The sequence below is a fragment of the Orussus abietinus genome, unplaced genomic scaffold, assembly GCF_000612105.2.
Source record: "Orussus abietinus isolate OABI.00-Male unplaced genomic scaffold, Oabi_2.0 scaffold205, whole genome shotgun sequence".
In the NCBI taxonomy this organism is placed as follows: Eukaryota; Metazoa; Arthropoda; class Insecta; order Hymenoptera; family Orussidae; genus Orussus; species Orussus abietinus.
The window spans coordinates 46,441-171,394 of NW_019394368.1; the positions used below are offsets into that span (position 1 = coordinate 46,441).

The following is a 124,954-nucleotide window of genomic DNA, read 5'->3' on the forward strand; positions in this document are numbered from 1 at the left end:
TGGAGTCGAATGATCACCGCGACGCGGACACTCGACTCGATTTATTAACTTTAATCGTCCATTTTTTCTTCTCTCCTCGACATACCACGTTTCGAATCTTCCTATTAACTCTACCCATTTCTAGTACCATTTTCCCATATCCACTGATGAACAAGAAATTCATTTAACCGAAGAAATATTTTGTTAATTCAAGGGATCGACTCGGATAAATTCGAAACCACCGAGGGATCGAGTGATTTGAATGAACTAATTAAAATCATCTAATTAGCTGATTCCTTTTTTAAAGCACTCTTTAAATTGGTTTAAATGGGTTATCCTCCTTCATAGCCGATATTTTCTATCGGTTGCATTTTTCCAGTGTTAATCGCAGGGGAGGAAAAATTAACATCGCTTCTGCGGAAGACTAAGTATCTTCATGCAAGTCAGCACGTGGAGGTGCGACGTGCACGTCCCACCTGTTGCGTTTGTCGCCGCGTCGATGCGACCTTGCCTTCCCCGATACTCAAATAATTCGACCTAGGCACTTCCCCTTATCAGACCCTTCTTCCAGGGCTTATCAAATGTCCTCGAATTTTTCCAACCGTAGGAAAACGTCGGGATAAAAAAATTCACTCATTTCCCACGAAAAATGGCGTTCTCGTGTAAAGCTGTTCAAGGATTTGGAAAGCACTCGCAAGGATTACAGGAATTCATCGCTCGCGTGAGGAAAATTCCCCCGGCCGTGATTGGATCATTTAGCGACATCCTGTCGTGTGGTAGACGTCTCTCGAGGTGGTATTTCGTTTTTCATTAATTTACTTATCTATTTATTCCTTATCGGTGCCGACTAGACTGGGAAACGCGCGCGGCGACGCGAGGTGCGCACGCGTGACGCAACGCATCAGCTGTTCGGTGCCGAGTGCAATCGCTGCAATCGAGCTATTAACGGAATCCGTTAATTCCGATGATTAGGGGGGCTACCATATTTATCCGGGAATAATTAGCAATTAACGCCGGAGCCGAGGCAACGAGTCTATCGGGGTGTCAGGTGCGCGCGGCTGCAGCGAATGCAGCGATCATCGAGATGCACTTTTGACCCGCCTCTCGGTAATCTGTAATTGTCAATCGGCTCTACTTTCCGCATTTCCTCGGAATCCAGTTATCCATGCTTGGGGAATTGAAACGTCACATACAACTCTGAAAAAATTGATATCGAGACCGGTGCACTTATGGTCCACTTTCGTGTAAATCGAATGTGCGCGAGTTGGGACTTTCTCAATTAAGTGCACTTTGTGCATTTAGGGAGTGATGGTCGCCGCTCGGTAATCTGTAATTGTCAATCGGCTCTACTTTCCGCATTTCCTCGGAATCCAGTTATCCATGCTTGGGGAATCGAAACGTCACATACAACTCTGAAAAAATTGATATCGAGACCGGTGTACTTATGGTCCACTTTCGTGTAAATCGAATGCGCGCGAGTTGGGAATTTCTCAATTATGTGCACTTTGTGCATTTAGGGAGTGACGGTCGCACATTGGGAGCGGGGGTCACTGTTTTCCTTCGTTCCCTCTCTCTCCCTCTTTCTTCGGGGATCAGGTGCTCGACGTAGGACGCCGTGGATGCAGCTTGGTGAACCGAGTGCACCGGTTGCAGTGGGCCGAAGGCGAGTCGGTGCACTCGCGCGAGTGCACGTGAATGAGGCCTGCTCGGGCGCGCACGATCGGCCGAACGTCGATCGGGTATCACACGGCATGCAAGGAGGCGGGCCAAGATTTATCTAGCAAATAACCTCTCCTGTTGCTCGCGTGTACCATGCGTGGCAAAAGTTCCGAGTCGGGTAACGGGTTTCCGCGGTGCAGGAGAATAGGTGTTAAGATTTCGCCCCTTATCAGCCCGGCGAGAACGGGACCGTCCTCGCGCCTGAGCCTTGGGGCCGACTTCGAAGACCCCTCCACTCGGAATTCCTTCCCAAAGAAATTCCTATATTTTGGACGAATCGCCGGCTTCTCCGTCCCCCGGTGGAGGGTGAGGTCGAGCGGTGGATGATAAGCTGAAATTAAAATGAAAATGAAAAAAAAATGAAAGGAATAAAATATGAGTAAAATTTAATAGAGTGGGATGTCCAGATTGGGAGTCCGATCAACACTTGGTTTAGTGTTACCGACGACTGAATTCGTCATATTGTCGGTAACGAGCGAATTTAAGCACGAATCGACCTTTCGTAAACGCCTGAGAAGTTTAACCCGCAATCGAATGAAACTCTCCAGGTGATTGCAGGTCGAGAGGAGGCTTGTTCTCAGGCGGGAATGCATTGCTCTAATAAGAGGCTGCAACTTAGACATTGATCTCCATCGGGATCAGCCAAACTGCTATCAACAGAAAAGAGACCTAATCTGGGCGTAAACTTCAAAATTCGCGGTTTCATGGCTGCTCCGAATTTGTCCAGGAATATATTCTGGACCATGATGTCACGCAATTTTTAACTGGCCGAACCGCAATGACAGTCGAATCATGATTTCACTTGGAAAAAAAATTGAAAACTAGATCCGACCTCCTAACCTACAAACTTCACAGTTTTATAGCTACTCGGAATGTGTCGATGAGAAAATTCTGGGGCGCACTTTAAGCCGCCTTAAAAATGTATACGAAACTTGCTGACAACGTCGTCAATGGGAGCATCTCTCCCAGGAATCACGTTACAAGGAATGATGCACTGGATGCACTTCTCACGGTGCATTGAGTCGAGCTAATTGGAATTGCGCGTTCGCGGTGATACGCCGGCTAATAGAGCGCACCTCGAGTAAGTGCGTAATGGTGCGTACAGGGTGTGACCGAAAAAGGAGGGGAAGGAGTAATAAGTGAAACGTCGAAGGCACATCTTTCTCATTTTAAAATACACAACACGAGGACATATAATGACATTTCAGCGCATAATTTCAATGTGAAAATTTTGAGAAAAATTTCATATCGGAGGGAATAATCTTCTAGATCGGATCGATTTTGGAGATAACTCCGAGTCGTTTCTCGGCTACTCGAATAAAGCGCCGTATTTCCTCGGCCTTGCTCTTCGCGGTTTACATCCGCAGCGGGCCATTTTCTGCACCGATTTTAACGAGGTGCCGGTGGACGCGGTTTAGCACTTGGCACGCACCATTGCACCATGGAGCCGCCTAACTACTACGCGGCTTGTTTAACAATCATTATTTGCGAGCCGAAGGTATCCGGAGATCTCCGATCAGATGAGATCGGATCTCCATGGCGGAGGCTGCGAGCCGGCCGCCTCGCATTGTCTTCCGGACGAAGCTAACTCCTCTCTTTCCAGATCGGTCTCTGCATAAACCACTTGGTAAACGCCCGACTTAAGTGACCGGGTCCTGGAGGACCCGGGGCCCTTTGAGTCCCGCGACTTTGTCACCTGCAAGGAATCCGACAGAGGTGGGTGCGTGGACCCGTTCCCAACACGTGGGAGGGTATCTGATCGCAACCGTAAGAAAGTAAATCGCGAATTGCGCGGCTAGGAGGGCGATTAAACGGAGCTTAGCGGAGGGAGAGATACGACATGGAGCTGGCTTCTACGCACTTTCGATGGAAGGCACTCGATTTTGGACATTGCCTTCTCCTCGACGATCGATCTTCGATGAGTCATTACTCCACCGCTTAACCAAGTTGGATTTAAGTGCTCGGCCCGGAGATTTAAGAGAGCCGTAAAGTACTCGGGTTATGTCCAGGGTGGGACGGTGTAAGTGCACTCATTTGTGCGGCCTCCGCAGTGGGGGGTATCCGATTACGACTGCTTCATTTAAAGTGACTCGCGAAATGAATCATTATGTAAGCGGTTAACTGCGTCGGATTTATGTACGCGAGTTAGAGCCTTAACCGGCCTTTAGAGTGTATCTCTCGGTGATAACCGCAGGAATCCGAAAGACCGCGATTTCGCGGTCGGTCACTCGATCCTCAGGTTGCCTAGATAAATCACCGGATGGTCGATTCATCATTTTCGATTTGCATAAAAGATCGTCGGATGGTCGATTCATATTCTTAGACTTGCCTAAAAAAATGATAGAATGGTCGATTTATGATCTTCGAATTGTTTAAAAAATCATCGGATGGTCGATTCATGATTTTCGACTTGTGTAGAAAAATTGTCGGGTGGTTGATTCATGATTTTCGACTTGTCTAAAAAATCAGCGGATGGTTGATTCATGATCTTAAACTTGCTTAAAAAATCAGCGGATGGTGGATTCATGATCTTAAACTTGCTTAAAAAATCAGTGGATGGTTGATTCATGATTTTCGACTTGTCTAGAAAAATTGTCGGATGGTTGATTCATGATTTTCGACTTGTCTAAAAAATCAGCAGGTGGTCGATTCATGATCTTAAACTTGCTTAAAAAATCATCGGATGGTCGATTCATGATTTTCGACTTGTCTAGAAAAATTGTCGGATGGTTGATTCATGATTTTCGACTTGTCTAAAAAATCAGCGGATGATCGATTCATGATTTTTGACTTGCGTAAAATATCAGCGGATGGTAGATTCATGATTTTCAACTTGTCCAAAAAATCATCGGATGGTTGATTCATGATTTTCGACTTGTCTAAAAAATCAGCAGGTGGTCGATTCATGATCTTAAACTTGCTTAAAAAATCAACGGATGGTCGATTCATAATCTTCGACTTGCCTAAAAACATCGGATGGTCGATTCCTGATCTTCGACTAGCCTAGATAAATCATCGGATGGCCGATTGATAAACAGGCCTCGATTTTACTCGAGGTCTAGATGTAAATCAAGTCCGCTTAATTGGACTAATTCGAGGTGCCCGGCCCAGAGATTTAAGGGGCTCTTAAACGCTGTTCACCTGTGCCGGCTCACCTGTGTGGGTGCACTCGTTTGCCCGGCCACCCCTGTAGGCCATCTGATTTCCAATTTGTACATTGGCTAGCGACGGTTAATTAGCCGCTCTGAGTCAGCCATTCTGCCGAGAGATCGATCGGCTCGCGATTGCGGGAATGCAAGGCCGGACCTGGGCCTCATCTACGAAGGGCCCCGATTGCGAGGCTCGATTCGCGGGCCTTTCCGAGGGAGAATGCTGCTGTCGAAGAAATCAATCGAGAACGCCATCGGTACAAATGCGATTTTTCAAGCCGACTAAACGAGCACTTGCGAGAAACGAGAGCCACATAGCCATCTGTTGGCGGGGAACTGCGATTTGAAAATTGGGACCGATTGCTTTCAAATTCGATTTACCGGTCCACTTCCTTTTTCTCTTCCAGACGCGTTTACCCGAGCCTTGATATCAACGCGGTTATCATAAATAATAATTATCCTGGATTTCAATGATTCCGACATTGTCATCCGACGGAGGGGCCGCAAGGTGTGACCAGAAAAATTGAACCGATCGCTTTCAAATCCGAATTACTGGTTTCAGTTCTTTCCTCCTCCTAATGCGCTTATCAGAGTCCTGAGATCAGCGAGCTTATCATGTAATTAATAATTTCTTTTTTTTGTCGATGTCAACTATCGAGCTCGCACGTTAGTCGTCTCCTCGGCGTAGCGGTTTTCCGAGTCTGGGGCAAAAACGGGACCGTCCGTTCTCCGATTTCCTTTTTTCGGCCTTATTTGTCAACTAATAGATGGAAAGCGTCTGGCGCGCGACAGCCGGAAGCGGTCGGCAAGAGGACGACGGCGCAGTCGCGCGCGGAGGATCGATTCGCGGCTTTTTTCCCGGCGAGCGCGCGTTCGTCACCGATTCCGATTCCAGGCGACGATATTACGCCTAATGACAGCCGAGAAGAAACTTTTACGACGCTCCCGAGGACACCGGGACTGACGCCGCTTCCGTCTTCCTCCTCGAGGTAGACGTCGAATGCCACTGAAAGAGGCTGAAGAGAATCTCTCTCAGCCTCGCCGAATTCGACTCATATCTCCGAGCGAAATTGTCTCAGGAAATTTTCTCGAGATGTACAATTTTTCTTTTTTTTTCCCCCATTAAATCGCGATTTCTCATGCGGTATGGAAAGCCATTCTCGGCCTCGGGGTGATTTTTTTCTCCACCGGAGTAATGTCAGGTTCTCCATATCAGAGGGCTGGGTCCAGGTCGAGAAGACCTCGGAATTGATGGGACATTTTATGCAACGAGTGACGTAAGAAGGACGTCGTAACGAGGCTCGGATGATGAGTACTCCGATGGTGAAATTAGTCGTTTTCGATTAGCTCTTAGGTGTAGATTTTTGATTGTCAATTTATTCCAATTGATTCCCAGACACTCGGTGGATTTTTCGTTTTAATTTTCGCTTCTCAGCTGGTCTTTTTATTATTTCCCGCCTCTCGAATCATTTCTCCGCACTTTCGGCGTTACGGAGGAACGGGCAAATGTCAAAATGGCGAATTCACCTTCTACAGGGCGAGGAAAGTTAGACAAGGCTCGGCACTACGTGCGCGGAGTCAACCTAATTTTCTTTCAATTACCGAGCGCCGCCGCGGCGGAAGCGTCGGGATGGGGGGAGGAGAAAAAAGAAGAGGAATTCGACGTCCGCCGGTCGCATCCGGTGTCGGAACACCGCACAAGAGAGAGAGAGGGAAGGAGAAAGAGAACGATGGGACGAGTCAAACCGCGGAGGTGTGGAACCGAGAAAGAGGAACGGAGAAGCGATGGCGAGAAAAAGAGAGGAGACAGAAAATGAGGCGAACCGAAGGAAAAGGGAAAAACAGGGAAGGGAGGAGGAGAGGGCAGAGAGACATTATCGCGACGGCGTAATGGCGCTTATCCGCCATTTGGGTAATCACATCCACCTACGGAAAAATCGGAATTGCGCTGGGTTTTTTTTTATTCGCTGTTTGCCGGCTATCCTTGCGGCATGAAAGGGAAAGAAAACGGCCGCTGCGGGGAAATTCGCCAGTTTTTATTTCCCTTTTTCTATTTTTATTTTCTATTTTTTCTTTTTTTTTTTCTTAAACCCACAGCAAGCGCGCTCGAAGGCGCGCTCACGTCGGACGGCCGCCATGTTGGAGAACCTTGTCGACTTCCGGCGGCACCCGCCTTCGCCCAAGGTCGCTTCATTACGCGCCGACTCGGCCGCGCGGAATATCGCTCAACGTTTTATCGGCTTGCCAAGGCTATCGTGGATTATTCGGCGTCCAAGGCTGAGGACCGGAAGTGACTCTTCACCTCCCTTATGGCTCTTTAGAGAGACCTAATATTTTTCCCACCAATTCCGCTCGACATCTATATATTGATATACCATTTATCCCCATTCCTGATAATATGAAAAAATGATTTTTCTTCCGACTCCATAATCTCCGTTTCCCGAAAATTGAGGTAAATTCACGAGGCTTCGTTCCTGAGACCTCACGTTTTTCCACGTCGATTTTGCCTGACATTAATATTACATTAATTCCCCTTTATCTCCTCCTTATTTGATATTTCCACCAGTGACCTCGTCCTCTATTTTCCAGGAGTGGTTTAAAAAAATGAGTAAATTCATGCAATCGGCGGTACCAAGGCCGCCGAAAAGATTCGGCGTTTCCGACCTCGAAGAGGCGTGTCCACGTGGCGACCGGAAGTCGTATCCTTCGGCCTTTATCGGGCCATTGTTCCTCCTCGTTTTACCGGCTCTTTTCTCTCGTTTTTTTTCCCCTCATCTTTCTCCGCGTCGTGGAAGATCGTTAAGACCGAAGGAAAAAATTCTTCCCGATTAATTCAACGGTTGATACGATACATGGTTCACGGTTGGCCGGATATGACGAGTTCGACTCGTCCTTCCGTCGAGCCGTTATTCCAAAGAGGGCGTTAAACGCCGAATTTCCGTTTCAGCGGAGAAAACGTCCCGTTGAGCCTCCGGATGCGAGAATCCTGGAAGCTGATCTCTCTTTCTCTCTTTCGCGACAGAAGACTCGCTCGCGATTCCGCGCACACTTTCCACCGCGATTGAATTGGTAATTCGCGGGCGAATCGCGTGCGTCCACTTTCCTCGGTGATCGATCGTCTATTCACCGAAGAGAGATTCCGACTTCGGGGAATCCCTTTTTATCGACCCTTTTCTGCCTCCTGGAAGGAGCAGGGCCACCGGAATGGACATTAAACATTAAATAAATTCTGATTACCGAATATCAACCTGAGATAATAAAATTTCCCCGATAATCTACCTAATTTTCTGAAAAATAAGAATTCCCAAAGACCCAAAGAAATGTGCATTGTTACAAGATCCTGCGATGAAGTACCTCTGCAGAAATGTGACTAAGAGTAAAGAGAATTGGTTCAACGAGATAATTGGTCCTTGCAATTATATATGATTCAGGCAAAAATGTATATTTGTTTCAGTGAAATAATCTTCTTTCTCAGGGTGATTGACAAGTATTTTCGGATGAGCGTGGAAATTGAGAGGATTTGTATTTTAATTAAATCGGGCTTGGGTGCTCTCTTGAGGTGGGGCATCTTTGCCGCGGGGGATTTTATAAGGGCAAGGTGAAAATTTACATTTTTTTACATCTTTCGAGGGAGAGCCTTTTGAAGTTAATCGATGGTTACACGAGTCGGTTATCTTTTCCGAGGCGACATTTCCGCAGGGAATCCGGCGGTTTCACTCTCGACACGCGGGTTCAACGTGTCGTGTCTATCGCGCCGGGGATAATGACGCATAATTTATGCGATATTACGCGTAATGTAGGTACTAGCTCATTGCACACGGACGCATTTAAGGAGAGCATAGACCACGTAATAATACGCCTGTTCGATAATAAACACTTTTGTCCAACGACGTTTCCCTAGTCCGTGATAGGAGCACATGTGCTCGCGCCTGCGAACACGCCGGTCGATATCTGGATCGCGGGATCGATACTCGCCGATCGCGATCGGGGCGCGGCATTTGCCGGGAATCGGAGGAAATTAATTAATCCTGTTCAACTAATTCATTACATTTTACGCCGACTATGCGGTCACGATACACAGAGCCCTCGTGGATTTTTTATTCCTCACTATTTGTCGAGATAAGGCAAAAAGATAAGAACCAATTGCGAGGAGTCATCGGATTCTCAAAACGAGACCAGCTGGTTTCCTGAATTTCATTTTAACCGTCTGGCCTCTGTCGGGATTTCTCGATTTGACTTATGCAACGAAAAAAAGTGTCATTTAATCAATTCAAGGATTAATAATTATTTGACAGGAATAAATTCGATGCAACGATTCTTCGGAATAGCGACTACTTCTTTGAGTGTACTCGAGTCAAATGATTATTCTTTAATTTAGCCGAATATTTTTCTGGTACTGATAAAGAATATAAGTCTGGTATTGTTTAATAAGATTTATTTATCAGGCTAGCGGAGCCCTTCGTCAGGTTTTCGAAACGGGATCGACCGGTCGATTTTCCCAGTGGAGCACCTTGGGTCCGGCACGCACACGTGTACCCCGACCTAGCCCAACCCGTCCACCCACCCACCCACCGCGGACTCGCGATTTATGTCCGAGTGGCTCGTATGTAGAGCGGAATCGCCGGGCCGCCCGCGCAAAGGATGGAGCCACTTATTTTACTAACGGTCAGACACTATCAGGCGGTATCTAGTATCCAGGATATCGCCTGATAGCGCCTGACCGAGCCTGAGCGTCTCGGACGCAGGAAAACAGAGAAGCAAGCCAGCCCGGAGAGTTAGTGCTGTATCTAATCGTTTAAAAAAAAGTGGCGGTATTATTTATCGAATCGTTGCAAAATTAGCTCGTGATATGACTAATGTAACATTAACCCTTTTAGTGCCAACCGAAATCATTGGCGCCTGTCGCAAGACGATACACACCTTTTTTACGCCGTAAATTGTAACACAATTTACGGGACTTTGAAAGATCACTTTTTTTTTCTTCTTAACCTACGTGTGATAAATATGCACTTCTAAAACTTAAATGCATTAGCTTTTGTTTCGAATGTTTTTTTCTTTTGTATGGACAGACTTAATGAGATGCGATTTTCATTCGCGTAAAACGAATCCACGTGGATATATCCGTCCCATGGAACGGGTATATCGTTGTTCGGCTCTGAAAGGGTTAAATAGGAATGGTTCTCTTGGGGACTTTTGGGCGACTCTTCAGGGTCAGGGCGCACTTCGCGTGGGAGAGGTTACCGTCTATCGGAAAGCGAACGGAAAGAGAGAAGAGAGTCGGTTGTTTCTTGCGTCGAGATTCTCAACGCCGAAGAACTTCTTGTCGAGCAGCCCCTCCCGAGGTTCGCTTCTCGCGGACGATCCGTCGACACCCCGGGCGCAGGAAACGCTTAATAACGAGCCGAGTAAATCACCTCCGATCTCCCGGTGAACCTTCTCTCTTGGAGGTTGCCCTTCTCTCGAGTTCCTCGAACCGCGTTTTGGCCCCTCACTGGAACCGCGACTCCATGGCGGGAATTTTTGAAACCCTAAATATTAATTTCACGGAATGTCGAGATGGTTGAGAATAAAATTCAGATTTTTTTTTATCTGGACTTTTAGTCTGAGGGCAGGATTTTTATAAAATCGCCCCTGAAGAGGCCCTCAAAGGAACCGCGACTCTATGGTAGGAATTTTTGAAACCCTAAATATTAATTTCACGGAATGTCGAAATGGTTGAGAAAAAAATTCAGATTTTTTTTTATCTGGAATTTTAGTTTGAGGGCAGGATTTTTATAAAATCGCCCCTGAAGAGGTCCTCGAAGAACGACTTTCCGCGCAACCGAAACCGATCTCGCGATCTCGTGACTGCGTCGATCGGCCCTGGAAACGCGACGATCGTGATTCGGCCTTATTTCGTCGGAGTGCTCGGACCCTGAAGAGGAGATCGGTACTCGTCCGAGCCGGGCGGGGCAAAAACCGAGATCACGGAGAGCCGCGAACGACTTTCCCATGGACCGAAGGATCGACTAGGACGTTCCAGGACCAATCAATTGAGCACGCCGGTCTCTTCTCTCCCCGAGGCTTCCTTTCTCATCTTTCCGACTCCTCTCCTCGAAAATGCCTCCCCCTCTTCAGGGACCTCTTCGGGGCTCTCTCCAGCGACCGGCTTTTTCCCCCCACGGCCGGAAAAACTGGGACCGTCGATTGAGCCATGCGACTACGGAACCGGCGATCAAGAAGGATGACTGAAAGTCAAGCGATTTTGAAAATCGATCCGACTTTTAGATCCTCCGAGAAGTCGAGATCGGTCTCGGCTAATTTTCGGAGGGATCGGCAGGTTGATTTCGGATTGCCAGGGCTCCCGAAATTCTCAGCCGATTTCTCGTTCCCGCCAATTAAGAGGCGAGCAGTCCCGACCGGAAGTCCACCTCCGTTCTTCGCCGGTTTCTCACATTATTCGTCCGCCGATTACGTGCCGGTTAAGTCCGGCCATTACTCCTCCAGACGAGCTATTAAACGCCGCCTTAAACGGCCGATCCGCCGAGCGAAAGTACGAAATCCAGTCCTCGAATTCGAGGGCCCGATTTTTCCTCGTCCTCTGAATAAAGGACATCGTCCTCCTCGTGGAGGAGGGGGAGGAAAATTCTCACGCGAGTGTCGCGCGGTCGAATCGATTCTTCGTATGCTCGGCAGGACTCGATCGCGAGAAAGCACCTCTCGATTTATCGGTATCGATGAAAATGCAAGGTGGCACACGACTTGCTGGTTCGTGGACTCCTTGAATAGTCTGAAAGGCGAGATGACCGTTTAGACGTAAGGCCCAGCATCCGGGACCGATGAGGAAGTCGATGAGAAAAGATGGAATTAAGGGGGGAAATTTAAGGTGACGGGGTGAGGATGAGATTAATGGAGAAAATTTTTAGCGATTGACCGTCGGGCCCAAAAACTGGCCCATGGTGGCGATATTGAGCAGTCAGGCCCTATCGACTATCAACCGATCGAGTTGAGAAACTGGCAAATATTGATATCATCGATTATTGGGCCCAAAACAGACCCAATTTGGTACCATTGACCATCGGGCCCAAAAATTGGACCACGATGGAGCTATCCATCGATCGGGCGCAAGAATTGACCCGTGGTGGCGACATCGAGCGGTCGGACCCAAGAACTGACCCATGGTCGTAGTCGGGCCCAAACCGGCAAATATTGGTATCATCAATCGTTGGGCCCAAAACCGGCCCAATTTGGTAGCATCGACCTTCGGGCCCAAAAATTGGACCACGATGGAGCTATCCATCGATCGGGCGCAAGAATTGACCCGTGGTGGCGACATCGAGCAGTCGGACCCAAGAACTGACCCATGGTAGTGGTCGAGCCCAAACTGACAAATATTGGTATCATCAATCGTTGGGCCCAAAACAGACCCAATTTGGTACCATTGACCATCGGGCCCAAAAATTGGACCACGATGGAGCTATCCATCGATCGGGCGCAAGAATTGACCCGTGGTGGCGACATCGAGCGGTCGGACCCAAGAACTGACCCATGGTGGTGGTCGGGCCCAAACGGCGCTGGTTGGCTGGGTCCCGTTACTTTATACCGAGGCAGAAAAAGCTTTGGGTAATACGCGCGGTCGACACCCGGCGAGCCGTTCGAGCACGCCTCGTAGGCCATAAAGATCTTGCTGGTCTATTTGCGGAGGGTTACAAAGTCGCTCCGCAATTCCAGGCCGGGACGTGGGGGATATCGGGCCCTCCTCTGGGCCCCGGAAAAATGGGCACGCGAAGAATTCCCTTGGTAGCTAACGACCTCCCAACGACTCACGTGCCGGTTAACGCGTTCCGCTCCTCACTCGGGCCAGCATCGAGGAGACATCGGAGGGTGGAAGGGCCCTAATGATACCACCTCGACCTGCTCATCTCCCGCGCCGATTTGGGCCCGATCGACGCCGATCGATTCCTGGCACGTGCATACGAGTGCACACCTATAGGGTGTACGTGCACGCTAATCCAAGTGTCGTTTGCACGTGCTGCGAGAGGGGCCCGTTCCTCGCCCTGGTGTCAACGCGTCGATGAGAATTTATTTGAGAGGCGAATGAGATTTAGAATTTTATAATAAATGTACACTAATTCGCTATTAAGACATTAGACTTATATTTTTACCGCAACCTTATCTACTAAAAGTGTATGAATCTTTTTAACGGTGTACAAAACGTGAATAAGAAATTGCAAGATGTCCAATGAAAAGTGCAAAATGTGCAAAACGATGCAAGAAATTTTGTAACACCGCGTTGATTAAGACCTTGGCCTTGCATATTCTCGTCATAAAATTCCTGGAAAACGGCTTGGATCTCTTTGTATCCGTTTCAACGTCGCTTGAATTTCTCTGCACTTTTACACGTTTCTTCTTCTTTTTTTTTTTTTCTTTATCAGGCATTTTGTAACACCGCGTTGATTAGGATCTTGGCCTTGCATATCCTCGTCGGAAAATTCCTGGAAAACGGCTTGGATTTCTTTGCATCCGTTTCAACGTCACGCATGTGCGTGGTCAACGGACGTTAAGAAACCGGGACCGTATCTCGCGATGATCGTCCAATGATCGAGGACGTGTCTTGTAGAGAGAAGATGTCGGCAAACTGGACCGGAGGAGGAGGTCGGACGTGACAGTTAGGCGCGTGCATAATCCATCGGCGATTATCCACCTGATCGGGAACGAGCGGCCATTGTTGCGGGTTCTCGAAACCCGATGAATTCATAAACGATCGCCGCCGGTCGACCGATCCCGTTAATACCCGCGGACCGTGTACACGTCCAGAGGAATCGCACTGGTACGTGCATGGCATTACTTTGTGCGGCCTGGTCATGTAACGCGGATCAATGGGCACGGAGGAACCGCCGCGGATCTACCTCTCGATGGACGTGACGTTTACATCGGGGCCTAATAGGGCAAATCGAGGCTCGTTACCCGGCCGTTATCAACGTCATTTACGCCGGAAATAAATGGCCTCACTACTTTTCATCGCAATATTGATATTACATTTTCATAGCAACATTGTGATTACATCCTGCTAGAATTCCCTTTGCAACTTAATAATCTCTATCTGGCGGTCTTTTGGTATTCCGTGATTCAGAAAAGTTAGGTTCAACGTGTACTGAGTGAGAAATGATTAGTCGAGGGATATAAATAAATAAATATATATATTGCTACCCGAGTCATGTACAATTGCAGGGACGATTATCTTGTTGACAAGGAGAATGATATAGGTAATTTAAACGAATTTTGCTTCCCGACGTTTCTTTGGACGCGTTTCAATTTTATTGCGGCAATGCGTATTTGAGTCAACTAACTTTTGTTCTCAGGGTGAAAATGGAGGTTAATTTTAACGTGGTTATCAATACTGTTGGAGTTTTTTTATTCGCCGAATTGGGTAGTTGGTTGTAGGGACGAGAGGAGCAACAGGTGTACCTCGCACCTGAGACCGGTGCATTATTTACAGAGCCTGTTTTTCGCCTCCTTTTTCTTTCTTTTCCTGATCTCCGGGAGTTAGTTCCGTACCGCGGCCAATTAACGGGGATAAAAGTCCGTGGGCTCTCCATCTTGCGACAATTCGGGCCGGATCAATCGCGCCGCCCTGGGAGAAAAACGTCGAGCCTCCGAAATCGGGCCCCGAATCGGCGGATTGACGACGGGCCCGTTGAACGGCGTTCCGGGTAACGGGAGTGGAGATGGGGCAAAAATGGTCCATTGACTAGAGCCTCCCAGCGAGTGGCACAGTCCAATAATGACCCGGCTTTCTCACCTTCACGGCGGCGTCGGTTTTCTCGGTCCCACGGGGCCCAAATGCCCCCAATTCCCCTAAAAATCCAGAAAACTCCAAAAAATTGGTTTGCGGTGGCCCAAACCGGTCTTTTCGAACGAATATCGATCTCCTAAGGTCGGACGACCCAACATCGAAAACTGCACTTGGCGCGAAACTCAGGCCGCTGGAGTTCCTTTACTCGCGGGAGGCCGTCCGGGTTTTGTAATTTTTTTCCCGGGAAACCGCTGGTCGGATCGCCGTGGGATTTTCTTTCCTCTCGAAGAGCAGGCTTTCGGCGGTATTCTGGAATTTTCTAAAGTAAAGTAATAAATCGGTATGGAATCTGGTATTTTTATATTTTTATTCGGTAGAGACCTTCGTCGCGGTCCGACCGGTCCCCGTATTCGCGGGGATCGATTTGCTCCCGATTATCCCCGGAGGTCGCTGATTCGATCCTCGAACTCGGCTTTGTAATTATCGAAACGAGCCTCGATTAAACGCACTTACCAATTGATTACCACCGAAGCGCGTACCTACCTTCCACCGTTGAACGGACATTTCCTGGCCGGGTATTAACGCCCCTAATGGAGTGGAATTACGCGGATCGACGATGTCGATAATCGACTGCACTTTGTTTGTATTATCGGCCTGAACGGACGGCTCTGCACGAAATGAAAAATCCGAAAAATCTGTCAAATGCACAAAGTATTCCGCCTTTTGAAAAAAAGCCACTTTTGGAGAATAGAAAAAAAAATCCTATGGAAGAGTGCCGACACGTTCATTTTCATGTTGACTCCTTTTTTTTTAAAGAGTGGAAAAAAAGAGCGGTGGCAATTCGGGAGCAAATGTCGCAGTTAAACGGCGCCCCTGGAAGGTCCCGAAGGAATCGAGGGTCGAGGGGAACACCATACCGTTTTTTCCTTTTCTGATCACTGAGGCGATATCCCTCTTCGGGAACCTGTTGCCCGACACTCGTTACATCTGCCCGCTCTTCTGGGTTTGAAAAGGACTCCGGGTCGGAAGTGGCATCCCACGGGAATAACGATCCCCGGCACGCGCCGGGCCTCCTGGCCCTCAGGACTCTTTCTTCACCCTTTCGACATTATCCCTTGGTAACCTCTCGGAACCTCCCTCCATTCCCCATAAAAAATAAGAAGAATCAAATAATAAAGATGTAAGAATTTCGTAAAATTCCTCCGGAGATTTAATACACATATTTTATCAATTTCTTGAAAATGTCCGATGAAATCAGCACAATATGTCTGAGTATAAACTTCGAGAGGTCGGGAAAATGTAAGAAATAGTTAATAATAAATATGAATGAGTATAAAAAGAAAGAGCGGTGGGAAAGGCGAAGGATCTCGGAATTCCAGCGGCTCGATGGGGGTAAAATTAATAAACATGCCGGCCAGTAACGGAAAGTGCGAGTGCTCCCAGGGGGTGGTTCCCGAAGGCGCGTAATCGGTCGGGACTCCTGCAGGGATGCCTCCACCGGATTCCTGGCGCGAGTGTTCGTTTATGGACCGCGAAGTTGCATAATGTATCGCGGTTCGGCGTGGGACCGCCCCAGGTCGGCGCATCAGCGATCTGGGATTTCCCTTGTTCGCCGGGGCCTTGTTCTCCCGAGGGATCGGGTGTAAAACCGGGATGTAAACCGGGAATCGGCGATTCCGGCACATGCATATTGTCACGCGTTGTTAAGCTCGGACTGCCGCCATTACGGGGGTCAGTCGGGCCCTGTGAGCCCCGTGGGGCCTTACGGAGCCTTACGGGGCCTTACGGCCCCTGCGCTGCGTTTTAGAGCCCCATAGACGCGATCCGCTCCGGACTTGCCGACTAAACTGGCCCCGAGTATCGGCGGCCTCTCGCTATTTACGTAAGGGCCCTGCGTCGGGCCCCACGGGCCCCTGCGATTACCTTTGTTCCCAGCTGGGGCCTTAAGGTGAAGTGAAACACTTTTTTTTAAGAGTATTAGACCAAACTGTCCGAAACTTTGACACATCACTCCTGATCATCTAAGAATTGTCCTGACACATTGAAAGTTTGGATTTTTAAAAAAAATTTTTTAACAGCCCAGACCAGAACCAAAATGGCGTCGAGCTCCCATATTTCGATCAATGTACAATTATCGAAGGCTCTGATATGAGAATCGAAAGGGTCGGGACAATTTTACGACAATTTAGAACACTCTGGTAATCGATAAACTCGCGTTTGAATGGGATAAAGGCAAAAAAAGTGTTGTATGCGCTGCTATGCTAAAACGATGGGAATACGAGGTCTCGGAGTGAAAATTTAATTGACCTGGAAATCACAGATGGCGCAGGGGGTCTCTCTGCAGTCAATTAGGGCCCCAGAAAGCACGAATCCAGGATTTCTGGAGTTTTACTTCGATTTCTTGATATTTATTATACGAAAACGACAGGTGGAGTATGCCATTTGGTACAATACCCAATATAATTCGACACAGCTGTCGATATAAAAACGAACGTCGTCAACGTAGGCATTTAGAAAAATCTTCTTTATCGACGTCGATCAAGTTCCTCGACGTGTTTCACTTCACCTTAAGAACAGTTCAGGATTTCCGAGGCGCCCTCCCTCTTGGACCCTGACTCGATTAAATTAGGAATTTTCGAAAATCGCGAAAAAGTGGGCCCGATCTACGGACGGCGTATAGGGCCCAATCGTCTTCCGGGCGTCCATTACCGTTATCGCTCCAATGGCGCACGTGCAGTCGACGCGATGCCGTCTATTAGTGTCAGACCGGGAGCACTTTCCCCGCTTGGGCCTTATCGCCGGGCCCCGGGGCCCGATAACGTTACCGAGCACTTGGCGGCCTCCCGTGAGAGGGGCGACTTCTACGAGTATTTCTTTTCACCGCAAAGGAATATCGCGAGCGAATTTCAGATCTAGACCTTGGTGCGCACCTCGGAGAATACTCTGAAGAGTACCTGAAGAGTACCCTGAAGAGTCAGATTTTTCCTAGTTAGACAAAAGCCCCCTCGATTTCTCTAAACCAGCGACTCCCCCGAGGGTGAGGCTCGGTCGTTCCCCTTGATGTGGAAGCCGAAGAGGCGCGAGCCCTTTCATCTTGGCCAGTCCACGTGGATGCGCGGAGCGGTTACCGGCGCTCGTTGCGCCGTGGTTCCGAGTGATTCCGAGTGGTCCCGGAATGGTTCCCGAGTGGTTCCCGAGTGGTTCTCCACCGGTCCCGCCAGGGGCGTGGGGGTAGTTAGTAAAGTACGCAGCGTTCAGGGCCCATAAACAATGGTTTAGCGGCGCGCACTGTGCCACCCGGCTGTGCTCGAGCTTACTCCCACGGTGGGACTTTCGAGGAGCTCGAGTCAGTTCCCGACCTCCTCGGGCCCATTCGCGGGCCCATGCGTGGCTCTCTCTTCCACCCGTGACAGGACCTCGCAGTCCCGAGAGAGCTTGCGGCGCTCGCGCCTAGCGTCGTCTCTCTCGCACTCGCGCGCCGTCCTATAGGTCGGTCTTCCTCGCACTCGTAGGGAGGGCCTAGAGCGCGCTCCGGAACCTCTGGCGCTCGCGCCTAGCGCCGTCTCTCTTGCACTCGCGCGCCGCCCTATAGGTCTGCCTCTCTCGCACTCATGGGCAGCTCCTGGAACGCTCTTCGCGGGCGTTTTACGCTGTGTACTCGCGGTGCATTCTCGCTTCCATTAGCGTCCCTGTACATACTCCCTAATCGGCGACCCACTCGGGGCCTCTGCAGCCAGGAACGATCCCTAAGGACCCCTGGTCGTCCCGGCTCGCCCTTATTTCCGCTCTAAACCCGCTTCCTTTCCTTGGAGAGGACTCTTTAGGAGATATTCCGTCTTCCCGGGGTGCTTTTCCCTTTTTGCCCCCTTCACTACTGACGGAAATTGGCCCTCGTTCCGCACATTCCTTATGGCTCTTCGGGGTACGTGGCTTCTTGAGCAAACGTGTGTTTTAGCCTGGAGTTGTTAGAATATTATATACGAGTATGCACAGATATATTTGTACTACTCAACCCTCCTATCACCCGTCGCTCTGAAAATAAAACGAAAAATATTGCCTTGAATGGAATTCTCCGGAATCGCAAGACTTCCCGATTTTCCAATATTTCAATTTGCAAATCGCCAGTTAGGCTCGATGAGACGATTGTTCGGCAGTTTGCGGGAGATCCGCGGGGTATAAATTTAAGCGGCGCAATTTCCTCTTGAGCTCTCCTCCGCGCTTGTAAACTCGGGCGAGCCTCTTAGGCTTATTTCCGCCGAGCCGGCTTTCTTAACTCCGCGAGACTCCTTGTTAGTAGAGCGAACGAGAACTGCCGGACGGGAAACGGGGCCCTTTAGCAAATTCCACTTTCCCAGGGTGCCCCGAGACTTTTTCTCCCCTCCCCGAGGAAGGGAGATCTCCCGGAGAAAATCGAGAAAATGAGAACGTGCTGCCTTTCCATCGCTACGAAATTTTTCTCTCCGTAGCAATTTTTAGATTCCTTCATTTTTTCACGTTACGTTATAGGTTGATATCCTGCAGGACGAGATCTTCAAAGTGACGTCTCGTCCCGTCTGAGGAAAATTTTGGCAAGGGTGCGAATTTGAATAGGAAACTTTTTTCTTACAAATCAGTGCACTGAGAAATAAATATCATTGAACCAAATACTCGGACAAATGGGATGCAATTTTTGATCGAAATGATGACAATTTATTTCAGTTTAATTGGGTGAAATAATTCTATGAAGTAAGAAAGTATTTCTTCGGTTCATTGATTTCTTTTTCTCAGGGTATGTTTTATACGTGGGTGGATGCGAGGTCCTAAAGGGCGAGGTTTCCGGCGTCCTCCTAGCTCGCTTGACTACGAAAATGACGCTTCATTCATCGTTTCATTCATCTCGAGCCATCCGAGCCGAGGGTCCACCGTCGGAGTAATAAGCAAAAAAGATCCACCGGTCTCTCCGACCCATTACGTAGAAAGGGACGAAGAAACGATTCCTCTTCGGGCCGTAAAAAGCGTGGCGAAGGCAATTGCACCGTGGACCACGGGGCCGCGGTTTTATTTTTCCCTAGGAACACGCCCCGGCATAGTTATCCATCGGCCATCGGGCAGTCTCCGCCGTCTGAGCCATCTAGCCGGCCCAGTGTCACTGACCGTCACCATGACGAATGACGGTGGGTAACGGCCCCGAAAACCCGGATCGAACCGATGGGAACCTGAAGAGGGCCCCGTGGAACCGAAGGAACCGGACTTCGCTAGGACGGAACTGGACTCGAAACTTTTTTGCGGAAGCAAACTCGTCCAGGGAGAATTTTTTGCTGGGGGGTCGTATTTATGTTTGGAGAACATGGTTGCACATTCGAAGGGTATCCAGGACCCTGAAGACGCGGGACGAGGCCGAGCTCGCCGAGGCGCATAACGAGTGCGGCGATTTCGATTAATCTCGAAAGTCGTGTGGTAGCCGTTACAGTGACAGATGACATAATTGGTCCAGAGGTTGTGGTCGGCGTTTTCCCTCGTCCCTTTATCCGGGATCTTCCCTGGGTCTGGAGATCCCGGTCCAGAATCGATCTCCGATCCATCTCCGCGGTCGATCTGGTCTTCCCTGCGTACTGTTAGCGGTAACGCCGCTACACGATGGATTAAGACGTTCCCATGGACAACGGATGTACCTTCGCCGGGAACAATCAGCCGTTCACCCGGGTCGAATAGCCTCGTGTTCCTGCCGAGCATCTCGGCCGATCTCCACGTCGCGTTCTCGCGTGCTCCGAAATGGCCGAGGCCTTCCTACGAGCCGATTCGTATCGATCGACAGTTTCTCAAGTGAAACTCCCCCGACGGTACGGTACTTTCGGTCGGTCTCGTCGAGGCCGGTTGTCACAGAAATTCGTTATGAAAAAAAAAAAAGAAAAAGAAAGAAATATAACCGATCTTTAGGAGTATCATTCAACCGGCGCCGCTTACCCGATAATAAATCAGACTCAAAAATTAATAACCCCATCGACTGCAAAACAGCACTTTATTCTTTATCCGAGCAATGATAAAAATTGAATTGCAGTCTTTTTTAGACTATACCTGCATTTAATCTCCTTTTGATTTTCTTTTTAATTTTTTTTTTACTGTGTTGTTTATGGAGATTCTCATTTTAGGAGGCTCGACCCGCCGCCTCGTCCACCAGGAGTACCTCGACGAGCTACCTACCCCGAAGAGGCCCAACGCGCGGCGGAGGGGTGCTATGATCAGCATGGAGCTTCCTGGTCACGGGACGCAGCACGGGGCCCTCCACCTGGGCGTCGGCGTGAACCCGGGAGACGGGGGCAGCGCCCTCGCCGGGATCCATCCGCACCCCCAGGACTCGCTTCTGCATCACCACAATTCTGGAGCCACGACACCCGGAGGTATGCACGAGGACTCCAAGAAAAAACGTACGTTTCTTCTTACGAATCCAGGTTGCTTTACGTACTCCCTAGATATTAAGACAGTCCCTTATCTCGCGATTATCTGAGAAAGACTTAAGGTGGTACGAAAGGGTAACTCTATACACATCAAAACGTAATAATATTTATGAAACATATTTTCAAACTGGGTGCACCGGATAATTTGAAACCTTACCACGGAATTGTGGACGTCCTAACGAAAGTCTCGAAACTCACGAGATATCCATTTTCTAAGTAAAACATTATTTTCGACCTTGTCCGTCATAAATGCGGAATTTTTTCATTTGTAACACGAAATTACGCAGATATAAAGTCCTTTGATAGGAGCCCCTTAATTCCGAGCGGAAGGAAGGTTTATGAATATCTTGAGTTTTTGAGATGTATATATGACACTTTCGTAACACCTTAAGGCGACGTGAAAGTGGCATTCGGCAACATGTTACGTTTTCTCTGAACTGGGTGTGCGGAATCGTGTGAAATCTTACCACGTGGATTTGGAGACTCCGAGGAAGGTCCGCGTGCATGGGAATCTTCAATTTTCAACGTTCAAAATTTGTATGTGGACACATTTTCATTTTTCTTGTATTTTTTTTTTTTCATCGAAAAACCTGGAAATCGTAAATCTTATCGCGACTCTCCCCACTGAGTGTCTCAGTTTCTTCGCGATCGACGCCGCCCTCGCTCGTGGACGTCGACGTGGTCCCCTTCGCCGACGTCGACGTCGGCGTCGCGGGGAGGCTCTAATTAAATGCCGGGCCCGGAGAAGGAGCGGCTCGGGATGTTTCGCGGCCGATTATCGGGTATCTCACGACAAAGGCCGTCGGTGGCAACCGCGGCCGGTACAAAAGGTGAAAGACAGCTTTGTTCCGGGCGAACAATCGAGTTAGCAAAGCGAGGAGGAGGACACAGCCGGCAGCGAAAGGGGAAGGAAGAGGCCCGCGAAGTCAACGCTCGGCCGGACGACGAGCCCGGAGAAACGGCGGGGATAAAAAGGCGAAAAAGGCGAAAAAGGGGAAAAACGGGCCGGGGGGCAGAGAGGAAGAGAGACGTCCGGATCGGAGAGATCGGCCCGACGCGATCGGTGCACTCCACCTCGCGGTTAGGGGTACATACCGGCCCGATGTACACGGACGTACACCCGGTCGCTTCATACAGCTACAAACGATCCGTACCGGCGCTCGTCGGCCTGGTTAAGGGAGATGAAAGACGCCGCCGTGGCGGGAGCCAGTGACACGGCACGAGCGCCCGCCCCGGGTCGTTAAATCTAATGATATCAGAGATTTGACAAAGCGGCCCCGAAAGACCTGCCTCGTTGTCCCCGACAAGGTGCACTTGTCTCGGTTGCCTTGGTCTTATTAATTTTTTTCTCTTTTTTTTTACGCCTTTTTAACGAGAAAACTCAACGGTATATACCCCCTGGAAAGTGATGCAGGTGTATTAACATTCGAGATTTCCCGCAAAGAAGGCTAATTTTTAATATCTATATAACATACAGGCGTTCCTCGATTTACGCGAATGAAAATCCCGTCAATATTGCTTGGTCGAGTTTTTCTTCATATATGTATATTTATTCTTCACCTCAAACTCGTGGTTGTGCTTCCAGTTTGCAATGGTACAATTAAAAGGAATTGCCCCCTTCGGGAAAGTTTATTTAGAGGCGATAATCCCGGTTTTCGGACGCGAAACTCGACCACGTCCTTCTGGTATTACGCACTCCGTCGACCTGAGACGCCCACTCTAAATTCCTCGGATTTAACTATTGAAGATATGGGGAGGGGGAAATAAAAATGTGCAAAAATACCCCGTAATGCCGCTTAACGCGATTCGATCTTCGTTAAGGCCGAGAGGGCGCGCAATCAATTGCGGCCGCAGAGACGGATTAAATTCCGCGATTTTTCCGCGGGCCCGCGAGAACGAACGACAGCCCCGGCGTTGCACTGTCAGTGGGCAATAATTAATTCTCACCGCGATAAATATTGTCCCGGAGAGAGAGGGGCAGAGGGAGGAGGGGGCAGAAGTCGCCGTCTTCGTCCCTCGGACTCGAGGCTGGCCGATACACTCTCGATAGTTGTCCCGATATAAGTTATGTGTCTATGCCGTGTGCGAGATGGGAAAAAGTGGGAACTGGAAATATTAGCATATGACGATTGCCGATCGATCGGTCGCGGTTTACGTTCACCCGGCTCGGGCGTTGCAGTTTACTCGCCGGCGAATTTTCGAGTTTACTCAGAATCGAAGGACTTAAGGCGACGCGGAAGTCCCGCTTGAACCGATTATAAATTCGTACCTAATTGTTTCAAACATTACAATGTGAATACGGAGACTATAAGGAAGATCCTGACAGGCATGAAATATCAATTTTTAAAAAATTCTTTTATAGGCATTTCAGTATTTCTTTTTTTTTAAATAGCGCAATTTCATGGGTGGCGGGACCTTCTTTATGGCCCCCATATTTACGTGATAAAGTTTGGAACGATTCGGTGCATCCAGCTCGGAGAAATGTTTCATAAACTGTCGAGCCCACGGAAGTGACTTTCATATCGCCTTAAGACCGGTTGAAATTTTCCACCTCATGCGAACGGGAGTCAATGTCATAATTCGAAGGCGAGATAAAATTGGCGTGCCGACTAACGTCACGATTGACTCGCGTCACGCCGATTTCCCTCATCGACCCGGTTTTCTCTCTCCCCTGGAAATATCGGGTTTTTGCACTCGGCGACAATTATCGCGGCCGTTTCCGCCTCCCGCAAGGATATTCAAATTCGCTTCCGCGGAATCGGCCGATCGGTCGATCAGCTGATCGCGCCCGGCCCCGGGGAGCGCTCGCGCGCTCCGGCGTATTAATCTCGGATATTAATCTGGCCGATTATCGAAACTGTCCGCCCCGGTGGGAAGATGCATTAGAAAGCTATAGCTATCCCGCGGTGGTTGCCATAACTCGCCGTCGTTGCGGATTAACGAGTCAATTTTGAGCCCCGAGCCGGCGAAAGCGAGCGCGCCTCTTGATGCGGCGAAAAGAGGGGAATTCAGTTCCTCTGCTTTCTTTTTCTTTTTTTTTTTTAATTAACTCGGAAATTGACCCAACGTCATTATATTGTAAACGTTACTCTTCGAGAGATGGCTGGAATTTTAATTTCCGGGGTTTAAACATATATCATATACGTCAATTTTCGAGAATTAAATTCATATATATTTTTTTTCACTTATAAGAATGGCCGAATTTTCAGTTGGAGGGTTAATCAGGGTGGATATTATCGATATGTGGAGGGGATATCAATTTTTCGGTCTCGAGACGGTGTTTGGGATTTTTCGAGAATCGACGAGAAGACGCGCGACCGCTCAAGGGCCGATTTCTCGGGGAACGAAAGCCGGCAAAGAATGGCGGAAAGAAAGGCGTCTCCGCCGAGGTGGGAAGAAGAACCCCGAGGAATGCTGAGGTCTCATTCTGGGAAGCTGGAAATCGCGGGGGAAGATCGCCGGGGAGATATGCGGCGTTAAATCGCGAGCCCGGAGGGGGCTTTTAATTACCCCCGGAAAAATCGGGATGGCGAACCCTCCCCCTCGTTCCGAGGAATCGATCGACCCCCTATTTTTGCAAATCGAATCGCCTCCCACGGCGTACCTCGACGAGCCACTCCACAGTTACTAATAATCATCTCCCGGATTTTTAATAAATTATTTAACGTGCCTAGACTTACCTTTCGTGTAAAATATTTATATATAGTATATATACAAAATGTCAAGTATTTATGTATAATATGTATTGGAGCGATTTCCATTATCGAGATAATTGACATCGACACGTGGAGGAAGGTCGACGCCGGTGCAACGTTGCACTCTCGCTGCATCGGGCCCATTCCCGCTTCCGCAGTGATCTTTTCCGAAGGGTAATACGATAATTGGATGACGACGGTGGTCCCTCGGAGTTTCTCTGTCACTGACTGACGAAACAGTTTGCTCGTTCTAATATCCCGCAATTTCTCGGCAATAAACCGTTTATGTGCTCACCCGGGATTAAAGGCCTGCGGTAATTGGTCTCGCCGGTTAGGGACTTCTTGCGCCGAGTAGGAAGGAACTCTTTGCGTTCCTCGACATCTATCGGGCCCATTTTTGCCCCGTGGAACGCCCTGTGGTCTCACCGACAAAGCGTTCCCTTCGACGACGTCCCCGACCCGTCTTAACACTCGCCGACGTCCCTTCGTTCCTCGACCGACGTCGGACCGTGAGATCGACGTCGGCCGACTATCCTGATAAAAGAAGTGAAATACCTAGGGGCATAAAAAATTGATAAAATAAAATTTCGGATGTCGAGACCGACATCGCTCAACATCCTAAATAATAAAATTGCAACATTCAGCGACGCAAGAAATGAATGTAATAAAATATGTTGAACGCCTCTTCGACTTTCTTAATCCAACAATTGGCATGTCCAGCGACACCAAAAAAAAAGGAAAATAATGAAATAAAATATGTCGAGCTTCTCTCCCCTCCTCGATAGACGTCGGAAAGTGAGAATAATTTCCGTAGAGAAATGGATTTGAATATCCAGCGACACGTTAAAAAATTAATAAAGTATGTGAAGCGGTGAGATAAAAGTATCGGAAAATCTGTAATTCGGCTGTTCGAGCTCGGCGCGTCTCTGCGTTCCCGGGTAGTTATACGCGTGCACGTATATATCCATCGGGCGAGATAGCCAGTTTATTTATGGGGTTAAATAAAGGAACACACCGCGATGCCACGATAGGAGGCCCCGTACAAATAGGTTCGCCGTGCGAGGTTGCATCGGCCGGGCGCGGTCCGCGAGTCCCATAAACGTAACACGGCGAGGCTTTGCCGACCAACAATGCTAAACTCGAGACTAGCCGTTAATCCATGTTCTCTCGTTTTCTTTGCCACAGATGACGGAGCCCACGGGATGAATCAAGATGGTAAGTCCTCTTTCCGCTCTGAGATGCGCCAGGGATCCGGTGATGGGTCACTTCTCTTCCTCGATTAGCGCTTTCCGCATGCTGTTAGTAAGTAAACGACCTTCCGTGATTACCAGATGAAGCATCGAATGCAGTTTTGAGCTGCCGAGAACATGACATATTAATTCATTATATAAGTAATTATTACGGATCGTGAATAATCATGAAAATGCATGATTTCCATGATAACCAGATGATGCATCCAATGCAGTTTCGAGCTGCCGAGAACATGACATATTTATTCATTTTGCGCAGGAATCGTCTTAAAAGAAAAAAAATAATAGGGGAGCGTATAAATATATTTGTGAATATTTTGATTTATTTATTGAAAAGAAGTCAGGAGGGAGCGCGAGGGCCCACAGAGCTCCGCGTCCCACGACCTCCCAGAAGAATCCTTGGATTAGTTTTATTAGTAACTATGGATCGTGAATTATTATGAAAATAGTACGATCTCGAACACTGCGGGAATCGTTTAAAAAATAGGGGAGCGCAGATATATATTTCTGTAGATTTTTTATCTATTTATCGGGAAGAGGTCGCGAAAGAGCGCGAGGGCAGACAGGATTCCGCGTCCCACGGCCGCAAGGCGGCCTCCCAGGAGGATCCTTGGATGCGTCCGGGAAGGACGAAGGGATCCCCAGGGATAGGCAGGGGTTCCACGATGCCGGGCCCATGGACACGTAATTTACGGCGAGGGTGCGAGGCTCGGGTCTAAAGGGTGACCCTCGCTCGCGAGGTGTGAGCCTAGTGTGGAGGCCCCGGGGCCCCCTCGCTCAATATTCAACAGGTATTTACATTCGCAAATTGTTTACGTCGGCCCACGGTGAAATCTGTCAGGATTTCGCGGCATCCTCGGCTAACAGACTTCGTGACGAGCGCCCTGAGCGAGCGCCGACCGGGATCGCACCAACCCGAGTCAGGAGTGAATTTTTATTCGTAAATAGGAGGCCCTCCCAAGGTCGGCCCCCGTGCCCCACCCTCTCCGACCCCTCAAGGAACTCCGTGAATTTTTGTACCCCCCTGTTGCGAAAACCAAGGGAAATAATCATTTTTTATTCTTCCAATACTCTTTACACCCGAGCTAACCACGTGGTTCGCGAGCGGAGACCATTTACGGCGAGTTCCACGCCGGATCGTCGAACCTGCCCTCCTACACGAATTAAGGTGGCATGCAAGTCGCATCCGAGGGGTCAACTGATTAAGGTGAAGTGAAACACGTCGAGGAACTTGATCGACGTCGATAAGAAAGATTTTTCTAAATGCATATGTTGCCGACGTTCGTTTTTATATCGACAGCTGTGTCGAATTATATTGGGTATTGTACCAAATGGCATACTCCACCTGTCGTTTTCGTACAATAAATATCAAGAAATCGAAGTAAAACTCCAGAAATCCTCTGGATTCGTGTTTTCTGGGGCCCTAATTAACTGCAGAGGGACCCCCTGCGCCATCTGTGATTTCCAGGTCAATTCAATTTTCACTCCGAGACCTCGTATTCCCATCGCTTTAGCATAGCAGCGCATACAACACTTTTTTTGCCTTTATCCCATTCAAACGCGAGTTTATCGATTACCAGAGTAAAAATTGTCCTGACCCCTTCGTTTCTTATATCAGAGCCTTCGATAATTAATTTCGAATAAATTCGAAAAATAAATATATTGATCGAAATATGAGAGCTCGACGCCATTTTGGGTCTGGTCTGGGCTGAGTTATAAAATTTTTTAAAAAAATTCAAATTTTCAATGTGTCGGGACAATTCTTAGACGATCAAGAGTGATGTGTCAAAGTTTCGGACAGTTTAGTCTAATACCCTTAAAAAAAATGTACTCGAATCGAATGATTTGAAGGGGGTTTCATCTTAAGATACTTTTATACTCTTTTCATTTAATTCTGCACATAAATGTAGAAGAAATGCCACTTTCGTCCAGCCTTAAAACCTGGCGATTCTCCGTCTCTCTACTCTACCTTCGCGATAATTAGCGTAACGGCGGGCGGTGAGATGGAATTAATAAATCGGCCCCGTAAAAAGGCCCGGGAACAGGTTTGGCGCTTCCCGCGGAATCCGCGCTGCCCCGGCCGGGGGCAACGGCGGCCATATTTGTTAATGCCCTGTCAGGATCATTGATAAAGGCTCGGATAAAGGCGCGATTATGCCACCGCGCTCGCGGTCACGGAGCCCCCGTGTACGTGCACGCCAACCCGCCGAGTTGGGCCTAATTATGGCGCAACACAGGCGCATTGCGCTTACGTAACTCCGCGATAATGCGGCGCTGCACATGCAGCTGGGGTCCTGCATACCTGGCCCTGCCTGCCTGCCGTTGCACCGGAGCTGCAACGCCCGGCGACGCCCGCTGCAGGGCTTAGCGCCGCCACCTCGAAGACGCGCTCAAAATTACCATTTTCCAACCCCGATTTAACTAATTTCAGATTATCCATTAGAAATTGCCCGCTTTTTATTATGCCTCCTTTTTAGTGCCAACCGAAATCGTAAGACGTATCATCGTTCGCCACTAAAGAGGTTAAGGAGCGTCCCAAATGTTTTTTTTCTTTTCTACGAAACGGATGCACCAAATCGCTTCAAATTTCACCTCTAGAACGTGGAGGCACTAAGGAAGGTACCGACGCTCGTGAAATTTCATTTTTGTCTTAAATTACAAAATTGTTTATAAACATAACACTAGTTTCATGACGGTCGGCACCTTTCTTGGGCTCTTTATTTTCACGTGCTGAAGTCTCGAATGATTTAAGGTGATATGAAAGTGTCATATGTGTATATATATACCAAAACGTCAAAATGTTTATAACATTTTTCTCCAAACAGGGCGCACCGAATAATTTGAAATTTCAGCGCGTGATTATGAAGGCTCTGAGGCAGAACAAAATTTTCTATGTAGCCCATACCAGAACCAAGGAAACATATTTTGGGTTGAAAAATGAAATTTCATTGGCATCGCGTTCTTCCTTAGGGCCTCCGTAATCACGTGTTAAAGCTTTCAACGATTCGGTGCACCCAGTTTGGCGAAAAGGTTTATAAATAGTTTGACGCTTTATATATATAAAATGACCCTTCGATTGATATATAGAAATATATATATGTAGAATGACCCTTTCATATCAACTTAATGTATCCAGGTTGGAGATTCGTAAATAATTACGATAAATTTCGGGGGGGCTGAGGTGAGGAGATTGTTTTTCAATTCCCTTGGAGCCGCTCCAAGGGAATGATTTTTCCCGGCTACTGGTCGGCGATGGCAACTTTTATGGCTTGTAAATTAAGCCGGAGCGATCGCTAACGAGCAGTGGGAAACTCGGGACGATTTGTCTTCCCTAGGCGGAGAGCTTCGGAGGGCCGCGTAACTATCGCTCGGTCCCGCTCGCTCGGGCCGGTGGAAACGTATAGAAAGGCGTAAATATGCACCGGGGAGCGCGCTCGCGCGAGTGCGTGCGAACTAGTGAGCGCGCTCGCCGCGGGAGCGGGCGCGTACCTACGTACCACGCCCGCGCACGCGAGAGAACTCGCCCGGCGGATACTCGCGGCCCGAATGATTTGTATTGCTAAATAATCAGCGCCGGTTGTCCGGGATACTGGTTTTAATGACAACCGGGGAGAGTTATAATCCGTTTTAAGCAGTGCCGTTGCCCGGTTACGGGCTCGAGATATATCGAATATTCGCGGTATATCCGCGAGCCTGCGAGCCTCGCCTCATCCTTACACTGTGACGAAAAGAAAAAACGTACCATAATTTTATTAACACTTTTCTTGGAAGTTTTATCCAGGCGCGGTATACTAATTTTATAACATATTTTCAAAGAAAATGTGTAACATGTATTATTAATTTAGTACGTCTGTGTAATTAATTCATAATATGTGGTATAAATTTGTGATGATCCGTACTTGATTTTAAACGGTTATTTCTGTAGACAAAGAAATTTCGATAATTTCGACATTTCCCGCGGTATCGAGTTTCATAGTTTTCACCGGCGCGATGGAATTTATGCATATTTGCCGGTCATTAATGCACATTTTTACGTTTTTACTTCTCATATCGATGATTCCCATTTATTATTAATCAAAGTACCGATGGAACATTCTGTCCTTTGCTTAATGTGCGAATGTCTTTTTCGCAAAAAATTGAAAAATTCATGGCGGATTCCATGGAGCGATTTAGGGACTTCGATATCGAGTTTCATAGTTTTCACCGGCGCGATGATTCCATGCATATTTGCCTGTCATTATTGCACATTTTTACGCTTTAACTTTTCATATCGATGATTCCCATTTATTATTAATCAAAGTACCGAAGGAACATTCTGTCCTTTGCTTAATGTGCGAATGTCTTTTTCGCAAAAAATTGAAATTTCATGGCGGATTCCATGGAGCGATTTAGGGACTTCGATATCGAGTTTCATAGTTTTCAGCAGCCCGATGATTCCATGCATATTTGCCAGTCATTAATGCACATTCTTACGTTTTAACTTTTCATATCGATGATTCCATTTATTATTAATCAAATTACCGATGGAACATTCAGTCCTTTGCTTAATGTGCGAATGTCTTTTTCGGTAAAAATCGGAATTCTATGGAGAGATTTAGGGACGTCGGGCCCTCGATAGCGGGTCGCATAGTTTTCACTGGCGCGATGGAATTTATGCGTACTCGCGTGCCTTTAATGCACGCGAGTAGATCGCGCCGCGCTGGCTATATATCCGCGGCATCGAACATGGCCGCGAGTTATACAACCCGTGCCCCCCGTGCACCTCTACAATGCACGGGGATTTCCTCCAGTTGGGGCACGCGTGTATGCGTGCTCTAACGCGGCGTGGCTAAGGTGCCGATTTTCGCTCGCATGATCTGTCGATCGCTTCTCCGCAGCTCGGGGCGATATGGCGCGGTATCGCGTGCGCGCCTGCGCACCTCGGCCCTTTATTTAGGCGCTTTTCCGCATCCCGTGAAAAACCGAGATATTTATCAATTCCTATACCCGCCTTCGGGAGAGTACTTGCGCGTGGAACATATATATTTTCCGGTGCCAGGAGAAATTCCGGAGTGGATATTTAATAACCAAATGAGTGCATTTTCATTTATTTTCCCAATAACACCTTTTCAAGAGATCTATACTTTCCCTTTTTTTTTTCAACCTTTGAATTTCCAAATTCTTTTTGCAAACGAAACTTGTGTATTTTCGTTGTGCGGCTCAGATTTTTTATATTGTCCAGAACATGATTCACACTGATAATAAGAAATCCTACCCGCTTCGACTAATGAACACTTGCAAATGGGAGGAAACACTTTGATTATATTGGCAATTGCCATTTCTTTCTCAAGAAACCTCTCCTACGATTACATTTACCCTCGACGCGATTGCAAACATTTTAGCTCTCGGTGGAATTATTTTCCCTCGGAATTACAATTCATTTAAGTTCATTCGGGTGGAATAATTAATTACTCCTCGAATTAACGAAATATTTCTTTGGGTCGATGAACTTTTTTGCCCAGGGTGGAGAGGGTTAATGTTACAGATGCCTTTATTTTTTTTCGACGCGATTGCAAACATTTTACCTCTCGGTGGAATTATTTTCCCTCGGAATTACAATTCATTTAAGTTCATTCGGGTGGAATAATTAATTACTCCTCGGATTAACGAAATATTTCTTTGGGTCGATGAACTTTTTTGCCCAGGGTGGAGAGGGTTAATGCTACAGATGCCTTTATTTTTTTTTTTTTACATATAGCGGAAATAATTTCGAAAAGCTCAGCCTAGGTGGAAGACGAGCGCGAGTCGCCCGAAGCGAGATGAAACCAGAACCGATTGCGAAACGGGGGCAAAACGGTCCAGGACGATTTCACCTCGACTCCTGCGTCCTTCCTTCTTCCTCGTTCTCGCCTCGCACGTACAAGAACGATAGAATCGATAGTGGCGGGGAATATATAGGCACGTATTTGCCGAGCTGCTCTCCACACGTGCAAGTCCAGGGTGTGGCCACGCTCCGGTGCAACGGGATCATCGGCAATGCGTTCGATATCGAACGAAATCGAAATATCGAACAGAGGTCGATAGTCGATACGATCGGACTGCGCTTGGACCGCGGCGGAAAAATCGCTGCCCCGACCCCGGATGATGGATGCCGCAGGATATATACAGGGTGCTCCAACAACATTTCCTCAATCCCCAACGGGACGTCCATTTCCCTCTTCTTCTTCTTCAATTAATATAAAATAACTCTGGATTAAGAATCTGAAAAATCCCTGAATTATCATTAATGACCATAGGAACGTGCCTTGAAATTGTGTAAAACCGTCGACAGCGATCGCATAAAGTGCGTTGCAAAAAGACGCGTTTTACCCGTTCCAATGTCCGCCCTATCCACAACAAATTCGACATAACATTTATTCTACGTCTGTTAAACTATTGCTTTAGTCTAGCAACGCGAGCGTCGTTTAAACGTAGTATATACGTAAAATAATCGTTCATAATCCTTTACTATACGTTCGGATAACGTTCAAGAGTTTACGTCAAAGTGCGCGTTTCTTCTTGACTAGGGATAAACGCATCGGAAAACGTGCAGGTAAAATCAACGATTAGATTAATTGCAAAATGTGAATTTCATTAATCTGTGTTTATTGGGCGTGAATATGGTATCAGTATTAACATGAATTCCTCGGTTGAAGATAATAAGTAACCCGCGAGTTCTCGGCTTTAAGGATCGCAGGATTTGCAGTCGCCTCGACACGCGACGCGGGAAATCGGTCGCCAAAGGGCGACAATCCGTTTCGTTCCCAAAGGCGGTGCCGCGTTTTGCATCTCCCGCCGCGGAAAGTGGCCGCTACCGGGCAGAGAACGTTTTTCCCATTTTCGCCGGATTCCGCAAGACTGCAGGGCTCAATTCGACGCTCCGGTGGGGTCTGCGATTTCCTTTCCGCATCACGCACTAGGAGACGCCCTAGTCGCGTGGATTACCTCCTCTGAAGCGACCTTTATCAGCGTCGATTCCTCGCGGGCGATTATCCGCGAGTACAGTCATTGCCTTGGAATTAGCCTTTGGCCCGATGCGCCGATCCGGCGCGGATCCACCGCGCCCATTAACCCGGGTGCACCCGGGAATCGTATATCCCAGTGATCGAGTTACCGCCGATTAGCGCTCGTTCACCCGTACATATATTTAACCATTAACAAGCCGTCAATCACTCCCACGCGAGGCCAGCCAAGTAAATACGCGAAACTCGAGCTCTCGACTCGCCCGAAGGGTCACGTCAGCCCGCGAGTGACTTTACATCGAGTGCCATTAGGATATCGATCCCGCGGGCCGATTAGCGATAATGGCTGGGTCTCGATTGAAAATTACTAGAAAATCGACGCGGGGGCTAATTAACATCCGCGACGACACGCATCTTCACGCCGAGTTAACGATCGCGTAGGAACAACCGGTTCGATGAGGATACCGAACCGCGGATTTGACGGCGATAATATCGGTCTCTGGGTCTGTTATCTCTAACGAAAATGAACCCATTAAATTAGCGGTAGAATCTCCATGCCTAACAATTCTGCTTTCCTCAAGCGCAAGAGTCTTGAGTAACGAGACGGACCCAGGGTAGCTAGGTCCATAAGAACTAACACGTTTGTTTCCGTCGGAAGTGACCTGGTCTGGTGCGATCGGCTCTAGTCACAACTTTGGATCTATATTTTTACGAAATGAGAAACGGAAAATCCACCGTTAATGCCGCTAATGCCTTCAAAAGCGTTGTATTTATTATGTAAGAAAGGAAAATTTGTCTGAGGATTGTTTCCGAGTGGGAGTCAATTTATTTCACGCGTCTGGGAACACTGGCCGTGGTGGTGGACACCAAGCGTGAGGTAGGTCACGGATGAGGGCGCCAAGAGTGAGATAGGTCGCGGTAGCGGGTGACGCTCACAAGGTAGGTCGGGGATACCGGCGCCAGGCGTGAGGTAGGTCATGGATGCGGGACCCAGGCGCGAGGCGGGTCGAGGCGCGTCCTCCGAAACGAGGTCCTGTTACGTGCGCGCGCATCAGGCTCGGCCAGAGGCGCGCGCATCAGGCACGGCCAGCGGCGCGCGCATCAGGCTCAGCCAGCGGCGCGCGCAGCTCTGGACCGCGCGCAACCTGTATCTCATTCTTGGCGCGCATCTCGAGCGGGGCACATCGGCGCGGTCCGGATGTTCATAATATGATAAATTCGCAGCAAATCGATGACACGCGGCTCCGGCGTCGTCCGCTCGGATGTCGGCCATCTCGAGGCGGTGCCACGTCGTAATTAGCCGCTCCTCCGCGTTACCGGTAATTACGGACGGCTACACGCATACGCGGCCCGGCCCCGCGCGGACAGGCGCCGCTCGCGTTATTATTGATATTAATAATGCAAAAGCCGGCCGGTCGCGACCGGGTGCCGAGGAGGGACAGATCGCAGCCGATAGGAGTCAATTAGAGCTAACGGCCGGGTCGACGGACGCATGCCGATCTCCTCGAGCTCCATCTCGAGGATCTCCGCTCTCCGGACCGGTCCGCGTTTCCCCGAGGAGGGGGAACCGGACGAGGGGAGAGTTTAACGGGTAGCGGCGTTTTCGACCAGAAGTCAACTTCGATGATTACCCTAGTTGATATGCGCGGAACTCGGTACGCGAATTTCATTATGCGTGCACTTGGCGCGAACCTCGATACGCGTGCTAATCTCGGTACCTGTGCGCTTGGCGCGAACCTCGGTATCTCCGCGGGTTGCGAGATAATGTTTCTCGGCATTTTTCCCGCTTCGCCCACGACTGACAATGATAGTTGCGGAAAATAAACCACGTCAAGCAATAAGGTCTTGGGGATGGTCAAGGTGCGCGTCCCCTTCTCCTTCGTTCAAGTAACGAGACTCGATATCCGATCGGCGTTTTTTGCAGCGCCACCGGCGTGGCTTATAAAAAGAGATCCGCGCCCGATCCGACGCCAGATGAAACGATAAATGAAACCATCGCACGCCCACGAGATCGGCGCGATTCCCGCGGCGACGATCACCTGTTCCCCGGCCTTGGGCGAGAGATAGAGACACCGCTATCGGCCACTCCCGGGGTAGACGAAGAGGGCCGACGAAGCGACCGAGTCTCTTTACGCGGTTTGCATGCCGCTCGTTTTAATGGATTCCCTCGATCCCGATCCCAGGCCCCTCTCTTTTCTCCAGTCACCCGGTATGTCGGCCGATCGCCTTACTTACCATAGTTAATGCTATGCGCGCGCATATATCGGCCCCCGTAAAAACGCCCGAAAGACTGATAGTAGATCGCGGATAGATAATGATGCAGACCCCTCAGCTACCTCCGGAGAAAGCAGATATGTACTTGGCGCGCTGCTCGCCGGTCATGGCTGCCACCGTAGGTCGACCTGGTACTAGAATCGCGCACCTGAATACTTTATCTCCAATCTTATCTACCGAATGGCGTCACAAATTCCCCATTTTCTTTCCTTATTCTTTTCTTCTCAATTTCCCGCGCTTTCAATTCTTCCACGTTACGTCGATCCCCGGAAAGTCCCACGGGATTATCGACGAATTTAGTGACTCAGTGATGTACTCGTATCTTAATTGAGACGAACCATTTTCTCATTATCGTGGTTCTCTTGTCATTATCGTATCCGCTCTCTCGTCGGCGTTCCTTCTTCTCTCTCGTCATCGTATACACCGCGGCGTGTTAAGCTCGCGGGTTAGGACTGACGTTTCGAACGAAAATGAGTTACGGCCGCGATTATATTCTATTATAGATACCCCGAGCCATTACCGGCGTTGTAAAAGTACCTGGGTATGAGTACCTTTTTTGCGCGCGTGCACTTTACTCGGTAACTGTACCCCGCGACTAAGTGTAGGTCGTATAAAACACCTCTACTATGGGCCTCGGTGTGCATTCGATTCCCTTTTCCTTCTTTTTTCTTCATTTTTTTTCTTTTTTTTTTTCTTTCCATTTTGCCTTTCGGATTACTTTATTCAGAGAGACATTTCCCCTGTTACGTCGCTTAGAGACACGAGGCGATGTGGTTATTCATTTTTATATTTATATTTCGGGGTGTCGAGGCAATCAGTCCCTCGCGGTTTATGGAGGTCGTTAAGGAGTGACGGAGACGTCACGGCGACGGATGCTTTACGTCAGAAGGACACGCATAAAGCTTTTTCTTGACAACGGCGGCTCCCGGCCCTCTAACTAAGTCTTTCGAGCCGATCTCAAGGAATTGCCTTTTCTCCTCTCGAAGCGACTCCTTGTCGCATTTTCCGACCATTAAGGTGATATGAAAGGGTCGTTCTATATATATATAACGATTAAATATTTATAACAATTTTTCTCCAAACTGGGTGCACCGAATCATTCACGTGATTATAGAGGCTCTAAGTAAAAATGTGATGCTGCAGAGATTTAATTTTTCAAAACAACAAATTCTTAACTTATCCCAGACTAGAAACAAGAACGTATATTGTTTTGGAGAAATGATAATTTCATGGGAACCGCGTTCTTTCTTAGGGCCTCCATAATCACGTACTGAACTTTCAAATGATTCGGTGCACCCAGTTTGGAGAAATGTGATATAAATATTTTCACGTTTCGATGTGTATACTGAACAACGCTTTCATATCACCTTAAGGCCACATAAAAGCGGTCGCTTATGCAACTTTTTTTCAAATTAATTACAATCGCCTGAAATCTTACCACATGAATGTGGATGCCCTTTGGAAGTTCGTGAGACTGATGAAATTAAATATTCTAATGTATTTTATATGAACACTTTTTTATTTTGCGTAACAAATTTTATTTTACGGGTGTCAGGACCTTCCCTATAACGAAAATGAGTCGGCGAAGGATTTGTGAATTATGCATCTTGACGGGGAATTTTGTATTAAATATCAAGCTTTTAAGGTCCTTCGTTCACTTAAACGCGAGCGTGCAATAATGGAATTAAGGGTGTCAGGACCTCCCTTATAACGAAAATGAGTTGGCGAAGGATTTGTGAATTATGCATCTTGACGGGGAATTTTGTATTAAATATCAAGCTTTTAAGGTCCTTCGTCCGCATAAACGCGAGCGTGCAATCATCGAATTAAGGAACTTTACACACGCGGCCGTTTGCCGAGTGGCTCCAGGCCGTTAACGCTCGGTTTTAAGGCCACTAAGACGTAATTCATATCCCCATACTTGCCGCATATAATGCGCTTAAGCTCTCTGCCCGCCTCGGAATCCTCGATATTAACAGGGTGGCCACTTGTCCTGAATTACGCGCGCGCATATTTATTATTTACCCCGGGAATCAATATTTTTCCAGGCGGAATTAATTCATAATGATTACCGAGCCGCTTTGATCGCGTGCCCATTACCTTTTTTGATAATGAGAACAAGAAGCCCTTAACGTTCCTCGCAGGCCCCGAGACGACGTTAATCGGCGACATTGGCGAGGCTGTACCCCCGGATAAATGATTAACAATTAGTAATTAATTTGAATTCGGTTATTTGAGGTACTCGCGGAGTGGAGTCTGTAAAGTTGTTTTTCTGGGGGTTGATGGAGGGGGTTGATTTAAAATGGGAGGAGAGGGTCTTCAGGGTCCCCTTCAAGATCCTCTTCGGGGACTTCTTCAAGGTCCTCCTGGTACCGGATAACTGGCTCCGTGGGGGTGCCAGGAAGGCGAGGAGTAAGCTATTTCCCGAGGATGCCATTAATATACCGTAATACTCGGGGGATTAATATCGCCGATCCAGGAGTCTACACGGAAGGTCGCCATTGCGAAAAAGGACGATCCTCTTCAGGATCCTCGCCGAGGCTGGGATCGGCACTCGGGCCCATTCAGGAAGCGATCTCGATCTCGCCGCGGTATAATAGAGACATCGTTTCATGGCCAATTCGTTTAAATCGCACCCGTCGATCCGGGACGTCCGTCGCCGATCGGCGGCGTCCTTTTAATTGGATCCGAGATCTTCTAGCAATACTGACTATCTATACCCATAAATCGCTGTCAAAAATCCATCAAAGCTCTGCCGGAAGCCTCTTTCGATACCGCGGATCTCGAGGAGCGCGCCTGAGTCTCGCGCCAAGTGCATCTCGCCGCGCGACCGAGTCTCTATGTGTGAATGACGGAAAAAAAATGTCTTCTTCCTTGAACTCGGCCTGGAATCGATAGTACTCTGTCGATCGGAAGGAAGAAAAGAGGTTAGGATCTAAAGAGTAGAGGACACATAAAGTGCACCAGTCCAGAAGTCCCCTTCGAGTCGCCCGATTCGCTCTGCACCCAAGTTGACCCCCCGCAGGGATTTAAACGCCCGGGCAATGTGCATGCTCCGATTGAATATAAATCTCTGACAGAATGTGTGCGATTAGGCACGCCGCGGTCCGACTGGAAAGTTGAACTCGGTCTAATTTTGATCCGATGTAATCATTCGCTCGGGAATATCGTGAATTACTGCCGGCAGCCCGGTCGGGGCCACCTATCGAACTGTGCGCAAACGAGCGGCAGGTCTAATCGCACTCATTCTGCTTGAAATTTATGCCCGAGAGGTTATGTCGAAAATTCTTGCCAGCCGGTCGCGGCGAGGAAACGTAGAGACATTTATCCCGCGACTCGATGGGGCGGAAATAGGCCAAGAATTAAATTTTCACGGCTGCGAGACAAATACCAATTCTTCATCAATTTCACCCCTTTACTTGATTATCCATTCGGTATCTGCGAATGTCCACCTGAACCGTTTTAGACCATTAAGCACCTCTTGGCCCTCCAGCGTTCCGGAGAAAGTCAAGGAAGAGGACGCCGGAAGGCTTTCGGGAAAAAATGGCCGCCTTCTCGCACTTTCTCGGGAGAAAGAAGCCCAGGAAAGGGAGGCGCTTCTTCCGACTCGTGATTCGAGAAATGGCTGCCGATCACTCGCCCCTGGTAAAAAAATCGCACCTGCATTCTCCTTCAACCGCGTCGACTTTTCTACCAGGATCTAAATCGTACAGAAAAAGAGACGCCATGAAAATTCCAGCGTTTCCCTATTTTTAGGGGAATTTTCCCAGAAATTTATAGAAAGTAAATTTCACGAGTAAGAGTACGAGATTTTATTGATAATCGCTGTGGATATTGATTATTTTATATAATATGTATTTAATTAATTTTTTTCTCGCCTACTTTTCTGCCAGGATCTAAATCGAAAACAAAAAGAGATCCCATGAAAATTCCAGCGTTTCCCTATTTTTAGGGGAGTTTGTCCCGGAAATTCATAGAAAGTAAATTTCACGTTCAAGAATACGAGATTTTATTGGTAATCGTTGTGGATATTAATTATTTTACATAATATGTATTTTATTAATTTTTTTCATGCCTACTTTTGAAGCAGGATCTAAATCGAAAACAAAGAGAGACCGCATGAAAATTCCAGCGTTTCCCTATTTTTAGGGGAGTTTGTCCCGGAAATTCATAGAAAGTAAATTTCACGTTCAAGAATACGAGATTTTATTGGTAATCGTTGTGGATATTAATTATTTTACATAATATGCGTTTTATTAATTTTTTTCATGCCTACTTTTGAAGCAGGATCTAAATCGAAAACAAAAAGAGATCCCATGAAAATTCCAGCGTTTCCCTATTTTTAGGGGAGTTTATCCCGAAAATTCATAGAAAGTAAATGTCACGTTCAAGAATACCAGATTTTATTGGTAATCGCTGTGGATATTAATTATTTTCATGTAATATGTATTATATTAATTTTTTTTTGTTTACCTGGAGAGGGTTAAGTTAGGATTGTATTAGATGAAGGCTTAGGGTGGCACGAGGGTTAGGACCCGTCGTGGCCGGGATGGTCGAAGATGGTCGACCTAGACCCGTAACACTTTCCTAGGTCCGATCGGCCTCGGTCGGCCATTGTCGAATTGCGATTACGTGCCACCGCCGCGACCATTGCTGTGAGATCCCACACAGGTCTGCTCCAGTTTTCCGCTTGAACTGATTGCGAACTGGTTCTTGACCATCCAAGCGTTCGATTAATGGGCACGAGGTGGCTGGTGCGTCTATTGACCGGCATTTGGTCGCCACTTGGGTTATCACTTTCCATCGGTGTCCACTTTGACGCCCCTGGATGCTAACGCCTGCTCCGGTGCTCCAAATCGAGACCTCTTAAGAGAGGATCTCTCGCCAAGAGCGGTTGATAACAACCCTGATAACCAGGAACATCTTGGAAGTATCAGGCGATTCTAGAAATGCTACCACTTCCTGGACATTTCCACCTACGCCAATAGATTTCATCGAACCGAAGGAATGTTTCGATTCGACCAGTAATTATATCACTCAAACTGGAATTTATTGGATGCAACGTCTCTCTGCAATTATGACAATTTCCGTATACTCGAGTTAAATAATTATTCCTTGAATTAACGAAATATTTAAATAGTGCAGTAGTATCACTAGGTCGGGTCGAGGTTCTCCGGGGAAGCGACCGTCACCCGGTCGGCAAGACTGCAATCAGGAGGGCTCGGCGATTCGCCCGGCCTTATTAAATTCTCGATTTCTCCGGATATCCTGCGGAGCCTCGAGGAGCAGCTTCAACTTCAGCCTCGTTTCGCTGGAGGCGATTAGCCGCGAATCCTCGTCGAAGCCAGACTCGGTCGTGCCGGAAGATGCGGCGCATGTACGGAGAACATGCGCGGCACATACCTTGGGCAGGAGTACACGCGATGCACGTTACGTGGGCGGTAAGCAGGGAATTAGAGATCTGGCTCGCGAGTCGGTGGCAAAGAGGAGCTGACTCGCCGGTCATTGGCCATGGAGCGCCCAGGGAGAACATCTTAATCCGCTCCCGGAGAGAAAGCTCTCTTCGGGAACACGCTCGAGAATTTTACCGAAGGGTAATTGCGCGTACCGAGAGTCTGCCGCCGATTAAACTCCGTAACGGCCCCGCGAAGACATGCCCTCGTCGCGTAAAGAGACCGCCTGCGTCTCGCGCCAAGTGCGAGGGGCGACGCGTCGAGATAATCTTGAAATCCCGGGGTAGAATCGATGAAAGGGTTTCCTCAGGGTTTATCATCCCATTTTGGACGATATTCCTGCAATCTATCGTCGCTCCCGAGTAAAGAGATCGCCTGCGTCTCGCGCCAAGTACGACTGGCGACGCGTCGGAAAAATCTCGAAATCGCGGGGTGGAATTGACGAACGCACTTTTTTAGGGTTTATCATTATACATTTGACGTTTTTTCTGCGTAAGATGTACTGTCGTCTCCGAGTAAAGAGACCGCCTGCGTCTCGCGCCAAGTACGACTGGCGACGTGTCGAAAAAATCCCGATGCAGGATTTTTAATCATGCCTCCTCGGTACATATCACAGTACATCGAACAACATTTCCCGTTACCGCGGTCGAGGCTTATCGGCGCGTGTGGGTTAAGGAAATCATCGTCGGCGAGTGCACTGGAAGACGATGACCTCGGCACGTGGCGACCACACGAAGGAGTCACTATCCGGAACTAGTTGGTGATTTCCGGCGGGTGGTTGTGCCGTGCAAGAGCATGAAACTCCTCGGTGTGTACATGGGCGAACATCGGTGCCGTACGTACATCAACGATAAGTCCCTCCCTGTACCTTATCAATTCCTCATATACAATCGAATCTATTCTACCCTCTCGATTCCTGACATAACATGAATATATGACATGAACACATACACAAACATGGTACAAGAGCTAGGTTGCACTTTCCCTCCCTTTTTTCCCTAGGCCCATTCCCTGCACATCTAGCGCCTTCTGGGGGGTCTAACTCGACCCAATTTTTCCGGAAAATGAGAAGCTACTTGTTTTCAATTTTTCTCTCTTTCTCTCTTCATGGTAGAGAATCGCGAAGCGAGACGAGTCCGCTAGCGTGTCGGAAGCCGATGAACCCGGCACGTGGCGTCCACGCGAAGGAGTCGCGATCCGGAACTAGTTGGCCGTTTCCTGGGCTGCACCGATGCACCGATGCACCGTGCAGGAGCGCGATAGGTGCATCGAGGCCTCGGAGATTCGTCGGCGGGGGTCGAATAATGGGCCCGATAAGGTCGGGCGGGGTCGGAGATACGGCCGGGTCGGGCCCTAACTTTGTCGGGCCCCGCGCTCGAATTACGACGAATTAACGGGAGTAAAGAGACCCGGGTACCTACATCGAAGCGCAGTTGGACGGACGTACGAACGGACGGACGGGCAGGGGCAAACATAAATTAAGATGGGCGACTGATTATGAGCCGAGGGCAGCCTATCATTACCCGAGCCATCGTGACCGGCCGACCCTGCACCCTCCGCTGCAACCGGCTGCTGCACTCACCGCGATGCACCGCGATACTGCGCGATGCACGACAAGACCGAGCGATCCGCCCGCCTCGTGCCCCGATAATGCCGGGGTGGGAAACTGGAAATTATTAATCTCCCCCCCTCCACCTATCGGGCCCCGTTGCATAGTTCACCGGATGGCGGACGAGCATTGTCGCTGACCCTGGAAACATGCTCCGGATGCTCGATCTTGCTCGACACCTCTCAATAAGGCGTGTATCGGGCCCAAAATAAAAGAAATATTAAAATGTCAGGAGACGAAGTGGGCCCGAAAATAATTTTATATATGGATACCGGGATCCTAATCTACGAGAATAAAACCTCGGGAGTAGGAAGAATTTTTCCCTGGATTTGGATGAGTCGGAACGGTGGTTTGCATTTCTTTTTGAGGGTGGACGGGGTTTTGGGCCCGATGTTGAGTCGGGGCCTTATGGTCGCGAGAACGGTTGGTGCTCGATTCCTGGCAAGGAGCGGACACTCGGAAACGTTTGTACGTATGTATAATAACCGGCCGTGCATCTAGACCGGCCTGGGCCCGGCGATCGGCTCTCGGGCCCAGAACGGCCGGTTGCGAAACGCGCGGCCTCCGTCCGCGTTTTCCGCCTCGCGGTAGCCAGGCTCTGACCTTTTGGCTCGAGCGCGCAATCCGACGCAGAAACGAAGCCGGGTACGCAAGCCGGGCCCCGTACAATGGGCCCGAGCCGTTTAATCCCCGATTTTTCCGGCCGGCCGCGAACAATTAGAGATCGTATCGCGCCCGGGAGAGTAATGTCGGCCTCTTAACGGCCGCGGCCTGGTTGGGCCCGGTTGGGCCCCACCGGGCCCGACTGGGCCCAGCCGTGACGCCACGTGCGCCGGTGCTCCTTTTCCCTTTTCCCTTTTCCTTCCCATTCGCGAACCCAACTTTCCCCTTCCGCGGTTTTCCCCAAGGATGCAAACGCGAACTCCCTATCTTTGGGCCCTACGCTATTTGGGCCTCACTTAATATCTCGAAGTATCCATTTCTTCGGGACTCCTTTTTCGTGATTTCACCTCCAGCTTCGAGTCGATCGTTATTAACGAACGGCGGGTTTTCATTAGTTTCGTTTCACCGATCCGTCTCGGTCCCCTGGGCCCGTTTCGGTCTCGTTGTCGGGCCCCATACCGAGCTCTCCTTTTTCGATCCGCCGCTTCTTGGGAAATGTCTATATTATCGCGCGATATTCGGACTCGTTAACATCCTGGGAGTCGACTGACAGGGAATTCGCCGATTGGGCCTCACTCTCGGCCGGGGCCCGCCGATCGGCGAGATTTATGGGGGGCCTTTTTTGCCGTTTCCCGCCGTAAGTACCAATGCCCGATCCCGCGTTTACACGCACGTTACATCCTCAATTATGGTTATTAGAGCGCCGTTAATGGGCCTATAAAAATTTTATGCTCACCGCGCCGCCGCTCGCGGGGCCTTACCGCGCCGACTGGCGTTTACATTCGCCAATTAATCGGGAAACGCGGGAAATTGGAGCCGCCCACTTTCTGCAGCGCGGAAAAATTCCCGCCTTAACGTCGGATCCGGTTGGGCTCGTTCCGGATCCGCGCGACTTATCCGCGCGGATTTCTCGAGCGGGCCCAATCCGCGCGTAACGCGATTACGCGTGTCGCGCGCGCACCCTATCGCCGGGGTTACTTTCGACGGGCAATTAATAATTTCATCTGCGGAGGAGACTGCCCGTTTTCTCGGTCTCTTAAAAACGTACACGTGTAGATGTGTCGGCGTACATAAACCGGCATTTGCATAACTCAGCGTGTCGTTTCCTCGCGACAGCCGATCCCGATAAAGGCGGCCGCTAATCCGCGCGGATGCAACCGCGGCTGCAGCTGCGGCCGAGCCTGCGCGGGGATGCCGGCGCATTCTCGGACGGATTTCTTCACCGAAGGCTCCGTCGCTGCACGCGTTATCCGTCTTTCGCAAGGCAATCGCACGCGCATTGTAATTACGTTTTTCACCACTTGTCGAGGTGGCGCACCGATCGTGCCGCGAGAAAGGCGATCGACAAGTCGACCGATCGAGTCGAGTCTACTGAGAAAAGAAAGGCCGGATTTTGTCATCCGCGCCAGGATTTTCCAGGATTTTCCAATATTTTTCGCTATCTTTATCCCACAGAATTTGCGATACATTTTACCCCTTTGAGAACGGGACCCGTTTGACATATGGGCGAAATTCACTAACACGTGCAGGCGACATTGGACCAAACGTCGGACGCCTTCAGTAGCCAATATAGTGTAAATAAAGTTTCGTTTATGAAACTTATCTCCGAATTTGAAAATATTCACAATGTGAATGCAAAAGGTACAAGGAAGGTCCTAACGCCCATGAAATATAAATTTTTTAAAAAATTGTTTATAGATATTTTAAACAATTTTTCATGAAATATGAAACTTCATGGGTGTCGGGACCTTCTTTACAGTCTGCGTGTTCACGTTGTAGAGTTTGACAGGATTCTGTATGTCCAGTTAGGTGAAAAGTGTCATGAGCGATTGAACTGTCAGATGCCACTTTCGCATCCCCTTAATAGGGCCCTTTTTATTATGGGCCTTAACGGGTAGAGGGACGCGTCTCCGTTCGTGCAAGAACCCGATCGATCTCTCGTCGCTCGGGGCCCGTCGATGATCGATCCCGGGCTCGGGGCCTGATCCGCTCGAACGGGAAGTTCGCTCTTCCTGGGACGGCCAAAATAAATCTCGGTCCCACCTACGTCTTCCAGGGTAGCTCGTTAGTGACTCGAGTCGGGCCCAGCGTGGGCGCCGGGAAAAGTGAAAAAAATCGGGCCCCGCGCGTTACCCGCGAGCGTCACGCGACTCGGCGATTGGAGGCCGGGGCATTAGTAACCTGTTCGTTGCCCGATAAAACGGCTATCGGGCCCCGAGATTTCTCAGATTTATCGTCCAGCCTCGCCCGGCCGCACAGCGGCCGCCCTCTTCCTGACGGCGGAATCAAAGTCACGGAATTTTGGGTCCTATGCATTGATGACTCTTCTAGATTATTTGCCTTCGGTGAGGCCCAATCCGCGCCCTTCGACTCCTCTTCCTGGCAATGGCACGAAAATCCCGGAAATGTCAACCCTTATGTCTCGTGAGTTCGCTTTTGGTTAGATGTAAAAGATGCAAATTGGGCCTCACCGGTCCCCGCCGTCGATGAGGCCCAATTCGCGCCTTTGTGGTCCTCTTCCTGGCGATAGAACGAAAATCCCGGAAATTTGCCTTTCGATTCGGTTAGATCCAACAGTCGCAAAATGGGCCTCACCGATTCTCGCCGCCGATGAGGCCCAATTCGCGCCTTTGTGGTCCTCTTCCTGGCGATAGAACGAAAATCCCCGAAATTTTCCTTTCCATACGGTTAGATCCAACAGTCGCAAAATGGGCCTCACTGGTCCCCGCCGTCGATGAGGCCCAATTCGCGCCTTTGTGGTCCTCTTCCTGGCGATAGAACGAAAATCCCCGAAATTTTCCTTTCCATACGGTTAGATCCAACAGTCGCAAAATGGGCCTCACTGGTCCCCGCCGTCGATGAGGCCCAATTCGCGCCTTTATGACCTTCTTCCTGGCGATAGAACTAAACTCAGAAATTTCAGCTCTTTTGACGCGATTCATGGATCTTCGCCTTCGGTTGCATCCGAAAGTCGCTAATTGGGCCTCATCGATTCACTCGCGGACTTCGAGCTGCGCTATTCGCGGGGGCGTAAGACTCGTCCACTCGCTCGTGGCGACGTCGTTTCTCAGGTGAACTCGACAGGATTGTCACCTGTACCTGCTCGACTCGGTGACACTTATGCTCGCGCTTGCTCGCGCGAGCCGAGCGAATTCTCCGCGCGCCGACGACGACCACGCGTTGTCTCCTCAATGCTTGATTTCTGCGAGATCGGAGACCATGAGGTCGTTTTCTCCCCCGTTAAAAAAAAAAGAAAAAATCAAGAAAATTCCCTTTTCAGAGTTATCGACCTTTTGGTTACGCTGAAAAATTCCAGGATGTCCTCCCTCGAGGATCGGTAATTTTTCTTTTTATTTTCTTTCGCCAAGACCGAAAGGAGGTCCCCGCTCGTAATTACGGCATTTAATTTTCCCGCGACTTCAGGAACTCTCCGGGTAAGGTCGGACGATCGAAAGTCTCCTCTCGGGCGTTAAGGCGATCCTCGTTGGCAGGACCTCCGCGTCGTCGGGATCGTTAACGAACCAGAGCGCATCGTATTGTCGCAAATTGTCCCTAATGCATCCGCGAGGTAGAAAGCATAGCCGCGGCGACAACGGTGCTTGGCACTGCCGGCACCGACGTATTTCCTAACTATTTAGCGTTCTATTGTCATTACGGGCAAGGCACAATGCGGAGATGACTTCCGGTTGCGACAGGCGGAGGCCGCGGCCCGGGAAAAGGGACGGCCGCTCGGTGACGGAATCGCCGCGACGGACCGACCTGGAAGACCGCCGACCGAGGTCGGGAAAGGCCTCGTGAATGGAGGAAAAATACAATCGAGGGTTTTTCAGACTTTAGGAAAGTTATATCTCGAGAGAGAGGATCTCTTCAAGGGTCTCATCAAGACCTGCCTTGACAATTGTAACAACCTGGATGTGAATCCTAAAATTTCGAAAAGTCAATGTGAAATGAAAATGCGATATAAAGTGGATCGGTGGATTATTGAGCCTAAAGAAAAATCCTTTCTGGAGGAAGATGGCCTCTTCAAGGGTCTCTTCAAGACCTGCCCTGACAATTGTAACAACCTGGATGTGAATCCTAAAATTTCGAAAAGTCAATGTGAAATGAAAATGCGATATAAAGTGGATTGGTGGATTTTTGAGCCTAAAGAAAAATCCTCTCTGGAGGGGGAGGACCTCTTCAAGGGTCTCTTCAAGACCTGCCCTGACAATTGTAACAACCTGGATGTGAATCCTCAAATTTGGAAAAGTCAATGTGAAATGAAAATGCGATATAAAGTGTATCGGTGGATTTTTGAGACTAAAGAAAAATCCTCTCTGGAGGGTGAGGACCTCTTCAAGGGTCTCTTCAAGGCCCGACCGGACGCGGCCCGTAATGGCTGGCCGCCGCAGAGAGGCCGCAAGGCCCGCGGGTGTACAAATAACCGGGATTGCGGTTTCGGGATGATGGGTTGTCACGCGGTGTCGCAAATGATTTTCGGAACGACCCCTGCCTGCCTTTCTACCCTTTCCGACCCTGAAGAGGGTCGAAATCTCTCCAATCCAGGGATTACCTCGAATCGTCCCGATTCCGATCGATCTCTATTAATAATCCGAGCTCTTCGGGGTGTTCTCCAGGGTCCCGAAGAGGGCCTCTTTCTCGGTGGTTTTCTCGATCGCCTTCCGGCTCTCAGCTCGTTGCCGATCGAGCAGAGAGCCTTCGGGATCGGCGAAGTTCAATTTTAAAGAACAGGCCGACCGCGAGCGCGAGCGGCCGTACCGATGTTTATTGCCTCCCGTTATTGTCGCAGCTCGGCTCGTAAACATAATTACGCCGGCTTTTATTTGCTCTTTTTACGCCCGTCAGTTGGTATTCCTGTTACCTTTTACGACCGTGGCCTTTCTCTGTCAAGGTATGTGAAGTTATTAGGAAGCGCGCGGCTAACCTCCCTCCAGCGCTTCCCGCGCCGCTATACGCTCATCCGCACCTCGTTGAACCAGACGAAGAGCGGATTATTTACGAGGGCACGAAAAACCGGCCAGTCCTTCCCTACGATTCGAGTCTGAGAAACGTTCCCAGGGAACCCTGCCAGCTCGACCCGAGACCAAAATCTCACGAAATTTTCTGTCTTCAACCAACTCTTCTCCCTTCAACCAGAGACTCGACAACCCGTGTTCACTATCTAGCGACCTGCATTCGCTATTCAGGGTGCAATAGTCGAGATCCAGCTTTTCAACTCCCGATAGTGGGGACCCACCAGTGTTCATTATTCAGAACTCATTATCCAGTATCCACTATTCAGTGCCCAAAGGTCGAGACCGACCATCCAATGTTCACTATCTAGCGTCTAGTATTCAGTGCCCTATAGTCGAGAGCTACCAACCAGTGCTCATCATTCAACTCCCAATAATTGAGACCCACCACCCAGGGTTCGCTATCCAGCATCCAAAATCCAGTATTCACTGTTCAGTGCCCAAAAGCCTACACCTACCAACCAATATTCACTATCTAGCACCCAGTATTCAGTGCCCAATTGTTGAGACCCACTATTCAGCATCTAGTATTCAGTGCCCTATGGTTTAGAACCACCAACCAGTGTTCGCCATCCAGCATCCATTATTCAGTACCCAATAGCTTAGACCCACCAACCAGTGTTCACCATCCAGCATCCATTATTCAGTGCCCAATAGCTCAGACCCACCAACCAGCGTTAACTATCCAGCATCCGTTATTCAGTACCCAATAGCTTAGACCCACCAACCAGCGTTCACCATCCAGCATCTGTTATTCAGTGCCAAATATCTTAGACCCACCAACCAGTGTTCACCATCCAGCATCCATTATTCAGTGCCCAATAGCTTAAACCCACCAACCAGCGTTCACCATTCAGCATCCATTATTCAGTGCCCAATAGCTGAGACCCACCAACCAATGTTCACCATCCAGCATCCATTATTCAGTGCCCAATAGTTGAGACCCACCAACCAGTGTTCACTATCCAGCATCCATTATTCAATGCCAAATAGCTTAGACCCACCAACCAGCGTTCACCATCCAGCATCCATTATTCAGTGCCCAATAGCTTAAACCCACCAACCAGCGTTCACCATCCAGCATCTGTTATTCAGTGCCCAATAGCTTAGAGCTACCAACCAGTGCTCATCATCCAGCATCTGTTATTCAGTGCCCAATAGCTTAGACCCACCAACCAGTGTTCACCATCCAGCATCCATTATTCAGTGCCCAATAGCTGAGACCCACCAACCAGCGTTCACCATCCAGCATCCGTTATTCAGTGCCCAATAGTTGAGACCCACCAACCAGCGTTCACCATCCAGCATCTGTTATTCAGTACCCAATAGCTTAGACCCACCAACCAGCGTTCACCATCCTGCATCCAGCATCCCAGGTCACGGAGACGACTCTCCTCTTCGAAGCCGTTAAATCGCTAGATAGCGACCCTCTAGATCCGTATCGAAAATTCACATGCTGGTCCAGGTGAAATGATGCTCAATGGTTAGCGATACCCATCTGGAGAGGCCGTGGACCGAGGGTCCCGGGACGGTCGCGGGTAATCATTTTACAACCTCCCGTATAATCTGCCTCCACGGTGGTATGTAATAACGATAAAACAAGCGTTCCGCCATAGGTAGAGCCGGGCCCCACGTAGGGAATATCAATGATATTTTATTGCCGGTGGTTTACCCGCGGCGAGCGGGCCATGTAAATACGCAATTTGCCGAGGCCTCACCTGGACAGGTGGAGCGGCTCTTCGGCTTCCTCTTCCCCGGATCCGGGAACCCGAGATCGATCTATCACCGGCGATCGACGCGGATCGATGCACCGCAAGGTTGACATCGAGTCGATAACGGGACGGACCGCAACAACCTGGGGCCTCTTCAGGGTAGGGGAAGATTCCTCGAGGTTTAGGCGCCGTCGAAGACCCGAAGAGGCCTCACGAAGAGGTGTTCGTGCGCCGCCGATTCTGGAGAAATGATCATCGCGAACCCGAAGAGGTGGATCGTTCACGCGATATTTCCGGCGCGGGGAGACACGACACTCGTAAAAGTCCAGGACTTCCGATTGGATTCGTGTGACGGATGAGATGGAGCCGAAGGACCGAGGATGGGAGGTGCGGACCTCGAGGAGAAGCGAAATGATCCTCGAAGAGGTTGGTGATCGCTTCGGTGGGGACGCTTCAGGGTCTAGAGAGGCTCCCGACGATTTTGGAAGTCCGAGGAGGGCTTTCAGATGGCGAAGACGTCGATGAGGTAGCCGAAGAGGAGGTGGCCGGTTCGCGTGACTCGAGCGAGAACTCGAAGCCGAGCGATTATCGGGGATTACGAGCGCTCTGCCCGACCAGGTCGGGCCTGGTCGGGCTCGGTCGGACCCAACACTCGAAGAAACGGACAGACTAGCGGTGCTCTAGGCCCAAAGGAGGAGCGGAGGAGGAGGAGAGCGACCGAGATCTCACGCTCGGGGAGAGGAGTCTCCTTGGCCGACGAAGAAGAGCACGAAGGATGGGCCCGAGGGCCTTCCCGGGTCCCGGGGCCCGACGACTCCGCTCTGCGGTCGCCGCCTTCGATAATCGGTCGTCGCTAATTGCTGATCGACCGCCGCTTATTGGCCATCAGCTGATGGCCCGCGAGCCACTCATGGGAACTTCCTCGAATCGCTTCCGCCTCCATCGGGCCCCGGACCACCGCTCGGTGGGAAGATCGCGGAAGTCCCGCAAGCGGAATCGGGACCGACGCCGCGGAGGTAGATGGATGGAAAAACTCCCGCGACGACGAAGTTACGACTTGCCGAGAAATTACGAGGTGGACAGGAAGGGGACATCGGAACTCCACCGTCCCCGAAGAGGACTTTGGGTCTCACCTGGTCTCCCTGGTTTCATCGGACCTAAGAATCCACCCTTTGCGAAGAATCGAAAGATTCTCCCTCGTGGTATCCTCGAAGGAGTCGTCGCGACGTGCGAAATCGACCCTGACGAGCACTCAATATCTGAAATTTCTTCGGGTCCAGATTTTTTCCCAGGGGTCGGCGACATTCGTCCGACTCTTCGGGGTGGCGCGACTCGTCCCATCTCTTCCGCACGCGTCGGTAACATTCTAATCAGCGTCGTTCCCCGCGGACCGTGTAAAAGCGCTCGCTCGGAGCCGGCGGGTGTCTCGATCGTTTAGCCACCGACGATTTATCCGCGGCATTAGCATAAACGGTTTATTTAGCGGCCAAGCGGAGACCGCTCGAAAGCCGCTATCGAGGCGCGGAGGAAACCCAAGGATTCCGCGCTCGACTGCCCCTTTACCGCTCAATCGGCCCCTCGGTCCACGCCGGCTGACTCACACGCTTATGTCACCGTTCGTTGTATAATCGAGCCCGCCGCCGATCGACCTATCGAAAATCGAATCGATCCCCCGCCCCCGTGGTGCCCCGAAGATCGCGAGACGCTGGGGACCCAGGAAGACTCTCTTCGGATCGATCTTTATTTTCTACTTTTCTTTTTTATTTCCTGTTCCTTCTTTAGGGTTAATCGTTTTTAAGAATCGGATCTCTGGCAATGCGTCTCCGGGTCCTGGAAATAAAGACCTCGGCCGAGTCACGCTCTGACTCTCCAGGACGCCCAGCCTTGCGACGCCCGGCGCCGGGACGGCCGAATCCTGGCAGTCCGGCGACCCGCCCCAGGACCTTGCTCCGCAACACTCGCGAGTCCTTTTTACTCCTGCGAGAGAGCGGGGGAAAAAAAAAAGTAGCTCGACACCTTGTCGAGAGCCGATTTCCCAGCCGCCTTGCATGTGCAATCGCAGGTGATTGCGATTAATCGCCATTGCTCCGAACGAGTCCAACTCCCCTCCATAAAATTCAACAAAAGCGTGAAAATTTTCCTTGGAAGGGTTTTACACTTTCTTTTTTTTTTTTTTCGTTTGAAATTCTGGGAGGATGACAACCGGAAAAAAATACATTCATCCTAAGAAATATTCTTTTTGAATAGTATCAAAGCAATTTCTTTGTTAATTCAATGTCTATTCAAAGAATTATTATTTCATTCAAATAAACTCGAATATAATGCGGGCTGTCTTTTTTCGGAATTATGACAATTTATTTCAGTCAAATTTCTTTGAATTGTGAAAATATTTCTTTGGCACTATTCAAAGATATATTTCTTTGATGATCAGGGGCTATTCACTTGGAAATCAGTGGAAATGATTTCATTCTTTAAAAATCTATTACCTTTGGTTTCTTATGATATACAACAATGCGATTCGGTAAGAAGGGACGTTCGGTCTTAAAATCGTGACAGTATTTCCGTGAATACCAAAGATTTAAAAAAATTTCTACTTGGGATTTCCAGTTGATTTCCGCACGATTTCGATGATTAAAATTCATGATTTCCTGAGTGATACCCCCTCTGCAATTCGGTAAGAAGGAACGTTCGGTGTTAAAATTGTGACAGTGTTTCCGTGAATACCAAAGATTTAAAAAAATTTCGACTTGGGATTTCCAGTTTATTTCCGCATGATTTCGATGATTAAAATTCATGATTTCCTGAGTACTTACCCCGTCTGCAATTCGGTAAGAAGGGACGTTCGGTCATAAAATTGTGACAGTATTTCGGTGATTTCTAAAAATTTCCAGATATTTCTACTTGCAATTTCTAGCTGATTTCCGCATGATTTCGATGATTAAAATCCATGATTTCCTGAGTGATTACCCCCTCGGTCCTCGCGGTGCGGCCTTCGGCGGCAGCTGGTTCCGCACATCGCTCCCGTTGCGGCGGACGCGCCGGCACGCCGGCGGAATGCGCGTCCGCGTCGCGGCAGATGCGGCAGGTCAGGGAACCGCGGCCGACCTTGCCCCGGGTGACTCGCGGAGGGTTCCCTCCGAGTCCTTGCTTTCCTTTTTTTGCAGGACGACGCGGTGGGTCAAGTTCGGGCGAAAGCACAGGTGGAGGCGCCGCCTTTTTCGGGCAGGTGCGGACCGAGAACCGCCGGTGGTCCGGTGGACCAGGTCAGGGTCGGCCGCGCCGGTTTGGCCGCATTTTTCGGCCAACGGCCGCGCGGCATTCTCCATCCAATATATAGAAGGGAGATAAAATGCAACGATACGATTAAATGATTATTTACCCTTTACTCCCTGGAAAGTTTGAGAGTAAATAAAATCTCCGCGTGCGGAAAAGTCTGCCAATGAGCTGTAGGGTTGTACTGTCTTAATTTCGTAATTATTTGATAACGAGTTAATAATAATTTTTCAATTATTCACCGCGTTTCGGGTTCTCGGGAAGTTGGGGTCCTTCCAGGATCCAGGATCTTCGTCGAGGGTGTGGCCAGGGGCACAAGTGAAGCCTCCTTTTTTTCGGGAGGGAGACTCGCCAGGTGGGCCCAGAAATTGTCCGCCACCGGTTGGGCCAGGTCAGGGCTAGCCGCGAGCGCCGCATTTTTCGAGGGCCGGAACGACGGCCGAACCGGACCGGCCACCCGGCAGGAATTCCGCCTGCGGAAGCAGGAGACCCCGTCGAGGCCTTCCGATGGGTTTAGGGCAGTCGATTATTACCCAACGGAATATTCGATCAGGATGTAGGACCGAATTTGGGCCCAATCGCGAAGTCCTTACACTTAGTCTCGGCGTCTCGTAAGGAAGTCCTGAAGCTCTTTGAGGCTCCTTTCGAGGGGCCTTTCGAAAATCAATGATAACGATTTCCTTCTTCGAGTCGATTGACTTTAATTCCATATGATAAAAACAATGTGATTCCATAATTAACGACGTTTGGTCTTAAAATTGTGACAATGTTAAAATGTTGAATCAATGTTTAATGTTGTCTCGTAAGGAAGTCCTGAAGCTCTTTGAGACTCCTTTCGAGGGGCCTTTCGAAAATCAATGAAAACGATTTCCTTCTTCGAGTCGATTGACTTTAATTTTATATGATAAAAAACAATGTGATTCCATAATTAGCGACGTTTGGTCTTAAAATTGTGACAATGTTAAAATGTTGAATCAATGTTTAATGTCTCGTAAGGAAGTCCTGAAGCTCTTTGAGACTCCTTTCGAGGGGCTTTTTGAAAATCAATGAAAACGATTTCCTTCTTCGAGTCGATTGACTTTAATTCCATATGATAAAAACAATGTGATTCCATAATTAACGACGTTTGGTCTTAAAATTGTGACAATGTTAAAATATTGAATCAATGTTTAATGTTGTCTCGTAAGGAAGTCCTGAAGCTCTTTGAGACTCCTTTCGAGGGGCCTTTCGAAAATCAATGATAACGATTTCCTTCTTCGAGTCGATTGACTTTAATTCCATATGATAAAAACAATGTGATTCCATAATTAGCGACGTTTGGTCTTAAAATTGTGACAATGTTTCGGGGATTTCCAGGACATTTCCACGTGATGGCGAGAATTAAAATCTGAGACTCCCTGAGTGATGCACCCGAGGGGTCAAAAAAAGAGAGAACAGGAAAATTTCTTAAAAATATGTGAATTAAGATCCACGCATTTTTTATAGTTTATTCCATATTTTTAAGAAATTTTCCTGTTCTCTCTTTTCTTAGTCTTTCTCGATATAGATACTCAGGGACGCACGTGTAAATAAGCCGTTGCAGCGACGTTATTAAGGGCGTTTCCTGACGGGTGTAAAAATGAGGCTGGCAGAAATGAAATACCGCGTCGTCCTTTTATTTGCCCTCCTCTTCCCTTCCCATGAGAGACCGCGTATGCAGATTACGCACTCGCGGGATGCACTTCGAGATGCACGAGATGCGCTAACGAGGTCCGACCGCCGCGAAAACGCAGCGGATCTCCCCTTCAGGTGCGTCGAGTCGCTCCTTTCGAATCCATCGGTCTCTTCGGGTCACTCATTGAAATAAAAAATATTTGCATGAATCAAAAAATAAAAAAATAAGTCGCATGAGTCTCGCACCAAGTGCACTTCTCGAATGCATCGGTCTCTTCGGGTCACTCGTTGAAATAAAAAATATTTCCATGACTCAAAAAGTAAATAAATAAGTCCCATGAGTCTCGCACCAAGTGCACTTCTCGAATGCATCGGTCTCTTCGGGTCACTCGTTGAAATAAAAAATATTTGCATGAATCAAAAAATAAATAAATAAGTCGCATGAGTCTCGCGCCAAGTGCACTTTTCGAATGCATCGGTCTCTTCGGGTCACTCGTTGAACTTGAAGAAAAGAAATGTCCTCTCGTACATCGATAAGTTCACTCCGAAAAATAAGTAAAAATAATAGTCGCATGAGTCTCGCGCCAAGTGCACTTCTCGAGGGAGAAGGGTCCCTTATCGGTCGCGGACCGCGGAAATCGGTACGTTTTTCCGCGTTATCCCGGGCATTACTTTGTCCAGAGTCGCGGCCGCGACTCTAATTCAAGTTCGTTAAAGTCGATCCAAATACCAATCCGACCTTAACGCCGTTTACAGTTAATCCAAATGGTCAGTGAGTTGAGACCGCCGGAATCGCGACGACTCGAGGCCCATTGAATTCGACGGATCTCGCGTCTTTTTGTCCGGATGATGTTAACCTCTCGATTTTTCTCATCTTTCCTAGTTAATCTCGATAACTCGGGCTCACGAGCCGTGAGAAATGCGCTTGGCGCGAGACTCAGGCGGCGCGATGGGACGGAAAAATGACGCGTTTCGTGAAGCGGGGCTCTCGCGGAAATGAACAGCCGCGATCTCGAATCGCGCGGCGCAAAATCGAGAACGATATAACGATCCCGAAAGAACTCGCGGAGAGCCGCGATCGTTCCGTTGCGACTGTAATTTCCACGCTGTTACTTCTAGAGGGCCGACGTGGACTCGGTGTGTGCCGGGTCGCTCCTCGAGGAAAAACCTTTATTACGCAATACGAACAAAGATACTTATCGCCACATAATTAGCGGTCTAAAGTAAGACGAAAGGCCCCGCGAGAGGCGCGAACCGACTTCCTCGTTTCGCGGTTTCGAGGGAACTCCGTGCCACACATACAATTAGGATTCGCTGCGACATTAAATCCGATCGAATCCGCATCTCTCCCAAGACTTCGTCCACGTATCCGCGATTTGCGTTGACGACGAAAAAGACACCTTGACGTGCAAGCCGTCATGCTACGTGCGGCTTTTTTGCATCCAGCTGACCAACGTCTCGGTACTCGAGGTGTGTGCACATGTTCTTGTCCGCAAACTCGATCTCTTATTGGAGACTCCTGCGATTAGAAGGGGATATTTACAGCGATCATTTAAATATTTTTATATATAAAAGTAGAGTTATTAAATATGTACACCCATCCCTCAATTTACGGGGAGCATCTGTTCCCCCTTTTACGCGAATGAAAATCGCGTCGGTGCGAAAGAAAAAATATTGGAAACAAAAGCTAGTGCATATCAGTTTTGGAAATACATGTTTATTACAAATTGCCGAAGAGAAAGAAATATGATGACGTATCAAAACCACGTAAAAAAGTGCGGCGTTAATTGAAGGACATGGTTAAAGACCCGGCAAGAGTCGCGTTTAAATGTCCCAAATTTTCTATGAATCTTGTGAGGTGATTTTCGACCTCTGGGGGTGAGTTTAGGGGTAAAATAGGATATAGCAGATCGAAGGAGGTGGGTTAGGAGCAAGATGGCGGAAACGACTCCCCGGAGCGGTTTCCAGGAGCAGGAGGTCCCCGCAGGAAACGGCTCGGCGCTAGGCGTCACTCCGGTGACTCGTCTACCAGGAAAAGCGCTCGAGCCGCTTAACCTTAAATATGGACCTTAAAGAAGTCCTCGGCGAGACCGGAGGGATCCGCTCGGCATAAGAAGCCCGGGCTCGAGGAAGGCCTTAAGGACCTAAGGACACCGGTTCTCGGAACCGAGTGCTCCGGTAATCGTTCCCCTGGCGGCCGTTGTAGTACGAATCACTGGCGGCCGGGAGCAGCTGCCCGCGAGCCCGCAATTTCCGTAAATACACACTGAAAACCTACCGCCGAGCGTCTCTCCTCGACTTTCCTCCTCCTCTCTCTCGCACCCGCCGCGGCGCGCCGCGCGCCGTCCTTCTCGGGCGGCCCGACCGAGGTTCGCGCCGTATTCGAGCGCCCGGACGCAGAAGAAACCTTAATGGCCCCAACTCTGGCCTCGATAGGACGAAATCGAATCGAACGCATCCCGCGGGGGACCGCGTCTTGCCTTAAACGCGTTCCCGACACTCCCAAAAAGGGATTCCGGAAGAAATTCGACCCCGAATCGGGAACAGAAGTCGAAACTGCGTAATGGGATGCCTGCGTGGTGAAAATGTGATTGTGAAGTCGTGGTTAGGTTAGGTTGGGTTAGGATCCTAGAAACTATAAGAATTGCCTCTTAGGTACGTTGCACGTAAAGAGACTCGCCTGAGTCTCGCGCCAAGCACTATCGGGGCCCTTCCTCGTTGTTGCCATCATGATAAAAATGTGACTGAGATGTCATGGTTAGGTTAAGTTAGGATCCTAGAAATTATAAGAATTGCCTTTTAGGTACGTTGCACGTAAAGAGACTCGCCTGAGTTTCGCGCCAATCACTATCGGAGCCCTTCCTCGTTATTACTATCATGGTGAAAATGTGACTGAGATGTCATGGTTAGGTTAGGTTAGGATCCTAGAAATTAAAAGAATTGCCTCTTAGGTACGTTGCACGTAAAGAGACTCGCCTGAGTCTCGCGCCAAGCACTATCGGAGCCCTCCCTCGTTATTGTTATCGCGGACTTATTATAATACGGCGAATCACCGTTCACGGAAGCGCAGGAGCGGGGTCTTCGATCCTCCGATAGGATCCATAGATCGAAGCCCGTAGCCGGCAGCGCGGTCTCACCCCATTATCACTCGCAATTTATAAAGTTACATAATCGCCGATCGGCGGTCGACCGTCTCCCGCGACGATTATACCGATCGGCGGCCGATCGGATCGCGCGCTTTGAGGTACTCGTATTCCTGCAACCTCAGGATCGATTACTCGATCCGATCGGCAAGCCTCGTTATGAATCTCCGAGCGAATCTCCAGTTACCGATTTCCTCGATGGATCCAAAAACTTCAGATTTGTAACCTAATCCCAGAGTTAAGTCAAGGTAAACCTCGAATTCTCGATTATTCCGGACACGTCGAGCCTAGTCCGGATCGGTTTAACGAATCTATCGCGTGCCGGGTAATAATTTATGCCTTTAGCGGGATGAAAATTGCAATAAATCCCGGAGAAGTCGGCGTCTCGGCGCTCGCGCGTGTCGACGCACTTCGGGGGTTCCTCTCGGGCCCGATCGGGTCTGTCGACACTTACGATCGGCAATTTATCACACCTCGATGACTCGATCGACCGCTTCCAGGTGGCCATTATTCCTGTCACCGGCTGAGTGGACGCGGATCGTCCGCCGATAGAGTCGAGTCGAGCGCGCGACCGAGTCTCTTTACGACGCGCATGGATCCGCTGACCTCGAGGAGGGGAGTTTAGGGGGGAATCGAGGGATTTCGATTCGACAAGAGCGACAGGATGATTTCCAGCTCCCTTCGTTTGTCGGATCCCGGGGGGAAGAGGACTCGAGCGAGTATCCGTGTACCCTGGTGCTCGTGTGGAAATGCGTGAGCGCCTCTAAAGTGCCGCAAACAGCTTGGCGGCACCTCATTAGTCTCGAGCCGAGAAGGTAGGTAGGTTGGTAGGTAGGTGGCTATGTTCTGCCTGGCTGCAACTACTCGCTACGTAAACTACCGGTGCCACCTCTTCCCCCTCTTCCTGCTTCCCATTCTGCCGGTCGCTCTTTTCGCCTTTGCCTGCTTTTGCCTTTCCTCTATTTCCCCTCCGCCTTTTCCTCGGACACCTTCTCCGCAACCTTACGACCGGGCCCGCCCAGCGCCACGGGAGGAGCGAATAAATCTGTCGGGACTCTACCGCGGGAGGTCGATCGTTGCTCCCTGAATATCTCTTGGGAATGGAGAGAGAGGACGCGAATCGAGACCGGGGATGCCCGTAATTCATCTGGCTTGAACGCCACGTAATCGGGAAAAATCGAGATACTGACACGCCGTAAAGAAACTCGCCCTGAGTTTCGCGCCAAGTGCATTTGGGTATATCGTACGGAAAGGGAGAGACTTGGATAGAAGCTAGGGATTGCTCTTATTCGTTTGGTCCGAACACTTAACGGGAAAAAGTAACCGCGACCCTAGAGCGCCGTAAAGAGACTCGCCTGTGTTTCACGCCAAGTGCATTTGGGTATATCGCACGGAAAGGGAAGGATTCGAATCGAAAGTAGGGATATCTCTTATTCGTTTGGTCCGAACACTTAACCGGAAAAAGCAATCCCAACCTTAGAATGCCGTAAAGAGACTCGCCTGAGTTTCGCACCAATTGTGGAGTTAAAAACTGATTTTCGGTTTGCAGCTTGCCACATAGTTGTATGGGTATTCCGTCCGGGAATCGCGAAGGATGCCGCCTCCGGTATGTGCACTATTTAGAACCCTCACCGGAGATAACTTATACCTCCATATTTATTACCGTCACGGGTATCTTCGCCGTGAGATTCAATGCTTCCCCATATGAAATATATTTCCAGATCGGAGATTTAGGATCTGCTCTCGCCGGTTTAGCGGTCGCTTTCGCTCCCGGGGAAACGCCTCTCTCTTCGTTATCTCTTATCGTTATCCCAGGCGAATGAAGGATCTCCCAGAAAGGGAAATCCTCGGTATCCGGATTTTCCCAATTCGAGGGAGCCGAATCAAGATCCTTCGCTCTCCTAGTCCGGTGTCCAGCATTTAAGATCCTGTTTAGATACTCGATACCCTTGGATTTATTACCGCGATACTCGACTCGCCATAAAACCCGACGCCTCCCCCCATGGAACGGATTTCCCGAGCCCTATGACGGGTCCCGAGGGAAGCGCCAGGACGCCGACGCGATACTCTTAGCCGGTGACTTCACACGATTAGCATGATTATTAGCATAAGTACTTTATGGGCCCGAAGCGGGCAGGGCCGTAGAAAGGGGGTTAATAACCCACGAGGCGACGTTCACCGGCGCAAGGTTCCTAACTGGTATTGAAACCAAGATATTGCGATCGGCGCAAATAAATCCAGTCAACATCGCCGAAGCACGTGTACGCGAGTGCGTGTAACGAGCAATGAGGAGAATTACACGCAACGAGAGTGGTCCTATCCCGCCGACTCGTCCTGGAGAAAACCAGGGACGAGAATTCCTTCCCTCGCGTTTCGCATTTTCCCATGAATTTCCCGAAATCGGCGAGTGGATGTAGTCGATGGAGTGAAAGAGTCCGAATTTTTTGGAGTCGTGAAAGGAAAACTCTTGGCGCGAGACTCAGGCGAGTCGGGGTCTCTTTACTACAAGGAAGCTCTTTTGGAGCGGTTTTTCGAGGCGCCCAGTACAAAGGCTTGGGCAAGCCGTGAAACAGCCTCGGGGAATGTCGAAACGTTCCAGAAGGCAGCGCTCGTCCCCAGGACGAAGAGACGTGGGATCGTCCTTGTCTTCGCTCCCGCGGCCTCCATTGTTCGGCGCCCTCGTCGACTCTTGGCGGCGACTCGCGGCCATCGAAAGTGGTTTACTTGGCTTCGGAGCCGCGCAGCACGCGAGCCGCGGAATCTCGCCTTTTTATCGTCAACGCTCGCACTAACCCACTGTGCAAGCAGCGGGTTATGCCTCGTTACTACATCTCGCTTTTTTCCCGCGGCCGAGGGGGAGAAAAACGCGAGATCCGGCTTCGCCGACCTCGTGGCAACGAAATCCGAGATGGCGCCAGCCGATCTACTCTTTTCCCGCCGATAATCGACCGATATTAACCGATTTAAGGCGTCTCGAAGCGTGGCCGCGCCGTCTCCAGGGAGCGCCGCCGTAAAGAGACTCGCGCCTGAGTTCCGCGCCAACTGCCCATCGCGCCGCACACAGTCTAAAATTCTGTCATCAAATGAATGACATGCAAGTCTAATTAACACATTTTCCTAGTCTTTTACCCCACGCTCGCCGATTACAAGCCGATTTTTGCGTCTTTACGGGGGATCATTGTCGTAAAGAGGCTCGCCTGTCTCGCGCCAATTGCATTGTGCGGCGAGTGCTCAGCCCTGGATTCCGTCGTCGGGCGATGCAACTACGAGTATGGAGGTCTAATTAATACGTTTTTCAAATCATAGCTTAAGTCGTTTACACCTTCCTGCGCGCCCGTGCCAATCTCATTGTCTCGCAATCTTCGCACCGTTCTTAACGCAACCTAAGCGAGGTGCGTCCCTCTTTCGTACTCGCATATTCCGCGAAGACACGAGCAATTATAAGCCGCCTGTGCGCATTATCGCACGACGTGATTGTCGACTCGCGTTTTCCCAGTGGTGCGCAATCGTCCGGGATTTCGCAATCGGCCAGGGGTGAGATCTCTGGACGGTCTCGTCGGCTTCCTCAGGAAAGGCGCGTTTCGCAACGCGATTTGCCAGCGGCCTCGATTTTCGCGAGTTCTGCGCCCCTCTTCGCGGATCTCTCTCGGCGATACACGAGTCGGAAACGCGGGATGGGAGCTGATGGGAGAGGCGCGATATGGGCCCCGTGATTTTGCGGCCCAAATTGCAGGAAGCGAGGGGTCAAGAGGCTCGGCCGTGTGTCGGTCAGTGGGAGAAAGAGAGAAAAGAAACACAGGCCGAGCGGCGTTGCAGAATGCACCAACTGCATCGAGCCGCCCGCGCCCTTTCCGCGGAATCGTCATTTATCTCCTTCACCCTGCGGAATTCGGAAAAATAGTTCCAACGAAAGTTGTGCCGAATGAACCGGAGAACAACTTTTGTTTCAGGCGTTTTCATGTAGCGAGCAAGCTCGACCAGGAAACCGTGTTTATTAGGGGCAGGCGATAAGGAAGAGGCCGTTAATTGGGATTCCTGCGGACACGATTTTTGCAAGATAAGCGCAGAGTTAATAGGGATCCTTGCGGAAGCCACCTATGGTGGTGTGCACCTGTGCGTGCGACAACTTTCACCTAAAACGTGTTTTTATGTCATATACCATTAACACAGAACGCCGTACTTATCTTTAATAAACCTCGTCGGAAGGATTTTTAACCGCATTTCCTGCTTTTCGAGATAAACGAGATTTCTTGCCAGGTAGGAGCTCGCACAGAAAGGCCGGCAAGCGAGTTGCCTTATCCGCCAGGCCCGACTTGTTTCGTTATGAATATCATTTAACGCCAGATCGCATTAAGGCAGAAGATTTAACGATTCGTCCACGACTTGGAAAAATCAGATCAGGAGTCCGATCGACCGTCTTCCCCGCCGGATATCTCGGTTAATAACCTCAAAGTCGAAAAAATACTTCCTTTAAAAGTTGTCGAGTATGGTCCACTCTACAACTTTTATTCGAAACATTTTCTCATATTCCGCGTCGTTATCGCGGTGGGCCCGATTTACCCGAAACTGGAGGAGCGCTTTCTCCGGTGTCGATCGGCGCACACCTGCGTCGATTGCCGATTCCCATTCCCGGTGGCAAGCAAAGCCAGGATTCCCGAGGGACTTTTAACCCATACGGGAAGAGCCGGTAGTGCGCCGGGAACGTGTTCGCCGATAACTGCTATCGGAGCGTTAACGGGTTCTCTCCTCTCGACGAAATTCCGCTATGCATATTCAGCGGACGGGAGCGGAGAGAAACTCGCTAGATTAAGTCCGATAGGGAGTAATCGTAACGACGGATAATCCCAATAATGGATTACGAGAGACCGACCCGACCACTACGGTCCGGACCACGTAACGCCATCGGAAGCGTGGGAGGCGAAACGTCTTATCGCTAATTCGCTCATATAATTAATTCAGGAAAGCTAAAATATAAATCAGAAATTTAACGCGCTGGTTTTCCTTCCTGGAACTAAAATCACTATTTCGAAGATTAGAAAATCGAGGCTTATCAAAGACGAGATGCAGGGTTGGTACACATCCCTTGATTCACGCCGGACTCCACCTGATGCACCGTGCACTCGGTGGATTGTGCACGTGGATACGCATTCTTGTATAGGTCGCAATACGTGTAGGTATGCACCTCTCGGACCGTGAAGTGTGTCTCTTGACGCGGTGGCTTTTTAAAGCGAGCCCAGAAATGATATGCGACTGCTCGCCGGCCAATTTCTCAGAGCGCGCGTTAACGCCGAGCCAGCTGGAGAGACCGGGTGGCGATGCGGATCGAGAGGAAGACGGAGACGGCGACAGGCCGCGAGCCGCGAGTCGGAGAGAGAAGTGGAGAGGGACGAGGTCGTACTCGTCGTGCACGGCGAAAGTGCACCGAAGTACACCGGACGTGCTCGCCGGCCAGGAGTGTACCGCCACCTCCGCAAACTCGCTCGGGGAAAAATCGAGGAGATTTAATGGCCTCCAGGGAGATTTAGCGAGTGATTATCAGGCGAAATCGGAGCGAGCGGATTCGACTCTGTCGGAAAGGCGATTTCCTCGTTCGGAGGCTCCGATACAGGATGGAATGAATAGAAATGAAGAAAAATTGGTGATATTATCCCCTTTAACGCACAGATTTTTTGAAAAAAAAAACGGCAAAAAAAATCAATTTTTTTGATGTAAAAAAAAAACACTAGAACATTGTCTTGGCAAAAAAAATAAAATTCTCGATTATATTCGAGGGTGAAAAATTATAATAGCATATGTGCACAGTTTGACCTGTTTAGCGCGCTCGAATTAAATCGAGCGCACAAGTTAAGGGGTTAATAGGAAGTGTCTACCTCGATTGGAGACGATTTTTTGGGTATTGGTGATATTAACCCCTTAACGCACAGATTTTTTTTTTAAATCGGCAAAAAAAAATTAATTTTTTTTTATGTAAAAAAACACTAGAACATTGTCTTGGCAAAAAAATAAAATTCTCGATTATATTCGAGGGTGAAAAATTATAGTAGCATATGTGCTTGTTTAGCGCGCTCGAATTAAATCGAGCGCACAAGTTAAGGGGTTAATAGGAAGTGTCTACCTCGATTGGAGACGATTTTTTGGGTACTCGGTGAGAGGTACCTTGAAAAAGGGTACCCCTGTTCGAGGCACCCAACAGGGGATGTAGTAGTGCGGGAAAGCGCCGCGACGCGATTGCGTCCTCCGCGCTTGAGACTCGACGCCGTGCTCGGCCTTGACCGGGTCTATCGTGTGACCGATCTAAGAGCGTCACAATACGCCGCGACGCTCCCCTAACCTCGCACCGTCGTCTCCAGGTTGCGTCTCTCGCGCGTGTTGCGTTCTGCGTCGCCCTCGCGAGGACTCGGATTTTTCTGCAAAGGAAGAAAAATGTTTATATAAATTCCAGGATTTTTCTTATTAATACCGCGATACCTTAAATACCCTTCCCAAGAATTCCCCCCTCATTTTCTCGACTCCCAGTGGTAGCCCCCTGCATTCCGGCATTTCTTTTCCGCTCCGGTTTTCTCCGAGCTGAAGGGGATTTCGTGGATCCGACCTTAACCCTCCCGGGTGTGCAATTACCACGGCCGTGCGGTTCTCACGGCGATTCCTTCTTTCTCCCTCTTTTTGCTTATCAGATACGCAGTCGCTACGAGGAAAGGCCTTTCCCTTCCCGGAAGGTCGAAGGGCGCCAGGGTCCAGAAACGTCCGATTTTCCTCCCCCTACTTTCCCCCGGAAAAATTCATTTTTTCACGTCATCTTCCCCAGCGGCGAAAGGAAATAGGCAGAACACAGAAAGTACGAAATTAATCAGGACAATTGAAATTTCAGGCCCGGTTGCCCCGACACTCGAGTTAAAATCCATAATCAAAGATTATTTAACGCGAGATTAGATTTAATCACACTTAGAGTAGTTACTTAGATTTTAATCTTTCATTAAACGTTGGGCGACGCCAATTGCACTTATTCAAGATTAACCGATCATAGGGAAGAATTTTCACCCTGATAACGGTTGGGGCAATCGGCCCTTGGAAAATAGAGAGGGGGGAATCAAATGGGACTATTAAAATTTTCGAGACGAAACTCAAGCTCGTCGGCTATAGGAGCGCGAACGACGAGAGTAGTCACGGCGCGGCGGGGGCGCCCTGAGACAATGGAGCATTAAGCCCCGGCGTGCTTTTCTAGACAGGAAATTACAGGGATCGGAGCGGAGAGATTGACAGAAAAAGCGGGCGGAATACGGCGTCCGGTCCGTTTCCGACGCCTGGGCACGCGTGAGAACGCGTTCCGACGCCGGCCATCCGGACTCGTTTCCGGTACGCAAACTAAACCCTTCCAAAAGGGCCCTCTATCCCGAAGAACCCCCAAGAGGACCCTAAAGAAGAACCTCATGGTCTGCTACGACTTCGTCACATGTTAAAATGAAACAGAAAAGAACCCCTCGGTAAAAATTCGGGCCTTCGGGTAAAATCGCATTTCTCTCGCCTAGAGGGTGTTAAAGTGACATGAAAGTAGCGTTAAAGAGGTTCGTTAAGCTTTCCTCCGAAATTGTGTGTACCGAGTCCTTTCAAGCTCTACCCTGGGAATACGGAGGCACTAAGTTAGATCCTGACCCTCTTGAAATTTCAAGTTTTTTATTTATTTTTCAAAAACCGTTTATAGGTATCTTACAAATTTTATATAAGGAATGAAATTTCATGGGTGTCGGGACCTTCCTCATAGCCTCCATATCCACGGTGTAAAGTTTGAAACGATTTGGTACATCCAGTTCGAAGAAAAATTTCACGAACGATTGACCCCTCAGAGGTATCTCCTTAAGGGGGTAACTCATCCCCAGTGGCGATTCTGGATCCCAGGTGAAGGACGACACTGACCGTTCGCAATGAAGCCGCGATAAATCCGTCGATTCGGAGTGGTTTCACCCGCGGTACCGGAAGGGTACCAGAAGGGTACCGGAAGGGTACCAGAAGGGTACCAGAAGGGTACCAGAAGGGTACCAGAAGTGTACCAGAAGTGTACCAGAACGGTACCAGAAGGGAATCGGAAGGGTACCAGAAGGCCGACCGGTGGTCCGCGGCTCCGCGCCGACTAATAAAGCCGGGAAGAGGGATCGCGGCATCGAGCAGGATATTGGCAACATTAAGTATAAATGCAACCCGGAGATTTATGCCCGACCGAGGAGGAGGCAGCGCTCGCTCGGCTTGGTCCGGCCACGCGCGCAGAGGGACGAGGTCGCCGCGAGGCGTAGCGCGGACCACACGGGGAGCGACTCGCTCCTGGGGGGGCCCTTCTTCCCGAAGGCGTTCTCTTCGACGGGCTCCGCCGCACCCCCTCCCCGTATCACCCCCGCATCATCCCTTGGGGGGATGCAAAGCCCCGCGGTTTCCGCGCAACCCTTTCTCCTCGATATCCGGCACTTCCTCGGATGGACCTAACCATTTTCTCTTTTTTTATTAAGGAGATCCTCCTGACAGATCCTCCTGGACGCCCGGCTAATCCGAGCATTGATTAAAACCCCTTATCATATCCCCCCTTCCAGAATACACGGTACGAGCTCGTCGGCAGTACTTCGCGTCGCCACAGATTCAAGAGTCCTGTCCACAAGCCAAGACGTCAAACTATTTATAAATCTTATCCTTTTTTTTTTTTCAAATTGAATTCACCTAATCATCTGAGACCCCGTGATTACGGGGACCCTAAGGAAGAACGCGGAGGTCGTGAAATTAGAGTTATCAGAAAATAATTCGTTTACTTATCTCGGACTAGAATCTAATGCAGATACTTTTTGGAAAGATGACATTTGAGGATCTCTTCATTAGGACCTCTGTAATAATCTACTGAAGTTTTTCATAAATACTTTCACGTCTTGAGGGGTACAAAGTGACTCTTTCGTCCCGCCTTAAGGTAGACCTAACTTGGACCGAACTAACCTAACCTAAGCTCGGTGGGACCGACCAGCGATAACATCCGATATCTCGTGTCGCGAGATATCACGCGGTGACGTTCGTCGATGCCTCTCGCCGATACCGATCGGTCAGCCTCGTTTCTTCGGCTTCCCTCGCGTTCTCCTCGCCGGACTAAGGATAAGTCCGAGCCTCTCTCGGCCCATTGTGGCGCGGTCAAATAAAGTTGCGTAACTCGTCCCGGTATCTCGTGTAACGATCCCCGAGCGGCGATACCGGCGGCGTCGGCGAGCGAGTGAATTTAATCGTTACCGCGCCGACCGGTCCGGACAATCGTCTTTTGCGCCGATTCACGCTCACGGTGCGGCCCCTGTCTCTTTCTCTCTCTCTTTCTCCCCCTTGCCCCTCTTTATCGTCGCTTACCGATCGGCCGACGCCCCGCGGTAGGCGTATCAGCTGATCGCCGATCGCAATCCGCGAGCTCCGGCCCGGCCCCGAAACCCCGGGTCGTCCTGGACTCGTCAGGATGACTTACTTCCCTTGGACTCGCCTCCTCTCGCGACAGCCCAACTTTACGAGGCAAATCGCACCAATAGCTACACTTTTACTCTATTAAGACTAGGTACTATAAATAAAAATTCTAAGAGAAATTACAATGTACAATGAAAAATTGAGGCAGGTCAAGGGACGACCTCTTTTGTTCCCAGCTTTTGATCAAGGCGGCCTAGGAGCGGCGCTTTCCGCTCTCAAAGCTCGGCTAGGAGTTAGATACGTAATATCGAGGCTCTTAACGGGCCACAATAAACGCGTCCGCTATTTGCATAAACGAAGGAGAGAGAGAGAGAGAGGGAGAAAGAGAGCTGCGTGCCTCGGCTCGGCGTATCAATAAGATTGGCGGATTTATACGCGTTCTCGTCGAGCCGTGCATGCCTGCGCGAGCGCCCTGGAGATCCTTAGATCCTTAGATCCTTAAATCCCCGAGCCCTTAACGCCGTCCGCGCCGACAACCCGCGATTAAATTTCATCTCGAGCACGCCCGATCCCCCGGCTCGGCTCTCGGGTTTACGTTGTATTTAATTCAATTACGTCCCGAGAGGGCGGAACCGCGTAACGTCTCAACTCTCCGGTGGTCGGACGTCCAGAGACGCGGATCCCCAGGTCCCTGATTTTCCTGACTGCCCTAAGTGCCCCAGTTTATCCGCGAAACTGGTAATTAATTCATAAATGGGTGTAAACGGTGCGCCGTCATTTTTCGAGTACTCGGAACGGAACGAGACGTGCGTTAAAGTACTGTCAAAAAATTCGGCTCTTGAGATACGAAAGATATAAAGACATGCACCAAGCGTGTCGGGTACTCTAGTCTCCCATAAAAAAAAAATCATATCTTATAGCTAAAGAAATTCATCCTCACGGTACTATATACACTGAGAAAAAAGGTAGTTAACTGAAAATAATACGCATCGCGGAAATGAAATCCTGCGATCAAATTCGATCCGAAGAGATGTCAGGTTGGGTGAACGAAATTATTTCGGATTAACGGCGTCGAGCTTTCTTCTCGACGAAATAATTGTTTCTTGCCATTACGTATGATTCGCGCAACGATGTATGTATTTGCTTCGGTTAAGTAATCTTTTTCCACCCGGTAGAATATTAAAAATCACCGTTGAAATTGAAGCGCACTAAGATGCAAGGATATCAATATGGAGCACGCGCCGCGCGCACGCAGCGTGCCGGGAACGTGCGTATCCCATCGGGGAAAGGCAAGCCTCCGCGGAGGAGAGGATCGGCACGGATCTGGACCAGGCAAAACACGGCCGGGGCGTGTGGAAGGCATGCAATCATGTCATTACGTCGCGGCCCGATGAAACACGGGTAGACATTCGCGACGGTCCCTCTCTCTCGGCGACGCTGACGCCGGTGGAGCGGCCCCCCGCGAAGGGGCCGCAAACCACCGTCATCGGCGATTCCGCACGATACTCGCGTGATCGATGAAGACGCGTTCGACTTTGCACGTGCCGCCGCGCGGTCCATGTGCGGGGACCCAGCCTGTCATCTCGGGCCCACGGATGATCTCGTTTCGGTCGGGTCCGATTCGAGACGCGAAGTGCACGCTTGATCGGGTCTGCGATTCTTCCGGGGAGAGATATAGAGGTGTCTTGGGCACGCACTTTTGTGCAAGAGGATGCGGAGAAGTGCTGGACCAAAAGGGATGCCGGGTCGATTTTGGTGATGGTCGTGAATGGTCGGGTTGAGGATGGTCATGGCAAGCGTCGCAGATGCTGTATACATATGGTGGAGTGCAGGAGGAGCTGGACCAAAAAGGATGCTGGGTCGATTTTGGTGATGGTCGGCTTGAGGATGATCATGGCAGGTGTCGCAAATGCTGGATGCGTACTTATGGTGGAACACCTTGAAAAACATATAAGAAGATTGAAAATTTGAACTTATTCGCTAGCGGGTGCCGGGGATACAGGTATGGAGCAACTCACCTAGCCAGGACCGAGTCGAACCCGAAGGCGGATAGATAGGGCTACAGCAGGAAGCGATTTGCGTTGTATCTCCTCGTCGAGGCGAACAATACCACCGTGACTCATCCTGCCGATGCCTCGGAACGAGCTCGCTCTGAAATAAATCCGCTCCCTGATGGAGGCGAGCCGGGGAGCTCCTCCGGGATGGCTCCTAAAACGTCGTCCAAAGAAAACGCTTGTCAAGGATGTAAAACGTCGCGAGCGTTCCGACGATAAATCTCCTGTATGAGGCCTGGAGCCCTATTACTGTCTGCGGGTAATACACCGGTGATCTTCGGGAACAAAAAGGGAACCAGCGGAGCTGCCCCAGTCGGAATCGCCAGATCCGAGCTGGCAGCCTGTACTCGCTCGACCGAACGCGCACGTAGCGGAGAATTGCGCCTGGAAATTAAATTTGACTTACTTCCCCGAGGGTCGGTGGGAACTCCTCAGGGTGCATCCCGGACGCATCCCAGACTGGTCTTCGGTAGCCCCGATGAATCGGTAGACGGGTTTCCGGAGTACCCTGAGATACACCGTGTCCCTCTCCTCGGCTCCTTGGCAACCCTGAAGAGAGTTATCACGTTGGTTATTTAATCTCGTTATTTTAGGAGCTAAATTCTCCTCGTGCATACCTTAGGACCCAGGACCCATTCCCAGGAGCGCATCTGTATTCTTTGATCGATCCACTCCAGATGATCGATCCGAATCGACGCATCGGCGATTCGGGAGGACGTCGGCGTCCGAGACCTGCGGTCGCCTCGGCCAATAACTGGGCACCGGTTGTCTCGGCGAGTATATTATAAATGCGTGCTCGCCGCTACCAACCGGGCTATTCGCCGGTCGGGTTGCTTAAGAAGTGGCTGCAGCTCGGACGTGACGTGTTATGGAGCTGACCGCAACGACGCGCCTGCAACCACAGGAACCCCTTTACTTTACTCCTTACTCTTTGCTCTTTACTCCTTCCTCGGCGGGCGCGCTTCTCCCCGCGGCCATAATTACTCGCCGATACCAATGGTATCGATCATCATCGGGGCTACCTTCTCCTCGCGCCCGACCTCCCCCTCCGTAATCCGCGTTAGAGATATACCCATGCCCATAATTACACCCTGATACCCGTGCGAGCCGATAGGGCTTACCCTCGCCTTCTCTCTGTGCCCTCCCGGTACTGTTCAGGTGCTCTTCGGGTACTCCCTCGGTACTCTCCTGCTGTCCATCGCGATCGGCCTGGACATCCGGGATCTAAACACGTACGGTGTTAATATTCTTTTATCGACCCACGATCCGTATTTTCACCTGCATCGTGTGAACGCATTAATCATTCGTTCCTAAAACAGACATAGACCGTAATTTACATGCATCCGCGTAAAGATTCGATACAGTGTTTCAGGGGCGAGTTCCTTAAGGGGATATGAAAGTCGCATCCGAAGAGTCAATTTTATTCCCTTTTTATGGCAAATTTTAAAAATATTCACGAAAAAATTGTTAAAAAAATTCAAATCTCACCTCGGGATCTTCCTTATAGTTTTTATACTTAATTCGTCAAGTTTTAATCGATCCGGTACACCCAGTTTGGAAAAGTCTCACGAACGAAAACTCTTTGGCGCCAGTTTCGCATCACCTTAAATATACAGCTACATGTATAGGTATATATACGCACATCTGCATGCGATGGTGCATTGGTGCAACCAGAGTTGAATTATCGGCCCGCCGACCGCAAAGGCACTACCGAAAAGGCGCAACATTAAGGTGCAGTTAATGCAGTGGATGCACTCACCGGTCGGGCAAGAAAACCAGGGCTCAATCTTGAGCGGCGAGACGCGGCCATTTTCGCCCCGCGTGCGGTCGGACTCGTATATACAGCGGTCCGGATATGACGGATCAAACCGCAAATTTAGCCCGAGATCGACATCGAGATCGATCCTCCCCAAGGCGGTCTCACGGCCTTTCTTCTTCTTCGCTTTTTTCGGTTCCCTGGGAACGGAGGAACGACAATAACCCGGTTAAATTTTTCTCTATGACCTGCCCTTGCATCCCCTCCATCAAGGTGCATTCTAGAAAACTCGTTACTTACGTTAATTTTTACTACCTGTATTATTCGCCCGTGTGTTAAATTTTACCTCACTCTATGAAATATGCTCGAAATCTGGCTTCTTACTGTCTTTGCGGGTACTTTTTTCATGTTTTGTTGGTGATATTTCTTGGTTTTCATTCACGGTTATGCTTTCTTGGCGGGATTCGAAGTCTGCTGCGTCTCACGTGATCCAAGATGGCGGCTGCGCGGAGAGTCGGCGCGCAGCGCGTCAAAGGCCGCGTGCCGCCATCTGTGAGGCGGCGTGCGAAGCGCGTTCACGGCCTACTCGTTATCGGATTTCCATCGCTCGCAGGATAAGATTGCCGGCCCTCGGCGGATTTCCTCGACAGTCGGGAGCTGCGATCCCGCCGGTATGCACGATTAATGGCGCGCCGGCTCGTTAATGCGTCTAGGGTCCCGGAAAAATCGCCGGATGGATCGCGCCGTCGCGTCGCGTATCGGCGCTATTAATAAGCGCGATTAAAACGCCCTGATCGACGACGACGAGGAGGAAAAAGATCGACCGGTTCATTGATTTCATTTATCCGTAGGTCGTTACGCGCCGAGGTAGGCTGGGAACGAAGGTTGGAGGTTAGGTCGCGTTCCTGACGCCTCCTAACGCCACCTTTGAGGTCGACGAGTCACTGGACGCACCTCTTCCGGGAACGGAAGCCGGATGGATGGGCTGACGGACTCCTTACCGGTCCACAGCCCAGGTTGTCCATTTTCCAAGTATACCGGAAGTCGCGAGCTCCACCGCGGTCGACCTCGATCAACGAGATGAGGTCTTGTACCTTGAAGAAGACCCGGAAGAATTTAGAGACTCTAACTCAAAAGTCAAACTGAATTTCAGGGACCAGGTCAGGGCCGGGGTTCTTCTTTTCTCGGGAAATGTAGATCTGGGGAGGTTCGTGGACCCTTACTGGATCAAGTGACCTCGAAGAGGTCCAGGTATGGTCATTCGTTATCGCTATGACGAACGACGGCCTTGCTGGACCGAGTTTCGGCGTCCGGACCGCTCTAGGGGCAGGAGCGCGCCCCGGTGGGTGGCGTCCGGGCTGCGCAGGGGGTGGCAGATTGATCCGTCACGGGGCTCGAGCACAATCACCCCCATTAGACATTATGTGCCTCCCGGCCACATCCACATCCACGTCCGCGTGCCGGCCAGCGAAATGCATCCACTCCGACCCTGAGCTATGATACTCGGCCTGGCCGCCGCTGACCAAGGCCTCCCAGGACCGCCGCTTTACCAACTTCCTTTCCTCGGGTACACCTGGGGAGCCGCCGTATCTCTCCTCCCAAAGAGGCGCCAGTAGATCAGAGGACCGTCAAAATGGCAGCCCATCTACTGGCACCACTTTTACCGTTCACCATATCTTGCTAATTGGGGGCGAGATCGATTTGGTCTTTTCTTCTAAATCGCAAAACATTCAACACCAAGAATAATATTGCCTCTAATCATTACCACGAACCTCCTTTCAGAGGGGATTAAGAGGAACCTAAATCCAGGATATTAAGATCACGTGAAAGTGGCGTCAAAGAGGTCACGTTCGCAAAACCTCTTCTCTGGAAACTGGGGGTACCGATTCGCTTGAAACTTTGCAACGTGACTATGGTGGGTCCCGTGAAATGTTGATGTTTTTTTCCTTTAAAATTTGTTAAAATGAAACTTCATGGATGTCGGGAAATTCTTTACAGTCTCCACGTTCACTTTGTGAAGTTTCAAATGATTCGGTTCATCCAAGTTTCAGTTTAGAGGCCGATTTCGTGTCCTCTTAATGTCCGAAAAAATTCCTGGATAAGGAAGGATCGCAAAATTCCTGGATAAGGAAGGATAGCAAAATTCCTGGATTAGGAAGGATTGCAAAATTCCTGGATTAGGAAGGATCGCAAAATTCCTGGATAAGGAAGGATCGCAAAATTCCTGAATTAGGAATGATCGCAAAATTCCTGGATAAGGGAGAATCGCAAAATTCCTGGATAAGGATCGCAAAATTCCTGGATTAGGAAGGATCGCAAAATTCCTGGATAAGGAAGGATCCCAAAATTCCTGGAAAAATCAGGGATTTTGAATAGGAATCACCAAGAGCGTGCCGCAGGCGGAACGGCCGCCACTCTCGTCTCTTTTCCCGGCGGAGCTTCGTTGTCGAAGAGGTGTCGCGGATGTCGTCGATCCCTTTTCCGAGATCCCTTTAACTCGTTCGTCGTCGCGCGTCGCGAGGCGCGACGAAACGGCACGAAAGTCCGCCCGCGCGCGCGCGGCGACACGGGGCGCTGCTCACCATTTCCCGCGACCGCTTCGGAGGAGAACCACCCACGAAGCGCGTCGCTCGTTTGTCATCCGACAAATAGCCCCGACTCCTCTCTTCAGGGACTTCTTCGCCGCCGCACGCGTGCACAACGCGATCTGAGCGCTCAGCTGTTGGTTCCGAAGAACGGGCGTCCCGATTTGGACCCTGATCGTTTACGATCGCGATTTAATAACGGCCCCGTCTCGTACTCCGACTTTTACTCCTCATTATGCTGTTTAACAAATTCATAAAATTCACACACTTTTAGTACATAAGTTAAATTACAAATTTGATAACTTAATGGTGAATTAGTATACATTTATTATAAAATTCTAAGTAAATTTTCGAGTTTTTAACACCCTCTTGTCATTTTATGAGATTGCGGGGAAAAATAATTAATTTGATGTTCGAAAGCCATTTAGTACGCATTGCTTGAAAATTTTTCCAGATGTGCTTTTAAATTTACGATCGCTTACGTAAGTTCATTTTCAAACGAATTTAAGCGAAAGATGACATGTATCGGTGGTACTGGGGGAGAAGCATTGTAGCGATATTCTTCGGTTCGAGAAATATTTAAATAATATTTACAAGAAATTCTTATAACCAATAGAAAACTCCGGTAGCATCAGTTTCCAGAAAAAACGTTTAATATCAAGTACTGATCAACAGAAATTTATAACATATGTTATAAATTTATTACACGTTTCTAATAAATTCATAATATATGCTATACATTTTATTTGAAAATATGTTATAAAATTATGATTTTTTTTTTAACAGTGCACCTCGGCCGATAATTCTCTCCGAGGCGTGGATTTATTTTCGAAAAGCGACGATAAGTCGACAAGCCTCCACGCGGTGAAAGATCTACGAGGCTCGAGATTTTGGAACTCTAAAACCGTCTCGTGCTTGGGCGTGCACTTGGTGCGAGACTCTACCGAGCGTATTCGTTAAGGGGATGCGAAAGCGAAGGCTGAGAAGGTCTCTAAACTCTGAAGGTCCTGATCATCGAAAAAAAATGTAATCTCTTGTAAGAAGGAAAAATGTGTAGGAGTAAATTGAGAGTTTCAGAAACCCCGGATGCCACTTTAGTATCGCTTTAAGGTGATATATCAAAATATTGATAAAACCTCCAAATTGGGTGCACCGAATAATTTGAAACTTCAACATGCGATTACGGAGGTCCTGACGAAGGTCTTGAAACTCACGAAATTTCGTATTTCGACAAAAATTATCTTTTTTCTTGGTTTCTCTCCAGGATAAGTGAAACATTTTTCTTCTTTTTCAGAAATCGAAATTTTCCGAGTCTCAAGATCTTCGTTAAGACCTCCGTAATCACGCGTCAAAGTTTCAAATGATTCGGTGCACCCAGCTTGGATTAAAGTTATACAAATATCTTGAAAATACCATTTTTTGACTTCTTTATATTTATACGACACTTTTGCAACACCTTAACCCTTTGAGCGCTAAGCACTTTCGACATACGGGCGAATTTCCTTAGACCGGGCGCGTGATATTGGGCCAAACGTCGGACGCACATATGCGTCGACTGCGCCCAAAGGGTTAAATGCCGCGTAAATCAGCCTCTAGTGTTTCCATTCAATTCTTATTCGTTTCATCATTTTCTTATTGGACTTTTCCGCAGCGAGAAGTTTTACAAATTTCTTGAATATACCATTTTTTGACTTCTTTATATTAATATGACACTTTTGCAACGCCTTAAATCCAGAGCAAATCTGCCTCTAGTATTTACATTCAATTCTTATTCGTTTCTTCAATTCTTATTGGACTTTTCCGCAGCGAGGTGGGTCGAGTCGCGCGCCAAGTGCAAATCTTCCGCGATGCATCCGCGTATCGGGGGTATTAAAATTCGAGGAATCCCCGGCGAGCTTCTCCCGCAGTCTCTTTATTCGGGCCGGAGGCAAAGTTCGGGGGAAGATCCGAAGTGGCTGGCCGGGAATCGGGGATGGGGCGAGATGAATAAATAAGAGGGTTTCGAGAGGCGGCCGCGGTGGCCCAGAAGGTTATTACGCGGCGTCACGCGATGATGTATCCGCGCTGGTTCAGATTGTCTCCGCGAGATGGGACCACCGACCGTGAAATATGCACCACCCCCGGTTAAACCCCGGAGGACGCCGACCACCCTTATTCACGGGGACGTCACCACCTCGAGACGACGGCATTTGCAAAATCGGGCCCCCTCGGCCTCCCCAGACGCCCTCGAGAATCCTAGAAGAAATATTTGTGCAACCCTTAGACGCGAGTTTCATATGGAACGTTATTAACAATTATTAACAACTGGGAAATGTATATACGATTCACTATCTAGATCCACTCGAGGGATCTATATGGTTAAATTATAACTACGTTTTAATACTCTCCCAAACGGGCGACCTCCTGCTGTCGAGCATAAAATTTCGATTCATGCAAAATGAAGTTTATAGGTTTATAAACAAATTTCAGAAGTGTCGGGACCAGTTTCAGGGCTTCCACATCCACGTGGCAAAATTTCAGACTTTTTGGTTTACCTATGCACATAAATGTTACTTAAACGAGCAACCCCTCAGACGTCACTTTCATGTCACCTTAAGGCGATGTGAAAATAGCGTCAAAGAGGTTTTGTTTATGAAACTTTCTTTAAACTAGGTGCACCGAACTATTTGAAACTTCAGCACGTGATTGTGAAGGCCCTGAGAAAAAACGTGACGCTCATAAAATTTCATTTTTCAAACAAAAAAATATGGATTTTAGTTCAAATCTGGGATAAACAAAAAGAATTTTTTATTAAAAATGGAATTTCACGAGCACCGCGTTTTTTCTTAGAGCCTTTATAATCCCTTGCTAAAGTTTCAGATTATTCGGTGCGCCCCGTTTGGAGAAAAGTTTTATAAATATTTTGACGTTTTATGTATATAAAATGACCCTTTCATATCACCTTAAAGAGGGTTACTTTCGGCGTATGTGGCAATAATTTCCATATACGAGAGACTCGGAGGGCCGAGTGACGCGACATAGATCATTCGCGAACACCCTCGACACGCGGCGACACGCGGCACGCGAGTGCTCGCGCGTGCTCGCGAGTGTTCCGGCGCGCGCGCGCATGCGCGGATCTCTTCCACCCACCACAACGACAAACCACTCGAGTGCATCCCCTCGCCACATAACCCTTCTCCGGGCCATTACCAAAACGCTATTCATACGGAATACGATGACTCCCGCGGATCTCGCCCGTTTACCCCGAAAATCCCATAAAGCAGATTCCTCCCGTCGCCGGCTGGAAAAGGTACGCGCCATTGTGCGCTCTGCGTTATTTATCCGAGAGCACCGAGCCCACTTCCGGGTACCATCCCCTTCCCAGGGAGACCTAGGGATGCAACTCCGGGGACCGGGAGTGCACTGAGAAAAAAAGAAACATCAAACCAATAAATATTCCTCCGGTTCAAAGAATAATTACTTGACTCGAGTAAGCTCGAACAAATCGGATACAACGTATCTTCGGGATGATAAGAATTTATATAAGTTCACTCGAGGTAATTAATTATCCTTTGAATTACCAGAATATTTCTTTGGTTCGATGAAGCTTTTTTTTCTCGGTGGATATTTTATATATCGTCCCGACTGGGTATTTTTTATGAATAACAGGGATAACATGATAAAGCCTAATTTCTTTGCAAGAGAAACTATTCAGATTATCTGAATTTGTTATCATAGTCCTGGTAATTAATGAATAAATAAACATTTACCAGGATTCCGTGATTTCGGAACCGACTTCTGAGTAACACCCGTGTCTGGGAAAAGAAGCGGAGGTGTCTCGAATAAACGGGGGCCGAAGGGGAGCAAAGTCGAGGACCCTTTTGTGAAGTAAAACCCATCATCCCTCGTGAATGGACACCTCTTGGTGCCAGGAGAGCCCTTCAATGGTCGTTGTCCAACAGAGTCCATGGTACCCATCCCTTAGTGCCCCTCTGCCATGAAAGTCAATTCCATTCCACCCGGCAAGGCCCTTCTGACGTTTCGGAAATATCCCCTCAATTTTCCGATTTCCCGGGAAAATTTCTATCCTTTCATTTCCTATCACTTTCCGAGGTGAGAGCGCAGGTATCGATCTCGGGCTAAGGCGATTATGAACCTGTCGGCGGGAACAGAAATAATCTCGCATAATCGGGGGGGCCGGCGTAATCGTATTATGATCCTGCGGCCTTTAGCTCCCTTGGGAGAGAAGGGAGGAGTGTTTGACATTTAGCATCTCCCGAGGGAAGAGCGCTGCTCGGGGAACCTCCACCTTGAGCGATCGTCCCGGTTTCGGGCCTTCTCCAGGAGCACGGTATAAAATCGATGTCCTGGTGTTAAAAAAAAAATATTAAAAATCTCTAGAAGCGCCGCATAAAATTGATGTCTTGGTGTCTAAAAAAAAATGGAAAACCTTCTCCAGGAACGCTATATAAAATCAATGTACTGATGTCTGAAAAAATGAAACACCTTCTCCAGGAGCGCCCAATAAAATCAATGTCCTGGTATCTGAAAAAAAAAAAGAAATTAAATATTCAAGCGTTCACAATTATTGCTGCAAGTATAATTTCTTGCCATGACTGTGAATTCCCTTTTTCCGTAAGTTCTTTCAACGTCTACTAGACAAGAACCATGAAGAAAGGACTCCTAGAAGATAAATTCGAAGGTTCGTCCAAGTTCCTTGAGACCGTCCAAAAATTATATAAAAAAATCCTCCCTTAAATTCTTCATGCCCGCCGTAATTGGCAAAATTCTCGAAAAATGACAAAATAGAAGCCTGCCTGAATAAAATCGAAAATCCATCACGAGTCACTTGAAAAACGTCCAAGAAACATAAAAGAACCCCTGGAAGGGCGGTACTTAATTCATGGAGCACCTTTAATGGAGGGATCGAATTTTTCCGAAATTACAGAGCAGAGGGAAAATCCTCCATCCCTCTCGAAGGTGGCCCGATACTCGCTCGGTGCACTCCCTCCACGATGCACTCCACTCTCGGCGATAACTTACGAGATTTGATGTAAATAGCGCACTTACTTATTCGCCGAGCGGCGGCACAAGTTAAAAATACCAACCCGGAGGGGAGACTTTTTGCGTAATGAAAGCAATCAATTCAAGTCCCCGTTCGCTTACTCTCTTCTCTTAGACGGGGGTGGCCGCCCCCGTGTGCCCACCCCCGGCCCCCGACATCCCCTCCGATGCTCGCGACCACTTTTGTAGTCATCATAAAATGCGCCGCTTTCAAGTTCCAACGATTGGGACTTTTTCTAGGGCCGGGGTTGGTATATAAAATAACGAAATGGCCTCCGCCGAAGGAGCGCGGAGGAGCGGTGGCGGGGGTGCGGAAGATCCGCAGGGGAGGCGCCGGAAGATTCGGCTGGGGTGGGACGCGCGGGAGGGGTACTCTTTAAAACAGCACTAAAGTATCGTTAATCTTAGCGGAGGGGCCCTTACTTTCTCCGGGACAAACTAGTTGGACGTATCCACTTGATACAGAAAGAAATTGCGACGCCTCGCGATAGATCCTGCCGCTCTTACGGGGCTCTACCTTGAGGAAATTAGTCCGAGGGGATTGCGGCTGCCTTGCGGTTCCATGGGGTTGCTCAGCTCGCTGGGGGTTATGGATAAATTAGGAGAAATCCTTACTGGGGAATTTGATACCTCTTCAGGTACTGCGTAAGGATTTGGAGTTGACGATCCTTTGAAAAATTATTACTCCTCTCCTGTCGATTTTGAAAGCGCCAGAAATTTTTGTTAGCACCGCGTATCTTCGAGTATCGCTTCGGGGTCTCCCCTTGACCAAATAATTTGTGCATCGCGTTTCCTGGTGGTGACTCTTCAAGAACCTGGTTTGGAGATGACGGTCCTTTGAAAAATTATTACCCCTTTCCTCTCGATTTTGGAAGCGGCAGAAATTTTTATTAGGGCCGCGTCTCTTCGGGTATCACACCTTGACCAGGTAATTTGTACATCGCGTTTCCTGGTGGTGACTCTTCAAGAACCTGGTTTGGAGATGACGGTCCTTTGAAAAATTATTACCCCTTTCCTCTCGATTTTGGAAGCGCCAGAAATTATTGTTAGGGCCGCGTCTCTTCGGGTATCACATCTTGACCAAATAATTTGTGCATCGCGTTTCCTGGAGGTGACTCTTCAAGAATCTGGTTTGGAGATGACGGTCCTTTGAAAAATTATTAAATCTTTCCTCTCGATTTTGGAAGCGCCAGAAATTTTTATTAGAGCCGCGTCTCTTCGGGTATCGCTTCGGGGTCAAACCTTGACCGGCTAATTTGCGCATCGCGCTCTCTCCCGAGTCCGGGCTCCTCGACCTTCCGCCCTATGACAAAGGAGATTAATGTCGATGGCCTCGAGCGAGGGATCGGAAGGTCCTGGCTGGCCCGGGCACTGATTAGCTGGCCAGGACCGCGACCCACACCCCGTGATCGATGCACCCGGTAGCTCGGCGACCTCGGCTGCATCCTGCGTCCTCCAGCTCCGAGCCGTACCCTGGACGCACCCCTGAGCCCCTCCACCCTGGGAGTCCAGGTCGTGCAATCATGTCGGGACATATTGCCCGTCAACGAGCCGGGAGCCGCTCGTTCGTTCGGCGCAAATGATATGCCAAACCAAGCTCCCCCGAGACGTCCCGGGAGCTTAGGACCTGTAACGAGTCCCGATGACGAACGACCTGGACCCCGCAGAAGTCCCGAGTCCCAGGAGTCCATCGACTGGTGGAGGACCTTCAAGACGGAACTGGGAGTCCAGACGAGTCTCTTTCCCGATTGGGTCAAATTGTCCGCAGGTTTCTTCCTGATTGAGTCTTCAGAATTTCTTGTCAACCCTGAAGAGAGTTTTGAGTCAATTATACGATCTGGCAATATCTCAAGAAATCGATTCACACCCTGAAGAGGGTTTTTCCTCGACCTCTCAATCAAATTGACCGGCTAGTTTGACATTTTCTGACGATCTCATCAGAAAATCGTGCCAGATCCTGAAGACCGACTCGAATCCTGACATTTTCTGACGATCCCGTCAGAAAATCATCTCAGACCTTGAAAAACGACTCGAACCCAAAAGAGCAACTAAAATCCCTAATAACATCTCTCCTCCACCTCCCCGTCAAATTGACCGGTCAGATTGACATTTCCCGACGATCTCGTCAGAAAATCATCTCAGACCTTGAAAAACGACTCGAACCCAAAAGAGCAACTCAAATCCCTAATAACGTCTCTCCTCCACCTCCCTGTCAAATTGACCGGTCAGATTGACATTTCCCGACGATCTCGTCAGAAAATCGCCTCAGACCCCGAAGAGGGACTCGACTCGGGGTCGACCGGTTGTTACGCAACTCCTCGCCGTCGTTCCCCGAGGGTCCCAGGCGGGCCCAGGGTATCCCGTGTCGGCTCTGATGACTCGTGGGAGGCGGAGGTGCCGGTAACTTCGCCGGCGCGGAACCCGCGCTCGAAAGGAAGAAAGAAGGAGGAAAGGCAGAAAGACACCGAGGGAAAGGTAGATGAGACCCACTCGAATGTAAACCGGCCCTTGTGAGATTCGCCGCGGCGAGTCGGTCCCACCGACGGGCCCCGTGTCTCACCAAGGACCCGGGTAGGCTGACCGCACCTTCCGGGCGATCCGCCGATCCCGCCACCGCTCCCAAGGGGTCCGACGCCCCTCCACCTGCCGCCCGGGATTTGTCGCCGGTAATCAGTCCCGTAATTAGCCTCCAACGGGAACTACTGGCTTCTCGGGGCCCGATCGACCCTGGACCGATCGATCCTCCAGCTGGCGAATTTCACGGTCGCGCTTCCGCAAATGTGCCCGATTTCGCGAGTGCCCGCCACCGCGTCAGGGTTCGATCGACGTGCGCCCTGAAGAGATCCCCATCGAGGTAGAACATTCGGAGAGGAACCGCGTCTGCTCCTCGACATCTTTCAGAGTGTGGATAAATATCCTGTGAAAATTTCCCCCGCTATGTTTTCCCGAACTGGAGTGGATTAGGTGTTTTCCACGGAAGAAAATTGAACCGCTGGTAGTTGTCGTCCTGTCTTGAAGAGACGTCACCGCAGGTTCGAGATACCCCTCGGTAGTGTCTTCGGATCGACGGGGTGTTCTCTCAGGAAATCGTGAATTTTAATTCCCCAAATGAAATCGTGGAAATTGAGGATTTTAATATTCGAAATCACGTGGAAATCACAAGTGGAAATCAGTTTAAAATCGTTGGGAACCACCGAGATACTGTCAACAGTTTAACGCCGAACGTCACTTGTTCGTATATCTATTTACCATAGGAAATGAAAAGCAATCGATTATTCAAAGAAGGAAATCGTTTTCGCAGATTTCCAAGTGAAGAGCCCCTCGCTTGGGGTTATTTTATAAATTGTTGATAAATATTCCTCAAGGATGAATTTCCTTTAGGGGCATGGATTAAGCGTTTCCGGGTCTTCCTTTTCGTCCTCTTTCTTTCATGGGAAACTGCGGTTCACCTCCTGTGACCAGGAAGGTACTCGCGGTTAGCGGGCTCGGGGAACGCGACTCGAGAAGAGCCGAACTGCTCGCTCTAAAAAGGGTGGAACAAGAGCCCTCCCCCCTTCCTGGGGGACGCGGTGATCACCCGGAGTCAAGAAACGTGTTCCCCGAGGTTCTTGCCGAACCGGCGCGGAAGAGGGTGCCGCGGAAGGAAATCTCACCCTGTCCCCGTTTCTTCGCGGAAAAGTGCATCCTTAACCGCGGGGGTGGAAACTTTCCCCACGTCCTGGGATTCCGAGTCTGCCCCCTAAACTTTTCGAGCCGTTCTCTTCTTCCTCGAGTCCGTTTCCATGGAGTAACAGTTGCGAAGGTCCTCTAAATGTCATCCTTTAATTTAGAGCAGGAGTTTTACCGTGGCGCTAAGGGTTGGTCCTTTAAATATCGCTCGAATTTAGAATTCTCCTCGGCCATATTTTCCGATTTTCCCATTTTTAAACAAGATCTTTTAACTACCCCTCGTTAATTTAGAGGTTAGAAAAATGTGCTCGAATCCTAGCGAGGGTTTTTTTAATGTCACCTTTTAATTTAGAGCCGGAGTTTTACCGTGGCGCTAAGGGTTGGTCCTTTAAATATCGCTCGAATTTAGAATTCTCCTCGGCCATATTTTCCGATTTTCCCATTTTTAAACAAGATCTTTTAACTACCCCTCGTTAATTTAGAGGTTAGAAAAATGTGCTCGAATCCTAGCGAGGGTTTTTTTAATGTCACCTTTTAATTTAGAGCCGGAGTTTTACCACGGCGCTAAGGGTTGGTCCTTTAAATATCGCTCGAATTTAGAATTCTCCTCGGCCATATTTTCCGATTTTCCCATTTTTAGACAAAATCCTTTAACTACCCCTCCTTAATTTAAAGGTTAGAAAAATGCGCTCGAATCCTAGTTCTCCCCGCTCTGAAAAGGGACCTTCCGGCCCTCGTCATCCCGAAGGAACTCCGCCAGGATTCCGAACATATTCCTCTCCTGGTTCCAGCCAGCCGGTAATGAGAAGAATACCGCGGAAGGAAATCTCGCCTCGTTTCCGTATCTCCGCGAAAAAGTGGATTCCCCCGCAGGGGTAAAAAGCTCCCTCCTTGGGCTCGCAGGACTCGACGAACCCCTACGCATTCCACGAATAGAAGTCCATCCCGAAATTGAATTTTTCCCAAACATCAAAATACCCATTTTAAGCGTACATAACCTCTAATCAGGAAACACGAGTCTATTTTTCATTATTATCTCGATCCCAAGAGAAAATTCGTCGACGCCGTCCATCTCAACCCTGTTCCTCCCTTTCCCCGAAGAGTCCGGCAAAACTGAGAGTAGAGCGCAGCGCTTCGGGACACGCGTGGGAAGTCGTCGGAACGCGTCGGAAGGCGTCGGGAGCCGCATCTATCGCGCAACCTTTGCTCTCTCCGGGCGACACCAATAACGACGTTATCCCTCGCGACGCCGTTGGCGGGGTTGCCTTGGCGACCGTTGGGGCGCCACCCCCGGGGGGGTCACGTGACGGCCGGGCGACCAATGGGCGCGCCGCTCGCCGCGAAGGGTGGGGGGTGGGGCCGCGCCCCCGAGGGGGCGAAAGCGACCCGCTTAACGCCGGCGAGAAGTCGCCGAAAGTCACGTGCCGCGACCAAAGCTTCTCTCCGTGCTTCCGCGACGTTGCCACCTCGAGCCCGTGGGCGGATCAGGCGGTGAGGACGCCGCGGATTAATCGCACCCCCCAGCCGACGACTCTGCCGAGGACGTTACGTGGGTGTAAGGTTTTATCGCGGGAATTCAAGGTCTTGGGTCTCGCCTTCGACATCCTGCAGGGGAGGAAGTTCGCGAGGTTAAATCCCTGCTCTTCGGGGTCCTCTTCAAGGTCCTCTTCGGGGTCGTAATCGCGCCAGGTCGGCCTATCTCGACACTTTTGGCGCGAAAGTCTCGACGCGACGGCTCCTCTTCTTCGCTCTTCCGGAAACGTCGAACCAGGAAGTGGTCCTCGAGTTCCGGTTCCGTTTCCAACGTGGGTCGTCCCGCGCTTCCAAACTCCCTCCTCGAAGTGCCGAATTAGTCGTTACCTCGTGTTCAGGATCGAGATCCGAAATCCGGTATGGTGGTGAGACCGAAACTCTAGACTTGGTCCTCGTAGAAGGGTCTCTCTGTCGGGATTTCGTTTCACCGGCCCTGTGCAGTGTGCATCGAAGTGGTACCTCGACCAGTGCGCGACCTAGGAGGCCGGGGAAGACCTCGGGAAGGACTCTGGACATTTTTCGGATCCCTCCTGTTCCTGGGGACTGCTCCGAAACGCGGAGTGAGATGACACTGCGGGCCGGTCGGGGGCAACTGCCCCCCGTCGCCGGGCACAAAGGCTCCCCTGATGACGGGCTTTGTGTCGCGACGCCATAGACCGTCGCCGGCGGACAGTGGGCCGCGGATTTCTCGAAAAGTGCACCCTCTTGAGATCGGCTACTCCGGAGACTCGGAAGACCGAGGAGAGCCAGCTGGGCTCTCGCAACCGCCGGCCGCCGGCCCGAGAGGAACAGCATGGACCTCAGCACCGCCTATCGATACAACCAGAATATGATGGAGTACTATACTTGTAAGCATTCAATCTAAATGACGGTAGATCGGACACCACTCAAAAATTTGGAGACAACCGGCGAGATTTTCACGACACTCCTCTTCGCCATCCGGCGCGTCCGTTTCGGACCACCCTGAGAACAAAACTTCCATCGAGCCAAAGAAATGTTTTGTTCATTCAAAGAAGTCGAATAAACTCGAATAAATTAGGTGCAACGTTTATTTCGAATCGTGACAATTTATATCAATCTAATAATTATCCTTGAAATTAAAGAATTATTTCTTCGGTTAAATGAATTTTTTCTTTCACGGTGCTGAAATGCTTCTTCGAATAGTCACAATGAAATAATTTATTAATTCAAAGAACTCGAATAAACTGGGTGCAACGTTTATTTTGAATCGTGATAATTTATTTCGGTCTAATAATTATCCTTGGAATCGACAAAATATTTCTTTGGTTCAATGAACTTCTTTTTCTCGGTGCAGAAACGTTTCTTCGAATAGTCCCAAAGAAATATTTTGTTCATTCAAAGAACTCGAATAAACCGGGTGCAACGTTTATTTGGAATCGTAACAATTTATTTCAGTCAAGTAATTGTCTTTGGAATCAACAAAATATTTCTTTGATTCAATGAATTTTTTTTCCGGATGCAGGAGATTCTGGAGTTCGCCCAATTAACTTTCGCAGGCGAAGTTGACAGTTTCGAACATGACTTTCAAATGATGACCAATAATGTCACTTCATAACACTGCACAATTTTTCGTGCGGATATATTCGCATGTGAAAAAAAAAATCGCAATGAACTCGAGTATTGAGACCATGGAAATTTGATCCAGTGTTCTTGCGATTCATAAAATAACGATGGCGAAATTTGTCATCCAAGAACTTGGATCAATCGGCGACGACATTTTTATTCCGAACGTTAAATTAACGATGAAACTTTTATACCGGTTCTTAAATCGGCTGACTCGTGGTGGAATTTTCATTTCGAATTTTGGATCGACAGTCGGCGTAATTTTAAGCTGAAATCAGCTGATCAATTTTTATATCGAGCTCGAAAGCGATTAAATCAATGGGGAAATTTTGTCATCTGGAAACTTAGATTAATAAGCGCCGGAATTTTTATTCAGGACCTTAAATTAAGAAGGAAGTGCATGTAACTACACCAATGGCACCCGGTTTCGGGTTTTGTTGGCATTTTTTGAATGAAATTGCGCCCCGTCGACAAGGAGGTCGCGCGGAGAAAATCCGGCCCGCGTTTCCGGCGCGGGCAAAAAGTCAGACCGCGATCTGCGTAGGAGTCCGGGAAAAACGCGGCGATTCCCGGGCTCATGTATCCGGCGGTTCTTCCGCGGCGACTCCGCGACGGGAAAGAAGGAGCGGCGCGAAGTCCCCGCCGATCGGCCGTCCGGTAAAAACGCGAGAAATGGACGATTTTGTCACGGTCGAGTCATTGATTGAAAATTACGGATAGACCGTATACATCCTCCCCTCGTCCCCCGTCGAGCGGAGGAGAAACGCATTCTCCGATCCCCTCGAGAAGGAAAAAAAAAAGAAAAAGAAAAAGGAATCGCATCGCCGCGGCGGATTTAGAAGTCGGAACGATTCGAAAGTCGAGGCAAAGAAATTGGGGCATAATCGGGGAAATGAGTTATGTCTTCCGAAGTTTTATCCAAAATTACATTGATTTATGTATCTACTTATATATTTTTTTATTTATTCATATGTTTTCGAGGTCAACTTGACGTCGACGCGACAGAGATGCGGAAAGGGAGGTTTCTACTGGAGATTTAGGAAAGTAAAATGACTGCGGGGGTAGAAGGAAAATTGTGCGGGATTTTTTCGCAGTTCCTCCAGATGAGCCACAAAAATCGCAATTCGCGCGATAAATTGCGACTCGACTTTTCGGCGATCCAGGAAAGCAAAATGGCTGCCGGGGTCGAAGGATAATTGTGCGCGAATTTTTTGGCAGTTCCCCCAGATGAGCCTCAAAAATCGCAATTCGCGCGATAAATCCCGACTCGGCTTTTCGGAGATCTAGAAAAGCAAAATGGCTGCCGGGGTCGAAGGATAATTGTGCACGAATTTTTTGGCAGTTCCCCCAGATGAGCCTCAAAAATCGCGATTCGCGCGATAAATCGCGACTACGAAGGGAAATTTTGCGTGACTTTTTTGCAGTTCCTCCAGATGAGCCACAAAAATCCCGACTTCGAAAGATAATTCTGCGTGATTTTTTCTGTAGTTCCTCCTGATAAGCCGTAAAGATCGCGATTCGTGGGATAAATCGCGACTTCGTCTTTTCGTAGATCCAGAAAAGCAAAACGGCTGCCGGGGTCGAAGGATAATTGTGCGCGAATTTTTTGGCAGTTCCTCCAGATGAGCCGCAAAAATCGCAATTCACGCGATAAATCGCGACTCGGCTTTTCGGAGATCCAGGAAAGCAAAATGGCTGCCAGGGTCGAAGGATAATTGTGCACGAATTTTTTGGCAGTTCCCCCAGATGAGCCTCAAAAATCGCGACTCGCGCGATAAATTGCAACTACGAAGGAAAATTTTGCATGACTTTTTTGCAGTTCCTCCAGATGAGCCACAAAAATCGCGACTTCGAAAGATAATTCTGCGTGATGTTTTCTGTAGTTCCTCCTGATAAGCCGTAAAGATCGCGATTCGCGGGATAAATCGGGACTTCGGCTTTTCGTAGGTTCGGCTGGCGGTCGCCATTGTGCCTCGATTTATTCCGGAGCAGTAGGTAATAAAATCTTTCGGTATTCCTGCCCGGGCACGACGCGATACGTAACGCGGACGTAATGCAATATACGAACAAAGCCCTGGGAGAGAAATATCGAATGTCTGCTGGAAACCTATATCAAACTTCTTGGCTCCTGACTAGCGCGGGTTTCGCGTACGACACGTAACGCGCCTTCTGTTGGCTCCCGACCAGGACCAACCGCCGATTGCCCGGAAAATCATTTTCCAGACGAGTCGCGAATAGCAAAGAGACCGAAGGTGACGATTGACTTCGATTGAAATCGACTTTGACACGAGAGGTGGAGTCGATACGCACAGAAAAAGAATTCAGTCATAAGAAGAAACGCTGCAACAAACGTGAACCCTTGAAAATCGGCGGCAAAGAAACCCCGAGAAATCGATCGGAGATCCATTTCATGACGGAAGATCGATCACCGAGAATTCGGCCGGAAGTGAGAGTTTGCGCACAGTCCGGCGCGCAGCCAGGTCGCCCGATTCCACGTCGACGTTTTTTAACCTAACGCAGATCGACTTTGAGAAACCCATCGGTTCCCTCGGATGGTGCCTCGTGACAATTCCAAAAAACATTTCAATAGATCAACGATCCGCCTTAATTCTCGCTCGCACCTTCCATTTGCACGTGGAGAAACAAATTTGGTTCGTTGAACAAAATCGCCCGATTGACTGCATTCGGATTAATGCTAGAAAACTCTTCTTTTTATAAAGGGACATTTTTCCTCGAACAATATGCAGGGACATTAAAATGGCTTAGAGGGTACCAAATCGCTTTAATATTTAACGTGATCTACCATGACATTTGACGCGATTAACTATTATTAATCAAAGATTTTAGTCACGTCAACCAAATATTTCGTCGTATATATACACCACATTCTATGGTAGATCCAATAAAAATTGGGTCGATCCAACCGAATATTTTTCTGCAAGTACGCAGTGACTGTTATTGGAGTCCAGACTGTCGGGCAGAAATAAATGAGATAAAATGAAATAAAATGAAAAAAAAATTAAATTAAATTAAATTAAATCAAAGCAAAAATCCCGGTACCTCCTAAAAAGCTATTCTGGAGGTTCAAGTCGGTCTAAAGAATCCACCGGCAAAATTAACCCGAAATTATGGGGATCATCTCATCGACAGGATGTACCGGGTTCCTAGCTGCTCCCGATTGGTCCAGATACCCAAAACAGAAGTCCATAATATCCAGTCTCTCCCGGTCCCGTCCGAGATGGTCCGAAGTGGTCCGGGATGCTGGGCGGGGGTGGTCCAGGGGTGGATTCGAACGAGCTGGACGCAAACCCTCGTATAGTTGTGGTCAGCAGGCGTGACGGCGAGTAGGGCAGAGTTAGGCCGGGGGTGGATTTGACTCCCCCCTCTTTGCCTCCCTCCACCCTCTCGGTGTCATCGTTGGATGGTCCGATGGCAAAACCATCCCTACGGCCGGCGACCGCGCCGCGGGGATGCGACCATAAACGCGAGAGCGAATTGATTTGCGACCGGAAGTGCTTGTCGTTTCTGGTAATGATCGCCCGCTCGACGCGCGATCGTCATTGTCTTCGACCGGGACCGATCGGCGAAATAACGTCATCGACTGCCCCAAAAAGGGACCCGACATGGGCTCTCCTCGAGGGGGTCTCTCTGCCGAAGTTATTAAAATCGAGGAATCGTCCAAATCAACTGATTTCGCATCAAGAAATTTTTTAATATTAAACAAAAAGCATCCAACGAAATAAAAAGTATCATCAAATTAAATATATATACATAGGAAATTTTTTTTTTAATCATCAAGGTCCCCTTATAGGGATAATACAGCCAATGATAGGGCCTGGTAATGATAATAAATTTGGCCGGATACTCTAACGACGAGAGGTTCAGTTTTTCCCGAGTTACTTACGAATAATCACCCCGAAGTATGGACTTCTGGTTCGCGTCATCCCGATAATGGAGCCAGCACCCCAAAAGAGTGCAGCATCCTCGGGATTTCATCGGCCACTAGTGTCTCGATGAAGCGACGATGCAGGGGTGTCTGTGCGCGGTGTTACACATGGTCGAGCTTCCCAGGACCAGGGGGGAAGTAATTCGATAGAGTCCTCGCACGTCGTAGGAAAACCGTCGGCAGCAGGTCCCGTCATCGACGTCGCGGCGAAACGTCATCGAATCGCGCACCGAGACGTGCCGAACGACATATGCCGCGGTCCAGAACCCTCCATTACGATATTAGCTCGCCGTTATTATATTAGACGATCTTAATTCACGCACCCTTAATCGAGTAACGGGCTCTGGATGGCTCGGAACGACGCAACGGGGAAACGTTTTCCCTTTCCGGGGTTGACTCCTCGCAGCGACCTTGTCGCTGCATTCGTGCTTTTGCAGATTTACTGCTGAATTTTTCCAGCTTCTACCACTAGGATCGACTCCTCGCAGCGTCCTTGCAGCTGCATTCATGCTTTTGCAGATTTGTTACCGAATTTTTCCTGCGCTTTCTATTTTTCGCAGCATCCTTACCGCTGCATTCGTGCTTTTGCAGATTTGTTGCCGAATTTTTCCTGCGCTTTCTATTTTTCGCAGCGTCCTTGTCGCTGCATTCGTACTATTGCAGTTTTTCTGCTGAATTTTCCCTGCCTTTTCCGCCGGGGTCGAGACTTCTGGCAGCGTCCTTGCCGTCGCAAATTCCCTGCTGAATTTCGCGATTTTATTTTTTTCCCCCTGAATTTTCATTTTCATCTTTGTTGCTAATTTTGTTTTCGGGTACTAAAGACGATTCTCCCTCTGTTTCAGGTCACGGGGGCGTGAACCAACTGGGTGGCGTCTTCGTCAACGGGAGGCCCCTGCCGGATGTCGTGAGACAAAGGATCGTCGAGCTGGCCCACAGTGGTGTCCGGCCTTGCGACATCTCCAGACAACTCAGGGTATCCCACGGCTGTGTGTCCAAGATACTGTCGAGGTAAGTCCTGGCATCCGTTTCCGCGGAAAGCGTCGCCGTGACCCTCTTGGGGGTGCATTTCGCGCCCTCTTCGAGACCCGCGGTTCGTCTTCGTCCCTCCGACAAGGCTCCCGATAAGGGGTACGTTCGATAGAGTCCCCTGAAAAAATCGGGATTCGCAATCCAGGAACCAAGAATTCCCCAGTCATTATTCCAGGAGTTTTACCCTTCTCAAACCGACCCTCGAAAGATTCCCAGAAAGTGGAGGCAAGAGTCCAGAAGACGCCGAAGAACGAGGCAGCCCCGAAGACCTCCGGCCCGGAAGAGCATCCCTCATCCTAGCGAGACTGGAGATGATTCAAGGGGGATGATTTAATTAAAGGAAACGCGGAAAGAAACGGCACCCCGCCGAGGCCGGAAGGAAGTCGCCGGGTGACGGAGCCGACGCGATGCGGTTTCCATGTTTTTTCGACCCCTCGGCAGCCCTCGCCCACCCCTGCCGACCAACCCCGAGACGGGTGGCCTCGTGCCGTTTTGATGGCCGGCATATCATTCATCCCCCGCCGCGGGTATATCGTTGTCATACGCCGCTCTCGACCCCCACATAATAGGCCGCGGGGTTATTTACTGCCAAAAATCGAGCTTCCACCCCCCTCCTTCTCCGCTCGCCCTTTTCTTTCCACCTTCGCGGGGGTGGAACAAGATTTCGCGTTCCGTTTCCCCTCTTTCTCAACAAAAATGGACACAACCGGAATTTCACCACCGAATCGTACGACGCAAAGTGGAAATATATAAATATAAAATATTCACAATGCCGCTCTCGACCCCCACATAATAGCCCGCGGGATTCTTTACTGCCAAAAATCGAGCTTCCACCCCCCTCCTTCTCCGCTCGCCCTTTTCTTTCCACCTTCGCGGGGGTGGAACAAGATTTCGCGTTCCGTTTCCCCTCTTTCTCAACAAAAATGGACACAACCGGAATTTCACCACCGAATTGTACGACGCAAAGTGGAAATATATCAATATAAAATATTCACACCGGGCAACAAAAAAAAATATATCTATCGATCAAAATAGATATTCCTCAGAATAGTACCGAAGAAGTGTCTCGTCAATTCCAAGATAATAATTATTTCACTCAGATAAATTGCCGTCATTTCTCGAATAAATCTTGCATCCGATTTATTCGAGTTCACTTGAGTCGAGTGATCCTTTGATTGAACGAAATATTCCTTCCGGTTCAATGACATTTCCTTCCCGGTGGAATGATTTTCACGTTTTAATCGCTTAATTACTGATACCTCGTACGGAGGGAAGGTCTACTTTTCCTTTCATTCCTTTTGTTTCTCTACCCCTCCTCTTCGATCGACGCCTCGCCACCGCGGTTTATTACGGATTTAATTAAATCTGATAGCAGTGCGTCATTACCTGGCGTTATCACGGTACTCGAACTGCATCGGCGATACCCTCGTCTGCGGACATCGCATTTATATTGGACGCAAAAAAGAAAGAAAAATGGGTAAATTCTCTTGACAGGGTGATAAGGGGACACTCGATCCGCGGAAAGGGGGGGTGGGTGGAGGGTGGACTTTTGCGGGAATAATCCATATCGAACAGCTCGCAGTCCTGTTACGTATTGCGTCGATTTCCCAAGCCATTGCGCAATCTGAGAAAAAAGTCAGGGTTTCGTAACGCAAACCGCGCATAAATAAAATTCTATAATCGAGGAGGGGGGCTTAATAAGTAAGAGGTGAAAAATATTAGCGAGAGCCATTGTCAACTTTCCGGGGATCATGTAATGTCGCGGCCCGACGACATCGTCGCCGCGACGGCAAGAAGCCCTCGGGGAGAGAGGGACGCCTTACGTAATTCCCTGAAACGCGACTTTTACCAAAAGAATTTCGCCCGCCGCCGTTTCCGCCGAGAAAAAGCGGCCTAACCTGAAACCGCGACCTAACCGTTGGGCAAAAAATATAGTTCAATTTACTTCGTTTCATTTTCTACCCTACATTTACGTATGTTATACGTCGTCTACACGTGGTGTATATTTTCTTTCTGTCTCTCCTTGGTTCTAGTCTAGGATAGATAAAAGAATGCTTTCTTTGAAAAATGAAATTTCACGAGCATCGCGTACTTCCTTAGGGCCTTCGTGATCGCATGATTCTAAATTATTTGCTACGCCCAATTTGGAGGAAAGTTTTACAAATATATTCAGGATTTATGTACATAGAGTGACCCTTTCGTTTCACCTAAACGCGATCAAGACTAGCATGTCCGCTAGCGGTCCCGATAATTTCGAATTGGGAATTTTCATCGAGGAGGAGCTTTCGGCAGAAGGTCGGAGAAAATCTGAAATTCTTCGACCCCTAAAGTGGGGAGGATTTCAATAGTACCGCGTGGACGCGACCACGTGACTCCAGCGGACCAAGATGGCGGCGCGTCGGTCGTCGTATCTCGGGTATTTCGCGAAGGTTGACACTCACCGTCTGGTCGAATGTTTACAGCCCGAAAAGACGTCGTCGAGACGGGGTCCTCAGACTCGACGGTGCCGCCGTTAACACGCGTTTTACGCAGTCACGCGCCGTTGGGACGCAAAGGAACTTCCAGGAACGGCCGCGCGGCGACGCTACCGTCGCCGTAAATTAAGGGCCGACGACGCGCGAGATTCGGCCCTCGAAATTACCGACGGAGGTCCCGGGGTGTCCCGAAAAGAAGTCCCAGAGGATCCGCGAGGAGACCGCGGAGGAGACTCCGCGATTCCGCCGAGCGGAACGCTTTTTAGCCCCTCGTCGGCAAGAGACTCCTCTCGATCGGCCCCTTTGTTCTCGGCCTAAGGTCGCGCTCGGGACGGCGAGGACGGATGCCGCGCCTTCGTGACTCCTCCCGGGCCTCGAGCGGGAAACGTGATTTACGGGACGTACCGGGAACGCCGGAAGTCCGAGGGACGCCGGTCGACCAGGCCCGAGTCCTCTCTTGGACGAGGGAGCCTCGTCTCTCTTCCGATGCGTTATTCGCGTCATCGTCCTTTGCTTCGGTGAAAAAAAAAATCTTTTTACATTCTATAAATCCTCAAATTTATACATAACTTTATATATAAAGTTATATATATATACTATATATAGTATATATACCCGTCCCTCGATTTACCGTGGGTATCGAATTTTACGTGAGAGGGGATATAATATGCTTGATACGTATGCATTCGCGTCACCGTCCTTTGCTTTGAGGAGAAATTAAAAAAAAAGATATACATTTTCAGGAATTTATACATGAGTTATAATAATATATGCACTGCATTGAAGTAGAATAGGGGATATAGTGTACTGTGTATATATATGAACGTTTACAATTTTTCGTTTCGACATATCGCGGCTTTTTCCGCTGGAAGCGCTGAAAGGGCACCGTTCTCCAAACGGAACCGCCGCCATGTTGGTTCCACGCATCGCCGACGTGAAAAATCGAGCCCCGCAATGGCGGAAGGTCGGCTGGAACAAAAGGGGCGAATCGTCGGCGGATGCGCGCCGCCATGTGCGACACGGCCGGGGTTTTAACCGGATATAATCGTAATGATTTGCCGAGTGGGGCGGACCGGCCTATTTAGAGGTAATGATCGCGGCCGCGCACAGCTTTTTCGGCACAAAATGGACGGCGCTTTGTCGCGAGGGGCTTTTTGCGGGCGATACGTGTATTCGCCCTTGTGGCGGTAATACCGGAATAATCTTAATTCTTTCAAAGGTATTCGAAACTCTGCCGGAAATCTCGTATGATCGGTTCATGATAGGACTTTCAATGTAACAAATGTATTTGGCGCGAAACTCTGCCGGGGATCTCGTTTGATCGGTTCATGAAAGGACTTTCAATGTAACAAATGTACTTGGTGCGTAACTCTGCCGGGGATTTCGTTTGATCGGTTCATGAAAGGACTTTCAGGGTAACAAATGTATTTGGCGCGAAACTCGACCGAGTATCCCACGGCTAGGTCCACGGAGGGACGCGCGGCCGCATCCATCATGGCGGGCCACAACCGAGCCATTATTGCGGGACTCGCGTAATTGAATTTAAGCGCGGGCGAAGATATTGTTTAACTAATTAAGCACAAAGGGCTCGTTGAGCATCGCGCCGACAGATAGGATCGGCCGCTGTCCGCCGTGCGACGGGGGGTCGTTCGTTAAAACGACCTGCCGACCGACGAGTCGTTATTTCCGCGCAAAGGATCCCGACGTCGGCCCTCCCTAAAGCAACGATTAAGAGGGCCGATCGGTGATCGATGAAGATCTTGGCGAACCCCCCGAGTTGCCTGAAATTATTCTCAATGAATTTATTAATACCCTCGGTTCTCGCCAACGGAACTTCCACTCACAATTTCTATCTCAAATCAGATATCTCGAATTTTATCGGTACGAATATTTTCTCGACCGGTATTTTTATTTCATCGTTAAGGGGATGTGAAAGTGGCATCCGAAAGCTCAATCGTTCATAAAACTTTTCATAGAACTGAGTGTCTCAAATCGTTTCATACTTTAAAACGTGAATATGGAGACCCTAAGATAGGTCCTGAAACTCACAGAAGTTCATTTTTTATAAACTATTTTTAAAATAAAGTTTCATAGTATTTGGTAAATCGAGTTAGGAGAAAAGTTTTATAAACAAAACCTCTTCGACGCCACTTTCACATCACCTTAATAGATTTAGAAATTATTTTCATAAACGATATCGCACTTTCTAAGCACTAGGAGACGGGGAGCTTAAAAACCATGCGTGATATTTGCAGATGTTTTCTCGACCGATATTTTCATTTCACCATTATTTCATTTAGGAATTATCTTCATTAACGATATCGCGTCCTTCCAGGTACTACGAGACGGGGAGCTTCAAGGCGGGCGTGATAGGGGGGTCGAAGCCGAAGGTGGCGACCCCCCCGGTAGTGGAGGCGATTGCCAACTACAAGAGGGACAACCCCACCATGTTCGCCTGGGAGATCCGGGACCGATTGCTGGCCGAGGGGATCTGCTCGCAAGACAACGTGCCATCGGTGTCCTCGATCAACCGGTGAGTCCCGAAATCCGCGCCAAGATAAAGAAAAGAAAAATTCAGCACGTAAAAAAGAAATTCCGCGTCCCTATCTTCAAAACAGGAAAAGTAGGGAAAAACGGGGCAATTCCCCCCCGGAGGGTCCGGGATAGAAATACCCCCCTGCTAACTCATTTGCGTGGGTTTCCATTAGCGGGTCTGAGTATCGAGTTAGTGGATTTCGCTTGTAGCCGATTCGATGCGCATTACGGTCGATTTTATTAGAAGGGGGCGTCAAGAGTGCCGCTCTCGAGGGCGCAGAGATCGAGGGGGGGTGCGGGAGGGGCCGACACGAGGACACGACCGGCAGATAAAGGCGCGAGTAGCGACTGATTAAATCTCGGGACATATGCGAGCGGATCGATGGGGGCGCGCGCTCGGACCTCTCTCTCGCGCCCGCGCGCCGCCGCCTCGCTCCGTCTCTCTCCCACTCACGGCGCTGGCCCGGCCGCGCCGATACCCCGTAATGCGGTCCCTTGGGAACCGGCCCCCGTGTCGGGGCGCTGCACCCCTGGGGCGGAGTAAAAACACTTGAATTAATCGGCCCGCTCCCGGAGGAACCTGCGAAAGGTCAATGGGATATGTCGGGGCGCGCCGGGTGCGCACTTATCCCGATCGCCGATAACTAATCGCCCCCCCTGGACCGACCGGGACATATGTCGGATTCCCTAATTCCGAGGATTATCACTCCGTTAGAGGCGCTCCCTAAGGATCTCAACCCTGATACTTTATTCCCGATAAATAACCGAACTTTACATTTCGAGATAATACCCATCTTCCAGGATTAATATCAATTGAAAGTACCGGTACTTTTCTGATTTCATTTGATCGAGTACTACCCTGAGAGGAAAAAAGAATGTCATTTGGCCACAGAAATATAACGATAATTCAAAGAATAATTATTTCAGTGAAATAAACTCGAAAAAATTGGGCCGATAAGAATTCATCGTGTAGTTCTTTAGATATGCCCGGGATAATTTTAGCTTTATAGGAATTGTTTTAACGGGACGTCGGTGCAGAAAAATTCGGCCGATAAGAATCCTTTGCATTGGGTCGCCAAGGCGAATCCTGGAAGCGGCAAAATGGCCGCGTGGGCCGCGAGGTGAAGGAGTTTCTCGGCTGGCCACTTTGCGAGGTCGCCTCTCGAATCCGAATCCGAATCCAAAGGCGGGTTCGAATTCGAATCCGAAGCCCGAGGTCGACGTGTCCGGGATTGCAGCCGAGGGCGCGCCGGCGGCTTGTTGCTCGAGTGACTCCTCCACCTCCGGGACGCGTCTCCTCCTTTTCCTCCCAAGCCGGGCCCAGATGGCGGGTATTGATCTGAATCCGGAGAGCAGATCGCCTGGAAAAACTTACTCCGAGGATACTTACCTACCCGACCTACGCGCCACCTACCCGACCCGACTCCGACCTACCACCTACCGCTGAGGGTCGGCCAAGATTCACCCCGAAAGGACCGAATGCGACGTCCATATTGAAATCCCGTGCGGGGAGATGGGAGAATTCTTATTTCGAAAAATACATATAAACACGGAATAAAGGAATTCCCAGTCGTAAGTTATTTTATTTTCCGCAAAAAAACGTGTAGACTTGTAAATTAGCCAGCAACATTTTTGTTACACTGACAACGAAAAAACAAGATAATCTCTTAGAGGCAACGCTAATTCCACTCATAGTTGCAGTATTCTTACTTGGCGACGACTAATTATATATCGCTCATTCGTTCGAGGGACAAGGATATTTTTCGGCTGTTGCAGTAAATTTATTTGCAAATTTTACCTAGCATTTTTTTCTAAAAAAAAGCACTCGACTGGTGGAATGAACATCTACGATTCGGTATGACTGGAAACATTTTTGTTATAGATAGGAGAAAAATTTTACCGATCCCGTCCTTTGCTAAAAGTGCAAATCTCTTTTTCCGCGTATTTTTGAAAGGAACCTCGGTAAGGAAATTCAGATCGTTCAGGAAAAACGGAGAAGAAAAAGGGGAGATACGGAACTATCCGCGTTATTGGATATATATCGATGTTAGTTCCTTTCCTTTTTTTAAATCGATGCGTCGACCCGTCCGCGTCGAGAAAATGGCCGACCGGTGAAGGCGTCGGTTCGGACTTTCTTCGCAGAAAATATCGAACCCCGACACGTACTCCGGAAACCACAAAGAAAAGACCACAAAAGGAAAGGGCCGGGAGAATTTCGGGAACCCTTTCAGAGCAGGTGGACGGCTGGAATTCATGGACGCCGGATTATGTCTCCCCCTGAAGTTCCATTCGGAAATCTCGAAATCGAGACCGACTTCGGAGGTATTTACGAAAACCGGCTAATTTCCTGCCGACATTGCTCGCGACGAAGTCTCGGGGAACAATGGCGGTTTTTCTCGGCTCGAGGACGAGCGGCCTCCCGTTCGCCGGGATTCCGGCCATTATGAGCTTGTCCGCGTTTTTCCCGGCGAAGTTGGCTTTCGGGTGGCGGAAAAATAATGATACAGCTGATATAATGTATTGTCCTGCTTTGCCGGGCCACTTCGGAGTGAGACGACCCCGCGGCGCGCAAAAACCGGGCCGGGCCGAATGAAATAATGGAGTGGCTCCGCGAAAAATAACCCCCATATATCCGCCGCTATGGGACAGAAATGACCGGGAAAACAAGAAGAACATAGATCCGCTAATCCGAGTCCTCTTCGGATCCTCGCAAATACGATATCATACATAATATCCATAATTCCTTGGGGGAAACCTCCGACTGGTTCAAAGGCGCCAGTCATCCCACGAAGACTCAAATCGGGCCTTAAAAAATGCCTGATAACGAAAAACAAGTGTTAATGGTTTCTCCAGATATATATATATATATTTATTTATTTATTTATTTATAAAGATGAATACATCTACCCTACCGAGTCCACCCTGAGAACAAAATATCATTGAACCAAAGAAATAACCCGTTAATTCAAAAAGTAATTATTTAACTCAAATGAACTCGAATAAATCGAACGCAGCGTTTCTTCGGATTGATGACAATTTCTGTTGACTCGAGTCAAATAATTGTTATTCGAATTAACAAAATATTTCTTAGGCTCAGTAATGATTTCTGTCAATGCAGAAAATATAACCATTATTACGATGTCTTTAATGAGGGTACGTCGAAGAGTAAACATCGTCGCTTAAATATCGTTTATTTTTCAATTTCTGTACATAGGACTTTTTCTTCTTCCTTCAGCGATGCGGTCGGAAAGCGCCGGGAAAGGGAGGTCGAGTCGGCGGATTTCGGGGGGAAATATTGATAGGCTCGGGTTCGGGTGCGGAGTCACGCTCGAGTAGGCGGCGCTCCAGCAAGGTCCGTCTCTCTCGGGCGCGCGGGAGCGACTGGCGCGAGCTCTCGCGGCGCCGCGAGGAACCGCGCGCGTGGGTGGCACCGCCGCCCCCTCCTCCCCCTCCCCCGCTCCGCCGAGAGTGGAGTCTCAGGGCCAGATCGATAAGGAGCGCGCTTCGCCTCGGACCTCTCCCTCCCTCCCGCCTTCGCCCGCATAGCGCGGTCTCGCTCTCGAGCCCTCCGCTTCCGCGACTCTCTCGCGTGCGTGCCCTCTCGCTGAGACCCGCGAGTCGATACTCGGCTGGACCGCGGGAGGGAAACGGAGGGAAATTTCCGCCTCTTCCTGCGGAACTCCTGGGGACGCGCCTATAACCCAGAGACCCAAAGGCGGCCGGGAAAATTCCTGATAGTCAAACCTTACTCAATAGAGAGATAAGAGGTAATCAAGGTGACACGAAACCAGCATCCGGAAGACCTCTACCCTGAAGACAAAAAGATTGATTAAAGCAATTACATAATGTTATCTGAATCATATATATAAGTACAAGGGAGAATTATTTTGCAGGGCAAAAAATGATATCGTTGGTTTATACAAATTTTGTTTACTCATCCTAACGTTTCTTCGGACGTATTTGGTCTTAGGAGTTTTTTGTGGCAGTGTACGGTTTTTTTACTCCACTTGTATTTCTAGGAGTGTAAAAGTGTTTGATAAATTGCACCGTATCGCTTCGATATCAAGATTTTATCACGTGTAGAGGCCCGATGATGGTCCTAACGCCCATGAGATGGAAATCTTTCGGAATGTAGAAAATGCTTATAGGTGAATTAAGTAAGAAATCGTATGAACTCGAAAATCAGATCCCCGGTCAACGTTAAAAAGTCGTGCACGAAACTGTGAATTTCGCATGCGAAAGTTAAGGTGATATAAAAATGCGATATATACATACCAAAAAAGTGAAAATATTAATAAAACTTTTCTCCAAACTGGGCGCACCAAATTATCTAAAACATTAACACTCGCTTATGGAGGCACTAAGGAAGAACGCGCTGCCCGTGAAATTTAATTTTTCGAAAAAAAAAAGAAAACAATATTTTTTCCCAATTTTTGTCCGAGATGAGTGGAGAATTTTTTTCTAAAAAAGAAATGTCATGCGCAGCGCGTTACTCCTTAGGGCCTAAATGATCACGTGTTAAACCTTCGGATAATTCGGTGCACCCAGTTTGAAGAGAAGTCTTATAAATATATTTTGATTTTTTGCTACGTAGATATCACACTTTCATATCACCTTAATCGCATGTACTCGAGAGCTGACTTGGTGGGGGAGGGAGCGATGGGGGTAAAAAAGAGCCGTCCGAAATCGGACTTAGATCGACCCAATGACCCGCGAGCGCAGCGACAGTTGGCAGAAAATCTGCCGTCCGGAATCCCACTCCCGGGAATTGTATCAATCTGTCATCGCGGCCGCCCTCTTACCTCCGCATCGGCCCGATCTCCGGCCGAGCTTACAAGGGCGGCTCTCCATTACTTCCGTATCATTTCGCACCCCGCGAGCGCGCGCCGCCATATGGCGGAGCGCGCCACCCCCGCCCGCCGGTCGGCCGGCCAATGGCGGGCACTTTCATGCCACTTTCTGCCCCCCGTCCCCGCCGAGCCGCCACGTATCACCCTCCTCATCTCTGGATGATTAAATTACCGCCCCGTAAATAACGCCGGCCTTATTTGCCATTTGAGGTGGAGATGTCTCCAAGAAGGAAACGCCTTGCGCCCCTGGCGGTAAGGAAAATGATAACCTCATAAATGATTCCGGTGATAACATCAAAAATGATTCTGGTGATAACCTCAAGAATCATTAACGTGATATGAAAGTGTGATATGTACACAACATAAAGTGAAAATATTTATATAACTTTTTTCTCCAAACTTGTAAAGTTTCACACGATTCGGTACCGCCAGTTCGGAGAAGAGTTCCATGAACGATCGACCCCTCTGATGCCACTTTCACATCCCCTTAAAAGATAAGAATCATAAATAATCACCGCAGCGGAAATTGTATATCGTTTTATGGGTGTTCATACAAAGTGGAGCAAAAAAAAAGCCAGAGTTGCGCCCAATAAGTGGATTTTGCTATAGGTACGATAGCGATACTAATTCCCTGTTTTACGCCGGGCTTTTAACAGAGGGGGGGTTTGGATTTCGTTCAAAGGGAGGATTCCTCCCCTCGAATTTTTGCCCCCCTCGGGAGGAGTCGGCCATATTTACGCAACGAGCACGCCGGGAAACAATATGGTGTCCCCGTGGCGAGGTTCGTTAAAGCGGCCATATTTGCAGACCCTCCGCCCCCGGGAGGGGCGAGTCCCGGGGGCGAGGGGGTGGCGGCGCGTATCCATAACCGTCCTTTGTCTAGGTAACGCGATTACGGCCGCGTTTCATCATACCCCCGGCCGAAATTAGCCTCAAATGAAGTTACAATTACGGGCCTCCCCGCCGGCGTCTCCGCCGCCCCGGCACTCGAAATCCGGGTTGCCGTGGAAACGTCAGAGGACAGACGGAACCGCGATGAAACCGGATGGTTTCGCCCGCACCCACCCCCTGCGCGGCCCCTTTGTTCGGGCCCGCGAATGGCGAAGTTACGGCCACTTCGCAAAGTGCATCCCCGCCGGACGCCCGGATCGGCCCCGCGACCCCCCGCGAGACCCCCCAAACCCCACAGAGGGGCAAAGAAAATCCTGGGAGACGACATACTTAACGAAATCTGATAAGAATGCGAAGCTTTGGGCCGATCCTTCGGAATTTACTAGACCGCTGCGCGGGATCGAACAATCTCGGGGAAAAAGTTAATCCTCGATTACAATGAGCTGGACCTTCCATCACGTCTTAACCGCGGGTTAACTTCCACCGACCGCTGGTTAGACTAATTGAAATTCGATCGTTCAGCCTAGGGTAATCGGATTTCAACCTGTAAACTGCGCAAACGAAGGGAAAACGTGGATTGTATTGAGGGTGTAGTACCATCGAGGAAACGGAGGAAGATGCCATCGCATTTCAAATTAACCAGGCACATTTAACTGCGATCGCTGTTTCCTTATAAAATTGTACAAAAATGTGACGTTTTCAGTAAAAACTCGGGAATTCGTCAGTTTTCGGAGCGAGGGGTTGCATCGCTCTTCCCCGGGACGGCCGAAGATGCCATCGCGTGTTTTAAATCAACCAGACACATTTGGCCACGGTCGCTGTTTCCTTATAAAATTTTATAAAAATGTGACGTTTTCAGTAAAAACTCGGGAATTCGTCAGTTTTCGGAGCGAGGGGTTGCTTTGCTCTTCCCGGGACGACCGAAGATGCCATCGCGTGTTTCAAACTAACCAGGCACATTTAATCACAATCGCTAGTTCCCTATAAAATTTTATAAAAATATGACGTTTTCAGTAAAAACTCGGGAATTCGTCAGTTTTCGGAGCGAAGGGTTGCGTCGCTCTTCCCGGGACGCCATCGCGTGTTTTAAATCAACCAGACACATTTGGCCGCGGTCGCTGTTTCCTTATAACATTTTATAAAAATGTGACGTTTTCAGTAAAAACTCGGGAATTCGTCAGTTTTCGGAGCGAAGGGTTGCGTCGCTCTTCCCGGGACGACCGAAAATGCCATCGCGTGTTTTAAATCAACCAGACACATTTGGCCGCGGTCGCTGTTTCCTTATAAAATTTTATAAAAATGTGACGTTTTCAGTAAAAACTCGGGAATTCGTCAGTTTTCGGAGCGAAGGGTTGCGTCGCTCTTCTCCCGGGACGGCCGAATAGTGCCTCGCGTGTTTGAAATTAACCGGGCACGCTCGACCACGGTCGCTGTTTCCTCTTTGCCCGCCGCTCCGTCCGACAGCCGCGGGATGAATTGTAGCGGCTGACGTCGACGTTCCGTCCCGCTGCCAATTACGGAGCTCGGCCTCCCGCCCGTCAAAAAGCGGCCCGCTTTCCGCGGCCTCCTCCATCAGAATTATACTTCCAGCCGGGAGGTCGATTTCATCTCGGGATTTCTTTTTCAAGAATGAATCAACAAGAGTCGTGAAATCCAATATCGGGATTAACCTCAAATTTAAATTGCACCGTAGCAGAAAAAGAAAAAAAGAAAATCACATTTCATCTAGACTGAGAAGAAATCTCACCGAGTCAACAAAACATTCCTTGGAATAGTACCTAAGAAACATTTTGTTAATTCGACAAGCCATTATTCCCCTCCAATAAACTCGATTGAATTGGATGCGACGTTTTTTCTCCCTAATCACGAGAGTCTATTTCTTTGAGATACCCAAATATCTCTCGGTGTAGCGTTTAATTTTTACCTTATCAATGTCACCCCATCGGCATCCGTCGAGAGGACGATAACAATAACGCGGGAATACCGGAATGGGTAATAAGCGGGAATTCTACTAGTAGGACGTCAAAGCGCATAATGGTCTTGGATCGAATCTCGACCCGGGGCCTTCTCAGGCCCTTCGGGTCCTGTGGGCCCTTCGAGTCCTGTGGGAAGAGGCACGAGGTGCGCGAGGGGAGGTGCTTGATATATTATAAATCGTGCGTTACATTGTGCTTAGGAGAGCGAGAGAGAGGGCTCCGTCGTGACTGTTGACTCGTCGGTGCATTGTTGGGGGAGCACACCTTTTGTGCGCCGGGCGCATGCATCGCAACAAACGTACACGCACACGCGCGTGCACTCCCGGGGACCTGGCTGCACCTCTCGGCCCTGCATTGTGCCGCAGTTAATATAGTCGTGTACGCGATCCTCGGCCCGGGCAGCTGCCGTTTGACAATGCATCCTACGTCCCCAGATATATAATAATATACTCGTCCGGGTGCGGGGGCACTTCATCAAAGTGACCGGGATGCGCCGGGCACGGTGCACTCGTGTCATACGACGTGGTATACGACGTGGTATACGACGCGGTATACGAGGTATGCGACCCGGGCTAAGCGTCGTCTCTCGCGTAGGACGTCGCTTTTGTGCCCCTCCGAGGTGCCTCCACTTCGCACCCCCCGCCGAAAAGGGTATTGTCGATAATTGCCCTTATGAGGGGATTTATCCAGGTCGCATTGTGCCGGATTTCCCGAGCCTAGGCTCGGGACGCTTCTTAATCGAGGGATCGGGGTGAGATTACAGGGTGAGGTTAAGGGGTGAAGTCAAGAGGTAAAGTCAAGGGGTGAGGGTGTCGGGACAGTGTTCTCAGGACCTGTGATCGAGATCCAGGGACATGTTATCGGATCAAAAATGCGGAACTATATAAGGATTTCTTTTATTATCAAGGGTTGTAGTGGAATTTTTAAGGTGGCGCGAAAGGGTCATTCTATCCACGTCGAAAGATGAAAATATTTATGAAACCTTTCGCAAAACCGTAATACCGAATGATATAACAATTTGACGCGTGAAATTTCACTTTTCAAGAGGAATATTTTGTATCTATCCCGGACGAGAATGAAAAACAATTCCCTTTTCGAAGAATGAAACTTCGCGGGTTTCGTGACCTTCGTTAGGACCAACGTAATCACGCGTCCAAGTGTCGAATTATTCGGTGCACCCAGTTTTAAATAAATATTTTGACGTTTTGATATATATAGACTCTTAAGGACACCTTAAGGACAGGCGAGCGAGGTCCGGGAATTTTTGCAGCATCGTCCGATATCTGCAATCTAATCGTCGAGTCTTCTGGGACCTTGGAACAATATCGAAACATCGATGAGGAAACGTAAGCCGGGGGTTAAACTTGTTAAAAGGGGATCCTCGAGGTCCTGGCTCGCGTCCGGTCTCAGGATCTTCCGGAGGGAATTAAATTCCCTCCTCCGTCGGTGGCGGGACCCGGAGGATCCACCTTTCGGGGCATTGTGTCCCCGAGAGAAGCGCACAATGGCCGGCACGAGAGGGCACCGGAGGGAGGTCCGTATTGTGTCCAGGACGCGGCGGAACGGAGCGCAACCCCCTTGACTTTCGCGGGAACAACGGGGGAGCATCTGCCCGTGGACTGGCAAAATCCCTCGGAATCTCCCGGGATCCCTCCGAAATCCCTCCCGAATCCCCGCGAATCCCACCCGGGGGTTGCGGGGATATAATGGGACGTGATAACTTTAACCTCCGAATTAGCGCCGCAAACCTCCCCCAAGGATTAAGGGTGGCGACGCGTGCCACCGAGTCCAGGTCCTTCCATATCCGTCGGGCGATCGTCTCGTCTCCGTCGAGCGATTCCTTAATCACCGAGTCCTCCCCCGTACAGGATATCCAAAGTTAGTCGGAACCCCTCCTGGAGGTTGGATTTTTCTTTTCCGGAGGAGGGAAAATGCCGATTCCGGGGAAGTTGTCCGCGAACGAGGCGCCTCCCCCAGGGCGGCTCTCCCGGGAACGCGATAAAGTTCGCGTAGGGGTAATTTGAGTATAAAGTTTTATTCGCAATAATTTAGCCCTGGATAGAGGCTCTCCCCGGGAAGCGGGAACGCGGGTCATATATTTGATGGGATACTTGGCATAAAGTCGCGCATAAAAGTAATGCCGACATTAAAGTTTGCGGTTCCAGACCAGGGCGCACCCGCCCCCCTTTCCCCATCCCCCACAACCTCTCTGCACGCGCCCCCAGGATGCACATGCACTTCTGCATCTACCCTCAGTTAATGTCTCTGCGCGTCCGAACGTTGCGAATATTTCCAAGGGGGTTGCGGCTTATCGATTGCACCTGCATCTCTTTTGAAGATGCGCCTGCATGGGAGTCTTATGGCTGGCAATGGTCCATGGATCGTAAGGGTTCCGAGGGGTGCCTGGAAATTCCTGAAAAAATATCCCTTTCTAACGGACTCCTTCAACCCTTCAGACGGAGAAACAAACGGGGCTCGTATCGAAGAAAGAGAGAGAGGTCGAGATACAGGTGCAATCTTGCAACCCCCTTCGATATTGAATATTGCAAATATTAACAAAGAAAAAGAAAAACTGGGGTTTATTGATTCCCCTAGAATAAACCCTTTTGAAGACCTGAACTCTAGGGGAAAATTGCCAGATCGACAATCATCCTCTGGAAAAATAGCGGCGCAATTTCGGAAACCGAGTTCCCAAGACTCTTGTCGACATTTACGTTTTCTTTTTGTTTTTTTTTTTTTGTTCAAATCATTTCCACAATTTTATTCGAATCTCACGATCGCGTTGTATTTTTACATCCGCAAAATAGAGGTAAAAGTGACAACTTGGTGAATTCGACGAAAGTCAATCGGCTTAAATACGAAAAACATATTTTTGGATAAATGATCCAATTAAGGCAGTCTTATTTTACGGAACTTGAGAGGATTCTCAGGGGGCTCGCAGGTGTCTCGAAACCCCTGCAAAAAAATACTCGTTTTTAATGGACTCCTTGAGTGCAATGGGGGAGACGGAGAGGCCAAACTCGTAGGGTAGAGAGAGAGGTCCGAGGGCGTCACGGGGGTGGGTTTTCGGATATACGCGGCCGAGTAGTTTAGTTCTGGAGTGGCCTTTGGGGAACGATCTGCCGGCGCCAGGGGAGGCATGGCTCCTTCCCACGTGGCGCCTCGACTCGCAACCCCCATAACTCTGGCCGCCACCCCCACCCACCGTAAACGGGGGCGTCGCGACGCCCGAGGATCACCCCGTGATTTCCGAGCGCTCGCGAGGCCCGCTCGCAAATCCAGGGTGGAGTCGCCCCCGTAGGGTGCACCACCCCATAATCCTCGATTATATTCTTGACTAATAATCGAGGGATAAGTCCGAGCGCCGGTTCGAATCGGCCCTTTCGTCACGGGGGGGATGTTTCGGGGCGTGTTTCACGGGGATGACTTTCACGCGAGATTTCTGGCGCACTTTACCCCACACTTTATTCCACTCCTTATTTCGCACCCGCACACACCTAATCAGTATGTGGAATTAATCTAGAAAATCCACCGGACGTAATTTCTACCCTCCACCCTGACGATATTTCCGATTAATATTCCAGGGATTAATACCCTAGATTTGGAATCATAGGGGTGAAAACTCGGGATGGATTTCACCACACAGTTTTTCTCTTTGGTCTTTCGTCGCGTGAAATCTCGATGTAGCACCTCATTTCGAATGAACCCTCCGCTGCGCTGGAGATGAAGATCTCCCTTCGGAACCCCATGAAAAATCGGCACCCCTTAATCCATCGCGGTAATCACGGGACGTTCGTCTCGCGAGAATGATCCACCGGGACGGAACGGGATATTACTCGGTCATCATTTCTCGGAGACGCGTAATTTCCATATCGGTCGAGTCATAATTCGCGTCGAAGCGTCCCCTGAAAAATCGGGTGCTCGATCGGGGCTGAAGGAGCAGGAGGGCCATTTATTCCCGGCCGCAGGACGACGCCGAAGGATCCTTGTTTATCCCTTCGGGGAGGGTCGGAAAACCGGTGCTCCCTCCATGGGGCCGTTCCCCATGGGGTGCCGTAGAGGGAGGGTTCTTCCCGCGGTCGGCGAACGGAGACACTCCGCAATTATATGGAGGACCCTGGAGGGGGAGGAAAAATCGAGGGGTCGACGAAAATGGAGGAGCGTCGCTGATATTTCCCTGGCGGGGAAACGACGTGCCCCCTCCGAGAGTTTCACGACTTTCGACCGTAAAAGCCGCTCCTGCTCCGTAAAACGGCCTCCGGAAATCCGCGGACCTGCAACGACCGTTTGTTTACCTCGGGAATTCGACACAATGTAGAGTGACTTTTTCAAAGGAATTATCATTCTCTCTCGTTACCTTCCTGGACGACACGACGGTCACGATCACTGCGAAATTCGACGATTTAGAGGGAGTTAATATTTAAAATTAATTATTATTCGAGTGTCGTCACCTTTGCCTCGACCATGGTGGTCGCTCAGACCTTGGGCTTCTGCCATCGTGTCATCGATTCCGAGCAAAAGAGTCCAGCTCGTGTTTATCCGGCTCTCCACGTATATCGCCTGTCCCAGTTCTCGACCATCTGCGAAGTGCACGTTCGCCAAACTGCTCCAGAAAAACGTGGAAACGTGATCGATCGCTCATTTCACGCGATCCGCGATAACGAGACTCGTAACCGACATCAACGTATCGTGCGCCTCGGCATTTTAATCTCGTTAAAATATCTCGGCACGAAATATCGAATTTTCCGAGGTAACTGTTCTTTCGCCATTTTTCTTTCTTATCGGAAGTGAGATCATAGCCTCTAACGAAGTGACAACCCGCGATCGAAAAAGCAGACTCGTACTGGGATCGCTCCTTCGGCGTTCCTCCGGAGCTCTTTTTTCTACCGACCCAGTCACGGGTTACACGATGATTAATTACGATTACCCGGGCACTTGGTGCACAATCATGCCGGCCAGTTTGCGACTCACCGCCACGCCGAGTGCCCGCCGCGAGATGCGTGGAACGGCTCTCGATTCCCCCATCTAGAAAGAGACGCGGCGATGCGGCCGCCACGGGAGCGAGAGAGAGGGGAATACCTCTCCATTGTCCGAGCCGCGGCCGCCAGGCGGCGACACTCCTCTACTGAGAATAACTCCGTGACGCTGCGGAACGTCGCATATCATGGTCGCATAATCGCATCGAGAGGCGCCGAGCGACGCTAACGAAGCTTAGGACCCCTCCCCGCCCCTCTGTGGTCTGGTAACTCGTTATTATCCCCGATACCCTTGATGTCCTCCGCACGTCCGGAGTCAAGATGGCGGGGGTGACGGTGTCGCTCCCGTTCCTTCTAGCGTCACCTCTTGGCCGAGACGTAACGACGAAGGTACGTGCAACGATTCATGAAATTCACATCCTTCCCTAACGCAAAACCCAACGCGATGTATTTTCTAACGAGTTCGTTTAATTCTAACCGATATTTCCTCGACTGAATTTCTCAACTGGCGCGCCGATCAAGATGGCGGCCATGTTGGCATTCGGGCCGCTATTAGTCCGAGTGGAGGAGGACCTTAATGGGGCCGAGGAGGCTTTCGCTCCGTGTTCCGATAGCCGGTCGAATTTCCCCGTGCTATCGGCGTGATTTATCAGAGCCCTGGACCGCGGAGTCGGCGGGGATGGGCTCGGCCGTAATGGCCCGACATTAAGTCGTTCGTTCGCGCTGCGGATGCGTTTGCGGGCTAGGTAATCGCGGGGGTGCGAGCGACGGCGATCAATCAGATGACACCTGTTGCCCTGACCTCTCCCCTCGCTCGCTCGCCACCTTCGCCAATTCGCAACAATTAGCGGCGATCCTTATCACGGCTGCCGGCGAGGGTGGATAACCTGCGGCGACCCTGCAATAAGCTTCACGGAACATTGTCGATTTGACGGTATCCAAGAAGCGATCTCAAGCCCTCCCTAAAGGAATCCTACATTACAAAAAACTTCGAGTATTAAGATTACAAAACTATACAAAACACAATTAACCCTCTGAACCCGAATTTTCTTCTGAAACCTAGAAAAAACTTTTGTAACCTGGAATTTCCATATAATGATCACCTGATATTAACGAACTATTTATCTTAAAAGTGTTCAATTTATGAACAAATTCCTTGGTTACAAAGGAGCGATAAGGTGATAAGTTAAGTTTCAACGGGAAAATCGAATGCGTTTCATCGACGTGGTTTCAAGGTTACACGGGTTTATATAATTTGGGTAAAAGCCGGTTGGGGCTTAGAGGGGACGAGGATGATATCGATTGTATGGCTGATAAGACCGGATTGTTCTCAGGATCGTGAGGAACAAGGCCGCCGAGAAGGCGAAGCACGCACACCAGCAGCAGCAGGCGCAGCAGCAACAAGGTCAGCAACAAGGCCAGCCAGGATCAGGTGGTTCCGTGTCGGTCATAGCCCATGCACCGGCCACGGCCGCTGGGCATCCCGCTGCAACTGCACCGAACGCCTACAGCATCAGCGGCATCCTCGGGATACCGGCCCACCATCAAGATCCCAACGGCAACAGCATCAAGAGAAAGCGCGCCGACGACGGTGAGTCTCGATCGGCGATATCGCTGCCTCTTTTTCGCGTCCTTTCTTCTCTTCTCATCCCTCGAGGCGATATCGAGTTTAATGCTTCCTTTCCAACTTTTCTCGTGTTTTCCTTGAATTTCTTTTAACGGGGACGAAGGACCTCAAGAGGGTGCCATTTCTCGACGCAGGTTGCAGGCTCTTCGGGTGTCTAAATACCTCGTTGAAGATGCCGAAGAAGTCCAAAACGCGTCGGTGGAGGATCGTTACACTGGATGACGATGTTGTAGAGGACGAATTCGGTAAATCCAGCCTTTGAGGGCGGATTTATTAATTTTTCAAGGTTATCGGTCAAACGTCGAGCAGCACGTGCTCCCATTCATTCCGCCGTCGTTGCGTGAACAACGCGGTCTGAAATATACCCGCCACGTGGCGACTCGTGGCACGTCACTTCGGGTGGAGGGAAGTCTTGGAGAGGTCGGATGGACGCCTTCGAAGAGTCGCTATCGGTGTTGGGGCTCGACGGTTCGTTGTTCTATTTGGCGACTAAGCGCTTTTTTTTTTTTACTGCAGAATTTTGGAATTTGATATTCGCTATTTTGAGGAATTCCAAAAAGTGGGTTTAGGGTGGTCGCTTTTCTTTTCGTAGATAACAAGGGCACGTTGCATCTCCTCGGGTGTCGGTATCCTTTAGGGATTTTGAAAAGGAGAAAACGAGTTAGGCCAATTTCGGCGGCGATGTCTGATATGAGAGACGCGGGAGTTCCAATCCTGGAGAGTCCTGTGGGACGCTTCCCGGACCCATCGGGACTCCTGCCTAACGACCGCCGATGCACCCGAGTAATTCGATACAATTCGATTATGAGCGCTGTGATATGCGGTCGCGAAGTGGCCGCGGCCGCGGCCAAAGCACTCAATGTCCGCGCCGCGGACGTATTGGATTACAAACTTCACAGACCGCAGTGGATCGCATGTGCCGGCGACGCATTACTCCACCTACCCCCCGGGGACGGCGACGTAAGCACCCTCCACCACCCCCGATTCCCACGATTGCCAGAGAATAATGTGTCGGTCCGATTTCTCGCAAACCTCACCAGGTGACCAAGAGTCGCGTTTCCTTCGGACCTTGAAGTTCCCTGTAGTTACCTTGACGAAATGGTGAAGTAACTCTTCTTATATTACGCTGATTACCGCAGCTGCCCAGGTTGTCCCGAAATCGTTACAATTGCCAAAATCATGGTTTTTCCGACCGTTCTTCATTTCTCTTCCCGCGTCTCTAAGTGATCTCTGCGTGGGATTTCCCGCATGACTTTTCGCACTAAAATACCATAATTTCCAGAGTAATTACCCCCTGTTCCCTGAACTTCTCGACCCGAAAGAAGACTCGATCCAAGGAGACTCGTTCAGCTCCCATAAAACCAGGTGGACCCAGAAGTAGCCCCCGGAAAGACCCCGAAGAAGCTCCCTGGACCACCGTGTCGCCCAAGGGAGATCCTCCTCGTAATTTCCAGCGACTCGAACGAATCGAGGGTGGGCGGGGGTGCGCAAGACGCAAATTAAACCCGCGCCCGGCCAAATTGAATCCGTCGTCCGAACGGTGTCGAGCATCCCTCGGCCGGTGTATGGCATTGATAGATAGAGAAACAATTTCGATTCCATTATACGTCTTTATTATATCGCGGCCATCCCGGCGGTTTAATACGCGAAATGGGGACGGGCGGATCGGAGGGCCGGCAAGTGGCCTCCACCCGGGTGGATTGGAGCAGCGAAAGGGTTGCGCCCGGGGGTTGGGACGGCTATCTCGAATAATTAAATGACCATCCGGGGGTGGCGGGCCGGGGGCAGCTCGCTGGCATAGGGCTCGTTAAACCTCCCTGTCAAGTTGCGATTGTCCGCCCGGGCGGCTGACCGACCATTCGAACCGGCCAGGACCGCTATAAAACCGTTTCGGACCCGTTACCTCCAGGGGACCGAGTTTTACGATCGAATCGGACCAAGCCCCGCCCTGACACCCCCGATAATATTTAGGGTTATCAACGAACGCTCCCATTTGCCCCGCTCTCGGTTTTCCCGCCGATGGCGAAATCTAATCGAACCGTCTGGTAGTCGATCTCGAAAGATATGTGTACCTTCACGTATTTACTACTCGATAGGAGTTTCGTTTATCGGGAAATGTATCGTATCGTAATGAGTCCTGTTATCAAAATTAAGTGCCCGGTAAAGCCACGTCGGCCATATTGAATTTTCAGAGGCGAGGAAATCCCGGAAAATTCCCAATCGGTAATCTACGATGCGAATAACATTTCCTATCTGTGCACTGCGAAACAAGATATTGCCCTTCAGAAATTGTCTACCTTGACGGTGATAGGATTCCCAGGTGAGAATTCGACAATGAACGCAATTCCAACCAGACGCGAATTGGTCGACACATTTGACACACCTAATGGTCATTACGGCACCCACATTTCCTCAAGAACGTCAAAATTGTAGCCAAATACCTCTTGGGAATTTCCGCGCTTTCCTCGGCGTGAAAATCCAATATGGCCGACCTGGCTTTACCGGAACCTTAAAGAATTCCCAAAAATATCGAGTCACCCGCACGAAATCGCTCATATTTCCACTCGCATGGGGAAGAGATATAAAAAATTGAGCTTTTACATTGAAATTGTAGTGTTAGAAAAAAATGGAATGGTGTCGAGACTTAAGGAATCTTCTAGGTCAGGCCATCGGGTTGTCGAGGCCCCCAATCCTACAATGGGTCGCGATATCGGAATTAAATGAATTCCAACGAGCCGGGACAAAGAGGAGCGGTGTTCCTCAGTCGATAGTAGAGTTTTCCCCGAGGAAGGGCGCCGCTACCCACGTGGTCTGCTCCAAGGACGATTATGTCTCATCGTGTTCCATCAGCGGGTCCCGGGGTCCCGGAAGGAGCGGCAAATCGAATGATTCCATCGTCGGCTCGAAAGGGCAGCTCCCGCGCGTTATTCGAAAGCAATTGAGTCAACGTTAAGCAATACAATACACGGGTAATAATGGACCATGGGGCGAGGCCGGTCCTGGGGTGCCCGAATGGGGACCAGGGGGATCTGCATGGGGTAGGACCGCGCAGATGTAACGCGACAACAAACAGCCAGGGATGGGTCGCTGCTTCTGCAGAGAGGAGCCCTTCGTAAATTCGTAATAAGTCAGAAGTTCACCCCGAGAACCGCGAGGCCCGGGTCAAACGTGAAAAGACAGCGGCACTCCCGAGGATGTCCTCTCCGGAGCGACGATCGCGACCCCCGGACACCATGGGGCCCCATTCATCCCTCATTTCGGGGGCGCCGCTCTTTTCTCCCTCTTCCCTCTTTTAGAAATTTCCTGCACGTCGGCGGAGTCCCTCTCCGTCAAACTCTTCAGGGTCTCGCCGACCTTGAGCTCCTCCTCTTTAAATCCTGAGATAAAGGAAAGGTTGATCCAAAGGAATATGCAAAGCCGCGAGAACATCCTGCGATCGCGTCCAAAGAAGTGTCGGGACGATTAAAGAAAATTCGTTAAAATCGATGATATCGTTCTTTCTTCTCGACAGAATAATTGTTTCTTGCAATTATATATGCATACGATTCAGGCAACGATATATATATATATATATATATTTCTTTCGGTCAACTAATCTTCCTTCTCAGTGCAGTACGGACTGGGATGAGCAGAAGAGCCAAAGTCCTTGAAAATGAGGCAATGCACCTCGAAGAGGGGGTTATTCTTCACAGTTAACCCTGAAATCCTCCTTTCTCGTCACCTTGTAAGGGTCTAATGAGTGTAAGGGTGAAGAAGTTGTTGAAAATAGGTCGACGCACCTCGACGATAGGATTATACTCCGATTTTGGTCCAGGTCGTCATTTCTCCTGCGGCAAGGCAGACCAGCCCGCGAGTCCTCGGCAAAGGGAATGTCGAAAGAGGTTCCCGGGCGAAAGGCAAGATCTAATTTGGCACTCTCTCGCGCTCTTTCGATCCCCGGTCGCGATAAGCGGTCCGCAGCGTTATTTCCTCGCCTCGCGGAGGAAGTCGTGCCCCGGGGTCTTATTGTGGTCCCGCCGAGTAACCGAAATATCCCGCCGAGGGCCGATGCGAAAACGCAATTAGCCCCGAGGAGGCTTTACTTAGCCCGAATCGCGCTCGTACGAGGTACGAGCCGAGACGGAGATATCGCCAGAAGCGAGAGACCAATGAGGCCTTTGTTCCGTTCCAGATGAAAATCGCGATCTGAACGATCACCCGGAGGACGACCTCAAGAGACAAAGGAGTAATTACAACGGCGATCAGCTCTACTCGAACGTGAGTACCCTCTCCTGGCATTCTTCACCAATTTCAGACGTCCCCAGTGCGCGGTCTGCGTCCATAAAAAGAAAATTAAAAAATCTAAAGGAGACCGTCGTGGTCTCGAAACCAAAATGGCCGCCGCGGTGTAAAGGAGCCGGCTGGACCGCGCACGGCTTCCTTTCTCTTCCTATACCTTTCTCCATGTACGGCTGGATTAATAAGCTGGAGCCCATTTATCTCAAGAATTGAAAACCCACTCTACTGATCGGACGGAAGAAAATACAAATTCGCTCGGAAATCAGTGAAAACAATTTCCTGTTTCGAGAACCGATCGCCTTTGATTTTATACGGTAAACGACAACGCGATTCGATAACGAGGAACGATCGGCCATCAAATTGTGACAAAATCTATCTAATTTTCACCGATTTCCAGCCGTTTTGACGGCATTTCGAGCATGATAAAGATCCATGATATTCCAAGGGAACAACCCCTCTCAAAATCTCAGTACCGCCGTGTTCCATGGCACTTTTTCTAGACATGCGTCCAAGATGGCCGCCGCGATGCACCGGTAAGACGCGCTAGAATGTCCGAAGGACATAAAATGATCGGTTCTCGGTTACAAGTAAAACCCTAAAAAAATCTCAGTCTTTGAGTCCGACACCCTAACGTTCCCCGAATCTGTCCCCAGCAGCTGTGGTCGAGTAAATGGAGCATCAAGGACGAGCACAAGCTCCTGAGCGAGCTCGGGGGTAGCGGCGGCGGCGGAGGCGGCGGCGGGGGCGGCGGTACCGGAACCGGAGGCAGCACAGGGGGCGGCGGCGGAGGCGGCGGAGGTGGCGGCGGCGGCGGCGGCGGCGGGTACTACGAGCACGGGGGGTTCCCGGGGAACGTTATTGCCACCTCCGCGGAGCTGTACGACTCCCTGGGCACCATCAGCACCATGACGCAGGCGCAGACGCCGCACCTCTACACCCCGCCCATAGGGGGCACCATAGGTGAGCGCCCTTTCCCCCATCCCCCTCTCGCACGGAGCACGCGCCCTCTGCGTCTCTCTATCTCTCTCTTTCGCTCTCTCTCTCTCTCCCTCTCCAACCCTGCGCGCTTATCATTGCGGCTTACGTCTCGCTTTGCATACCCATATCGGCTAAATAGGCGGCTTTAATAATGCATGAGCGGCGCACGAGGTGGCGGAGCCTCGCCGAGGTGGTTGGGACTCTCTTCCCGGCTTGGGGCGTTTACACCTTCGGGATAACCCTCTCTCTTCCTCGGTATGACGAGGACCAATGGACCGGTGCTCTCTTCTCTTCTATTCCACCCTTCCACTCGCTCCCTCTACGACCCTTCGGAACTCCACCGGAAGTCGGCCCTCTCGGACTCCATCTTGGTTCGCCCTCTCTCCCCGAAACGGCGGTCTTCCGTTCCCCGCGCCTTTCTCTCTGTCTCTCTTTCTATCTCTTCCACCTCCGTCGAGGCGGCTGATCGATAGCGGAACGCTCGAGATCCCAATCGAGAGTATCGAGGCGAGTTGACGGACCGTCGAGGTGCGATATGCGCGGTGGCCCTGATTTCTGTTCCCTCGTTTTTCAATATTTCCAGTGATGTTTCGGAGGCACGCGAGGGAATTTCTTCTCTCATTTCTTTTTTTTTTCTTTTATTTATAAATTGCATTCATCGTCGGAGATACGCGATGGGCGGAGGCGGTTATTTTTCTCCTGTTTTTTTTTTTCTTTCTTTACTAATTTCAGTCATTTTTTCGATGCGCGGTCGTAGTCACATTTTTTCTTTTTATGTTTTTCATTAATCTTATTAATGAATGGCAACGACATTCCATAGGCCCCCGGGAGTCCCGGCCGAGGACTATCTGTGGCACCGTGCAAATTGGCTTTTGGCCTGCCCGGAGAGTCGACTCTCTCGATCGATGCCGTCCATTAGAGAGCTCGCTCTTGACGAGATTTCCATAAAAGTCCCATCGGCCGCGGCTCTTTTCCAGCCTCCCGTTCTCGCCCGACATCTGCCCCCGGACTCTCCCTCTCCCTGGACAGGGGGTCCCTCAGGGTGTCGAAGTTTCTGGATTGCCCGCCTCCTGTGTATCGGCAGTCAATAATTTATCGGACCCCACCACTTATTCCGGAACACCCCTTGATCTCTCGATTTCGATGGTAATCACCTCGGATTGAGCCCAATTTCTATCTCGAAATCAACTTATCGCTCCTCGTGGACGACCTCTCAACTCTGACTCGACGAGCTTGAAAACATTTCGGTGAAACTTCCCGGCCTAGGAGGGTTGTTTTTCCATGGAGAAGGGTTTTTTGGGGGGAGGGCGTCCTCTTTTCTTTTTTTTCTTTTTCGGCGTTCCACTTAGATCTAGCCGTCTCGGCCTGGCCAGAATTGTAATAACGAGAAACTGGGGATCCCACTAGCAGGTGGTACTTTGACGCCGCTCGCGCCACTGACGATGCAAGAGCTAAAATTGAGCCAAACATTGGACGGGGCTAACATGTCTCCTTACCACACCACCGGTGAGTTCTCGCCACCTCAGTAATCTTAACATCTTCGCCCGTGTCGTGTTTGATCGGTCTAATACCTCCGCATCCCTTGCTCCCGCCTGCCACATGTATGCGAACATGTACGGCGAGAAGACCTCGAAGAGCCCGTCTAACCCCGTCCCATCCTAGTCCAAGAATTCGAGAAATTAAGGCGACGCGAAAGCGACGTCCGAAAACGCAATATGAAACTTTCCTCGGAACTGGGTGCGCCGAATCGCTCGAAATTTCACCGCCTCTAACGGGGAGGCCCTTAAAATAGGGCCGACACCCGTGAAATTCAATTATTTCCACAAATGGCAAAGTTTGTTCGTACAAATTTTATGTGAATTCAATTCCATGGTTGTGGAGGCCTACGTATTTATGCGGTATGATTTTTAATAATTCGGTGCAGCTGATTTAAAGAAAACTGTCATAATGGAGACTCCTTGGACGCCACTTTCGACCCGCCTTAAGTCGCCTCCCTATTCAATAGCCTCTGGTGTCCCTCCGGAGTGTCTGGCAGAAGGGAACTGTACGCGTTACGATCGATTGAAAAATCGTGAAAATCATGAAAATCATGAAACTCTCTTGTCAAAGCACCGAATTCGAATACAGCGCCCGTCTGCCAGAGATCTCCGGAAAGAACCGAGGTGTCCTCATCCTGCAAGAGGAGAAAAAGGTAAGAAGAGCGACGGCGAGAGCGAATCCCCCCTCGCCCTAGCGATGCGCACCCGACGGCGGTCGGCGCGCGACTGTCGGCCCGGCCGGGCGCTAATTTAGTCGTAGCCGTCCGAACGCTGATCGTTAGCTAGTGCTTGACCCGAATGTCGTGTTGTGTTGTGCATGGTGTAGCCGAGAGCGGTACCGTCGCAGTCTCGTACGTAGGCGTGGGGGCCGGCGGGGGCGAGCAGAGCCCCCCGATCTCCCTGCAGAACGAGGGGAACGCCACCCCGGCGGCCCCCAACACCCCCGGAGGCGACCCCGGATTGACGGTCCTGCAGCCTCCAGTCTCCCAGCCCCAGGTAGCGTCTGCGATCCCGCCGTACTCCACGATGTTACCCAGTTTTGGACACTACGCGACCGGTGAGTATTACCTGCCTGTCTGTGTCTCTCCTCCTCCTGCTGCACCCTGGAACTCTTCCCAAAAGAGTTCCCTAGGAACTCGGCCAATAAATAAATGACAAACTTGGACCGATTTTCGATTTTTCAAGTGAAACTACACATATCGTACCTGATATATCCGCGGAAAAATATTTTCACGGCCGGGATAAACAATTTTATTCGCTTGCAAATACAAATACAGAAGTTGGCGAGAGATCTTTCTTAAACAGTAGATCTCGATAGGTGGGGGATTTAGAAATTTTAACGTCGCTAATTTCATCGGGAGGGTAAACGAGGGTAATTTTTTTCCCTATTTATGGATTTTTTGCTGATTGCACTCTTATCTGTTTGTCATTCAGGTGGCGGTGATTACGCCTACAGCGCGGCGTACTCTCAGTACTCGAGTGCACCCTACAGTGGGTACGGCTACGGTGCGGCGACAAGCGGGTTGCTCAGTAAGTAAACAGTGAGTATGAGTACAAATTAGATTAGGGTCCATCGACTACCATCCAAGTACTAACAGCGAGTTTCTCGACACCACTTGCTCGACCTCGTACTTAACCAACTTCGACTTGTCACTGGAGAACAAAAAATCCCAAGTCGTCCAATTAAATAATAAAGGTGTCTTAAGAGGATCTAAACATATCAGTCATATATCAGTGAAGATATTTATAAGACTTTTCTCCAAACTGGGCACACCTCTGCACGTCATTATGGAGGTCCTAAGAAATAAAAACTCGATGCCCATGAAATGTCATTTTGCAACGACAAAATAATGGATCTTTGGTTCTAGCCTGGGATAAACAAACGCATTTCTTTTTAATATGAAATTTCACGAGCATCACAGTCTTCCTTAGGGCCTCTATAATCACATGCTGATCTTTCAAACAATTCGGTACATCCATTTTGGGGAAAAGTTTTACATATATTTTGACGTTTCGATATATACAGAATGACCTTTTCGTAACACCTTAAGACGTTCTTATATACGTATATGGTCCTTTAATAAGGCATTACATCCTTCTTATGTAAATATATATATTTCTTTTTTAATGAAGTGGTTTAAACTCAGCCGTCGATTTTCGCTCCCCTTTTCCGATCGCCCTAAACGCCGGGCTGGACAATTTTCCCCGAGTGCACGCGCGAGATAAACGCGCATGAAGTAGCAAAAGATAACTTCGCACGAGTTTCCCCGCGCAGGGAAAGTGACTCTTTATGAAATATTCCTGTTTCCTGCTTTTTGGCACCGACGAGCACGAGTCGCGGTCGATAGCCGGATATACTCGCCATAAACGCGGCTGCCAAATACCGACGCAGGCCCGGGCATCTGTTTCAAACAGTTCCATAGAAAATGTATACCTCTCTACGTAGCTTCCTTTTCGATCGGGAGTAAATATAGGCGGTCCACTCTTTACGAATTTCCATCCCGACGAATTATCATTTTAACCGGCCGCCCATAAGTCTGAGCGTTGCAACCTGAAATCATTTTTAAGCGCTGAAAATATCAAATCCTTCACGGCGAAATACTTCCCTAGTAGCACAAAATATTTCTCCTATATTTTCTATATATTTAACGAATATCGTACATTTTGTAAATATTCACCAGACATTTGAAATATTTGCAAAACGTTCACTTTANATTTTCAACATAAAATTTCAAATATCTTCGAATGAAATCTACAAGAAATCTTACAAAAATCTGTCGCTTGAGATATTTAGCAAAGATTACAATGAAATATTTAGAAATTATTCGATGCTACTAGGGTTTAAACTGTGCGAGATGGGCCAATACTTTGTATAAAACACATATAGCAGATGTACAGCCAGTAGCAATAATAATTAAATAAAGTACTGCATAATTATTTTTATTAAGATATATCGCGCTGCCATTTTTTACGGAATCTGGACTTACTCCTAAATGAGAATAAATCGGGAATAAATAAGCCGCGTAAACGAAATCCGATTGATCGGCACTCGACGACTCCCTCGGTCGATTCGTTCCATGTCAACTTATGAAGATGAGCCTTCAAGGATGCGTTTCGTATGCGCCGACATAATAGGGAGTATAATTCGCGAACTAGGGGACTTTGTTATTGTAAACACGATATGTTAATAACGCGGCCCTTACGTAACGAGTTTTAGCGATACCGTAAAGAGTATCCGGTACTCACACGACGAGCTATCGAATTACTCAAGATACTTAGGTTTCTCTGAGAAAACATCCTGACGTGCATTCAACGAGCACCTCAGTGTCGCCTAGAAATCGAGCGATCGTAAGCGGAAACGAATCGCCGCAATGTGAAACTCGAAGGTATCGGCGATTCGATTCGGAAAAAAGAAATGAAAAAAAAAACGTAGTCTCGTAACAAGTTACTCGTAACCTCGAAAGAAGCCCCTCCCAAGTGATCTCTTGGATTTAGAATGTCGGCTGACTCATATATTTAATTTCAGAATCGGCAAATTATTTTCTTACTTAACAATTAAGGTGATGTGAATTTGTCGTCAAAGAGGTCTCGTTTATGAAACTTTTCTCCGAACAGGGTGTACCGAATCGCTTCAGACCTTACACTGCAAATACAGAGGCTATAAGGAAAATCTTAACCCTTTGAGCGCTAAGCACTTTCGACATACGGGCGAATTTCCTTAGACCGCGCGCGCGATATTGGACCAAACGTCCGACGCACATATGCGTCGATAGCGCTCAAAGGGTTAACACCCATGAAACTTCAATGTCATTAGAATTTCCTTACCGATATTTACAAAAATTGTTTATAAGAAATGAAATTCCAGGAGCGTTGGGACTGTCCTAATGGTCTTTGTATTTTGGTAAATTTTCGAAACGATTCGGTACGCCCAATTATACACCCAAAAAGAAGATTGTCACGAACGATTGACTCCTCGGATGCCACTTTCTAACCCCCTTAAGTGTTGGGCCATGGAAGTAGAGAAACGCGAGGCAAATGAATACAGTCCTCGTATCCAACGTTCATGTATCGGACATGGATTCCAGTTTGAATAGCCCGCGCCTCGCCATGGTTCTCGGGAAGGCCTCGAGTGGCGCTAACGTCGTGGTCTGATTACAGGCTCGACGTACTACTACTGCAACGGGGACACGCTGGCGTCTTCCCAGAACGGCGGATGCGGCAACGGAGGTCCGGACGGGAGCGCAGAGGTGGCGAGTCGCTCTCCGCTCGCGGCGACGCGGGCGAGCAGCGGCGCAAGCGCGGCCTCGCCGACCGGAAGTGCCTGCACCAAGCCGGACCACGCCGGAACGCCGACGGACCTTTACCTGGCCTGAATGGGTCGCGACCCGGTCGAATCCGGCAGGGACGCCATATCACACCGAGAGCACCGATCTCCGCTGGCACGAGGGGAAGAGGCGCGAAAAACCGTGGAAGAGGAGTTTGCCAAATATATTCGACGTATTCGCCCGGGCCGACCCGGGCGCAGCGCGCGCCACTCGTAGATAGTTTAATTTATCGCGTACCACCCGATTAGCATAATTCCAGGGACCCGGGCCCAGATTCTCGAGTTCATGCGGATTTTCTTCGCACCCGAATAGATTCCCCCGAAAAAATTTTGCATTATTGCAAAATCCCGTCATCGGTCAACGTTTCAAAGTCCCATATGAAATTCTCAATGTCGCATGCGAAAGTTCGTCGGTATGAACTCGAGAATAGGGGATCGATTCTGTAACTCGAATCCAGGGAACATTCCAAAAGTGAACATCTCCCGCGATTCCGTTACTTTAACTATGGTCAAAATGTGAGATACTTCGTGTGAGAGTACTCGTCCAGAAACTCCAAGATCTCGTGACCGAATTCCTTCGATTCTAGAGATCTCACATTCTCACTCGGAGAGTCGATCGAATAATCTCACGTGAGACGACGCGAGAAGTGCGCACTCTCGGCGAAGTTACAGAATCGACCCCCTGATTCTCGAGTTCATGTGGACTTTTTTTCGCCCACGAAATAGATTCGCCTGTAAAGTTTTGCATTGTTGCGAACTCGCGTAATTGGCCAACGTTTAAAAGTCGTACAAGAAATTATCACTTTCGCGTGCGAATGTTGATAATTTGAACTCGAGAATAGAGTCCCAGGCCGCCCACTTCGTGGAGTCGCCGTGGACGTGTGGCGTATGGACCTCGACGATCCCCTTAATGCGTCTGTAAGGGCAGCGAAAAGAAAGGAGAACGTGCAGAGGAGCTATTGTCTCTCTTTCTCTGTTTCCCTCCTGGGACCCGATTCTTGAGTTCATACGATTAACTTTGACGTGCAAAATTAACACTTACGATTTTCAAACCTTGACCAATGACGCGACATCGCAACAATGTAAGCTGTTCATGCGAATCTATTCGTATGCGAAAAACGATCCCCCCGTATTCGAGAATCGGTTCGCTGTTAGATAGACCGTCGCCATATTGCGCCGCGTAGTTCGTGACAGAAGAGGGAAAGAAGAGAGAGAAAACTGCCCCTCTGGATTTTCTCTTGCATTTCTACCGTTTATGTGGTCAGGTTAGGGTCGAGAAATCCATACATCCCGCGTTTATGGAATCTCTCGTCCGTAGTCCCGCTCGCGGATGGCCGCCTTGGAGCGCGTCGTTGCAAATGGCGGACGTTGCGAGGACGCGCTATTAGAGGAACCGGCCAGAGTGTGTCGCCCTGACCCGGGGATCTTGTACTGGATGCTCAAGGTCGGTGTACCGGGTGTTCCGGGGCCGTCATCGTGCGGTTTCTATGCGGATTTTCGGCCCGAGGCGACTTTTCCTCGGTTAGGCGCGCGCGTGCGCTCTGGTCCAAGATGGCGGCGAGCGCGCGGCTCATTGAGATTTCTAAATCACGAATCGAGTTACGATCGACTACTTCTTAAGGATATTATATATTATATTTTTTGTAGAAGACCAAAGAGAGACCACACACAGATTACGAGGTAGCGTGCGAAGGTCAGAGTTTGCGCCGGAGAGAAGGATGGAGGATATGCGAGAGAGAGAGAGAGAGAGAGAAGAGCGAGCGGTTACTGTACATAGGCACGCACCAATGGCCGACGCGGTGTAGTCGAGTGTCCGAAAGGGAGATAAATAGAGATCGGCCGATCCGAATCGCTAGTCGCGGACTTTTAGCTCGCGGCTAACGAGTGTACACCGTAAAGAACCCGGTCCGAGGCTGTCCCGATTGGTCCTTATCGCCATTCGATATTTCCAGCCCGTTTGAGGTTAAGTCCGAAGCCCTACGAGGGTCGTCGGAGAAAAATTGACCAAGATGTACGCCAAGCATATTTTCAAATGATATTACAAGTAGCAGCGAAAGGCACTCGCGGGTTATCTCCAATTTTAAAATCTACTTAAGCCTTTAAGGCTGGTCTCGGATTGATGCCGGACATTCTTTGCGTTGTACAAGGGACGCCGTAAAGAGACTAAGCGACGTGGAGCACGCGTTGTTGCTAGTTGTAAAAAGGTAGTAGGCGTCATAGTTTAATCCGAGACTTCGTTCCTTCCATTCCATCGAGATCTCCTCCCGTTCCTCTTCGACTTCGGATAGGAAAAGCGTGCGGTAAGAGGCTCTCGCTAATCGCCTCCAAGAACGTTGAATAACGCGCGAATTGGGCCGCTTCCCCTCTTCCGATTTACTTTCGCTCCGTGGGACGTTGATAAAACAACCGATAAAAGCCGTTTACCGCCATGGTCCTGACTTGTCCGAAGTCCCGAGCAAGATTCTCCTAAGTTCGACGAGGCGAGTCGCGACCGGCGATTTTCGACTCGTCGCCCCCTGCGTTCTTAGCGACCCCCTTAACGCGAGATTACTTTGTCCCACTTATCGTTAAGGTAAGACTAGTAACGGCCCTCACCCTCTACTCGATTGGGAACGCTATTTAAAATTTAATGTAAAGTAGTGTGAGACGTGCGGTGTAGGAGGAGGGAAGAATGGCGGCGAGAGCGAGCACTCGCGGAAGTTCTCCTCGAGAGCGGGCGGAGTTATCCAAAGAAGCAGAGGCAGAGGTAAAGACGAAAAGTCCTCCGACATCTCGCGGCAAAACCCCCCACAGACAGACCTTCGCGTTATTTCGGGAGGAATTTCGAAAAAGAGCCGCCGAGGGATAAATGCGCGCTCGTTCAAAATGGCGGCCGGGCAGGCGTCGCCCCCCGCCATCTTTATTTGATTATTAATCGCGTACTCTACATTGTTACTTTATTATCGCGACTATTATTAGTACCATTATTATTACCTATTATTATTGCTCTATTATTATTGCTCTATTATTATCGCCCATTATTATTTCCATTATTATTGCTATTCCTTTATTATTTATTAATTGTAACGATAACCTATGTGTAATAAGTTTTGCCAAAGAACATTTGAAAAGGAAACGACGAAGATTTTAAGCAATACCGCAATATTTTAGCGTCCATGAGATGGAGCCGTTTTAAAGAAACGTAAAAATAATGAGAGAAGAGGGAGACGAGAGAACGCACGGGGCGCGCGCGCGATTGGCGGGCCAGTTGAGCCCGCGAATTTTGAATCCGGGTACAGGCCCGCTCGATTCTGCGCGCGCCGCACGCCGTTTCGCGAATCGCAAGATTATCTCTTATTTCGTTCTTTGCCCCGTGTGATATTCTTGTTCCGTGCGCCGCTCTTGCCGAGTCTCGCTGTTGATACTTGCAAACAAAACTCTGTAAATCCTTTTTGAATAAATATGAGGTTTATACGACTGCCAGCTTTCTGATCCCGTGTCCGGGTTTTTCCTAAAGGAGGGTTCTTAACTTTATTTCAGTATGAAAACGCCTCTTTACTATTTTTACAAAGGAGAGTGATCTACTCGGATAGAGGTGAGGTATTAGTAAACCGGAATTGAAAAAAAGAGCGAGAGTTACGCAGAATTGTTAATAAAAAGAATTAGTTTCAATAAGATCTGGGGGTAAATTTTTCGATTAAGACGAAAGGTGAAGCAAGCAGCAAGAAGTCTAGTAAGCATTTGTGCGAGAAAGATGAAACGATGGACGGCGCTCCATCGGCACTTTTGTTTAAAGTTATTTCACAAGCACGCAGCATGCATTGCCGAGTGTCGCACAGAGCGCAGCGCGTCAACGCGTCCAGAACGAAGAACCAATCAAAACTGCAACGTAAATGACGCACTAATTGTTACATCTTTACACATCAGAGATGAGTTGGGAAACTGCTCATGGGCAGGATCGTGCGATCGCATCCTGTGCTGCCCTCAGGTTTCGTACGTTAGCTTTCACCGTTTTTTGCCCCCCAGGGCGGCGCAACGAATTTCTGATAGGAGCTCGCGCACTCGCGATGGCGGTACCATCTACCAGTCGCCGTTGGCGGCTCACGTACTCGTGATGGTAATACCATGCGGCAGTTGACGGTGGT

General features: G+C 49.4%; 1 protein-coding gene across 1 annotated transcript; it reads left to right on the top strand.

The window, feature by feature from the left end:
• The first annotated feature begins 20,836 nt into the window (after positions 1-20,836).
• LOC105701507 lies at positions 20,837-120,879 on the top strand. The gene is made up of 11 exons (XM_023432044.1): positions 20,837-21,026; positions 25,937-25,966; positions 90,197-90,362; positions 95,193-95,390; positions 109,420-109,676; positions 113,884-113,969; positions 114,647-114,950; positions 116,376-116,474; positions 117,333-117,563; positions 117,941-118,036; positions 120,665-120,879. The coding sequence occupies exons 1-11, from the start codon at positions 20,837-20,839 to the stop codon at positions 120,877-120,879; spliced, it is 1,872 nt and encodes a 623-aa protein (XP_023287812.1).
• The last annotated feature ends 4,075 nt before the right edge of the window (positions 120,880-124,954 follow it).

Excerpts from the sequence above, each read along its gene's own strand:
- LOC105701507 (XM_023432044.1), top strand. The coding sequence starts at position 20,837 with ATGATCAGCATGGAGCTTCCTGGTCACGGGACGCAGCACGGGGCCCTC. Across the intron at positions 116,475-117,332 it reads GTCTCCTTACCACACCACCG|CCGAGAGCGGTACCGTCGCA; the intron begins GTGAGTTCTCGC and ends TGCATGGTGTAG. Across the intron at positions 118,037-120,664 it reads GGCGACAAGCGGGTTGCTCA|GCTCGACGTACTACTACTGC; the intron begins GTAAGTAAACAG and ends GTCTGATTACAG.